This window comes from Ictalurus punctatus, chromosome 2 (assembly GCF_001660625.3).
Source record: "Ictalurus punctatus breed USDA103 chromosome 2, Coco_2.0, whole genome shotgun sequence".
NCBI classification, from domain to species: domain Eukaryota; kingdom Metazoa; phylum Chordata; class Actinopteri; order Siluriformes; family Ictaluridae; genus Ictalurus; species Ictalurus punctatus.
The window spans coordinates 36,034,591-36,172,146 of NC_030417.2; the positions used below are offsets into that span (position 1 = coordinate 36,034,591).

Genomic DNA, 137,556 nt, shown 5'->3' on the forward strand with positions numbered 1-137,556 from the left:
CTTATTGTTGTCCCCTGACTAGCTTCTTGCTAAGACTACTTGCTATGGCCTGCTGTTGTTGCTATACTGCAATTTCAGTCCAAATGTTGCAAGAATGTTCACTGTAGTAGAACAGTACTAGCAGTCACTCAGGCACACAAGTGGCTTTTTAGGAGCTACATGCTTTTGTGTTGGGGTCCATGGTGTATTTGTCTACCAACTCCCATGAGGTGGGACATGATGTTATTGCAACTTGCAAAGTACCACTTACAAGGTACCATGAATCCAGCATTAATATGAACCCTAGGGATCCAGTGGCTTGTGTAATGCTCGACTTGTTCCAACACATGACTTGGTTCATGAAGGCTTTGAATGGATGAGGTGTTTTGAGTCCTCTGGAGTCTGGGATTTGGAATTATTTGTTTCTGTAACATCTAATTCCAGGAGACTTCATGGTTTTCTTTAAAGCCTTTTTGTATTCTACCAAACGCTTTTCTCTTCCAGGGTACCAGTTGGAAACGCAAGTAGCCCTTGGTCCGATCATGGTTGAGGAAAATGTTTGAGTTGTTTTTGAAATAAAATGTTGTTACACAACTTGTATCTGCAGTTGTGAATTAAATTGAGACTATTTTGCATAGCTTTGTGACAGTCAATTGTTAAAAGTGCTAAATGCATAAAATTGAATTGAATAAATAAGCAGGTGTACAGGTGTTCTTATTAAAGTGAACAGTGAATGTATATATAGATATACATCTACATGTATATCAATCCTCATATAGATGAGGCTGGGTAGCTCATTTGGTTAGTGCAGGATGTTAATAATGCTAAGATTGCTGGTTCGATTCCTATAGATGCTTTGGCCTTCCATCTAAATCTCAGAGCTGATTCAATTTTCAATCTCTCAGACAGATCCTTCATGGTATTGTGGAGGGGAGGTATTTCTGAAACTCAGCAATTCACAACTAGCATTCTGCAGGGGTCAGTTCTGGGTCCACTGCTCTTTTCTATCTACACTACATCTCTGGGGCAGGTGATTGAGTCTCATGGCTTCTCATACCATTGCTATGCTGATGAGACCCAGCTCTATTTGTCCTTCCAGCCTGACGATCCATCCGTCTCTGCACGAATCTCCGCTTGCCTGTCGGACATCTCGGTCTGGATGAGGGAACACCACCTTAAGCTCAACCTGGCAAAATCTGAGCTTCTCGTCATACCAGCCTGTCCCTCAATCAACCACCACCTCACTTTCCAGCTTGGCTCAACCACACTCAAGCCAACCAGGATGGCCAGGAACCTTGGGGTGATTCTTGATGACAGCTTGACCTTTACAGACCACGTCTCAACAACTGCACGGTCCTGTAGGTTCATCCTGTACAACATCAAGAAAATCAGACTCTACCTCAATGAACAGACTACACAGATACTAGTCCAGTCTCTTGTTATATCAAAACTGGACTACTGCAACTCACTACTCTCGGGCCTCCCGGCCAGCTCCATCAAACCCCTTTAAATGATTCAGAATGCAGCAGCACGCCTCGTCTTCAATCAGACCAAGAGAACCCATGTCACACCCCTCTTCATCTCCCTCCACTGGCTTCCTGTAGCTGCCAGCATCAAATTCAAGGCCTTGATGTTCACCTACAAGACCTTGTCTGGAACAGCACCCTCGTACCTCAACTCTCTCCTGAAGGCTTAGGTTCCTTCATGCAATCTGCGATCAATCAACAAGCGACGCTTAGTAGTACCTACTCAGCGTGGTTAAAGGTCTCTTCAAGAACCTTTAAACTAAGTGTTCCTCAGTGGTAGAATGAATTTCCAACCTCAATCCAGACTGCAGAATCTGTCACCATCTTCAAGAAACAGCTAAAGACCCACCTCTTCCGTGAACACCTAACCAACCCCTTAAAAAAAAAAAAAAAAGTTACTCTGGCACTTACACCTCTATTCTGTGCACTTTGCTTCTGGAACTCAATTAATGGATCTTGTATGGTAGCACTACTTGCATTGTTCTTTGCTTGATATATCACTTTGATTGTATTTTCTCATTTGTAAATCACTTTAGATAAAAGTATCTACTAAATGAATAAATGTAAATGTAAATGTAGATTGTACAGATCCACTAACATGAACCAGTCTTGTGGCTTATCACAGACAATAAGTCTTCTGTCATAGGTATTCTTTAAAACAAGAACAGTTAGCAACATCTGGTTTCTGTTACTCCTTTCTGATTCATTGGCTTACAGAAATTGCCCCACTTAAATTAAGCTGCCTTTATGTTTGTTTTGTAGCTCACAATAAATGTAGACTCTCTTGCCAGGTCTACATTACTACATGCATTGAGAAGGCAAGGCAATGTATGCCCCTCCTGATGCTGAGCACAAGGCTTGCTCATTCTCTGGCAATAGGTATGTTCCTGTGACCCTAAAATGGTACAGTGCTGATGAGCTGTGATTACTTTATGACATTATGATCTCTTCCCAGATGGGCTGCTGCATATGGCTTTTATTATAATTTTTTTTTTGTTTTGTTAGATTTCATTTGTTTATTTAAGCCATATTGTTTTAAATATGAGCGGCCCCACTTTAATTAAGCTTCCTTTATGTTTGTTTTGCAGCTCACAATAAATGTCCTGTGGCAACACAAGACATTTCAGTTTTTTATATTTCTATTTTCACGTCCTCAATCAAGGACTAAAATTACATTTCAGTTCTATGTTTGGCAAATTGCTTAGCTAGGTCATGTGACCTAGACAATTAAGAGCATTAAGCACTTGGTCCAATCAAATGCAAGGGGCAGTAAAATTCTAATTGCTGTCATCTGTTAGGCAGCCCAATTAGTAACTCAACAGGCTCAGAAGAAAATCAGGATGTTTAGAAACGCTTGAATACCTGTCTGCATAAATAGGAGGTGATCTCAGTGTACTGGTATATTTTCAGGTGTCTGTTAACAGCAATGGGTTTCAACCAAGTGGGATTTGCGGTGCTGTTGCTATTGGCAGTTGGGTTTTCAGCAGCACAACGGCCAGAATTGAGGAATGTTCTTGCTGGATTTCACCCTAACAAGCCAGGTCACCCTTCACTGCAAATGAGTGTTGGATTGCCTTCTCAGTGGGCACAAAGTGGAAGTCCTGCTGTAGCCCCACTTGGGCTGCATCTTCAAAATCCTTCAGATGCTCAAGCCCAGCCAGTGAAGAAATTGACTTGGCGTTTTCCAGCAGCACCACAAATCCCAACCCCACCAGCAGCACCACAAATCCCAACCTCACCAACACCAGTGCACTTGGCAACACCATCTGAAGTTGCTCCTACCCAGGGTGTAACAGCAAGGTGCAATGAGACTGCAGTGTATGTAGAGGTGAGAAAAGACCTGCTTAGTACCAGTGCACCCCTCAATATTGCTGCTCTCACACTGGGTGGCTGTGCTGCCAAAGGGGTGGATGTTTCTTCTCAAGTCCTTGTCTATGAATCCCCATTGCATGGCTGCAACAGCACGTTGACCGTGAGTCTTTTACTGCTAAATAACTTTGTTGTGATTTAAGCTCACTATCGGACCTCAACTTACGTTTACATCTCTCATTCAGGTGACTACAAATGAGCTAGTCTACATCTTCAACCTTAGTACTGCTTCAGCTCCTTTAAGTAGTAGTCCCGTTCTAAGAAGTACTGCTGTTAAGATTCTCATTGAGTGTCACTATCTGAGGTATTGCTCCATTCCAAAAAATCTGTTTGGGATTACTTGGGAAGATGTGCTGATTTTGTGAGGGTCCTGTTTTGAATGCTTTCCAGATTCCACAATGTGAGTAGCAGTGTTCTCCTGCCTGCTTGGATTCCATATGCTTCTGCCCAAGCTGCTGAGGAACATCTTGTTTTCTCCTTGAGGCTCATGATGGGTTTGTATTATGGTTAAATTGTAGCTTGCTTGTTTAAGGATGAGTTACTAATGAAGCTGCTTCTCGTAGATGACTGGATATCTGAAAGACCTTCTGACTACTATTACCACCTGGGTGAGCTTATAAATATTGAAGCATCGGTGGTGCAGTTCAACCATGTGCCCCTGGGTGTCTTTGTAGACAGCTGTGTGGCCACTGCTGTCCCTGATATAAATGCAGTCCCCAGATATTCCTTCATTGAGAACCATGGGTGAGTGAGGTTTATTTGTAATCCTTTGTAAGCTGTCCTGAACATTCCTAACTGTGTAAATCCTTCCAGGTGCTTGGTGGATGCCAAGCTTACACATTCCAGTTCCCGCTTCATGCCCCAAACTCAAGCAGCTAAACTTGGGTTTCAGATGGAGGCATTTAAGTTTCAGCAAGTGACCAGTAGCTGGGTAGGTGATGACTTTTTGGGCAGGGGTCATGTGCATGTTTAGCTGTCAGGATGTAACCTGTTCTCCCTTTGTTGTTAGGTCTACATTGCATGCATCTTGAAGGCAACAGCAGCATCTGCCCCTGCTGATGCTGAGCACAAGGCTTGTTCCTTCTTAGGCAATAGGTATGTTGCTTTGGCAGTGATGGTACAGTGCAGGTGAGCTGTGACTACTCGCATACTACTGTTTGTTTCTAGATGGACTGCTGCATATGGTGCTGACCAGGTATGCAGTTGTTGCAGCAGCAGCTGTGGTTTGAGGAAGGGACGTGATCTGTCATCAGGACAAGGTATTTGGGAGAACCATGTTGCTCATGTAATTTGTCTTTGTGCTCTATGGCCAGAATTGCCACTACACAACCCCTGATTCTGTTGTAGCTTTGTAACCTGTTCATGCATTTTATCCTTCATTTGCAGGCTTGCAGCTGGAGAAAGAAGTGAGCCTTGGCCCAATCATGGTTCTGGAAAATGTCTGGTAGTCTAATGACTGTCTAAATAAAATTTTATAACCTGCATGTCTTGTGATGCCTAGTAATTGTAACGCACAACTGGGTATACTCTTGTCAGTGTGTAAACCGGGGCTCTGGCAAACCTAACTGACCACATAACTAAGAGGGCTAGCCAGAAGATGGCTGACATTTAAGGTACCACAAACATTCCTTTTTACCAGAACATTCCATGCCTGTGGTCCCTACAGATTTGTGCCTCTACCCAAGAGAGAAGCTACTAACAAAAGGCTTAAATAAACCAAGGTGTCTTCAGGACTCCAACAGTCCCAGTCTAGGCTGATCACCTACTTGGAAGGCTAAGGTACTCCTTATGGCTCTTGCTGTTGTGGAGTAACTCAAGCTTGGCAATGAATTGGTGCTAAAAGCAGTTGTCCACAGTTGAATAGACTTGAAGGAATATTACATGCTATGCTGGAAGGTTTTTATTAATTTTTTTTTAGTTCTAAATCCAGCTTTCAACTCCCTGCATTGGGGCTCCCTATCAGTTTAAAAGGATCTTGGTATTTCTTGCAAGCTTCTAAATGATGCAAACTACACATTTTAAATCCAGTAATGTCTTGCTCCAAGAACCTCCTTTTCATGGTGGTAAAATATTTGCTTTCCAGGTGGACTGGTAAACTGAAGCAGCTTACAGCTATTCATGTTGTAACTTGCGTGATCTTGACTGTTATGTAGCACTTAATAGAAAGTGTTACTGCTGTTACATACTCTCCTATTTTTTGTCACCTAATCTTTTGTGAGGGGAAATTATTTTGGTTTTGTTCATGATCATCTGAGGATCAGTTCATGTCACTTAGATTAGTACAGAACGTTTATCTGCTTACAGAGATAAACATGTTTTTCTGTTAAGGGTTTTGACCCTGAAACAAAGCCTTTTTGAACTGCCTCAAACTGCTCCTTATCAGTACATAGAAATGTATCCTGCCCTGTGCTTCATATATGTAGTAGATGTTCAGCAGAAGCACCTCGGAGTGTTCTCATTTTATCTTGTATTCATCCTTCTGTAATAAACCATTTCACCTCAGAGGACGAGTCTGCGAGTGTTTTAATTTCCACAACAATTTTGGTGTCCTTGGGTGGACTGTGTGGGTCTTTCAGCTTTTCTGGACAACAAGCAAACTGGAGGATGCTCAAAGTTTCACCCTGATATCATTCGCAGGCACTTTGCCTTTTGTTGTGCAGAGCGAAAGACCAGTGTAGCCTCAGCACTGACTTGTAGGAATGATCAAGAAACAGAATTAAGATAAATTAGAATTTTATAAAGTCATTGTGTATTGCTGTCTGTGTGGAAGGGAGTCAATGATATAAGAAATGCATGTATTCCATTGAGCGATTTCTTATAAGCAGTTTTGGGAGCTTCTCCTCTGCCATGGCAGAGATATTGGTGTTTATTTGATCACAGCTTCAAAACTAAGGTTTGTGTGTGTGTGTGTGTGTGTGTGTGTGTGTAAAATATATAGAGAGAGAACTGTAAAAATCTTTGCTAATGGAAAGAGTCAGTTTCAAGCATCAATAGGTAGAGAGTACTTATTAGAAGCGCAAGAGGCGCAGTATTTTTATGACAGTTTATCAAGTGGCATGCCCCATTGACTCATTCCATCATGTCAGTGGTACATATGTTTGGAAATTTTAATGCACAAGTAAATTTTGCTGAGAAAAACGGGGAGTGAAACTAAGTCCTACCAAATTGCTGTATGTGGACTTGCCCTCACAGGAAATTTTTTTCCTTCGATGTCTTATGTTTTCATTTTCTGAATGCATATGAGTTGACAAAACTACATGTCTAGGATTCAGTCATATATTTTATATTTCTCTGTACCTGATTACTGTGAACTTCATTCTCTTGTATAATTAGGGTTTAATCACACAAGGTTGTTATATACTACAGATCCTTTCACAACCAGAATATTGAGACAAGCAATTCAGACAGGGCACAGGTTGTTCATATGTTGGTCCTAATATCACATTTATGCGTGTGAACCATGGGGAAGGATGTTTGAACCAATATGATGTATGGGTTAAAGAATGTGGTTTCCCAGAAGAAGGTAGTTTTAGTTTCAGGCAGTTAGAACAGTTAAAAATCAATTTGGAAACAAAGGAGAGAGAGAGATTCCTAAAAGTAACAAAGAAGCACAGTTTTTAGCAGACTGGAAGGCATTTGGGGAAATGGTAGGGTGAGGCACAAAAAAGATAGAAAAATGTCAGGCAGGGCCCTCATCTGTTTCTCATTGTGCTAAGTTACAGAAAGCCGATCCTGACCCGGACTCCGCCCCTCCACAGCGAACACACCCAACAGCAGAAGTGGGTCGCTCGGCACCATCATCCGATCCACATTTCTATTCAGACCTCACTGTGCTGGAAGCTCCACCTGATTACCCAGAAAATGAAACGCAGGACTTCTCACCACTGGGCACAAGATCAAGACTTAAGTTCAGGGAGACAAAACAACCATCTAAAGCACATGCCCACACCTCCCCAATAAAGCCAGACGCACAGGGATCTGTATATGACGTAATAACAGCACCTATGGTGGAAGTGGCAGGGCCTGATGGGGCAATGCTCATCCACCCGCCCTGGACAATGGCAGACTGGACCCAGGATGGCAAGGCAGCCTACACAGGTGTGATTGCAGCTCTCCAACAACGACTAATTGAAGCCTTTGCTGTGTGAATGGACATGACAAAAATAGCAAAGTGCAAGCAGCAAGATTCAGAAACTGTCTCCCAGGATCTGTCTCATCTCACTGAAGTCCATGATGCAAATTAAGGGATGTAAGCACTGGCAGATGGACAAGCAGCCAAAGTCACGGCATGTATCTCAGAAACAGCTTCATGAATGGTATAAAACCAAAGATCGCTACTCTCGTAAAATGTCAACGCATCACCTGGGACAGTGGAAATCTGACTCTGGTAGAACGATATCCACGTGGAGAAGCTCCGACGAGAGGCAAAGGATAGAAAGATGGAGAAGACAGGAAGAGACCTTCTCACAGCCTCTCTCACCATGATGCAAGCCATCAGCACACAACCACAGCAAATGGAAGGCAGAGGAAAAGGCCCAGGGTGGAGAGAAAAACCAAAAGTATGTGGATGAGGAAGGCCAGGTGGCAACCCCCATAGATACAACTCCACATGTTTTATCTGTGGAAAAGTGGACATTTTGCATGAGACTGTCCAGAGCAGAACGAAGAGGAGGCCAACTGAGGGGAGGAGGAAAGGAAGGGTGAGGCACCTGGGAACAGAAGAGGTGACATCAGACACCCAAACTGTGAGTTAGCTCATAAAGAGCAGGCATATACACATACATGTACACCCAACACAGGTCAGACTAATAATTTCCAAATGCCTAAAGCAGTTATAGCCCTTAACCTTTTAAGTATAATGCCCCTCCCTTTATAAAACTGCCATGTATGCCTCTTGTAATCAGTGGACAAAATGTCACTTTTTGGTAGATTTAGGAGCAACATATTCAGTAATAAAACACTGTGAATTAAAAGAAGCCGCTAAGATTAGTTCACGATCACTGCGCTCCAACGGTGTAACAGGACATTCAGTATTGGAACGGTTTTCTGAGCCACTAGCCTGTGAATGAGAAGGTGGGAAAAGAGTAACCCACCAATTCCTAATTTTGTCTTCATGTCCAGTCAATCTACTGGGCAGGGACTTTATTTGTGTTTTACATTTAAATTTGATCTCCTCACTTCAGGGAGTAACAGAAACTGATGACTCATCTTTTGGAACTCTGTCTGTTAAAGAAACAGTGCTCTGTGTTTATCAATGGTCCATGCATAACAAGCCTAGAGCCTGTGCTCGCCTGATGGCATCAGCATATGATAAAATGAAGGACAACTAAGTTGATTTTATGCTGCCCTCTACCCTCCATTGCACAGCGTAAGTGCATGAAGGAAGAGACTTTAATTTTGAGAAGGAATGGTTTACAGATGTCCCAGAGGGCAAAGAGGTGTTCCTGAAGGCACTATATTGGGGTGACACATTTTGTGCATATTCAGTCAAATTAAGCAGCATGCAGTTCCATGTGTTCTCTGTCCCAGAATAAGCACCTCATGCCTCATTAGCCAAAGTAAAGAACAAATAGTAGAAAGACGTGGGACTGTGGGTCAGATTATATGATAGTCTGAAAATTACAGATTGGGAACAGAAACCCACCTCCAACATATGGTACAGCCTGATGCTGGGAGTTTATAAAAAATTCTTTCAGGAAATGTGCAAGGTTAACCAGGATGTAATATGTCATGACAAGGGAATGTTTCTGAACCTTGAGACAAGCCCTACTCCCGTAGAGATACACCAACAATTGAAGAAGGTGCCTCTCGGGCTGTGGGCCCAAGGGAAACATGACGTAGGCCTGATAAGGAGTGCACCACCAGTCGTGATCACGCCCAAATCTGACTTTAGGCCCAGACAATCTCAATACCCTCTTAAATCAGAAGATATTGATGGAATTAGGCCAGTATTTAATTAACTACTAAAAGCAGGGGTCATTGTTCCCTGCCTATATTCTCCAGTGAGCACTCCAATATTTCCAGTAAGAAAAGCAAGAAAACCCCCACAACCTGATGAATGGTGATTTGTACAAGATTTTCAAGCGGTTAATGCAGCAGTAAAACAGAGAGCTCCAGACGTGCCAAATTCTTACACTATATTAAGCCAGGTTCCAGCAAATAGCGAATGGTTTTCAGTCGTAGATTTAGCTAATGCGTTTTTTTTTTCTTCAGTATACCTCTTGATAAAGACAGTCAGTTTTGGTTTAGATTCATATTTGACGGACGTCCTTACACTTTCACTCACTTGTTAGGGGTATTGTGAGTCATCAATGATTCACAACCAAATGCTAAAGGATAGATTTGCACCTCTAACGCTTTCTCCAGGGCAAAGTGTGAAACTGACACCATTATATTGTTGCAGCATCTCGCTAAGGAGGGACACAAAGCCAGTCTCTCAAAATTAGTTTGTGCAGCAAGAAGTGAGAGTCTTGGGTCATGACATTTCTGCAAAGGGAAAGAAACTCAGCTGAAAGAGTATCTGCAATCCAGAAGATTCCCAAACCTTTGACGAGGAAACACGTTCTCTCTATCCTAGGTATGTGTTCGTATTGCAGAACTTTCATTCTAAACTATTCCATTCTAGGAGCACCGCTTAGAGAGATGGCATATGCGACAGGTTGGACAGCTCATTCTCAGGTAAGTTGGATCCTGTCCCTGCTTAGTTTCCCCCATGTATACATGCAGTAGCAGCAGCTGAGAAAGCTGTGGTGGCATCCAGAGACCTGGTAACCTACGAGAATTGAACCTCTTGGTTCCACATCATGTGTCATTAATTGTACTTAAACAGAAAACTTCACACCTGTCCACCCAGCAGTGGCTGCGCTATAACACTATACTACTAGATATGTGAAATGTAACTATAAAACGATATACTATCCTTAACCCTGCTATTCTTCTTCCAACAGAGGGAGACGGGGAGCCAAATGATTGTGTTGCACTAACTAACAAACTCTGCTCCCCTAGAGTCAACCTGAAGAATATTCCATTGGAAAATCCAGATCTAATCCCTTTCGTGGATGGCTCACCTTTACGCAATCCAGAGACAGGTAAAAATCGAGAGGGCTATATAGTAACCGCACACGAGACGTTCGTGTCAGGAAGTCTCCTCTCATACCTCTCAGCGCAAGCGGCTGAACTATACGCACTTTTAGAGGCCTGTAAGTATGCTAAAGCGCAAACAGTAACTATACACAGAGAGTAGATATGCCTTTGGGGTAGTGCATGATTTTGGGACAATTTGGAAACACAGAAATTTCCAGACGAGTTCAGGAACACACATAGCCCACCATAAACTAGTCGCTGAGCTGCGCGGCGCAGTCCTACTCCCTAAAGCTATTGCAGTATGTAAATGTGATACACACACTAACAAATCAGATCCTGTTTTCCTAGGAAACACTCTAGTATATAGTGCAACAAAGCAAGCAACTGCATCCATGGTCCCAAAACTCAAAAGAAAATAATCACTTCTTCTTTACAGCTTTCAGACCTCCAAGCATGAGCTACGGCAGAGGAAAAGGCTTTATGGCATAAAGCGGGTTGTTCCATCATTAACGGTGTGTGGTGAGGCCCACAAGGCCTCCCTTGCCTCCTTAAATACATGTTCCCATATTATGCAAAGTTGACGCATAGTCATGTGTCAAAAGGGGGAATGATAGTAGCAGTAACCAAGCATTGGTTCATAAAGGGCTTCTCTAATTACTCTAAAAATTATTCTAAAAATTTTGTTTACAGTGGTTGCGCAACTCATAACGTGGGTCGGGATTTGAAGGTAGGTAAGGCCGCACACCCAATTCCAGACAAACCTACTTCTCTAAATGGGTGGAAGCATTCCCTATGTCCAAACAGGACTCCGACATCATAGCAAAGGCATTGCTTAGAGAAGTAATTCCTAGGTGGGGAATTCCCACAAAAAATCTCCAGTGAAAATGGCACACCTTTTGTGAGCTTGCCCTCGAACAGGTGGGTGAATATTTGGGTTACTGTGCAACCCTGTCCTCTGCTCTGCACTCTATCCACAAGCAGGTAAAGGCAGCACTTCCAGCCCCAGCCACGTGTCCGCTGCATGATCTGAAGTCTGAAGAGTGGGTCATGATCAAGGATTTCCACAGAACCAGGTGGAACAAGCTAAGGTGGTCAGGACCTTTCCAGGTCCTCTTTGTCACTCATTCAGCAGTGAAAGTCAGCCAACGAGCCACGTGGATGCACAGCAGCCACTGTAGGAGAGTGCCAGGGCCGAGCAATGAGCCTGAGAAGACGGGACTTTGACAGGAGGAGTAGAAAGTGATTCTCTATCAAGAGGCGTCTAGTAGGACCGACACTCACGAGCGACAATGTGCATATACACACCCACACACATGAGACACTGCACTCAAACATACATTCTCACACCAGTTCCTCATGGTTACACAACATAAGAAACCAAGTAGCATCTAATAGCCTGCGAAATGATGGACACATAGATTTTGGAGAAAATGTTGACGACAGGGACACTGTACTCTTAGGAGGACTGAACTTCATTAGTGCGTACTATATAGCCACGTGACGGACAGAGATTAGACTGTGTGACTTTGCTACCTCAACTCTTATGCCCCAAAGCTCCCTGACCACAGACTACTATTGCAGACTAGACACAAATCAGAAATAAACTCACAAATCACTGGGACTGTTCCTGACAACACTGGGGGTCTGGGGAATAGACCCTTAAGCTGGAAAGATAAACCAAAGCCAGATATGAGAGTTTATTTGGTGGAAGACATATTGATCAATCACGCTAATCACATCATTGCAGCAGAAAGAGTGCACGACGCCCACACTTTTAATCAAATTTGGTATTTAGCTTATTGTGGTAATGGGACTAAGTGCCTAAGCTGACGTGATTTCTATAGGTCCCACATAAGCTCGCAAAGTTCTTTAGTAGACTATTGCTGCAGATTGGACAACAATTAGTAGTTAAAAGCCCGTATGCCGAGATAAAGGCTACCTCTATATCGCCTCTGTATACTGTTCTGTATCGCCTTTGGTCATAAGAATCATTGCCAACAGTGCTACCCACACAATGTAACACGTCCCCTCATCACACAGACACATAATGGTTATTCTATCATTGAACACATGTGGTCTGCGATATGCAACCCTCCTCAGACTAGCGAGATGGGGTTTGATTGGCTTAACTCAGTACTCAGGGAGATGGGGAAGGATGGGGCTCGTGGATATTAACTGTTTGTCTAACAATAGGTACAGTGATTCTTTTTGTCTTGCTTATTTTGCCTTGTATTGTTTCTCTCGTTCGGAGCAGTCTTTCACGCTCGTTGAAATCACTAATGACCAAATGCTGATGTTGACAGACTAATTATGATCCCTATGGTGACCAACCTGACTTGTATCCTAAACCTGACTGAGTATCAGATCCTCCCAGCGACACTGACGATGACGACCCATTGACAACCATTTCACGTCTATTGTAAATATTCCTTTGACCATGGCAACTCTCATTTCACCCTAAATGAGCTTGCTTGACCACAGGATACTTTATATCCACAAAAACAGCCTTAGTGCCTTCATTATGTCTGTTTTATGATGAATTCAGTGAAAGGATTCTGAAGTTCTGATGTATTCACAGCATAGTAATTTGTCTGTTAATTTTAGTTATCATAATTTGTAATGATAAAATGGGGGAAATGTGAGGGAAATTATTCATTTTTACTTTGTAATAGTTTTGTTCTTGTTCTGTTCATGTAAATCTGAGGATAATGTTAAAGAAGGCCATGTCATTTGTATTAATACAGAATGTTTATTTGCTTACAGAGACACATATGTCTTTCTGTTAAGGGTTTGACCTTGAAACAAAGCCTGTTTGAACTGCCTCAAACTACTCCTTATTGGTACAAAGAAGTTTATCGTGCCCTGCGCTTCATATATATATTGTAGAGGTTCAGCACAAGCACTTCAGAGCGCTCTCATTATTCTATCCTGCATTCTTCTATCCTGTATTCATCCTTCTGTAATAAACCTTTTCACCTCAGAGGATGAGTCTGCGTGTGTTGTCTAATTTCCACGACACTTTAAACCAGGCTCATCACATCAGCTTTACATCTATAAATTTTAATGATTTTCCACCATAATGTTTTCCCAAATTAAGCATATGTGGATTTATATAAATATAGAGTCATTGGTACTGCTGTTCAACAATGTGCCCATGCGGGTCCTTGTAGACAGCTGTGTGGCCACTGCTGTCCCTGACATAAATGCAGTCCCCAGATATTCCTTTATTTTGTACTATGGGTGAGTGAGGTTCTTTGGGCCTTTGTAAGCTGGCCAGCAAAACCGTAACTGCAATTATAGTATACAGTTTCCACTTCATACCCCAAACTCAAACAGCTAAGCAGGGGTTTCAGATGGAAGCATTCAGGTTTCGGCTAGGGAATGGTAGCTTGGTAAGTAATTACTGTTTACACTGTAACTGGCACATTTAACTGTCAATGTGACTTGGACTCTCTTGCCAGGTATGCATTACTACATGCATTGAGAAGGCAAGGCAATGTCTGCCCCTCCTGATGCTGAGCACAAGGCTTGTTCATTCTCTGGCAATAGGTATGTTCCTGTGATCCTAAAATGGTACAGTGCTGATGAGCTGTGATTACTTTATGACATTATGATCTCTTCCCAGATAGGCTGCTGCATATGGCTTTTATTATAATTTTTTTTGTTTTGTTTGTTTTCATTTGTTTATTTAAGCCATATTGTTTTAAATAAGAGTGGCCCCACTTTAATTAAGCTGGCTTTATGTTTGTTTTGCAGCTCACAATAAATGTCCTGTGGCAACACAAGACATTTCAGTTTTTTATATTTCTTTTTTCACGTCCTCAATCAAGGACTGAAATTACATTTCAGTTCTATGTTTTTCAAATGGCTTAGCTAGGTCATGTGACCTAGACAATTAAGAGTATTAAGCACTTGGTCCAATCAAATGCAAGGGGCAGTAAAATTCTAATTGCTGTCATCTGTTAGGCAGCCCAATTAGTAACTCAACAGGCTCAGAAGAAAATCAGGATGTTTAGAAATGCTTGAATACCTGTCTGCATAAATAGGAGGTGCTCTCAGAGTATTGGTGTGTTTGCACTTGTCTGTTAACAGCAATGGGTTTCAACCAAGTGGGAGTTGTGGTGCTGTTGCTATTGGTAGTTGGGTTTTCAGCAGCACAACGGCCAGGCTTGAGGAATGTTCCTGCTGGATTTCACCCTAACAAGCCAGGTCACTCTTCACTACAAGTGAGTGCTGGATTGCCTTCTCAGTGGGCACAAAGTGGAAGCTCTGCTGTAGCCCCACTTGGGCTGCATCTTCAGAATCCTTCAGATGCTCAAGCCCAGCCAGTGAAGAAACTGACTTGGCGTTTTCCAGCAGCACCACAAATCCCAACCCCACCAGCAGCACCACAAATCCCAACCCCACCAACACCAGTGCACTTAGCAACACCATCTGAAGTTGCTCCTACCCAGGGTGTAACAGCAAGGTGCAATGAGACTGCAGTGTATGTAGAGGTGAGAAAAGACCTGCTTAGTACCAGTGCACCCCTCAATATTGCTGCTCTCACACTGGGAGGCTGTGCTGCCAAAGGGGTGGATGTTTCTTCTCAAGTCCTTGTGTATGAATCGCCATTGCATGGCTGCAACAGCAAGTTGACCGTGAGTCTTTTATTGCTAAATACCTTAGTTGTGCTTTAAGCTCACTATCGGACCTCAACTTACGTTTACATCTCTCATTCAGGTGACTACAAATGAGCTGGTCTATATCTTCAACCTTAGTACTGCTTCAGCTCCTTTAAGTAGTAGTCCTGTTCTAAGAAGTACTGCTGTTAAGATTCTCATTGAGTGTCACTATCTGAGGTATTGCTCCATTCCAAAAAATCTGTTTGGGTTTACTTGGGAAGATGTGCTCATTTATGATGGTCCTGTTTGGAATGCTTTCCAGATTCCACAATGTGAGTAGCAGTGCTCTCCTGCCTGCTTGGATTCCATATGCTTCTGCCCAAGCTGCTGAGGAACATCTCGTTTTCTCCTTGAGGCTCATGATGGGTTTGTATCATGGTTAAATTGTAGCTTGCTTGTTTAAGGATGAGTTACTAATGAAGGTTCTTCTTGTAGATGACTGGATATCTGAAAGACCTTCCAACTACTACTACCACCTGGGTGAGCTTATAAATATTGAAGCATCGGTGGTGCAGTTCAACCATGTGCCCCTGCGTGTCTTTGTAGACAGCTGTGTGGCCACTGCTGTCCCTGATATAAATGCAGTCCCCAGATATTCCTTCATTGAGAACCATGGGTGAGTGAGGTTTATTTGTAATCCTTTGTAAGCTGTCCTGAACATTCCTAACTGTGTAAATCCTTCCAGGTGCTTGGTGGATGCCAAGCTTACGCAGTCCAGTTCCCACTTCATGCCCCAAACTCAAGCAGCTAAACTGGGGTTTCAGATGGAGGCTTTCAAGTTTCAGCAAGTGACCAGTAGCTGGGTAGGTGATTACTGTTTGGGCAGGGGTGATGGGCATGTTTAGCCGTCAGGATGTAACCTGTTCTCCCTTTGTTGCTAGGTCTACATTGCATGCATCTTGAAGGCAACAGCAGCATCTGCCCCTGCTGATGCTGAGCACAAGGCTTGTTCCTTTTCAGGCAATAGGTATGTTGCTGTGGCAGTGATGGTACAGTGCAGGTGAGCTGTGATGACTAACATACTACTTTCTTCCTAGATGGACTACTGCATATGGTGCTGACCAGGTATGCAGTTGTTGCAGCAGCAGCTGTGGTTTGAGGAAGGGACGTGATCTGTCATCAGGGCAAGGTATTTGGGAGAACCATGTTTACGTAATTTGCCTTTCTGCTCTATGACCAGAACTGTCACTACACAACCCCTGATTCTGTTGTGGTTTTGTATCCTGTTCATGCATTTTATCCTTCATTTGCAGGCTTGCAGCTGGAGAAAGAAGTGAGCCTTGGCCCAATCATGGTTCTGGAAAATGTTTGGTAGTCTAATGACTGTCTAAATAAAACTTTATAACTTTTGTCTTGTTATGCCTCACTACTTCTGACACACAATTGGGTATGCTGTTGTCTTGTAATGGGCAGAGTGCAAGCAGGGACTCTGGCAAAATTAACTTGCCACATAACTAAGAGGGCTAGCCAGAAGATGGTTGACATTAAGGTGCCATCTACACCTTTCCTTTTTTTTACCAGAACCCTCCATGCCTGTGGTCCCTATAGATTTGTACCTTTTATCCAAGAGAAAAGCTATGAACAAAAGGCTTAAATAAACCAAGATGTTTTCAGCCCAGTCTGGGACTGTTGGAGTCCTGAACACCTAATTGGAAGGGTAAGTTACACCTTCTGGCTCTTGGTGTTGTGGAATGATTCAAGCTTGGCACTGAATTGGTGATAAAAAGCATTTGTCTCCAATTGAATAGACTCTAAGGAATACATGCTGTGCTAGAAGGATTTTTCTATTTCTAAATAGGTGTGTTTTTTTTTTCTTTTTTTTTTTTTTTTTCCCTCTCCTGACTCCCTGCACAGGGGCTCCCCATCAGTCTAAAAGGATCCTGGTATTTCTTGCAGTGATGCTTGTAGCCGCATAATTAAAGGCCTCTGCTTTAGTGGCAATTTTTGGTAATCCAGCCTTGCTGGGATTGCCACTGTGTAGTTTTTAAATGGAATTCTAAGGTTCCTGACTTGCCAAACCACACTTGGTGCACCCCCTTCCTGAGTAACCTTTTTTTTTTAAATTTATTTTTTTTATTCCCCCCCCCCCTTTTTTTTTTTTTTTTTTTTTTTTAAATAAAAGGATTTGCAGAAAACTTTAACTGGTAGATCAAAGCTTTTGGGTTGATCAGTCCCAAATGACAATATATACTTAAGTTGATGGAAAGTTAGGTTACAGTTAAGTTCTAACCATCACTGTAAGTAATGGCTTTTGGGTAAACTACACATTTAAAATCCAGTACTGTATCTTGTGCCAAGAATCTCACTGTCATGGTGTTCAAAGATTTGCCTTTGAGGTGCACTAATAAAAACTGATGCTCCTTACAGCTATTCATGTTGTAACTGGCATGATCTTGACAATGAGGTACAAAGCATAAAAATGCACATTATACTGATTACCTTTTTCTATTAACAAATGCAACCTGAAATGCACCATATGTTACTCATAAAACGGTTTAATAGCACAAGGAATAAAAGTTCATGCCTTTTTGTTTTACTCATGGGCAATACATATTTGTCTGAAGTGAATAATTGGTTGTTAGAGCAACAGGCAGGAAACTGAACATTGGCAATTAACTGTCCTTAAGTATGCTAGTCCATATGGTAGTCTCATCATGCCTCTTCCTCGTCGGAATACCTATCATCTGACTACAGCATGTTTGAATCCTCTCTAACTCCTAAGAGAGACCTTTAGGCAGTCCAACCCAAACTGGGTTGGTATACTCACCGGGTGTATAAAAGTCAAATATATTTGCATTAAAATATTGCATGTGTAGTGAGGCATGCACCATGATTAAAACGTCACCATTATTAACTACATGAACAATGAGCTATCTCTCTACCACCATATATAAGCTGTTGCTTATGCCTCACAGAATGCGTCATGGTCCAAAACACTCCCATCCCTTTCGTTGCTACGGACTACAGAGGTACGTGTTTTTAGCTTTCACTTAGCTGTTTGATAGTGTTTACCCACTTATATCCTGCGATTTACTTGTTTAGTGTGACATTGGGCTACCGAGACTGTGTACATGTGTGGTGTGCTGCTCACTCTCAGTGCGGTGTGCTGTCAGGGCCCCCATCTGTGTAGCATAGCATTTTAACGTAGCCCTGGTCGGAGCGCCAGCTGCTGTTGTCACAACTATTAAAGAAGCTATCATATGATTTTCATATGTGCCATCGTGAATATTGTCATCGGATAGGTAAATTGTTCAGTTCTATTATTAGAGCTAAATGATCTCATATGCTTTCCAAATTGAGCTTGTAACACTTGTTTGTTCTCAGGGTCCTTGATTTTTGCATGTATTAAGGCAGGCTGAGTGAGTGCGGTCGTTTCGATATAGCACCTCCCCCTCACTTGCAGAGCCATGTTGCTGATTGGTTTTGCTTTGCTCTGCTTCGCTTTTGTTTTTGGTGTCCAGTCAGGCCTCCGTCTAATACCCAAGTGGGTGGGAAGGTCCCTTCTTTCTTCTTTTTTTGTTGTTGTATTAATGTTTTTTTTTTTTCTTTTGTTTTATCTGTGTTGGTATAACTTTGTGTTGGTTACCGTCACTAACCTCAGTTTTCTCAACTTCAACTGTATTGTAACTGTATTTATCAATTGTGCTGATACTGCTATGTAGTAGTACTGGTTTTGGTCAGTCTTGATAAACTTGCTACCTGTAATCAGTTTGAACTCAGGGTTATCTCTGTGTTTTTGTGATGTTTTTTTTCTCTTTCTCTCTTTTTTCTTCACTAAGGGTCGTGATTATTGCTGTGTTTACTTGCAGTGAATTTTGTGGGTATGATTCTGATTGGTGGGATTCTTTTCCCTTTTGTAGAGCTGGTGCTGTCGTACTAGCCTGCCTTTCATACAGGAAGCCTCAGTCCTCCTATGATAATTATTAATTTCTTTTTGTGTCTGTTTTATTTGACCAATGCCTCACTGTGTTGGTTGCTGTTTTTAAAAAAAAAAAAATTCTTGTCCAGTCTTTTTAGCTTTAAATACAACTTATTTTTGTATGGAAACCCATACCTCTTGCCTTTTCTAAGTGGATCGTAGTTGTGTGCCATTGTTTGGATTGTTTCCCCGTTTCCTTGGTGTGGCGTAGTCGTTACAAACGAGCCAGTTGCTACACATGGCAGACCCACTCTCTTTGCATCACTAAGATAATAGATCCTTGGATGTGACTTTGCAATTAAACTGTTATGTCTGCATATATTTGGACAGTGACACTATTTGCATCATTTTGGCTTTGTACACCACCACAATGTATTTGAAATGAAACTACTGAGATACAATTAAACTGCAGACTTTCAGCTTTAATTCAAGGGCTTGAACAAAAATTTCATGAACATTGGCACAAAGCTACACACAAATTTTTGTTATTTTACATAAAGCTGCAAGTTTACACACTGATTAAAGGCTAGGACTAGCGCTCTCTCTCTCTCTATTTAAGTCACAACTGCAAATACAAATCTTGTAGTAAAAGGTTTTACTTCAAAACAAGTCAAACATTTCTCAACCATGATCAGACCAAGGGTTACTTGTGGTGCCAACTGATACACCAGAAGAGAAAAGCAGACAAAAGTTCAGTAGCATACAAAAAGAAAAGGCTTTAAAGAAAACCATGAAGCCTTCTGGAATTTGAAGGTAAAAACAGATGGGGCCAAAGTCCAGACTCCACAGAATACATCATTCATCCAGTCAAAGCCTTCATGAACCAAGTCATGTGCTGAAACAAACTGAGCATTACACAAGGCACTGGATCCCTAGGGTTCATTAATGCTGAATTCATGGTGCCTTGCAAGTTGCAATAACATCATTTCCCACCTCAGGATGGACAAATACACCATGGAGCCCAACACAAAAGCATGTAGCTCCTAAAAGGCCACTTTAACTGGACGTTCATTTACAGGCCTGAGTGTCTGCTGGTGCCTTTCTACTTCAGTGAACTTCAAACATTCTTTTCGATTCCCGTCGCTGCTCTGTGTGTGTGGAGTTTGCATGTTCTTTCTGCGTTTGAGGGGTTTCCTTTGGGTGCTCAGTTTCCTCTCCCAGTCTAAAGACATGCCTTGTAGACTGATTGGCATGTCCAAATTGTCCTTAGTGTGTGAATGTGTGTGTGATTGTGCCCTGCAAAGCATTGGTCCTGAGACCCCTGGGGTAGGACCAAGGCTCCCCTGCAACCCAGTGTTGGATAAACGGTACAGAAAATGGATGAATATTTGCAACATTTGGACTGACCTTGCAGAACAGCAACAACAGCAGGCCATAGTAAGTAGTCTTTACAAGCAGGTAGTCAGGGAAAAACAACAAGCAACATTGGGAACAAGCTAGCTAGCTAACATTAGCTACAACAACATTGAGGATTACCCTTTCAAGATTTCAATTAGTAGGGTTAGTTTTATAGATTTTAACCAAGTATTAATTGATCTTAAGCCAATACTGCTGTAAACCAATTTGAAAGTATAGAAGCAGTACTTTAAACTGTTCACTGTGAGCGGCCATGTTGATTTGAGGTGACTCTAAACAGGGAAAGAACTTTGTTGAGAAGCAGCTGAGAAGATGGAGGGGCATTTTTCAATGGCTTTTACTAGTTGTAGATCGGGAATTACAAGTTGCAACTTTGCCTCAAAGACTGCATAAGGATTTCCAGATGAACATTTTCACTGTACCTTTGCCTGATTGATCTCGTCCCTTCCTCAAGCTTCAGCAACAGCTGCACACCTGGTCAGCACCATATGCAACAGACCATCTAAGAAGATATCATAATGCTTTAGTAATCACAGATCATCTGCACTGTACCATTTTAGGGTCATCAGAACATACCTATTGCCAGAGAATGAGCAAGCTTTTTGTTCAGCATCAGGAGGGGAATACGCTGCTGTTGCCATCAAGATGCACATAATGTAGAGCTGTCAAGAGTTGTCCAAATCACATTGACAGTTAAAGGTCCCAGTTACACTGTAAACAATCATTTCTTACCAAGCTACCATTCCCTTGCTGAAACCTGAAAGCCTCCATCTGAAACACTGCTTAGCTGTGCTAGTTTGGGGCATGAAGCGGGAACTGGATGCTATAATCTTGGAATCAACCAGGCACCTAGAAGGACGCACAGTTAGGGTTTTGCTGGTTGGCTTACAAATGCACAAAGAACCTCGCTCATCCATAATTCTCAATGAAGGCATATTTGGGGACTCCATTTATGTCAGGGACAACAGTGGCCACACAGCTGTCTACAAGGACATGTAGGGGCACATTGTTGAACGGCAGTACCGACGACTCAATAATAAACGTTACTACAATAAGTGATCCAAAATTACACATCAAAATCTGTTGATCCTGCTAAATATTGCCCTGAACAAGTGCTTAATTTATCTCCCATTTCAACTTCTCAGGTTTTCACTGCTCTAGTGTCTAGAAAATAGACATTAAAAAAATCAGCATGAGTTCATAAAATTGAGCCCTATTTTTTTTAATGGTTATTTGTATTGTGGCAGGGCCAATTGCTTCCATCTTTAATCTTAAACATTGAAGCTTAATCTTTAAGCTTAACTTCTACCATACCAAGGACTTGGAAATCGGCAACAGTCATTCCATTATCATTATTCCTAATAATGATCATCCTGTCTCCAGATTACCAGTTCTACCTAAAGCATTCGAAACATTTCATATATGATCGACTCAATTTCTAACTGATAATATCCATAATGACCACCAATCGGGTTTTAGAGCAGGTCACAGTAACATAACCGCAGCTATGTTGATCACAAATGACAAATTTTTTAGATAGCAAAAAGTTCTGTGCAGCATTATTTGCTGACTTTTCAAAAGCTTTTGATTGTCAATCATAATCTATTGTTACAGAAACTTAGATCTATAGATCTTTGTGAAGCTGCTCTAAAATTGTTTGAAATCTCTTTTGAGCGCACTATGTTCAGAAAATTATAGTTCACCTTTCCATCAAGTAGAAAAAAGGAGTTTCTCAATGAGCATTTAGCTCCCCTTTTGATTATTTTAATCAATGATTTAGGCTTCAGAGTGGATTCTTCTGATTATCACACATTTATATTGAATCATCTTTAAGTCAAGATCTAATGAACTTAGACTGCAATTATACAACATTCATCACAGTTGAAATGGATTTTAAGAAGTCAAAATACATGATTTTCTGAAGGTAACATGTAATTTCAACAACCATTAACAGAAATAGCTCTTATAAATACTTGGGTATATGGTTTGGGGGCAGGGGGTGTACAAAACCCAAAAAAGGCTCTAAATGAGGTTCTTGGAACAAAATACATAACTGGAATTAAAATCTGTAGTTCACCCCAAACTCATTTGTAGTGATTGGTGGACCCTCTTCCAGTGATGGATTTGTATTACATTTAAGTATACATATTGATCACTTGGGGCTTATTGACCCAGCAGTTAAAGTTTTCTGCCAATCCAAGGGGGGGGGGGAAGGAAAAAAAAAATAAAGATGCTCACCAGGAGGAAGGTGGAGCATCATAAAACATGCACAATGGCAAATCACAGCTAGGGCCAGGTTACCCCCCCAAAAAAAGGCAATAATGCAGATGCATTTAATTATGTGGATACAAGAATAATTTATAAGCTAGCAAGAAATACCAGGATTCTTTTAGACTGATGTGGAGCCCCTACCAGTTTAGCCTTTGACAGGTGCAGAGAAGTAGAGAAACCTTCCAGCATACCATGTATTATTTCAAGTCTAGTCAACTGTGTTAACCACCACTTCTGTGCCAAGCAAGAAACATTCCAGAACACAGAGCCATAAGGTGTAACTTCACCATCCAATTAAATAAGCAGGGCTGTTTATTTAAGCCTTTTGTCTATAGCTTTTCTGGGGTAAAACACATGCAGGGACTACCAGAGCACACCCTGCCTGTAAAGTGGATCATTTGGATAGTCAGTTATCTTCTGGCTAACCCTCTTAGTTGTTCCAGAGCCCCTGGTTGCACTCTGACCATACCCAATTGTGTGTCAGAAGTAACAAGGCATCACAAGATGTGCAAGTTATAAAATTTTATTTAGACAAAGTCATTAGACTACCAGACATTTTCTAGAACCATGATCGGGCCAAGGCTCACTTCTTTCTCCAGCTGAAAGCCTGCAAATAAAGGTAAAATGCATGAACAGGTTACAAAGCCACAACACAGACAGAATCATGGGTGTGTAGTGGCAATTCAGCTTGTAGCATGCAAAGACAAATTACATGAACATAGTTCTCCCAGATACCTTGCTCTGATGTGAGATCACGTCCCTTCCTTGAGCCACAGCTGCTGCTGCAACAACTGCATACCTGGTCAGCACCATATGCAGCAGTCCATCTAGGAATTAGCAGTAGTGCATTAGTAGTCACAGCACACCTGCACTGTACCAACACTGACAGTCATAGCAACATACCTATTGCCTGAGAAGGAACAAGCCTTGTGCTCAGCATCAGCAGGGGCAGATGCTACTGTCGCCTTCAAGATGCACGCAATATAGAACTGGCAACAAAAGGGAGAACATGTTACATTCTAGCAGCTAAACAGCTGCATCACCCCCTGCCCAAACAGTCATCACCTACCCAGTTACTGTTCACATGCTGAAACTTGAATGCCTCCAGCTGAAACCCCAGTTTAGCCGCCTGAGTCTGGGGCATGAAGCGGGAACTGGAATGCGCAAGCTTGGCATCAATCAAGCACCTGGAAGCATTTACACATTTAGGAACATTCAGGACAGCTTACAAAGGCTCAAACAAAACCTCACTCACCCATGGTTCTCAATGAAGGAATATCTGGGGAGTGCATTTACATCAGGGACAGCAGTGGCCACACAGCTGTCTACAAAGACACGCAGGGGCACATGGTTGAACTGCACCACCGATGCCTCAATATTTATAAGCTCACCCAGCTGGAAGACGTAGTCTGAAGGTCTTTCAAATATCCAGTCATCTACAAGAAGATTCATTAGTAACTCATCCTCAAACAAGCAAGCTACAGTTCAACCATGATACAAACCAGTCATGAGCCTCAAGGAGAAAAGGAGACGTTCTGCAGCAGCTTGGGCAGAAGCATATGGAACCCAAGCAGGCAGGAGAGCACTGCTACTCACATTGTGGAATCTAGAAAACATTCAGAACAGGACTCACAGATGAGCACATCCTCCCAAGTAAACCCAAACAGATCTTGGAATGGAGCAGTACCTCATATAGTGACACTCAATGAAAGCCATAGCACCAGGACTTCTTAAAATGGGAGCACTACTTAAGGGCACTGAAGCAATACCAAGGGTGAAGATGTAGACCAGCTCATTTGCAGTAACCTGAATGAAAGATACAAGTATAAATTGAGGTCTGATAGTGAGCTTAAAGCAAAACTAAGGTATTTAGCAATAGAAGACTTACAGTCAACTTGCTGTTGCAGCCATGCAATGGTGATTCATAGACAAGGACTTGAGAAGAAACATCCACCCCTTTGGCAGCACAGCCTCCCAGTGTGAGAGCAGCAATATTGAGGGGTGCACGAGTACCAAACAGGTCTTTTCTCACCTCTACGTACACTGCAGTCGCATTACACCTTGCTGTTACACTCTGGGCAGGAACAGCATTAGACTGTCTCATGAAGTTCACTGGTGCTGGTGGGGTTGGGATTTGTGGTACTGCTGGAAAACGCCAAGTCAGTTTCTTCATTGGCCTCTGCATTACTTGCTGGTCTTGAGCATCTGAAGGATTTTGAAGACGCAGCCCAAATGGGACTATAGCAGGATTGCCACTCTGGGGACCACTTTGCATCCACTGAGAAGGCAACCCAGCACTCACTTGCAGTGAAGGATGACCTGGCTTGTTATGTTGAAGCCCAGCAGAAACATTCCTCAAGCCTGGCCATTGTGCTGCTGATAACCCAACTGCCAATATCAACAGCACACCAAACCCCACTTGGTTGAAATCCATCACTGTTAACAGACAACTGCAAGTACACCACTATTTCGAGAGCACCTCCTATTTATGCAGGCAGGTATTCAAGCGTTTCTTAACATCCTGATGTTCTTCTGAGCCTGTTGAGTTACTAATTGGGCTGCCTAACAGATGACAGCAATTAGAATTTTACTCCACCTTGCATTTGATTGGACCAAGTGCTTAATTCTCTTAATTGTATTAGGTCACATGACCTAGCTAAGCAATTTGCCAAACATAGAACTGTAACATTAGTCCTTGATTGAGGACGTGAGGTCAAAAAGAAATATAAAAAACTGAAATGTCTTGTGTTGCCACAGGACATTTATAGTGAGCTGCAAAAAAAAAACCCCATACCTGCAGCTTAATTAAAGTGGGGTTATTGCTGTAGGGGTATTCCTGGGGGGTATTTCAGAAAACAGGGTTAACTTACTGTCACATAAACCCTGAGCTTTCAGTTGATTAACCCAACGCTTGCTTACTCGGAGTATGTCAGTTCCAGAACACCGGTTAGAGTAAGTTCAGTCAATCTCCAATTGGTAACTCAGATGTAATGCGCTTACTCAGATGTAATGCTAGTTCATAAATATCAGAAAGTTTCCTTTCATGCTAAATTAAACATTGATCCTATTAGGCCTGTGCCATAACATTTAATATATATGCCTTTACTTTTAGCTCTCCATCAATATCTTAACATTGTACATAGTACTAATAATATAATAGGCTTTATATTTTATCAGGTGTCATCCTTCTGGACCCAGAAGAGCTTGGAGCCAAGTTAAAATAAAGCACAAAAAAGATATTTCATAAACTTCCTATTTGTAACCTAACTAATTGGCCAAACCTTCTATAGTAACCTTTCTCTAGGTTCTATATAGCCACAAGACAAAAGCAGAGGCCCATAAAATGGGTGGGGGACCACCAGCACCTTCCCTCACTCTGGCTGAGGAGCTGGCACTGTCCCTTAAGGGGGCAGTTCCAGGAGGGAGTTAATCATGATATAAGTGGCTTGGTAAAATGTATGTGTATCATATTAATACTTAGGACTTGTTTTTGGGAAACCCAAAAAAGTTGGGACGCTTAGTAAAATGTAAATAAAAACAGAATGCAATGATTTGCAAATCTCATAAACCCATATGTGGGGCGCACGGTGGCTTAGTGGTTAGCATGTTCACCTCACACCGCCAGGGTTGGGAGTTTGCATGTTCTCCCCGTGCTGCGGGGGTTTCCTCCGGGTACTCCAGTTTCCTCCCACAGTCCAAAGACATGCATGGTAGGCTGATTGGCGTGTCTAAAGTGTCTGTAGTGTATGAATGGGTGTGTGAATGATTGTGTGCCCTGTGATGGACTGGCACCCTGTCCAGGGTGTACCCCGCCTTGTGCCCGATGCTCCCTGGGATAGGCTCCAGGTTCCCCGCGACCCTGAAGAAGGAGTAAGCGGTAGAAGATGGATGGATAAACCCATATGTAATACACAATAGAACATAGAAAACATATCAAATGTTTCAACTGAGTAAATGTACTTTTTTTTAAGAAAAAAATAAGGTAATTTTGAATTTGCTCTCAAATAACACATCTCAAAAAATATGGGCCCGGGAAACAACAGGCTGGAAAAATATGGGTTATTCAAAAGGAAACAACTCTGCTTCGCTGAAGTATGCAGCTCGCTTTTTTTCAGTGGTGGCTTTCCATGGTGACTCCTGAAATGGGTGATCCATTGATAATGTCTTTATTTACTCGCTGAGCAAGCGCATTACATCTGAGTTACCAATTGGAGATTGACTGAACTTACTCTTAACCGGTGTTCTGGAACTGACATACTCCGAGTAAGCAAGGTTGGGTTAATCAGCTGAGAGCTCAGGGTTTATGTGACAGTAAGTTAACCCTGTTTTTTGGAATACCCCATACAGCAATAGCCCCACTTTAATTAAGCTGCAGGTATGGGTTTTTTTTGTAGCTTACAATAAATGTCCTGTGGCAACACAAGACATTTCAGTTTTTTATATTTCTTTTTGACCTCACGTCCTCAATCAAGGACTAATGTTATATTTCAGTTCTATGTTTGGCAAATTGCTTAGCTAGGTCATGTGACCTATACAATTAAGAGAATTAAGCACTTGGTCCAATCAAATGCAAGGTGGAGTAAAATTCTAATTGCTGTCATCTGTTAGGCAGCCCAATTAGTAACTCAACAGGCTCAGAAGAACGTCAGGATGTTCAGAAATGCTTGAATACCTGCCTGCATAAATAGGAGGTGCTCTCCAAATAGTGGTGTACTTGCAGTTGTCTGTTAACAGCGATGGGTTTCAACCAAGTGGGGTTTGGTGTGCTGTTGATATTGGCAGTTGGGTTATCAGCAGCACAATGGCCAGGCTTGAGGAATGTTTCTGCTGAGCTTCAACCTAACAAGCCAGGTCATTCTTTACTGCAAGTGAGTGCTAGGTTGCCTTCTCAGTGGATGCAAAGTGGTCCCCAGAGTGGAAGTCCTGCTGTAGTCCCACTTGGGCTGCATCTTCAAAATCCTTCAGATGCTCAAGACCAGCAAGTAATGCAGAGGCCAGTGAAGAAGCTGACTTGGCGTTTTCCAGCAGCACCACAAATCCCAACCCCACCAGCACCAGTGAACTTCATGAGACAGTCTAATGCTGTTCCTGTCCAGAGTGTAACAGCAAGGTGCAATGAGACTGCAGTGTATGTAGAGGTGAGAAAAGACCTGTTTGGTACTCGTGCACCCCTCAATATTACTGCTCTCACACTGGGAGGCTGTGCTGCCAAAGGGGTGGATGTTTCTTCTCAAGTCCTTGTGTATGAATCCCCACTGCATGGCTGCAACAGCAAGTTGACTGTAAGTCTTCTATTGCTAAATACCTTAGTTGTGCTTTAAGCTCACTATCAGACCTCAATTTATACTTGTATCTTTCATTCAGGTTACTGCAAATGAGCTGGTCTACATCTTCACCCTTGGTATTGCTTCAGTGCCCTTAAGTAGTGCTCCCATTTTAAGAAGTCCTGGTGCTATGGTTTTCATTGAGTGTCACTATATGAGGTACTGCTCCATTCCAAGATCTGTTTGGGTTTACTTGGGAAGATGTGCCCATCTCTGATGGTCCTGTTCTGAATGCTTCCCAGATTCCACAATGTGAGTAGCGGTGCTCTCCTGCCTGCTTGGATTCCATATGCTTCTGCCCAAGCTGCTGAGGAACGTCTCCTCTTCTTCCTGAGGCTCATGACTGGTTTGTATCATGGTTGAACTATAGCTTGCTTGTTTGAGGATGAGTTACTAATGAAGCTTTTTGTAGATGACTGGATATTTGAAAGACCTTCAGACTACGTTTTCCAGCTGGGTGAGCTTATAAATATTGAGGCATCGGTGGTGCAGTTCAACCATGTGCCCCTGCGTGTCTTTGTGGACAGCTGTGTGGCCACTGCTGTCCCTGATGTAAATGCAGTCCCCAGATATTCGTTCATTGAGAACCATGGGTGAGTGAGGTTTGTTTGAGGCTTTGTAAGCTGTCCTGAACGTTCCTAACTGTAAATCCTTCCAGGTGCTTGATTGATGCCAAGCTTGCGCATTCCAGTTCCCGCTTCATGCCCCAGACTCAGGCGGCTAAACTGGGGTTTCAGCTGGAGGCATTCAAGTTTCAGCATGTGAACAGTAACTGGGTAGGTGATGACTGTTTGGTCAGGGGTGATGGGCCTGTTTAGCTGCCAGAATGTAACTTGTTCTCCCTTTGTTGCCAGTTCTATATTGCATGCATCTTGAAGGCAACAGCAGTCTCTGCCCCTGCTGATGCTGAGCACAAGGCTTGTTCCTTCTCGGGCAATAGGTATGTTGCTGTGGCAGTGTTGGTACAGTGCAGGTGAGCTGACTACTAATGCACTACTGTTCCTTCCTAGATGGACTGCTGCATATGGTGCTGACCAGGTATGCAGTTGTTGCAGCAGTAGCTGTGGTTTGAGGAAGGGTCGTGATCTGTCATCAGAGCAAGGTATTTGGGAGAACAATCTTTGTAATTTGTCCTTTTGCTCTATGACCTGAATTCTCACTACACACCCATGATTCTGTTGGCATTGTGGTTTTGTACCCTGTTCATGCACTCTACCTTTATTTGCAGGCTTGCAGCTGGAGAAAGAAGTGAGCCTTGGCCCGATCATGGTTCTAGAAAATGCCTGGTAGTCTCATGACCCTTTGTCTAAATAAAATTTTATAACTTGCATCTCTGGTGATGCTTTGTTACTTCTGACACACAATTGGGTATGGGCAGGGTGCAACCAGGGTCTGACAACTAATAGACTGCATAACTAAGAGGGCTAGCCAGAAGATAACTGACATTAAGGTGCCATCCAAATGATGCACTTTACCGGAACACTCCATGCCTGTGGTATCTACAGATTTGTGCCTTTACCTAAGAAAAGCTATTGACAAAAGACTTGAATAAACCAAGATGTTTTCTGCCTGGCATGGGACTGTTGGAGTCCTGAACACTTAATTGGGAGGTGAAGTTGCACCTTATGGCTCTTGGTGTTTGTGGAATGTCTCTAGCTTGGCATGGATGTGGTGTTTAAAGCAGTTGTTGACTAGACTTGAAGGAATAATACATGGTGTGCTGGAAGGGTTTTTCAATTTCTACACCAACTTTCTTGAACTCTCTGTTCCTATTTGGTTAAATGGGTAGGGTTTGGTTTTTTTTTTTTTTTTTTTTTTTTTTGCAAGCTTCTAAATGATACTTGTATCCACATAATTAAAGGCATCTGCATTAGTGCTAGTTTTTTGGTAACATGGGCTAGCTAGGATTTGCTGTTGTGCATGCTATTAATTGAAGTAAGATGCTGGACTTGAACACACATGAATCTCCACCTTCCTCCTAGTGAACCTCCTTGTAATTTTACTTTTTGTTCCCCCTAGGATTGGCAGAGAAGTTTAACTGGCAGGTCAAAGTTGTTGGGTTAATCCCCAAATGAACAATATTTACTTTCATTTAGCAGATGCTTTTATCCAAAGTGACTTACAAATGATGAAAAAACAATATGCATACTTGCATATAATATAAATATCACTGGAAGAGGGGCCACCAATCATTACAAATTTAGTTTTGGACAAACTACAGATTTTAATTCCAGTGATGTATTTTGCTGCAAGAGCTGCATTGCAGCAAAATATTTTTTTTTGTCCAACTATATACAAGAGCTAATTCTGATCAGGAGACACAACCCTGATCAGAGGCTAGTAGTAGGTTGTTTACTACTTTAACTAATGCTGTCTCTGTGCTATGATGAGGCCTAAATCCTGACTGATACGTTTCATGAATGTTGTTCCTATGGAAGTACGAGCATAGCTGCTGTACTACAACCTTTTCTAAGATCTTGGAGGTGAAGGGGAGATTTGATATAGGTCTATAGCTGGACAGTTGAGAGGGGTCAAAGTCAGGTTTTTTAATCAGGGGTTTAATGACTGCTAATTTAAGTGATTTAGGTACATAGCCAGTGCTAAGGGAAGAACTGATTATATTTAAAAGTGGTTCAACTACTCCAGGACAAATCTGTTTAAAGAAACATGTAGGTACAGGATCTAGTATGCAAGTTGATGATTTCTCTGAAGAGATTAATGAAGCTAGTTCGGTCTCTCTAAGAAGAGTAAAACATTCTAAACATTGATCAGATATTGCTATATTATCGTCTATAGGATTAGTTATAATACTGTCTGGTTTGAATTTAATAGCCTGAATTTCATCCCTAAAATTTACAACTTTACCAATGAAAAAAAATTCATGAACTCTTCGCTGCTATGTAATGATTGTGTGCCTATGTCTGTGGTGGTTTTATCCCTAGTTAATTTTGTGACCATTTTGAATAGAAACCTCAAATTGTTATCTTTTAAGGTAGAGAGATAGACTGATCTAGCATCACTAAGAGATTTTCTATAGTTCAGGAGGCTCTCCTTCCATGCTGTTTGAAATACAAGACTGGTTCATGTTAGCAGAACTATTGGGGTTGTACCTCCACACAGAATCTTGGCAGTGTAAAAAATAGTTTGCAATTTTGACTGTGCTCTCTGGAAGTGTGCTCGTTTTAAAGAACACAGAGGACACAAGATTTATTTGTGATAAGCCACAAGACTGGTTCGTGTTAACATAACTCTACAATCTTATATACATACATCTATACACACACCACCTTAATAAGAAGGTCTGTAAATTTATTAAATTCATGTAGCACTTAATGAACATTGTCACAAAGCTATGCAAAAAACTGTTATTTTACATAAAGCTGCACCTTTACACACTGATTAAAGGCTAGGGCTAGCTCTCTCTCGATTTAAGTCACAACAGCACACAAATCTTGTAATAAAAACATTTTATTTCAAAAACAAGTCAAACATTTTCCTCAACCCCGATCGGACCAAGGGTTACGTGTGTTGCCAGCTGGTAACCTAGAAGAGAAAAGCAGACAAAAGTTCAGTAGCATACAAACAGAAAAGGCTGTGAAGAAATCCACGAAGTCTCCTGGAATTTGAAGGTACAAAAACACATGGTTCCAAAGTCCAGACTCCACAGAATACATAATTCATCCAATCAAAGCCTTCATGAACCAAGTCATGTGCTGAAACAAGGTGAGCATTACACAAGCCACTGGATCCCTAGGGTTCGTTAATGCTGGATTCATGGTGCCTTGCAAGTCGCAATAACATCATTTCCCACCTCATGGGAATTACTAGACAAATTCACCATGGAGCCCAACACAAACGCATGTAGCTCCTAAAAGGCCACTTTTACTGGACCTTCAGTTACAGGCCTGAGTGTCTGCTGGTACCTTTCTACTTCTATAAACCAATTTGAAAGTATAGAAGCAGTACTTCCCACTGTTCACTGTGAGCGGTCATGTTGATTTGAGGTCACTCTAAACAGGGAAGGAACTTCTTTGAGAAGTAGCTGAGAAGATGGAAGGGCATTTTTCAGTGGCTTTTATTAGTTGTAGATGGGGAATTACAAATTGAAACTTTGCCTCAAAGACTGCATAAGGATTTCCAGATGTACATTTTCACTGTACCTTTGCCTAATTGATCTCGTCCCTTCCTCAAGCTGCAGTGTCTGTTGCAACAGCTGCACACCTGGTCAGCACCATATGCAGCAGTCCATGCTTTAGTAGTCACAGCTCATCTGCACTGTCCCATTTTTGGGTCATCGAAACATACCTATTGCTAGAGAATAAGCAAGCTTTGTGCTCAGCATCAGGAGGGGTAAATGCTGCTGTTGCCATCAAGATGCACGTAATCTGTGACATTTTAATTAAGCTGCAAGTATGGGATTTTTTTTTTGCAGCTCACAATAAATGTCCTGTGGCAACACAAGACATTTCAGTTTTTTATATTTCTTTTTGACCTCACGTCCTCAATCAAGGACTAATGTTATATTTCAGTTCTATGTTTGGCAAATTTGGCAAATTGCTTAGCTAGGTCATGTGACTTATACAATTAAGAGAATTAAGCACTTGGTCCAATCAAATGCAAGGTGGAGTAAAATTCTAATTGCTGTCATCTGTTAGGCAGCCCAATTAGTAACTCAACAGGCTCAGAAGAACGTCAGGATGTTCAGAAATGCTTGAATACCTGCCTGCATAAATAGGAGGTGCTCTCCAAATAGTGGTGTACTTGCAGTTGTCTGTTAACAGCGATGGGTTTCAACCAAGTGGGGTTTGGTGTGCTGTTGATATTGGCAGTTGGGTTATCAGCAGCACAATGGCCAGGCTTGAGGAATGTTTCTGCTGAGCTTCAACCTAACAAGCCAGGTCATTCTTTACTGCAAGTGAGTGCTGGGTTGCCTTCTCAGTGGATGCAAAGTGGTCCCCAGAGTGGAAGTCCTGCTGTAGTCCCACTTGGGCTGCATCTTCAAAATCCTTCAGATGCTCAAGACCAGCAAGTAATGCAGAGGCCAGTGAAGAAGCTGACTTGGCGTTTTCCAGCAGCACCACAAATCCCAACCCCACCAGCACCAGTGAACTTCATGAGACAGTCTAATGCTGTTCCTACCCAGAGTGTAACAGCAAGGTGCAATGAGACTGCAGTGTATGTAGAGGTGAGAAAAGACCTGTTTGGTACTCGTGCACCCCTCAATATTACTGCTCTCACACTGGGAGGCTGTGCTGCCAAAGGGGTGGATGTTTCTTCTCAAGTCCTTGTGTATGAATCCCCACTGCATGGCTGCAACAGCAAGTTGACTGTAAGTCTTCTATTGCTAAATACCTTAGTTGTGCTTTAAGCTCACTATCAGACCTCAATTTATACTTGTATCTTTCATTCAGGTTACTGCAAATGAGCTGGTCTACATCTTCACCCTTGGTATTGCTTCAGTGCCCTTAAGTAGTGCTCCCATTTTAAGAAGTCCTGGTGCTATGGTTTTCATTGAGTGTCACTATATGAGGTACTGCTCCATTCCAAGATCTGTTTGGGTTTACTTGGGAAGATGTGCCCATCTCTGATGGTCCTGTTCTGAATGCTTCCCAGATTCCACAATGTGAGTAGCGGTGCTCTCCTGCCTGCTTGGATTCCATATGCTTCTGCCCAAGCTGCTGAGGAACGTCTCCTTTTCTTCCTGAGGCTCATGACTGGTTTGTATCATGGTTGAACTGTAGCTTGCTTGTTTGAGGATGAGTTACTAATGAAGCTTTTTGTAGATGACTGGATATTTGAAAGACCTTCAGACTACGTTTTCCAGCTGGGTGAGCTTATAAATATTGAGGCATCGGTGGTGCAGTTCAACCATGTGCCCCTGCGTGTCTTTGTGGACAGCTGTGTGGCCACTGCTGTCCCTGATGTAAATGCAGTCCCCAGATATTCGTTCATTGAGAACCATGGGTGAGTGAGGTTTGTTTGAGGCTTTGTAAGCTGTCCTGAACGTTCCTAACTGTAAATCCTTCCAGGTGCTTGATTGATGCCAAGCTTGCGCATTCCAGTTCCCGCTTCATGCCCCAGACTCAGGCGGCTAAACTGGGGTTTCAGCTGGAGGCATTCAAGTTTCAGCATGTGAACAGTAACTGGGTAGGTGATGACTGTTTGGTCAGGGGTGATGGGCCTGTTTAGCTGCCAGAATGTAACTTGTTCTCCCTTTGTTGCCAGTTCTATATTGCATGCATCTTGAAGGCAACAGCAGTCTCTGCCCCTGCTGATGCTGAGCACAAGGCTTGTTCCTTCTCGGGCAATAGGTATGTTGCTGTGGCAGTGTTGGTACAGTGCAGCTGAGCTGTGACTACTAACACTACTGTTTCTTCCTAGATGGACTGCTGCATATGGTGCTGACCAGGTATGCAGTTGTTGCAGCAGTAGCTGTGGTTTGAGGAAGGGTCGTGATCTGTCATCAGAGCAAGGTATTTGGGAGAACCATTTTCATCTAATTTTGTCCTTTTGCTCTATGACCTGAATTGCCACTACACACCCATGATTCTGTTGGCATTGTGGTTTTGTACCCTCTTCATGCACTCTACCTTTATTTGCAGGCTTGCAGCTGGAGAAAGAAGTGAGCCTTGGCCCGATCATGGTTCTAGAAAATGCCTGGTAGTCTCATGCCCCTTTGTTTAAATAAAATTTTATAACTTGCATGTCTTGTGATGCCTTGTTACTTCTGACACACAGTTGGGTATGGGCAGAGTGCAACCAGGGTCTCTGACAACTAATAGACTGCATAACTAAGAGGGCTAGCCAGAAGATAACTGACATTAAGGTGCCATCCAAATGATCCACTTTACCAGAACACTCCATGCCTGTGGTATCTACAGATTTGTGCCTTTACCCAAGAAAAGCTATTGACAAAAGGCTTGAATAAACCAAGATGTTTTCTGCCTGGACTGTGACTGTTGGAGTCCTGAACACCTTAATTGGAAGGGGAAGTTACGCCTTACAGCTCTTGGTGTTTGTGCAATGTTTCTAGCTTGGCATGGATGTGGTGTTTAAAGCAGTTGTTGACTAGACTTGAAGGAATACTACATAGTATGCTGGAAGGGGTTTTTCTATTTCTACACCCAACTTTCTTGAACTCTCTCCTCCTATTTAGTTAAATGGGTAGGATCCTGGGTTTTTTTTTTTTTTTTTGCAAGCTTCTATCTTATATTGATACTTGTATCCACATAATTAAAGGCATCAGCATTAGTACTAGTTTTTGGTAACCTGGGCTAGCTGGGATTTGCCATTGTGCATGCTATTAATTGAAATAAGACGCCAGACTTCAATGCACATGAATCTCCACCTTCCTCCTAGTGAACCTCCTTGTAATTTTATTTTTCTTTTCCCCTAGGATTGGCGGAGAAGTTTAACTGGCAGCACAGCCTCCCAGGGTGAGAGCAGAAATATTGATGGGTTTACCATTACCAGACAGATTTTTCTTCACTGCCACATACACTGCACTCTCGTTACACTCAATGAAGGAAGAGAATCAAAATGCCTTTCAAACTGCACTGGTGGTGCTTCTGAAGTAGCTTGAAATTTCCACAGTCTTGGCCATTGTACTGCAGCCAATCCAAGGGCAAAAAACAGTACAAAACCACCAACTGGTTTTAAATGCATTGCTATTGATTCTGAGAATTCCAAGTACATGTATAAGTTACTATTTTTCTGCTAGCTTAAGTTCTGAGTCTATTAATTCTGGCACCTTTTTATGGAATCTGTTGACTCTGCTAAATATTGCCCTGAACAAGTGTTTAATTTTTCACCCATTTCAACTTCCCAGGTTTACATTGCTCTAGTGAAACTAGACATTAAAAAATCAGCAGGAGATGATAAAATTGACTTTTTTTTTTTTTTAAATGGCTGCTGGTATTGTGGCAGGGCCAATTGCTTCCATCTTTAATCTAAGCTTAACTTTTAATACCACACCAAGAATGTGCAAATCGGCAACAGTCATTCCATTATTAAAAGGTGGAGACCCTTCAGATCCTAATAATTTTTGTCCTTTCTCCAGATTACCAGTTCTAGCTAAAACATTCAAATCATTGATATATGATCAAATAAAACAATTTCTAACTGACAATAATGTACATAATGACCACCAATCAGGTTTTAGAGCAGGTCACAGTAACAACTGCAGATATGTTGATCACAAATGACAAACTTTTTAGATAGCAAAAAGTTCAGTGCGGCATTATTTGTTGACCTTTTGAAAGCTTTTGTCAATCATAAACTATTGTTACAGAAACTTAGGTCTATAGGTCTTCATGAAGCTGCTCTAAAATGGTTTGAAAACTATTTTTAGTGCACGCAATGTGTATGTTTAGAAAATTATAGCTCACCTTTCCATGAAGTAAAAATAGGAGTTCCTCAAGGAGCATTTTAGCTCCCCTTTTGTTTTCTATTTTATCAATGATTTAGGCTTTGAAGTGGATTCTGCTAATATACTTCCATATGCTAACACAATCAGGTTGCACCATCATCTTTAGAGTTCTACTGAACTTACGGAATGCATTCCATGTTTTACATTATCACAGTTGAAACTGATTTTAAATAAAAGATTTTCTAAAGGTAAGGGATATAGTCATTTCAATTTTAGTTGAAACAACCATTGAAAGAATTAGCTCTTGTATATAGTTGGACAAAAAAAATTTTGCTGCAATGCAGCAAAATACATCACTGGAATTAAAATCTGTAGTTTGTCCAAAACTAAATTTGTAATGATTGGTGGCCCCTCTTCCAGTGATATTTATATTATATGCAAGTATGCATATTGTTTTTTCATCATTTGTAAGTCACTTTGGATAAAAGCATATGCTAAATGAAAGTAAATATTGTTCATTTGGGGATTAACCCAACAACTTTGACCTGCCAGTTAAACTTCTCTGCCAATCCTAGGGGGAACAAAAAGTAAAATTACAAGGAGGTTCACTAGGAGGAAGGTGGAGATTCATGTGTGTTCAAGTCCAGCATCTTACTTCAATTAATAGCATGCACAACAGCAAATCCTAGCTAGCCCATGTTACCAAAAAACTAGCACTAATGCAGATGCCTTTATGTGGATACAAGTATCATTTAGAAGCTTGCAAAAAAAAAAAAAAAAAAAAAACCCCAAACCCTACCCATTTAACCAAATAGGAACAGAGAGTTCAAGAAAGTTGGTGTAGAAATTGAAAAACCCTTCCAGCACACCATGTATTATTCCTTCAAGTCTAGTCAACAACTGCTTTAAACACCACATCCATGCCAAGCTAGAAACATTCCACAAACACCAAGAGCCATAAGGTGCAACTTCACCTCCCAATTAAGTGTTCAGGACTCCAACAGTCCCAGTCCAGGCAGAAAACATCTTGGTTTATTCAAGTCTTTTGTCAATAGCTTTTCTTAGGTAAAGGCACAAATCTGTAGATACCACAGGCATGGAGTGTTCTGGTAAAGTAGATCATTTGGATGGCACCTTAATGTCAGTTATCTTCTGGCTAGCCCTCTTAGTTATGCAGTCTATTAGTTGTCAGAGACCCTGGTTGCACTCTGCCCATACCCAATTGTGTGTCAGAAGTAACAAAGCATCACCAGACATGCAAATTATAAAATTTTATTTAGACAAAGGGGCATGAGACTACCAGGCATTTTCTAGAACCATGATCGGGCCAAGGCTCACTTCTTTCTCCAGCTGCAAGCCTGCAAATAAAGGTAGAGTGCATGGACAGGGTACAAAACCACAATGCCAACAGAATCATGGGTGTGTAGTGGCAATTCAGGTCATAGAGCAAAAGGACAAAATTACATGAACATTATTCTCCCAAATACCTTGCTCTGATGACAGATCACGACCCTTCCTCAAACCACAGCTACTGCTGCAACAACTGCATACCTGGTCAGCACCATATGCAGCAGTCCATCTAGAAAGAAACAGTAGTGCATTAGTAGTCACAGCACACCTGCACTGTACCAACACTGCCACAGGAACATACCTATTGCCTGAGAAGGAACAAGCCTTGTGCTCAGCATCAGCAGGGGCAGATGATGCTGTTGCCTTCAAGATGCATGCAATATAGAACTGGCAACAAAGGGAGAACAAGTTACATTCTGGCAGCTAAACAGGCCCATCACCCCTGACCAAACAGTCATCACCTACCCAGTTACTGTTCACATGCTGAAACTTGAATGCCTCCAGCTGAAACCCCAGTTTAGCCGCCTGAGTCTGGGGCATGAAGCGGGAACTGGAATGCGCAAGCTTGGCATCAATCAAGCACCTGGAAGGATTTACAGTTAGGAACATTCAGGACAGCTTACAAAGCCTCAAACAAACCTCACTCACCCATGGTTCTCAATGAACGAATATCTGGGGACTGCATTTACATCAGGGACAGCAGTGGCCACACAGCTGTCCACAAAGACACGCAGGGGCACATGGTTGAACTGCACCACTGATGCCTCAATATTTATAAGCTCACCCAGCTGGAAAACGTAGTCTGAAGGTCTTTCAAATATCCAGTCATCTACAAAAAGCTTCATTAGTAACTCATCCTCAAACAAGCAAGCTACAGTTCAACCATGATACAAACCAGTCATGAGCCTCAGGAAGAAGAGGAGACGTTCCTCAGCAGCTTGGGCAGAAGCATATGGAATCCAAGCAGGCAGGAGAGCACCGCTACTCACATTGTGGAATCTGGGAAGCATTCAGAACAGGACCATCAGAGATGGGCACATCTTCCCAAGTAAACCCAAACAGATCTTGGAATGGAGCAGTACCTCATATAGTGACACTCAATGAAAACCATAGCACCAGGACTTCTTAAAATGGGAGCACTACTTAAGGGCACTGAAGCAATACCAAGGGTGAAGATGTAGACCAGCTCATTTGCAGTAACCTGAATGAAAGATACAAGTATAAATTGAGGTCTGATAGTGAGCTTAAAGCACAACTAAGGTATTTAGCAATAGAAGACTTACAGTCAACTTGCTGTTGCAGCCATGCAGTGGGGATTCATACACAAGGACTTGAGAAGAAACATCCACCCCTTTGGCAGCACAGCCTCCCAGTGTGAGAGCAGTAATATTGAGGGGTGCACGAGTACCAAACAGGTCTTTTCTCATCTCTACATACACTGCAGTCTCATTGCACCTTGCTGTTACACTCTGGGTAGGAACAGCATTAGACTGTCTCATGAAGTTCACTGGTGCTGGTGGGGTTGGGATTTGTGGTGCTGCTGGAAAACGCCAAGTCAGCTTCTTCACTGGCCTCTGCATTACTTGCTGGTCTTGCGCATCTGAAGGATTTTGAAGATGCAGCCCAAGTGGGACTACAGTAGGGCTTCCACTCTGGGGACCACTTTGCATCCACTGAGAAGGCAACCCAGCACTCACTTGCAGTGGAGAATGATCTGGCTTGTTAGGTTGAAGCCCAGCAGAAACATTCCTCAAGCCTGGCCATTGTGCTGCTGATAACCCAACTGCCAATATCAACAGCACACCAAACCCCACTTGGTTGAAACCCATCGCTGTTAACAGACACCGGCAAATACGTCACTAGTTGGAGAGCACCTCCTATTTATGCAGGCAGGTATTCAAGCATTTCTTAACATCCTGATGTTCTTCTGAGCCTGTTGAGTTACTAATTAGGCTGCCTAACAGATGACAACAATTAGAATTTTACTCCACCTTGCATTTGATTGGACGAAGCGCTTAATTCTTTTAATTGTATAGGTCACATGACCTAGCTAAGCAATTTGCCAAACATAGAACTGAAATGTAACATTAGTCCTTGATTGAGGACGTGAGGTCAAAAAGAAATATAAAAAACTGAAATGTCTTGTGTTGCCACAGGACATTTATTGTAAGCTACAAAAAAAAAAACCCATACCTGCAGCTTAATTAAAGTGGGGCTATTGCTGTATGGGGTATTGCTGGGGGGTATTCCAAAAAACAGGGTTAACTTACTGTCACATAAACCCTGAGCTCTCAGTTGATTAACCCAACCCTTGCTTACTCGGAGTATGTCAGTTCCAGAACACCGGTTAAGAGTAAGTTCAGTCAAACACCAATTGGTAACTCAGATGTAATGTGCTTGCTCAGTGAGTAAATAAAGACATTATCAATGGATCACCCATTTCAGGAGTCACCATTGAAAGCCACCACAGAAAAAAAGTGAGCTGCATACTTCAGCGAAGCAGATTTAGAGGTTTTAATGCATGCTTACCAGAAATATAAACCATTCATTAGGAGAGAGAGAGCTAGCTTGGGGAAAAGTACCAGATTGAGTAAATGCTTGAATTCATAAGTTCATAAATATCTGAAAAGTTTCGTTTCATTATGATGCTAAATTAAACATTGATCCTATTATACCCATGCCGTAACATTTAATAGATATGAATTTACATTTAGCCTTGCATCAACATCTTAACATTGTACATAGTACTAATAATATAATAGGCTTTTTATTTTATCAGGTGTAATTTTTCTGGACCCAGAAGAGCTTGGAGCCAAATAAAAATGAAACACAAAAAAGATATTTCATAAACTTCCTAAATTGTAACCTAACTAATTGGCCCAACATTCTATAATAACCTTCCTCTAGGTTCTATATAGCCACAAGACAAAAGCAGAGGCCCATAAAATGGGTGGGGGACCACCAGCACCTTCCCTCACTCTGGCTGAGGAGCTGGCACTGTCCCTCAAGGGGGCAGTTCCATCCATCCATCCATCCATCTTCAACCGCTTACTCCTTTTCAGGGTCGTGGAGGAACCTGGAGCCTATCCCAGGAAGCATCGGGCACAAGGCGGGGTAGACCCTGGACAGGGTGCCAGTCCATCGCAGGGCACAATCACATACACACTCACACACCCATTCATACACTGCGGACACTTTAGACACGCCAATAAGCCTACCATGCATGTCTTTGGACTGGGGGAGGAAACCGGAGTACCCGGAGGAAACCCCCGCAGCACGGGGAGAACATGCAAACTCTGCACACACATGGCCCTGGCGGGAATCGAACCCCGGACCCTGGAGGTGTGAGGCGAACGTGCTAACCAGTGGCTTGGTAAAATGTTTTTTTGTTGTTGTAAGTGTCCAGTGCTTTAATTGATTAATCCTTAAACAATCAAGATGACAATAAACATTGCCACGGTCTAAAAAAAGGAATTTTAAAATACCTCTTTATTGGCAATTATTATTATTATTATTATTTTATTTTACTGCATATAGTATGTACTGTAATCTTAATTCTAGTGCCCCTACTAGATGTTCCTTATGTCTTTGTATATTGGTTGTATTTTTTTTTCAGATTGTACATGATTTCATATTCTTACAGTTGCTGATGGACACATTGTATTAATCCACCCTTCTGCAACAGCACATCCTGCCACAGTTGAAAGTGATTATTGTCTTCAGATATTGTTTCTGTTTGCTAGACCAAACATCATTAGTAATTTTCACTGTAGGATGTAGAAGAAGAGACCATGTGATTATTAAAACTTTGTCATTGTCCCCTTAAAGATTATGGCAATTCCTGTACAGAGGAGGGTCCATCTACCTCCACACAGAAACTTGGCAGTGTATAAAATTGTTTGCAGTTGTGCTGATTAAATATATTTGGTCTCTGTGCATTAGACATATATAATATCAGTTACATTGAATGTTAATTTAGTCTTCCTGGAAAGGAGCTGTATAAGGTCCATTTTCCAATGCAAATTAGAAAAAGTGACATGGATGGACCTTCTACAACTTCAAATGGAGGAAAAAAGTTGAACATAAAAATGGCCATATTTGCCTAGTGATGATTCTGTCATTTATTGCTGAATGGTAAAGTAATAAATATAAATGTCTTTTTCAAAATACAGGAAATAAAGAAACAATGAACCACACTTAACTGTTTACTTTGTGCATTAGTCTTTTAATAAGAAGTGATTTTGGCAGATCACATCTTGTAACACCCTGCAATCTCTTTAGTCCACTGGTTAACTGGGGGTTCCTCTTGATCATTTTCATAAAGAGTAGGGGGCCTCTGAATATTCTGGTATTGGGTACAGACCCTGGTCATTTTTGATTCCATGTTGGTGAGGTGGGATGAGTCACATATTATGGCATTTAATTTGTTAAACCTTGATTCAGCACCCAATATTCTACTGTTAGCTGCACATTGATGCTATGGAATGATTTCCTATTAACATAGTCTCCTTCATTCACTGAAGGCGCTTTAATAGCTCCATCAATGCATCCAATCACATTTGGAAACCTGAAATTGCCAGGGCCCTGCACAAAAGTGTTGACGAACCCTTCGAGTGCAAGCCATACTGTACACGAATGGCGCTACACACAGTTGCCTTCCCCACGTGCTCTATATCACCCACGTTATACAGAAAACTCCATCTGGCAGAAACAAAAACGAAGGGCAATGCATGAAGTGTGCTCAGTGTTAAGCCTGTGTGCTCTCTGGAAGTGTGCTTGTTTTAAAGAATACCGATGACAGAAGATTTGTTTGGGATAAGCCACAATTCAATTCAATTCCATTCAATTTGATTTGTATAGCGCTTTTTACAATAGACATTGTCTCAAAGCAGCTTTACAGAAATATCAACATGGTATATAGATATTAAAGGTGTGAATTTATCCCAACTGAGCAAGCCACTGAGTGGCAACGGTGGCAAGGAAAAACTCCCTAAGATGTTAAGAGGAAGAAACCTTGAGAGGAACCAGACTCAGAAGGGAACCCGTCCTCATCTGGGAAACAACAGATAGTGTGAAAAAGTTAATTATGGATTTATATGAAATCTGTTTGGCCTTAGAAGCAGCCGTAGTCCCAGCAATCTGGACTTGGAGTAGATGAGAGCTCCATCCAAGTAGGACATCCGAAACGGATCAGGCAGGTCTGGAGAACAGAGAGGATCAGGATCTCTGCTATCTCCATAAAATCGTGTGTGGCTCGGCAGAAGGAGAGAGGGAGAGAAAAGTTTATTAGGACTGTGCTTAGCGTAACAGAAAGTCTAGTCATGGTAGGCTTGAGTAAACAAATACGTTTTAAGCCTAGACTTAAACACTGAGACTGTGTCTGAGTCTCGAACACTAATTGGAAGACTGTTCCATAACTGTGGTGCTCTATAAGAGAAAGCTCTTCCCCTGCTGTAGCCTTCACTATTCGAGGTACCGTCAAATAGCCTGCACCTTTTGATCTAAGTAGGCGTGGTGGATCGTAGAAAACCAAAAAGTCGCTTAGATTCTGTGGCGCGAGACCGTTTAGTGCTTTATAGGTTAATAATAGTATTTTATAATCAATGCGAGATTTCACTGGGAGCCAATGCAGATCGGGGTGATATGGTCATATCTTCTGGTTCTAGTTAGGACTCTAGCAACTGCATTCTGGACTAACTGGAGATTGTTTATGCTCCTACTGGAACATCCAGACAGTAAGGCATTACAGTAATCTAGTCTAGAGGTGACGAAAGCATGAACTAATATTTCTGCATCACGTATTTACATTATATTTCTTATCTTAGAAATATTTCTGAGATGAAAGAAGGCTATCCTAGTAATATTATCTACATGAGCATCAAATGAAAGACTGGAATCAATAATCACACCAAGGTCTTTTACTGCTGTACATGATGAAACAGAAAGTCCATCCAGAATTACTGTGTGATCAGAAAGCTTACTTCTAGCTACACGTGGTCCTAATACAAGTACTTCTGTCTTATCAGAATGAAGTAAAAGGAAGTTAGTTAGCATCCAACGTCTAATGTCCTTTACACATTTCTCAATTTTATTAAGCTGCTGTCTGTCCTCTGGCTTCGCTGGAACATACAACTGTGTATCATCAACATAACAGTGGAAGCTAATTCCATGTTTACGAATAATTTGACCTAGAGGTAGCATATATAAAGTAAAAAGTAGTGGGCCTAAAACAGAACCTTGTGGAACACCAAATTTAATCTCGGAATGCGAGGAGAAGTCTCCATTTACATGTAAGAACTGATAACGATCTGTCAAATAAGACCTGAGCCAGGAGAGGACCGTTCCCTTAATGCCAACAACATTTTCTAATCTATCAAGGAGAATAGTATTATCTATAGCATCAAAAGCTGCACTAAGGTCAAGTAACACAAGCAAGGGGACACAACCCTGATCAGAGGCTAGTAGTAGGTTGTTTACTACTTTAACTAATGCTGTCTCTGTGCTAAATGTTTCATGAATGTTGTTCCTATGTAAGTACGAGCATAGCTGCTGTGTTACAACCTTTTCTAAGATCTTGGAGGTGAAGGGGAGATTTGATATAGGTCTATAGCTGGACAGTTGAGAGGGGTCAAGGTCAGGTTTTTTAAACAGGGGTTTAATAACTGCTAATTTAAGTCATTTAGGTACATAGCCAGTGCTAAGGGAAGAACTGATTATATTTAAAAGTGGTTCAATTACTCCAGGACAAATCTGTTTAAAGAAACATGTAGGTACAGGATCTAGTATGCAAGTTGATGATTTCTCTGAAGAGATTAATGAAGCTAGTCCAGTCTCTCTAAAGGGAGTAACACATTCTAAACGTTGATCAGATATTGCTATATTATCGTCTATAGGGTTAGTTATAATACTGTCTGGTTTGAATTTAATAGCCTGAATTTCATCTCTAACATTTGCAACTTTACCAATGAAAAAAAATTCATGAACGCTTCGCTGCTATGTAATGATTGTCTCTGGTGGTTTTATCCCTAGTTAATTTTGCGACCGTTTTGAATAGAAATCTCAAATTGTTATCTTTTAAGGTAGAGAGATAGACTGATCTAGCATCACTAAGAGATTTTCTATAGTTCAGGAGGCTCTCCTTCCATGCTGTTTGAAATACAAGACTGGTTCATGTTAGCAGAACTATTGGGGTTGTACCTCCACACAGAATCTTGGCAGTGTAAAAAATAGTTTGCAATTTTGACTGTGCTCTCTGGAAGTGTGCTCGTTTTAAAGAACACAGAGGACACAAGATTTATTTGTGATAAGCCACAAGACTGGTTCGTGTTAACATAACTCTACAATCTTATATACATACATCTATACACACACACACACACCACCTTAATAAGAAGGTCTGTAAATTTATTAAATTCATGTAGCACTTAATGAACATTGTCACAAAGCTATGCAAAAAACTGTTATTTTACATAAAGCTGCACCTTTACACACTGATTAAAGGCTAGGGCTAGCTCTCTTGATTTAAGTCACAACAGCACACACAAATCTTGTAATAAAAACATTTTATTTCAAAAACAAGTCAAACATTTTCCTCAACGCTGATCTGACCAAGGGTTACGTGTGTTGCCAGCTGGTAACCTAGAAGAGAAAGCAGACAAAAGTTCAGTAGCATACAAAAAGAAAAGGCTGTAAAGAAAACCACGAAGTCTCCTGGAATTTGAAGGTACAAAAACACATGCTTCCAAAGTCCAGACTCCACAGAATACATAATTCATCCAGTCAAAGCCTTCATGAACCAAGTCATGTGCTGAAACAAGGTGAGCATTACACAAGCCACTGGATCCCTAGGGTTCGTTAATGTTGGATTTATGGTGCCTTGCGAGTCGCAATAACATCATTTCCCACCTCATGGGAATTACTAGACAAATTCACCATAGAGCCCAACACAAACGCATGTAGCTCCTGAAAGGCCACTTTTACTGGACCTTCAGTTACAGGCCTGAGTGTCTGCTGGTACCTTTCTACTTCTATAAACCAATTTGAAAGTATAGAAGCAGTACTTCCCACTGTTCACTGTGAGCGGTCATGTTGATTTGAGGTCACTCTAAACAGGGAAGGAACTTCTTTGAGAAGTAGCTGAGAAGATGGAAGGGCATTTTTCAGTGGCTTTTATTAGTTGTAGATGGGGAATTACAAATTGAAACTTTGCCTCAAAGACTGCATAAGGATTTCCAGATGCACATTTTCACTGTACCTTTGCCTAATTGATCTTGTCCCTTCCTCAAGCTGCAGTGTCTGTTGCAACAGCTGCACACCTGGTCAGCACCATATGCAGCAGTCCATGCTTTAGTAGTCACAGCTCATCTGCACTGTCCCATTTTTGGGTCATCGAAACATACCTATTGCTAGAGAATAAGCAAGCTTTGTGCTCAGCATCAGGAGGGGCAAATGCTGCTGTTGCCATCAAGATGCACGTAATCTGTGACATTTTAATTAAGCTGCAAGTATGGGATTTTTTTTGCAACTCACAATAAATGTCCTGTGGCAACACAAGACATTTCAGTTTTTTATATTTCTTTTTTACCTCACATCCTCAATCAAGGACTAAAGTTACATTTTAGTTCTCTGTTTGGCAAATTGCTTAGCTAGGTCATGTGACCTAGACAATTAAGAGAATTAAGCACTTGGTCCAATCAAATGCAAGGGGCAGTAAAATTCTAATTGCTGTCACCTGTTAGGCAGACCAATTAGTAACTCAACAGGCTCAGAAGAACTTCAGGATGTTAAGAAACGCTTGAATACCTGCCTTCATAAATAGGAGGTGCTCTCCAAGTAGTGGTGTACTTGCAGTTGTTTGGTAAGAGCAATGGATTTCAACCAAGTGGGGTTTGGTGTGCAGCTACTGTTATTGGCAGTTGGGTTGTCAGCAGCACAATGGCCAGGATTGATCAATGTTCCTGCTGGGCTTCAACCTAACAAGCCAAGTCATTCTTCACTGCAAGTGAGTGCTGGGTTGCCTTCTCAGTGGACACAAAGTGGTCCCCAGAGTGGAAGTCCTGCAGTAGCCCCACTTGGATTGCACTTTCAAAATCCTTCAGATGCTCAAGACCAGCAAGTAATGCAGAGGCCAGTGAAGAAACTGACTTGGCGTTATCCAGCAGCACCACAAATCCCAACCCCACCAGCACCAGTGAACTTCATGAGACAGTCTAATGCTGTTCCTACCCAGAGTGTAACAGCAAGGTGCAATGAGACTGCAGTGTATGTAGAGGTGAGAAAAGACCTGTTTGGTACTAGTGCACCCCACAATATTGCTGCTCTCACACTGGGAGGCTGTGCTGCCAAAGGGGTGGATGTTTCTTCTCAAGTCCTTGTGTATGAATCCCCACTGCATGGCTGCAACAGCAAGTTGACTGTAAGTCTTATATTTTAAATACCTTTAGTTTTGCTTTAAGCTCACTATCAGACTTCAATTTACACTTGCATCTCTCATTCAGGTGACTGCAAATGAGCTGGTCTACATCTTCACCCTTGGTATTGCTTCAGCACCTATAAGTAGTGCTCCCATTCTAAGAAGTCCTGGTGCTCTGGCTTTTGTTGAGTGTCACTATAGGAGGTATTGCTCAATTCCACAATCTGTTTGGGTTTACTTGGAGGATGTGCTCATTTGTGATGGTCCTGTCTTGAATGCTTTCCAGATTCCACAATGTGAGTAGCAGTGCTCTCCTGCCTGCTTGGATTCCATATGCTTCTGCTCAAGCTGCTGAGGAACGTCTCCTTTTCTTCCTGAGGCTCATGACTGGTTTGTATCATGGTTGAGCTGTAGCTTGCTTGTTTGAGGATGAGTTACTAATGAAGCTTCTTGTAGATGACTGGATATTTCAAAGACCTTCAGACTACGTCTTCCAGCTGGGTGAGCTTATAAATATTGAGGCATCGGTGGTGCAGTTCAGCCATGTGCCCCTGCGTGTTTTTGTAGACAGCTGTGTGGCCACTGCTGTCCCTGATGTAAATGCAGTCCCCAGATATTCCTTCATTGAGAACCATGGGTGAGAGGTTTTGTTTGAGCCTTTGTAAACTGTTCTGAACATTCCTAACTGTGTAAATCCTTCCAGGTGCTTGATTGATGCCAAGCTTGCACATTCCAGTTCCCGCTTCATGCCCCAAACTCAGGCGGCTAAACTGGGGTTTCAGCTGGAGGCATTCAAGTTTCAGCATGTGAACAGTAACTGGGTAGGTGATGACTGTTTGGTCAGGGGTGATGGGCCTGTTTTGCTGTCAGAATGTAACTTGTTCTCCCTTTGTTGCCAGTTCTATATTGCATGCATCTTGAAGGCAACAGCAGCATCTGCCCCTGCTGATGCTGAGCACAAGGCTTGTTCCTTCTCAGGCAACAGGTATGTTGCTATGACTGTGGCAGTGTTGGTTCAGTGCAGCTGAGCTGTGACTACTAACACTACTGTTTCTTCCTAGATGGACTGCTGCATATGGTGCTGACCAGGTATGCAGTTGTTGCAGCAGTAGCTGTGGTTTGAGGAAGGGTCGTGATCTGTCATCAGAGCAAGGTATTTGGGAGAACCATGTAACTTGTCTTGAATTGCTACTACATAACCTATGATTCTGATGAAGTTGTAGCTTTGTAACCTATTCATGCACTTTACCTTTATTTCCAGGCTTGCAGCTGGAGAAAGAAGTGAGCCTTGGCCCGATCATGGTTCTGGAAAATGTCCTTGTCTAATGACTGTCTAAATAAAATTTTATGACTTGTATGTCTTGTGATGCCTTGTTTCTTCTAATATAATTGGATATGTGCGTGTCTTTTAAATGGGCAGTGTGCAAGCAGGGGCTCTGGCAACTAATTGACTGCATAACTAGGAGGGCTAGCCAGACAATAACTGACATTGTGTTATCAAAATGATCCACTTTACCAGAACACTCCATGCATGTAGTCCCTACAAATTTGTGCCTTTACCCAAGAAAAGCTATTAAAGCCTAAATAAACAAAGTTGTCTTCAGCCTAGACTGGGACTGTTGGCGTCCTGAGCACTTAATTTGGAGGCTGTTACACCTTCTGGCTCTTGGTGTTGGGGAATGTTTCTAGCTTGGCACTGAGTTGTTCAAAGCAGGTGTCCCCAGTTGAATAGACTTGAAGGAATACCACATACTATGCTGGAAGTCATTCTATTTTGAAATCCAACTTTCTTGAACTGGTTAATTGGGTAGAGCTCTCCATCAGTCTAAAAGGATGGTCATATTTCTTGCAAGCTTCTAAATTATGCTAGTAATCATATAAAGGCATCTGCTTTAGTGAATTTTTTTTTTTTTTTTTTCTTGTAATCTAACCTGCCTGAGATGGCATTAGCGCCCCCCCCCTTAATTGGAATTAAGAAATTCCAAATGATCAATCTGCATACTTGAATGTAATTCAATGAACATCCATCAACTGAAGAAGGTCCAGCAATCCCTACAAATTTAGCTTTGGGCAAACTGCACATTTTAAATCCAGTGATGTCTCTTGCTTAAAGAACCTGGTCAGTGGTCAAAGATTTGCTTTCCAGGTGGGCAGATTAAACACTGAAGCACCTTACAGCAATTCATGTTGTAACTGACATGATCTTGACCATGAGTTACATAGCATTTAATAGAAGGCACACTGCTGTTAAATACTTTGTAAAAAATTAAAACACTCTACATCAGGCTGGTCACATCAGCTTTACATCTGTATATTATAATGACTTTCCAGCATAATGTTTTCTCAAGCATATATAGATTTATTTCAATAAAACCAACTGGGAAAAGCTGATATGGTCCTACTTAAAGATTAAGGTTCATGTATTGATTCATCCTCAATTAGATTTGATTTCCAGTCATTAGAGGATGTACAGAGTAGATCATTATAAATAAATATTTTGACTATGCCTGACCAGTTAGCGTTTTTTCTTTTTTTTCTTTATAAACACAGGAACTGTTAAATGTCTTTATGACTTATGTGTAATTTTGGATCACTTGAGTTAGTAGTAACTTATAAACTGTTAGAGCTGCCACTCAACCATTATTGGGCAAACTCCATCAATGGCTAAAAATAAATTTTGAACCAATCAGATGTTAAGAAGTATAAAATACTAATTGGTGTCATCTGTGAGGCAGCACAAACGCTTAAACAACAGGTTTAGAAGAAGATAATTAAATTAAGATAATTAAAAGGTGTGCCTGAAATACAGTATAAAATGGAATAGCCAGCTTATACTTGTATACTTAGAATTCTCAGAATCAATAGCAATGCAATTAAAACAAGTTGGTGGTTTTGTACTGTTGTGTGTTGCTTTTGGATTGGCTGGAGTGCAATGGCCAAGACTGTGGAAAATTCAAGCTACTTCAGAAGCACCACCAGTGCAGTTTGAAAGGCACTTTGATTCTCTTTCTTCTTTGAGTGTAACAGTAGAGTGCAATGAGACTGCAGTGCATGTGGCAGTGAAGAAAAATCTGTTTGTAATGGTAAACCCGTCAATATTTCTGCTCTCACCCTGGGAGGCTGTGCTACTAAAGGAGAAAATGTTACTTCTCAAGTCCATATCTATGAATCTGAACTGGATGGCTGTAACAGCAAGTTGGCTGTAAGTCTTTATTTCTAGAAATCCTTGGTTCTGTTTAAATCTTGTGATTGCTTGCTTTACTTCTTTCTCAGGTGAATGAGGATGAACTGGTCTATGTCTTTACCCTTGGTTTTGCTTCAGAGCCTTTAAGTGGTATTTCCATTTCAATTGAGTGTCACTATCCAAGGTATTGTTCCATATGTTAAATCTGTTTGGGTTTACTTGGACAACTCTACTAAACCTGGTCTCTTTCAAATGCTTTCCAGATTCCGTGATGCTCCCAGCGGTACTCTAATGCCTGCTTGGATATCCCATGATTCTACCCAAGCTACTGAGGAACCTTTTGTTTTCTCTTTGCGGCTCATGATGGGTTTATATCATGGTTAAACTGTAGCTTGGTTGCTTGTTTGAGTATGAGTTACTAATGAAGTTTCTTCTTGTAGATGACTGGATATCTGAAAGGCCATCCAACCAGTACTACCTGGGTGAGCTTATAAATATTGAGGCATCGGTACTGTCGTTCAAAAATGTGCCTCTGCATGTCCTTGTAGACAGCTGTGTGGCCACTGCTGTCCCTGACATAAATGCAGTCCCCAGATATTCCTTCATTGAGAATTATGGGTGAGTGGGGCTCTTTGTGCATTTGTAAGCCGACCAGAAAACCCTAACTGCAAATTCTTCTAGGTGCCTGGTTGTTTCCGAGATCATAGCGCCCAGTTCCCACTTCATGCCCCAAACTGGCGCAGCTAAGCAGGGGTTTCAAATGAGGGCATTCAGGTTTCAGCAAGGGAATGGTAGCTTGGTAAGTAATGACTGATTACAGTGTAACTGGCACCTTTAAATATCAAGGTGACGTGGACTCTCTTGCCAGGTCTACATTACATGCATCTTGACGGCAACAGCAGCATCTGACCCTTCTGATGCTGAGCACAAGGCTTGCTCATTTTCTAGCAATAGGTATGTTCCGATGACCCTAAAATGGTACAGTGCTGATGAGCTGTGACTACTAAAGCATTATGATCTCTTCCTAGATGGACTGCTGCATATGGTGCTGACCAGGTGTGCTGCTGTTGCAACAGCCACTGCAGCTTGAGGATGAGACGAGATCAATCAGGCAACGGTACAGTGAAAACGTGCATCTAGAAGTCCTTATGCCGTGTTTGAGGGGAAAAATTGCAACTTGTAATTCCCCATCTACAACTGGTAAAAGCCACTGAAAATGCCCCCTCAACTTAAAATTTGAGTAGTCTTCTCAGCTACTTCTCAAGGAAGTTCCTTCCCTGTTTAGAGTGACCTCAAATCAGCATGGCTGCTCACAGTGAACATTGTAATGTACCGCTTCTATACTTTAAAACTTGTTTATAGCAGTATTTGTTTTAGATCAATTAATACAGACAGTATGTGGTTAAAGCTGTAAAACTAATTGCAGTCTTGAAAAGGTAATCCTCAATGTTGTTGTAGTTAATGTTAGCTGGCTAGCTTATTGTCCCCTGACTACCCTCTTGCAAACACTACTTGCTATGGCCTGCTGTACTGCAAGGTCAGTCCAAATGTTGCAAGAATGTTGGAAGTTCACTATAGTAGAACAGAATCGGCAGTCATGCAGGTGGCTTAAAGTGGCTTTTTAGGGGCTACATGATCCATGGTGTATTTGTCTAGTGATTCCCAGGAGATGGGAAACGTTATTGCAACTTGCAAAGTCGCACTTACATGGCACCACGAATCCGACATTAATATGAAACCTAGGAATCCAGTGGGTTGTGTAATGCTCACCTTGTTTCATGAAAGCTTTGACTTGAGGCGTTTTGTATTCTGTGGAGTCTAGGATTTAGTACTTTAGAACCATGTGTTTTTTGTACCATCTAATTCCAGGAGACTTCATGATTTTCTTTGAAGCCTGTTTTGTGTGCTATTAAACTGTCTGCTTTTCTCTTCTAGGGGACCAGCTGGCAACACGAATAACCCTTGGTCTGATTGTGGTTGAGAAATATTTGACTTGTTTGAAATAAAATGTTCTCTTACACAATTTGTATCTGCAGTTGCGACCTAAATCGTTTGTTGCATAGTTCCTTGCACCTCCCCAACTGCAGTCTTAAGAAGGAAGATTTAACAGTGGTCTCTATCGAGATGTTGCGGTTTCTAAGACCTTTTATCGACAAGCTGAAGAACTTTAGCTCTTGACATGCTATTTAGAAAAGCCTAATTTCTTGACAAGACTTTCTAGGGCTTAGAAAGGCCCAGGCTCATTGCTGTCAGGCTTGGGCTTTTAAAAGTTGTTTACTCTCCTGCCTTTGCAGTGACCCCATATTTTGCAACTGTACTAATACAAGACCTATATCAACGGAGCTGTATATCTGCTTTTGTAGCATTTAATAAGAACCAACATTTCATGGCTGTTCCACAACACTAAATGTAACTATAAAACCATAACGGTTAAAATTGTGAAATGTAACTTAATTTGCTAAAATTGCTGTGGTACAAGAAGAATAAAAGCATGGTATAACTGCATGTCCCATCATATTTTATTCTTTATCGTGAATGTGTAAGATTCCAGACAAAACTAGAGGTGTCTCCTGTCTTCATCCTGGCTGACAATGCAATATTCCTAACTTTATTTATTTTTTTTAAATTTTATTTTCATGTACAGCTTTCTTCTAATTTCTATGTAAATTAAAAGTTGAATGTTGGCAGAATAAACTAAAATTATAAAAGAGAACTTGGGCTAATGTTATCAAAGCAAGTTTTAGCTAGCAAAAACTGAAGATTGTTCTGTAGTTTTAGCTGAACCCGGTTACTATTTTCGCTATATTAAAAAAATATATATATATATGCTTGATGGGTTCTGTGACTAGGCTAAGCCAATGTTTGTGTGTATGAGTGGACAACATGGTGCCATTTACTCTCCTTGTGCTGTTTTGAAGCCTTTTTTGCTCAAATTAAGTCACCCATCTTGTGACCTTGAAGTCAGAGCACGTGGAGTAGATCTGGTGAGACTGAGTCTGCCACTTGTCCACCCCCATTGTTGATTGATACTGTACTTGTGTGGAGATATCATCTGAAATGCAACATATGATGGTGCACTGGCTCAAAGTGGCGAGCACAGTGTTCTCGATTAATGTGTGACATGTCAAATTGTTGTATAATGTTTGCAAATATTTGCTAGTTTTAATATCAGTAGAATGAGCTAGCTAAGACATCAAAATTGGCAACATATTGGAAAAACTGGAAAGAACTCCTTGCTAGGGCAGGTTACAGCAGAACAAGATATGGCTTTGCTTCAGAACTGCCAGGAGCTTCAGGTTTGTGTTGGAAAGTGTGTGCATGGTCATGAGGATTGACCAAAACTGTCTAATACACCAAACAAATCACCTCTCATCAACCACACCCTTTTACTTACCATCAAATATCGCCTATAAAATGCATTTATTGTATGGGAAAATTAATGGGGCGATACACTATATGGCCAATAATATGTAGACACCTGATCATCACACACACATGTGCCCCCCCCCCACTATATCAGCCTCCAACCTTTTGAAAAGGCTTTCCATTTGATTTTAGAGAATGGCTGTGGTGATTTCTGCTCTTTCAGCCAGAAGAGCATCAGTGAGGTCAGACATTTTTAGTCAGGAGAGAAGGTTTGATGCGCAGTCTGCATTCTAGTTCATCCCAAAGGTGTTCAGTGGGGTTGAGGTCAGGGTTCTGTGCTGGACACCTGAGTTCTTTCACTGCAACCTTGGCAAACCATGTCTTCATGGAGCTTGTTTTGTGCACAGGGGAATCGTCATGCTGGAACAGGTTTGGGCCTCTTAGTTCCAGTGAAGGGAAATCTTAAAGCTACAGCATACAATGATATTCTATACAATTGTGTGCTTTCAACTTTGTGGCAAAAGTTTGGGGAAGAACCACATACTTTTGTCTATATATCCATCCATCCATCTTCTATACTGCTTATCCTTTTCAGGATCACGGGGAACCTGGAGCCTATCCCAGGGAGCATCGGGCACAAGGCGGGGTACACCCTGGACAGGGCGCCAATCCATCGCAGGGCACAATCACTTACACACTCACACACCCATTCATACTCATAGGACACTTTAGAAATGCCAATCAACCTACCATGCATGTCTTTCGGAGCAATGTCAAAACAGCTTTGTTGGCCAGAATGGGGAACTCCTTGGCAGTCAACCAAAAACTGTCCAAAGGAAGATCAGCAAATCTTAGCTTTAAACCACAATGTTGTTTCAGTTCAGTTAGTTCCTCCTGCTCCTGTAAAGTCATGTCCTTTCCAACAACTGATGCTGAGCTGTATGGGTCCCTAACCCAGTCAAGGCATTCAGTGGAGGCTGAAGAGAAATAAAATGACAACTTCTCCTCAAGAGTTTTCAAATGTTTACCTATTACCTCGCACAGTGCAGCAGTGTGATCTTGCCTTTTCTCTGTGAGTGGGAACATCTCAGAGTTGGCACTTTGCACATGTTGTTGCCAGAGGTGCACCTTTAAACGGAATCCATTTATTTTATCTGTGCTTGTAAGCAGGTTTTCATTTCAGCCGTGTATCTGTGTGTTCAGTTCATTCAGATGATGAAATATATCGGCCAGGTATGCCAGCTTTGCACACCACTCATCACTTGCAAACAGATTTGAGTAATCGGACCTCTCATTTGTCAGAAACACTTTAAGTTCCTCCCGCAGCTCATACACACGGGCTAGAACCGTGCCGCACAACGACATAAAAGTTGCCTGTTTCTCTGTGTTTTCACACAGGCGAACAAAATAGTCCATCGGCTTGTTTTGAAGCGACGGGTGTTTAGTTTGCAGATGGCGTTTAAGCTTGCTTGGCACCATGGCGCTGTTGGACAGCTTCTCGCCACACACCAACATGGAGTTGGTGTCGTCTCATCCCCGGTGAAAGTAAATCCGAACGAAAGATAGCTTTCGTATTGCCTCGAACTCATTGTCTTTGCTGTCTTTTTACCACCACTCATAATAGGGCCTTCACCTGGGTCAGAGTCTTGTCCAGGGCCCAGTTCGGAATTTGCATTTTTCCTTTTTAAAAACTTCTCCATCACTGTCACCGCGACCTGTCGCATGTGTCACTAATTCTCTTGTCTCTAAGAAGGAACGAGGCAATTATCTACCTGCTGCCACCCGGACGAATATTACATTACTCTGCCAGTCTCTGTATTACAGCACAGCCACGCAACAATCGCATATTTTTGCAGATAATAATTCATATTAATAAATGTTCATATAAAAAAAGAATTTTAAGACTAATTAAGTGAAATTGGATAATTTCTCACGGCACACCTGACGATCTCTCACGGCACACTAGTGTGCCTCGGCACAGTGGTTGAAAATCATTGATATAGTGTATCAAGGGTAACTGAAATTATAAACACGACAGTGTTCCCTATTTCAGAAAAGAATTTGTGTGTATATTTACTTAAACTTAAAGATTTAAGTTTGGCTCCGTCTCCACTCACTAACTGGGGTTAAAAATTGTGATTCATTCAGCCACTAGAGGGCCACAAAGACATTTTGGCTTCACTTTAAAAACCTCTGTCAGGACATCCACCTGTGCTCGCATTATTTTCAATGTTCTGATGTTTTTGTCTAAGGCTTCCGTCAGACATTTCCAGTTATTTCAGCTGACTACTTTGTATTCATCACAGCATCTATTGACACTGCTATTTAACGTTTGTGTCTCATATTTAACGTTAATAGTTATGGATTCTTGGAAAACTGTTACTTTTTATGTATGTACCATAATAACTGCCACAAATGGAAAGTTTTCTTAGAGCAGGTGTGTTTTGATGATAAACTGCTCACCAGAGCTGAATGTGGATTTGAGGTTCTCCAGCCACATCCTAAAAATGAAGAAGCTCTTCGGCTTTGAATAAAAAAAAGCCAGAGAAGTGACTGTAATAGTGTTTTCTATTTACACTTTGTTGATAGAAGCTTTACAGATGAACATCCGAATCAAGCGAAGCGTTTGGGCTACGAGGCTCCAGTAAAACCTCCGAGGCGTTGTCTCAGCACATAAAGATACGTTAAACACCATGTGAATGAGGTTAAATGCTACTGAGATGAGCTAGTTGTTTGAGAGCCCAGTTGTGTCCAGTGTCCCTAAACAGCAGCTGATTCAGACGATGATGAAGTTATTCCCGATGTTGTTTGTTCTCTGATTTAACAGTGAGACTGGCTAGCTAGCAAGCTAACATTAGCTACGTCTGTTCTCAACAGTCGCTTGTATAGTCAAAAAGCTACGTATGCTCACAGTTCAGACTTAGCAACTAACAAAATGCAATAAATCTATTTTCTGTTTATATTTTTACTTGATTAAAGTACTAAAATACTTGGAAATATACATAGGGACTGAAAGTTAAAGTACAGCTCTCCTTAATAGTAAAAATTGGATAATAATAATCATGGCATTATTGTAACAAATAGCAGCAATAGCTCACTTTTATGAATTCAGTGCATTTACAAGCGATTGCGGAATTGATCCAGACGTCTCGCACATAAAAAAGGAAATAGGCGCTATTACTTACTTCCACGCTGGGAAATAAGGTGGATATACATGCTGTGTCCCAATTCACCTACTTTCACAAAAAAGTACATACTTTTGAGTGTGTGGCAAAAGAGTATGTAAGTACTGGAACATACTGACACGTCGTGTAACAGAAGAGAACGTTGCTGGCTAGTTACGCACACTGTCACTTTAATGGTACTCTTTATACACAACGTCCAACCATTAATCTCACGTGACAATAAAAATCTTCTGTTAGTGATTAACATTTAAGTTCTTACACCTAAATAATGAAGACGCATCACTGACGTTACACTTGTCGGCCATGCTTGCAGGTTGAATTCAGATAAGCAAACGGTCACGAAACTCCTCCTCCTCCTCCCTTGTGCAAGGAGTTGTGGGGCAATATTAGCTGAGAAGGCTGTTTCTCAATTCTAAGAACGCAAAGAACAAACATGTGTTTTCGTGAAGTTTTCGGTCTTGCCAGTTTACCTTAAAAGAAGGAAGAGAATTGAGATGTGCCGTGAGCTTCCTGTTGCGCAATGGACCGGTCCAGAACGTTTCCTGTAGTGGGTCAGGGTCCTCAACTCTTCAGTGCTCCCCAACTAACATGTTTCAACTGGTTAATAGATTTACTCTTAACCGGCTGATTAACCAAAAGTTAACTAATCATGTTTTAATGTAGTAAGCTCACTGTTTGCAACTGCAACCTCACGTTAACTAAAAACTAAGATAACGAGTTTACCATTACCTCAGGATGGAAGCTTGTGTGGTTTAATTTAAATCCTTCTGAGGGATAAATGTTAGCATGTTCGCCTCACAACTCCACAGTCGGGGGTTCGATTCCCACCGTGGCCCTGTGTGTGCGGAGTTTGCATGTTCTCCCCGTGGTGTGGGGTTTTCTCCGGGTACTCCGGTTCCCTCCCTCAGTCCAAAGACATGCATGGTAGGCGGATTGGCGTTTCCAAAAGTGTTCGTAGTGTATGAATGGGTGCGTGAGTGTGTATATGATTGTGTGCCCTGCGATGGATTGTCACTCTGTCCAGGGTGTACCCCGCCTTGTGCCCGATGCTCCCTGGGATAGGCTCCAGGTCCCTGTGACCCTGAGAAGGATAAGCGTTATAGAAGATGGATGGATGAGGGATAAATTTTTTTCAACAGGCTCAAATATACCTCAATCTAAACCATATATCAAAATCATTCTTTTAAGATGCATATTTTGATTGATTTAGATTAAAAAGATATTAAAACTACAGTTACGGGTCAGGCTTCCGTCAAGATGTTGAACCCCAAGTTGCTCTTGATGGCAAGCTAGCGCCTTGCATAGCAGCTCTACTACCATTGGTGTGTGAGTGTGTGTGTGTGTGAATGGGTGAATGAGAACCAGTGTAAAGTGCTTTGTAGAACCGCTAAGGTTAATAAAGCGCTATATAAGTGCAGACCATTTACCAACACATCCGGGTAAATTCACGTGTACCCGGAACTTGCGTTCTTGAGCATTGGGATCGGAACATCGGCGGTGGATGATGACGTAGGACGAGTTCATAAGGACGCAAGATTGCATAAGAACGCATATTTGAGAAACGGCCAAAGTGTCCATGGATCCACACTTCGAAAATAATCTACTGGAAACAGTAGATCATCCGGGTACCTATGGGATACTCATTTCAACACACTACCATTTGGGACACACTAATTCTCAGCTCGGATAATATTTAGGACGGATAGTAGACGAATTGGGACGTAGAAACAGTCCTCAGTAACCTTGGCTAGCTAGCTAAACTGGAGCTCTGAATTAATTTACTTAATCAATAAACAAGCGAATAACAACGTAAGGTTTTTTCAGTTATTCATATGATGCATATTTTTTGTATAGTGTCTCATCATTTCATTTAAAAAATGGCGTTTTATACTGAAAAAAGGGCGTTCTGATAACATTTAACCTACACACACAAACACAAAGGGCGCCTTTTTTGAAAGTGGGCGTGGTGTATGGGCGGGGTTTCAACAACCCAACCAATGGCGGTGGACATCCTTCTGAATAATAAAGAGCTGGAAGAAAGAAAAAAAAAACATGCACGCTTGAAAAGCGCTCAGGAGGAGGAAGCAGTGGGGGGAAATCTAAGCACCTAAAAGAGGTTGAACAGCACCGCTGCTTCAGTTTTAGCCCACATAACAACGGGGGGGATTACGAAATCAGGTTTACCGACTACACCGTGAGCTCGTGTTGCATCTTTTTTTTGTTTTTTAATTGCAACACCGATAAAGATATACACAGATGGTGAGTGACTAACAGTCCATTTCTCGTTTTGATTCAACGGCAGGCGGCGAATCGCTGGTGTTCGAGGGGGGAAGGGCTGTGTCCCAAACGGCGGCTTCCTCCCTTCACGAGTGCACTCGGACAAAATGGTGTGCACGTGATACCTAGTGCACTCTGTTGCTGTGTAGTCGTGATTTGGACTTCAGCCTGTGTGTTTTTTCCTATTGTGATGAGGTGCTTGCTTGCTGTCTGCAGGCGTTTATGCTAACCACAGCTAGTTTGCTCAGTACAGCATTATTATTATTATTATTATTGTTATTATTATTATTATTATTATGACGAAATGTATTAGCTCTGCGGTGCAATTTTAGACTCGGTTGTGCTTTAACAACCTTCACGTTTCCAAAGGTTTCATCTCAGTACTGTACTGTTATTGTTTACAAAAAACAAAACAAAAAAAACCCAAAAAGACCCTCCAAAACAGCCAATAATAATCAGTAAATTCGGTATCTTAGCAACACAAGAAAATGTAAACGTTACATCCGGTTTCAGCATCTCTATAAAAGTTCTATTTCGATGATCATATTATTTTAGCTTATTATTTTATTAGGCTACCCGAGTCATTTCTTTTTCATCTCGGTGTTTATAAATGATTTATTTTTGCAGTCAGTGCAAGAAAATCGATGGAAATGAATTATCCTTTTAATTTGAATTATATATACGCATTTCCTGCTTCTTTAGATGTTTTAATAGCTTAAAATGGCTAATAATAATAATAATAATAATAATAATAATGATAATAATAATAATAATAATTAATTGGTCATGTGTAGGAATACTGTGAGTAGAAAAGGACAAAACATTGTCACTGAAACAAACAAACAGACAAAAAAATTCAGTGTTTTTGTAAACAAAAGTGGTCAATATATATATATATATATATATATATATATATATATATATATATATATATATATATATATATATATATATATATATATATATGAATGTGTGTGTATATATGTGTGTAATGATAAATATATAAAATGTAAAAAAAAATAATAATAATAATTTACAGTGCGAACAAAACTAATTCATTGGTTTATTGAAAAAAATATGTATAAAGTTAGTCAAAATATACGCTACACATGCTGCATTACTAATGATGAATAGTCTAGAGAGCAACAGAATTTAGCGTAATGATTTATGTTCTGTAAGAAATTCTCTCAAGAAATTTGGAGGGGATTTACCTCTTATATTTTCCTAAATAAACAAACAAACAAACAAACACAAACAAACAAATAAATAAATAAATTATTAAGCCATAAATTGACTGTCCATAAGTGTGGACACTGTGCACAAAAGGGTTATGCAAAACTAATCTCCGGTTCCTTTGCAGTCTGTATGAATGAATTGCATTTTTGGAGTCATATTGCTTTATTAAAAGCAAATGAGCAAAATAAATGCATAAACACAATTTTTTATTTTTTTTATTTTGGATGATGAACAATAGGACATTGAGCAATCATAACCATAAATAAGCCATTAAAAAAATTTGTGATGCTACCATTACAAGAAAATAATTTGAATGTCACATGAGTAATAGTAGTGAAAATGGAGAGGGAGGGAGTGTTACAAGAACGATCTGAAACTTTATCATCCCTTTGGTCTGTAAACTGCTATAAGAAAAATAAACATAGATTTTTATGTTTAAAGCAAAATCTAAACGGGTGTTTCAGGGATTTCTGTATCTCTCCCCTACTGGTATGGACACCAATATAATAGTGTTTATAGAAATGAAAAGATTAAAAACAATAGTTTTTCTTTTTGTTTTCTTTTTTTGATAAAGGATTGTGAATATATATGTCTATTGCTTCTATATACAGTATATCTAAGTAGCAAGTCTAATTCATTCAGCAAAGTTGCAGCAGGAATCGGAAAGAAATTCACTTCCTGTAGTCGGGATTCAGAGTCTAAACGCTTTCTCGCTGCGTTCGAAACGAGCCATTGTCCTCCTGCTCTCGGAACGGTTCTTTTCGAGATAAACCCAGCAGGGTTCAATTAAAATGGACTAAACACTGCTTATGTGAACGCATACTTAGTTATTGGGTTTTGAGTGACCAGAGGCAAAATAAAAACACCTACATATGGCGTGTATGTAAATCTAATCCCGTCCGAATAGGGCTGAAGAAACGTGTTTAGAGAGTCGTACCGTAGCAGAACGGTAGGAGCCACAAAGAAAAGTTTGGTGAATCGCAGAAGTTTCCTACATGTCCAGGACAGGCCGAGGGTTGTAAAAAGCGGACTCTCTTCTTGCTCTAATGAGAGAGAGAGAGAGAGGAACAGAAAGAGAGAGGAAACGGATCAGAGTGGAGTTTATTATGGCCTTCAGCCTGCATCATGGGATGCTTGAGACGGCGCTGAGGTCTTTGCAGTCAAGTCAATAAATCTTCTGCTCTTTGTTGGTTAAACCGATGGATGCTGTTCATCCGAGGGGCTTTATCTTTAAGGCTGCACGTCATGTCGATTTGACTGACTAGATGATTCGGAGCAGATTCCTTCAGCCTGCTCCCTGTGCAAATTAGGCCAACTGTCATGTTTGATTTCAACCTTGATGGGACTGTCTTATGTTCGATTTAACGTCCCGTCAAATCCGTCTGGAAGACACTGCAAATAGGGAGGACGTTCGACTCCGTTTAGAGAGCTGTGTTTTGTTGGAAGTGGGAGGCTGATGACGATTTGGAGCATAAATGGCTGGAAAGTGAGGCTCCAGGAAGAGGATCCCTTTTTTCAAGATAAAAACCCGAGCAACTTGCATGCACAAAAGAGCTGTGTGTGTGTATATACAGTATAGTGTACAAGCTAATGATTTGGGTGAAAAATAAAATAATGTCGGTCATTTTTCTTAGCACGTACAGTATATTGTTCATATACTTTTGAATCCTTATGCTTAAAACACCGGATGGTTTTATTCTGAAACATTCAGCGTGTCTCCGATTTTCATACCTCGGGACGTGTCCGGCGTGTATGCCCAGGTATCATGACTTGTATAATAGAACATCTCAATCTATAGCCTTCTCTCTTTCGGCTATTCTTGGAGCTCTACTAATGAAATTATGCCAGCTAGGACTCTGGGGCACCGGTGCAGTCTGATAACGGCATCACTCTTTCTATCTTTCTTTTTTTTTTTTTTCCTTCCCCTCTGCTGAAAATCCCCTTATATGGATGGAGAGTGAAAGATGACGCTCATGCTTCATACTTAAATAGAAAGTTGCACTGAATCACCAGGCTGAACCCTGTGGATTTGTTTATCTGGACTCGTCAGAAGGCTGTGATCTTCAAGGAAAAATGGCACACGGAAGGGCGCGTTTACATTTTTAGCCTGCACATGTGAACCGTTTCTAAACTGTTGCTTTTTATGGCTTCTCATGACAGTGCAGCATGGAAATCGGACTAAAATCAAGGTTTTTTAAAAAATGTATTTATTTTTTTTCGTTTAGGAGCTCGAGACGTGTTTGGTGTCTGAGGTTTGATCAAGTAATTATTAAAACGTTGGACGTTTATCTGTAATTAAACTATTCCTTGCGTTACGGGTTTCTTTGGTACTGTTTTTTTTTTTTTTTTTTCTTTTCTCCCCGCGATTACTCCAATTTCCCAACGCGATTTTGGATTTGATTTCTGCGTCCGTTTAGTACTCGCTCATCCATTGTGTTAACGTCCCCATGAAATCAAAATTGAAGTTTTGTGGCTTTTAGTACGAACATGTCCGCCTTAAGGTTATCTATACGCTAGTGTGCTCCAAAACAATTAGAAGATATTTCTATTTGTACAGTCTCTCTCTACCACCAATACAGATCTACGGTTTTGATGACATCATTCTGCGCTCAGATTTTCCGTCCGATCAAACGCTCTCTAGAATCTGAAGTGTCCCGCTCCGAACATTATAAACATCCATGGTACTAACTGTCAGGTACGGCTTAGCCCGGGCTCTGAGGTAAGCTAAACGCTATCGAGCATTTAAAAAAGGGTGGAGGAGCCACTCGATATGTCCCGCCCGGACTTCCTGTTTCAGCGGAAATTACGTCAACACATCGGATAACACTGTGCGTTTTAATTCACTTCCCGAGGACTTTAAATCCGAACGAATATCTGCACTTTTTTTTTTTTTTTTTTTTTTCCAGCTAGCAAATTCAAAGAATTCATGCGCTACATTTTAAGCGCTAATCTCCTCCATACGCAAGCAACGAAACACTGGATATCGTGTGGCTATAGGAAAATCATCAGCAGGTTACCGCATGTCATGAAACGTTTCATTCCTTCCGCATCGATTAGCCAAAGAGTACCACGGTTTTACATATTAAAGAACAACACGTCATACATATTTTCAAATTCTAGTTCAGTTTAATGTTGTGAAACCTCCACACTGTTAGTTAGTTCCTGCGATCACTTAGCAGCCGCAGAAACAGTTGTTTTCTCACCAACCTCTCTCATTTTTTCCTCTTTCTCGCGCCGTCTTGAAGTTAAGCTTTACTCCAAAGCGCTGACTCTGACTTAAGTCTTATTACATGAATGTTACATAAACCTAAAGGTCTCCTTACAGAAAGCTTTGCTGTATCAACACTTGTATGTTATTCTTCTTGGCTTTTTAAAAAATTTATTTATTTATTTATTTATTTTTTATAAATCTGCCATGGACAATTCGTTGTGAATTAGTCGCTACAGAAATGGTAAAATATCAAAAGGCAGTCCCTTCGGGATTTTGCGATTGTAGAAATTAGCGCACAAATCAAGCAAACTCTGCAATATTCGGAGGAGATTGAGATTTTTCAAAATGGCCGCAGATTTGGGCCGAGACGTGTCATGTGACGTTATCAACGACGCACATCGAGCCAAATCCCTCTTCGATCCACGTGCGTCGAACGTGATCACAGCCGAAAGGTCTCGTTTACCAACAGACATCACTGCGAAAAACTGTTTCGTGCGATTGCAATTTCGCAAGTACAAAAAACCCGTCGCAAATTTTGAAAAAAAAGGCATTTTTGGCCGCAACGATCACAAAAAAAAAAAAAAGAAAAGAAAAGTGAAATCTTGTACGGACTGAGAAGGAGCGCGTTAATATAACTCCGTGATTTTCCTCGCGGACGGAACTACAGTCAAAGCTGCCGCTGTAGAAAATAATTAACCGACAATCATTGACCAATCAGAATCGAGAATGTAACGGCACTAAAGCTTGACGATTTTCCGCACCTCGTTATCGTTCTGATTTAAGCCCATATGAATGTTTTTTTCTTATGGGGGCGTAAGTTAACGTTTTGTTCATTCGCCTGAGTTCCAAGCCCGTCGTCTCATCCGGAAATATTAATAGTAACAATACAAGAGCTGAAAATATAAACCAGTTATCAAGAACAGTTATCCAACACTGCAATATTTCCAAGGTTGTTGAGGTTGTTAAAATGAACTCCGTATATAAATAACGCACGGGCTGTTCCGTTGAAACTTATCGTACATGTTATGCTTTAAAACTTCGCCGGGCCCTGAGGCGTTCTCGCAGCCTTTCGTAATATAAATGGACGTGTTACATTCCATAGAAAGGCCCCAGACCAGAAGAAACATGTTGCCTTGGGTTTGCGTGCATCGCACATAGTCTGATTGTGTAATCTTCTCTTCTTCTTTTATTTATTTAATTTTTTTTGGTGATAAGATCAGAAGCACGTATGTTGCTGCCAGCAGTGTTTCTGCGCACCGGCTGACTCGAGTTTCATCACTAGGTTTCAACACGTCCGAATTCCGGGGTTGGCTGTCCTTCGTGTTAGATCTGGGGTGTTTTTTTTTTTTTTTTTTTTTTTTTTTTTTTTCCCTTTTCTTTTTTTTTTCCTCCTCTTTAGGCTGGCTCAGGAACACTTCAGCACTTGCTCAATCCATAGCTCTGGCCTATACGTTGCTGACTTGAGTTCCAGGTGGTAAAATATAGCCTTCAGGCCATAAAGAATACAGGCTGATAACACCTAACGGGCGTGGTAGGCGTGTAAAATTATGCGCCGTTCAAATTCCCGTGGTTGCAATATGAACGCCGAGTCTGTAGCAAACTCTTCTGCATGTCTTAAGCTTTTGTACGTTTAGTCTAGCTTCACGTCCGAGCACGGGTGTTTGGAAAGTGTGTTCGCCGTGTACGCTTTAAAACGAACTACGTCGAACAGGAGGAGAATCGTTCAGGGAGAGTTGCGATACCGTGAAGCGTTATGTTTAAACAGCTAAATGAAAACTTTTTTTTTTTTTTTATTTAAATATCAGTAAAGAGGTTTTTTTTTTTTTTTTTTTTACTTTCTTTCTCTGGTTGTTCACAGACGAATGAAATCTGCGAAATATTGTCCGTACAGGAGTTTTTGTTTTGTTGCCGTTTTCCCCTGCGGAGTTTATTGTATTTATTTTGTAGGAAATACTGCAGATAAGTCTTTCGCGGTGATGTTTTGTTGGTAAATGAGCCCTTTGTAGCTGTACTCGTGTTCGACGCACGTGAACCGAAGGGGGCTTTGGCTGAACGCGCGTTGTGATGACGACGTCACGTGACGCGTATCGGCCCAAATCTGCGTAAAATTTTTCAGTAGTTGTTTTTTTTTTTTTTTTTTAAATTCCATGCGCCTCCGAATATTGTGGCGTTCGCTTGATTTTGCTTTCATTTCTGTGATCGCAAAATCTCTAAATCCTGGAGGGACTGTCCACGCCTTGCGTCACCCAGTGTCGGTATAAGAGCCGACGCCAGCCTGAAGCTCTGTATTACTATGGGATTTGATCCAAGACATATTTTTCCAATTGAATTCACTGTTTATTTATGCCAGAAAATCTTGAGTTCTGTTCACTGACACTTTGCAAATCATGCGTATGAACCGAGAACAAACGTTTTCTTAAAACAGGCTGCCTTTACAGAGCTCCTGTTTCGCATAATTTGTCCCCAAAAAAAATTCATTTTCTGGTATTTGAAAAAGAAAGATAGAATCTGAAATCTCTAGTGTAGGAGGTTGTTTTGACACAAGATGCAAATTTTTTTTTTTTTTTTTTTTTTTTTTTTTTTTTTTTTTTTTTTTTTTTTGGTATAAACTGTTTTTGGCCCTCACACAGATCTGTTTTCCAAGAATCCTTTGGGTTTTTATTTATTTATTTATTTTTATTTTATAAATAAAGCTCCTTACACCCTGGCTCTGTGCCTTGCTTTTGCAGTGCTGGAAATGTTAACATCTCAAAAAAGCGTTTAATTAGAAATTTTCCCGGAATGCCACGTGTGATCGAGAGCTTGAGAAGTCACTGGAACGGCATATTGCAGGTCAAACGTGTTTTTTTTTTTTTCATTTTATTTCAGGTTTAATTTGGGGAGTCTCAGTATCCAAGTTGATCTTCGGGAACAGCACAGGAGGTGTGAAAGCGCGAGTCCTCACTTGTAGTTAAAGCCAAAAACGATGCAGGTCAGACTCATACAGACGTTCCCCAGGGCATGGAGGACAAAACGGACACTTCTACAGTCTCGTTCCTGCTCGTTCGCTTTTTGTTTCAGGATACATAAGCAATAAACGATGACCGGGTGTGCCGTTCTAGGAAAATAATAAACGACGTGGAGGTGTGACGTGGTCCGATACAAAGCGGAGTTACTGTTACCACCACAACGTTGATTATTTTTCCATAACAGCTTATATACTACAGCAGCGTGCTGGCGATGACGTATTTATTTATTAAATCATTTTTCCCAAGTCTCGTGTATGCAAGTATACGAGTCCTTGGGTATGTTGTTACTATAGAAACGATAATGGTTTTTTAGAAGTAGTGCATTGAGATAAACCTGTGATTTGCCTTGGAAATCAGGGAAAACACGCAAGCCGTAGCTTAGTATCATCGCACAGAGAGATGTATGCGCAAAATTTTGAACACGTGCGTCATTATGCAAATGTAGAGACGTGTTCTGCAAGAGTTGGGTCATTTTTAAAAATCGAATCAAGCCCCATTTGTCAAAAAACCTGGTATAATTGCATGATCCTAAGTTTAGTATGACTGCTTGACAAGATCGTTGTGTTGACACGAGGGCACGATGAGCCACAAATTTGACTAAAGAGCTATTGATCACCGGGAAATGAAAATGTTCTTGTTGGTCCAGATGTCCAATTTCAATCAGATTTTAAAACCAAATTCAAATGTGGTTCGACTCGGTCTGATTTGATGTATTTTCTATGCCATTTAGTCTGCAGAGGTTTGTTCCTGCTCAGCTTGTTCATGCCTGAGGCCCTGTTTACACTAGTGCCTTTTCGTTTTAAAACCGACTCTTTCGGAGACGTCGACGACCCCGTTGTAGTTTGAAAACTCCGGACTCGCGTTCCAGCGTAAACGGACCAAAACGGAGGCGTGGCTTCACCCACATTCGCCCCCTGATCGAGTCTTCTGGATCATCGTTCCCTGATTCGTCAGGCCTCTCCCGTATGACCGTTACGCTACCTTGATCGTATACACAACAACACGGAGACTGGACCGCAAGCTTTGCTGGCTTTGTCGTCATTCTTAGCAGCCATTGTGCGGTTAAATTCTGTATCTTATAATCCTGCAGCTGCCTACATGCTCAAGAGGCGAGCTACGATTAGAGCGATCGGCAACAATTCTCATTTCAAGCGGCGTACATAGAACGCCGGTTTGGACTAGCAACCAGCATCCTGTTTACATTTGTACGCGCATGCCCAGTGTGCACGAATGGTCATGTGACATGCGTATTCGGTCGTGTGGCGTGTACGGCGATGGTTTCTGAAACGCAGCGGAAACGGCAGTGTGGACGAGGATCGTTTTACGCAGTAGCGTAAACAGGGGCTGAGAATTAGATTTGTGCTGGGCTCACGTCTGTACTGTCTTTTGGTGTGTTTGTGGCTTTGAAGGAACCCAAACTAAAGCTACATTCACACAAGCCTGATTTGTAATACAAAACAATCCAGCCATTGTGCCGTTTGCATACGGGGTAGACTTGATATAGACACGTTTGGCCAGTTGTCTTAAGCTGGTTTCGGTCTGTATTGTTCATTTGTTTCACACCAGAATTTGAGCAAAACTGTGGCTCAGCAGCATTATTTTCAACAAATCGGGATCTTGATCGTTCCCCCTGACCCGTCAGAGCTTCAAGGCCTCGTATCGGATTTCTGAGGAAATTGTACTTGTGCGAAGTGTGGGAACTGGTTAATTTGCAAGTGTCAGCACTGAGAAACCTGCTGATGTTACTCGTCTGGTCCCTGCGTTCGTTTCTCTCTTTTAAGTTCAGACTTACTTGGAGCAGCTTCACTACCCTAACCACCCCCTCCATGCTGGTTGATTAGATGATGCTCCATTTGGGAGAGGGGGCGACCCTATTGCCCCTGTTGCTCTCTCTGGGTCATCCCTTGACCTTTCTTCCATTATTCTGTCTCCCTGGCTTTATAGAGACCCTTTGGGGGGAACGGGGGGTTTGCAGATGATGATGGGGTTTGTGTGGCTAATGGATTAAGGGATCGTATCCCAGCCTTGAAAATCGATAGTGGGAGGAGATAAAGAGAGATGGTAAGGTGAGGAAACCATGCATGCAAATCTTTCAAATCCTGCAGGCTGCCATCCAAGTACTAACCAGCCCTGACCTTGCTTAGCTTCTAAGATCAGATGAGATCGGGCGAGTGGTATTACGACACCTGGTATTCCTAGGCAGTCTGTGTTGTTGGAGACGCCCTGGGAGGACACCTTGAACTTGTGAACCTTTTAGTAAAGTTTGACGTCACATTTATAACTAGGCAAAAAGAACAACTAAACGGATCCCACGTGCACAGACACATGAACAGCTCCAGACCACCTGCTTTCTCCCCCTTTCTTCCTCTCCTTCTTTTTCCGTCTAATCGAATTAGCAAGCACGGCACCTCGTACTGGCTCGGCCCTCCGCTCTCCAAGATGATGTCATCTCGCTGTGGTGGCTAGCCTGGGTTTTAAATGTCGCAGCTCCATCGAGCTGCCGGGAAAGTGAGCGAATATGAGCAGCGAGATGCCAAGTTTGGTGTTGCGCCTGATTAAATCCAAACAGTTCTTAAAATAGCAGGGCTTAAAACACAAAGCTAGCACATTGGTAATTCCACTGCATCGGTGCTTAAAGGGACAGTGTAGTGTATGAAGCTTGCTTCTGTAAGGTTTCTACTGGAGCTAATCTAGTTAACAAGCAGAGGAAGCGTAATATAGCCTCCAGTGTAGCATCGTGAATTGCCCCAGTGTATTAACTAAATTTGCTGATGTTGTTTCTGTCTCTTGCCTATAAGAGCTACACTATTCCGCTTTATTCACTGCGATCTATTAACGTAGATGTTATGCACACACGTGACGGGCGGTGAGATGTCCAAAACAAAGGTTTAATATTAAGTACTTCATAACAAATCCCCAGTTACTAAGCATATAACAACTAATTGTGCGAAATCAATGAATGAAGCAAGAATGAAGGCTGTACATGCCGTCTCCCTCAAAACTCGCCGGTGACTCATTACGTATTGAGCGCATTCATCAAAAGCAATTTTCACCCACAAGTGATTTCATCCATGAGCTAATTATTTAACCAGAACTGTAATGAATAAAGAATCATGACACCCAAAGAATCATCACGTCTAAAGAATGAATAATCTTAAAGAATCGTGACTCCTTAAAGAGTCCTGATGCCTCATGACTCCTAATGATTTGTGATGCCTAAAGAAGCATTAATGCTAAAGGATTATTATGCTGTGGGATTCGTTCTTTCTAACGAATCGTGATGCCTAAAGAATTTATTTGTAAAGAATCATGACTCTTAAAGAGTTGTGATTCTTAAAGAATCTAGTTTTCTAAAGAATCATGACTCCTAAAGAATCGTGACTCGAAGGATCATGGCTCCTAAAGAATCGTGACTCCTAAAGAATCTTAATGCTTAAGGAATTGTTCTGCCTAAAGAATCGTGATTTCTAACAAATCGCAATCCCAAAAGAATCGTGACACCTAAAGAATCGTGAGGCCTCAACGAACCAGGATTTCTGCACATAAAGTGCATTTGCAGATCAAAATGGTTTTGGCTGATGGACTTCACATGGGATAAAGGGAACATTTGTGTATATTTTATTTATTTATTTATTTATTTATTTATTTATTTATTTATTTATTTATTTATTTTTGGCCGAGCTGTTCCTTTAAAGACCGGTTGCAGCTCTTGCAGCTTGCTAAAGCCCTAACCAGGATGCCTTAAAACATTTCTGGTCTTTTGACATATTCGTTGTGAAACGTAGAGATAGAGGAACTGCTAATCTGTTGCATCGATGTGCTGTGTGAGGTTTTAATGCACCAGTGATATATACGTTAGGCTTTCTGTCATGTGACTCCTCATTTTGGGGTCTCCAGGGATGACAGATGGGGCTCTGCTGTCATAAAGTGCACCGCAGGAAGAGTGATGCGTCATCATGACTTCCTGAAATGGCCTCCATGGTTGAGCAGTATCGTGTGTGTGTGTGTGTGTGTGTGTGTGTGTGTGTGTGTGTGTGTGTGTGTGTGTGTGTGTGTGTGTGTGTGTGTGTGTGTGTGGTCACATTATGTACAAATAAGGTAAAAATGGGACAGATGGCACCAGACAAAATAGAGCACTCCTCAAATGCTGAGTGTGGCCGAGTGTTCGTCTCCCTCATCTCTCTTCCTCATAATGCTGTCTCGTGTTAACCTAAATGCTTACTACCACTCCTTTTGTTGTTTTCAAAAGGTCTCGACATGGTAAAAATCTTCTGCCGAGTTCCCAGTCTCGTTTTATTGCAGTAAATTGATCCTATAAAATGGTTTGCACCATACTTGGCATGAGATCTAAGAGCCTTTAAAACTTTCTTTCTTTTTTTTTTTTCTTCCTTTTTCTTTTTCGCTTTACCTCTCTGTGAACGGTTTATGAAGGAGGTACATAGGTCTTCAGCGAATGGCCAGATGAGCGGAAAATTTAAAAGGGAAAAGGAAAAAGCACCGACTTGTGCATACTAAGGGATTGCAGGTGTAGTTGGTGGATGCCTTAAGGGTGATTTGGAAAGAACAATGGCATAAAGGAAAGAGGAAACGGTGTATTTAAATGAGGGTTTTGTTTTTTCAAGTGATATGTAAGGAGTAAAACATAACAGGGTGTGCTGTTATAGGAAAATAATCAACATATGATCTGTGCATATTAATATGGCTGAAGGTCTGGTATTAAGCTATGGAAGCTCATTCCTTCCAGTTCATTTGGGGGAAAACTATTAAGTAGGAAATACATCACAACAGACTTTCTGATTATAGGAAAATTATTATTTTCTGCTTTATTTAGCGATTACTTGGCCACTACTTCATATAGTTATTACTTTACTTGGCCACTACATTACTTGGCTATTACTTCTTTATGTAGCTACTACATTACTTGGCCACTACATTACTTGGCCACTACATTACTTGGCTACTACATTACTTGGCTACTACTTTATGTAGTTACTACATTACTTGGCCACTACATTACTTGGCTACTACTCTATGTAGTTACTACATTACTTGGCCACTACATTACTTGGCTACTACTCTATGTAGTTACTACATTACTTGGCTACTACTTTATGTAGCCACTACATTACTTGGCCACTACATTACTTGGCCACTACATTACTTGGCTACTACTTTATGTAGTTACTACATTACTTGGCCACTACATTACTTGGCTATTACTTCTTTATGTAGCCACTACATTACTTGGCTACTACATTACTTGGCTACTACTCTATGTAGTTACTACATTACTTGGCTACTACATTACTTGGCTATTACTTCTTTATGTAGCCACTACATTACTTGGCCACTACATTACTTGGCCACTACATTACTTGGCTACTACTCTATGTAGTTACTACATTACTTGGCCACTACATTACATGGCTACTACTCTATGTAGTTACTACATTACTTGGCCACTACATTACTTGGCTACTACTCTATGTAGTTACAACATTACTTGGCTACTACTTTATGTAGCCACTACATTACTTGGCCACTACATTACTTGGCTACTACTTTATGTAGTTACTACATTACTTGGCCACTACATTACTTGGCTATTACTTCTTTATGTAGCCACTACATTACTTGGCTACTACATTACTTGGCTACTACTCTATGTAGTTACTACATTACTTGGCTACTACATTACTTGGCTACTACTCTATGTAGTTACTACATTATTAGGCTACTACTTTATTTAGCTATTACTTTACTTGGCTACTAATTTATTTAACTATTACTTGTATTACTTTACAAGTAAACATACTACATTATATAGTTACTACTCGATTATATAGTTACTACTAGTTACTTGGCTATTACTTTACTTATCTACTACTTTGTTGCTACTTTATTTGACTGCCACTTTATTTAGCTACTACTGTGCTCAGCTACTACATTACTTGGCTATTACTCTTCCTGGCTACTACTATACTCGATTACTTGAAAATAAAAATAACAAGTACTTTACTACACTTAAGTTAATTATTTTCCAATAACAGCATGTCCCAGACTGTTTTATTCCTCTTATACCACAGCAAGTAGTTACATTTAATGTCGAACATTTGTGAGACAAGTTGCTTCCTGTTATCACTTGCCTCTGCCTCTTCTCTCTCTCTCTCTCTCTCTCTCTCTCTCTCTCTCTCTCTCTCTCTCTCTCTCTCTCTCTCTCTCTTTAGAAGCTAATAAGACAAAAGCCTCAGCTTGTGTTACTGAGAAACTGGAAAGCACAAACTCCTCTGTCCTGAAGACTTTTAACATGGTGGAAAACGTAGTTTGACACTGGAGATTCCTTCCATAAATGTTAAATATAAGAGAACCAAAAACGTCGCCATATCAACAGCAGCACAATTTTTGCTATAGAAACAATGCCATTTTAGAAGAAGCTCATTATTATAAACCCGTGGTTTATAACCCGCACTATTGCAAAGCTTCGGTTATTGCAAATGACTCAACCTCTTCTGACCAGTCGCGACCAAGTTGTGGTTTATTGACTTCTTAAATCAGTTTCATTGAATCCCTTTTGGGGAAGAGACCCCATGTGAACAGCAGCGTCTCACTGACAGGAAGGCGCAGGATGTGGGTTGAAGTGCGTCGAGCTGTGGTGCGCACGCACACATTCAGCAGTTGTATGTAGAGATCGATATTGGGTGTGTTGGAGTAACAGTGTGAGAAACGAATGCATGCAACACTTGCATGAGATGACTGAGTGCTGTGGAGTAAGTAGCTCAGTCGTTTCCCTTCAAAACAAGGAAGTGGTTCGTCTGTGAAAGTGGGTGGCGGTTTACAAAGTGACTGACAGTCAGTGCAATAATGACGGATATGAAAATACGACCGAGGCAGTGCGTTCTTTTAGAATTTGTTTTATGTAGTTGTTCGGCTTTCCTCAAGTGACAATATTTGATCAATTATACGATAATACAGTCTGCAACATGTCAATAGGTTTTTAGTTACAAGTTAATCAAGTGACTACAGGTGGATTGACACTTTACCCATCTTCTACTTTACCCTAGCTGCTACTTTACTTACCTTCTACTTTACTTTACCACTTTATTTAGTTACTACTTTACTTGGCTTTTACTTTACCTAGTTACTACTTTACCTAGTTTCTACTTTATTTAGTTACTACTTTACTTTGTTACTACTTTACTTGGTTACTAATTTGCTTGGCTATTATTTAGCTACTACTTTGTTACTACTTTACTTGGTTACTAATTTGCTTGGCTATTATTTAGCTACTACTTTGTTACTACTTTACTTGGTTACTAATTTGCTTGGCTATTACTTAGCTACTACTTTGTTACTACTTTACTTGGCTACTACTTTACTTTGTTACTACTTTACTTGGTTACTAATTTGCTTGGCTATTACTTAGCTACTACTTTGTTACTACTTTACTTGGTTACTAATTTGCTTGGCTATCACTTAGCTACTACTTTGTTACTACTTTACTTGGCTACTACTTTACTTTGTTACAACTTTACTCGGTTAGTAATTTACTTGGCTATTACTGTGCTTAACAACTAATTGGCTACTACTTTATTTGGTTATTATTTTACTCCATTACTACTTGGTTACTAATTTTCTTGGCTATTGCTTTACTTATCTACTACTTGGCTGCTATTTTACTTAGTTACTACTTTATTTAGCTACCACTTGGCTGTTAGTTTACTTAGTTGCTTGGCTACTACTATATTTAGTTACTACTTTACTTTGTTACTACTTTACTTGGCTTTTACTTTACTTTGTTATTACTTTATCTAGTTACTACTTTACGAGGCTATCACTTTACGTTGTTACTACTTTACCCTAGCTGTTACTTAACTTACCTTCTGCTTTACTTTACCACTTTATTTAGTTACTATTTTTACTTGGCTGTTACTTTACTTGGTTACTGCTTCACTTAGCTACTACTTTACTTGGCTGTTACTTTACTTTGTTACTACTTTACCTAGTTACTACTTTATGAGGCTATTACTTTACTTTGTTACTATTTTATTTAGCTACTACTTTACATTTACATTTATTCACTTAGCAGACGCTTTTATCCAAAGCGACTTACAAATGAGAAAGATACAATTAAAACTTTACTTTGTTAGAACTTGGTTACTAATTTTCTTGGCTATTACTTAGAAACTACTTGGCTATTGCTTTACTTAGTTACTACTTTTACTACTTTACTTGGCTACTACTTTACTTTGTTATTTAGCTTACTTTACTTTAACTGCTTCATTTCAACTTGGTGCGTGGCAAGTGCTTGTGATTTTGGGCCATATTAACTTTAAGAGAGAAAAAAGAGAGGGAACGATTGTTTATGGCTGCTGTAATATAAGGGAGAAACAGAAACGAATTTGATCGCACCACACGGTTATTGATTATTTTTCTATAACGGCAATGTTCCTCGTTGTACAGTATGCCCACACACTGCCTGCTGTTCTGCACTGAGGAAACAATCCTAGATGGGTGTGTGTGTGTTTGTGTGTGTGTTTGGGGTGGGGGGGGGGGGGAGGGTGTTCTGGTAAATTGATATCTTGTAATTGTGTGAATAGTTTTTTTTTTTTTCCGTGAGGACTGTATGCTGTATTACTTCCAGTGTAAACGGATCTCTGTGCTTAGGAAAATGAGGCCTGGGTGTGGTGGAGTGCTTTTGCTGTCGGTTTGCGGGTTGTGTTAGCATTTTTGTACCACCGAAACACCCTGTCATGTAACACTCTGTGTCCTGGAGTACCACTGCCCTGCACATGTTGCTCTGCAAACACCAGACATCACTAAAACATGAGCGAGTGTGTGTGAGGGGTTATAATGTGTTCTAATGCAGCTGTGCGTTTTCTCATTCAGCAGACTCGGGTTAACATTAGAGCTGTCAGAACTAACTTCACTTTTTAATACCTGTCTGTCTGTCTGTCTGTCTGTCTGTCTGTCTGTCTGTCTGTCTCTCTTTCTCTGTGTGTGTGTGTGGAGAGGAAAACACACCTCTACATCAAGATGGAGGCACATGGCGGTAGAAAGACAATACAATAGAAAGCATTCGCTGTCTTTACGTAATTACTATTGTGTGTGTGTGTGTGTGTGTGTGTGTGTGTGTGTGTGTGTGTGTGTGTGTGTGTGTGTGTGTACACTGTAAAATGATGCTCGTACATCGATGGAGAAGAGCAGAAGAATGAATGTAAAATATGAGCAGGTCTGTGTGCGCACATCTCAGTGTGCAATATGGCCCCAGAGTGAGAAGACTGTGATTATGGGATGGCGTTGTTTTGGATTTTGTTGCCAGGCGCAACCAGATAATTGACATCTTGCATTAATTCTCCATTTTTTTTTTTTTTTGGTTTTTTGTTTCCAGGACAACCTAAGCCCCTCTGAAGAGAAGCCTGTCCAGCGCTCCAAGGTGTGTGTGTGTGTGTGTGTGTGTGTGTGTGTGTGTGTTTCTCCTTCTTACCACCATATTTGTGCTGTATCTCCTGTTCTTATCTGCCCATCTGTATCTACTTCACTTCTGTTTGTCACATTATCTTTCTTCTGCAGATTCTTGCTATAGTGTGTGTTTGTGTGTGTGTGTGTGTGTTTCAGTCTTTGAGCTTTAAGCCTCAGAGAGAGACCTGCGCGTCCTGCGAGAAGACCGTGTATCCGATGGAGAGACTGGTGGCCAACAACCTGATCTTCCATGCGACATGCTTCTGCTGCAAGCACTGCAACACCAAGCTCAGGTCAGACGTTGATTAAATTTCAAATGCAATATTGCGTGTGTGTGTGCATGCGCTCTAACCTCCTCCCTCTCTCTCTCTCTCTCTCTCTCTCTCTCTCTCTCTCTCTCTGTATGTGTGTTTGTGCAGTCTGGGCACGTATGCGGCGCTGCAAGGCGAGTTTTACTGCAAGCCGCACTTCCAGCAGCTGTTCAAGAGCAAAGGGAACTACGACGAGGGCTTTGGACGCAAGCAGCACAAAGAGCTCTGGGCCTCCAAAGACGCTGAGAGCATCACCAAATCACCGTGATGACCTCTCCATCTTCTTACTGATCTCCAGCGCTTTCTCGCCCCTCACCGACTGAATCTTGATTCTCTGTCTAAAGTCTGCCTGCCCTGCCACACACACACACGCACACACACACGCGCATCAATTCACTCTCTCACATGCATGAACCACAAACACGATGGGGCAGGCATCTCACAGCTCTCCAGCATTTTTTAAAAAAAAACTTCTGCCCTTTAGCTTTTAGTAAATGATTTTTAAAAACTTTTATTTTATTTTATTTTATTTTTTTGCCTATGTGGTTTCCTCCACAGTAATTAACTCGCTGATTGTGACCAAAACCCTTACCCTTTTTGTTTATTTTTTTAATTTTTATTTTTATCTCGTATCATTTTATCATTCTTTTGTCAGGTACACATGCTGGCACATTGAAAGGTCCTTTACACCTGAACCACTTACACGAGTACAAAGTTTCAGGATGTACACTCAGGTAGCGATTCTGGAGTGTGTGATCCATTCCTTCTGTCTTTGACGAGCATTCCGTCAATTTAGGTTCGTTTTTTTTTTGTCTGTTTTTTTTTTTTTCCTAGGAGGGAGTTAGGCGTCCACCTTGCCTTTTAAAATTTTGTTTTTATTTATATCCGCAGGGTATTATATCTGTGAAAGTACAGGGTATATGGTACTGTATGCATCTCTGCTGAACAAAGCTCAAAACGTTCACACACTCCTTTTCTTTGTCATATACGCACACATCCAATAGAGAGAAACTAGATTTACTCTTACAGAAAAGTACAAAAATCTAACGTGTAAATCTAATTTCATACAACAGAAGTCTTAAAGGGTGCTCTCACACCTCTTGGTCCGTTTTATGAAGTCTGAAACCGAGGGAAAATCGTACTTTTGGTTGGTTTTCTGTTTGATTTGGTTTGGTGCATGAAAAAGCTTCGAGTAGGGCTCAAACCCGAAATCGTAAAACTCCCCCATGTTGTTCTGTACGTTGAATAGATGGCACCGAGCAAGTGCTCAATACATGATCAGACGATTGTATATAAATAGCTATTTTATCCAACGTTTATTTTCGTTCTTTGTCAGCCAGTCGAAATCTTCAGAACGGAACCGAACCGAAACGAACGGCGCGCTGGGATTTGACTCGCTTTGTGTCTCGTGGCTCAGTTTAGCAGCTCGCATCACAGAGGGGAAAAAAAAACAACAACTCGACCCATAACACACGACTCGTTTGATTCACCGGGTCGAGTCGAGTCGCTTTCTCTCTGCTTAGACACCTCGCTTAGACACTCTCGGACCTGAGCGTGATGACTGTGTTTTCACCTGAGAGGAAAACACACCAGGGTTCCCTCCGAACGGACGAAAATAAAGCAGACGTGAAAGTACTTTAGAGACCTCTCTGTGGTTCAGCTCATTCACTGTACTACTTGATTAATTCCTGTTCAGACATCATTTTGAACCCAGTTTTCACTTGCACAGTCAAGTTTCCTGACCTTATCGCTGAATTCCCAAAACATAAGAAGACAAAAAAAAAACTGCTATTGGGCCTGTAATGTTTTTTTACTGCTTTTAGAGTTTCTGGTTTTAAGTTCTCCTGTGTTTTTACTTAATAGGCATCTGACCATCCAGCATTTGTAAGTTTCTGCACAGTCACTGAATGGTACATGAATTTACTTCATTGCACAGTGAATGTACTGTAGTTTGCTGAAGTGGAACCAAAGCCACTGAGCAGCGAGGCTTGTGTTAGCCGCAGTGAATGTTGCAGCGCGTCGCACCATTACCTTCCCCCTCCTCCGCCACTTCCTGTCTTCATATTGTTCTGTCTGCTTCCTGTGAGCTGCTTTGTGGCTCTTTGACAGGATTCACTCGGGTCTTCTCTAGCACTAGCTAGCTAGCGACTGCTCACCGTTGCTCAGGAATGTGCACGGGTCAACAATCGGACTGTTTCGTCCATCGTTCTCATCTCCTTACTGTAACAATGGCCACGTGTCTTATGACCTTTTGTGTATATAACCTCGAAAATGTCCTGTAATGTCGTTTAGTCCGTTAAAACACCACCTTGTTTCACGAATGTGGCTGAAAGGCTGAAATGGAGAGGCTTATTTTTCTGAGGCTCAAATTATTTCCATTGTTTGTGTTTCCGGATTAAATTCACTGTCTGCAGTCCTGTAACTGGTGTACACCTCCAATATACAAGTCTAACATTTAACCTTGCTGTGTAAGTTTAAGTCTCCCAGCCTTTTGCAACACAATACAATCAACATCTCCCACTATTATCTCGAGTTCAGGGTCTTGGCATTTGAAGGGAATTACTATCTTGTTTTCAGGGCCTTGGCATATGGAGAGTTTGCAGTATCTCCCAGTACTATCTCGTGTTCAGGGCCTTAACATTTGGAGGATATTTACAATATCTCCCAGTACTATCTCGTGTTCAGGTCCTTGACGTTTAGAGGCAATTTGCAACATCTCCTAGTACTATCTTCTGTTCAGGGTCTTGGCATGTAGAGGGAATTTGCAATATCTCCCAGTACTATCTCACGTTTACAGCCCTGGTGTTTAAAGGGAATTTACTACTTCTCCCAATACAGGGCCTGGGCATAATAGTAGCAATGACGGAAAGCCCCATCTGGTGGTGGGAGAGGATATGGTAAGTCAGCTTTAAGAACGCGTGAGTAGCTTTTCTGTTTGTTTCTATCTGTATGTTTTCTCTGATCATCAGCTTTGATGTTTTGTATTCAATGCAGTCATTAGATCGCTCGTTTTTTAACTGTTTGTCTTGGAAAGTACTTACAAAGCCATTGAGAGTTTGAGCAAATGCCTCTTACCAGTGGAATTCCACAGAAACCCCTTTCTTGTCGCACATGTTTTAAGATTACTGTGAAACTGAAGGCGCTGTGAGTTTTAAAATGTATCAAAAACTCTTGCCGCGAGGCAAAACAATATTTTCTTAAGTGTTAAAATAAGAATAAAAGAATAAAAAAAACCTGTATCCATTTCAAATCTTTACCCAAAGCTTCCTCCTTCGAGTGTTCAGATTTCTATCTGTGTTTTTGACCCTGATGTTTATTTCATAAGTAGAGTTCATATTTTCACAGGGCTAAAAGGTACAAAACCACACAATATCAAAGTATCTGTTTACCTCTTTCTATTTTCAGTGACTATGGGAAATGGGGAGAAAGGGTACAAAATGTTGTCTTTTGCCTGATCGTAGTTGTGTCTGTGGATGTTTCTTTAGATGTATGCCTTATTTAAAGTAATACTAAAAGCATTTTAGCATGTGCTGTGTGAGTGGAGACGTGTGTGAATACAAAACTGAGTATTCGGAGTCTTAACTTCAGATCGGTGGAATGAACATGGTGGCCTTAAAATGGCAGGAAGTTAAGTTGTTTTGTTGTTGTTGTTTGTTTGTTTTTTTTTTAATTATTATCCCCCCGCCCCCCCCCCCGTGCATCCTTATTATTCCCAAAGTGTCTGTTCAGGTCTTGATTCCTTTTCTTCACCTGCTTAATAGTGCACACCTGAACTCTTGAAGCATTTTAAAATGGCTTATAAACTGTGAGGTCTTATTTTTTAGCCTTCTTCATCATGCTGTACTCCCTTTCTTTCTCTTTTTTTTATTTCTCATTTTTGTACATGCTTTTGAAGAAAATAAAAACATGCTGGTGTTGATAAGGTTTGTGTGTGATTAATAATAATAATAATAATAATAATAATAATAATAATAATAATAATAATAATAATATTATTATTATTAAGGGAAAAGGCCCAAAGACCCCTACTGTTTTCGTTGGTTTTCCTATTCTTCTGCTCTTGAGTCTAGGGCAGCCCATAGAACTGCTTGCAGGAAAGTTATGAAATTTGGGCACACATACAGTTAATTTGGAATCTCTAACTCAATCCCCCTAGTACCACCAACTGTCAATATTTGCACTCATTTTTAAGTTAATAACTTTTTTTAACCATGAGTCCTAGATGTGAAATTCCTTTTCCTCTGATTCCTTGGCTCAAGATGATTCGATTGCACCCTATGACGTCATTTTCCGTCATGAAAAGTTTCCCACCATTTTGAATTTTCTGAAAAACCTACTTTTTCGAATTCATCCTAGGCCGTTTGTCCAAGCTGCATGAAAATTGGCTGGCATAATCTCCAGACACTCTCGACAAAGAGTTATTCACAGAATTTTGATAAACCATACCATTTTCGAATGCCACTTCGATGAATTCGACGAAGAACATGCCAAAATGGACGTAAGGGTATATCTCCACAACGCTAGTGTATTCATACCAAACCTATTATTACTCATAGGCATCGTGATTTGAGGGTGCTGAGTTTCGTAACACTGCCACCTAGTGGTCATGAGAGATGAAAAAAAAAACAAAACAATTTTGCTAATAATTTCTGTACAGTGTCATAAAATCATCCAATTGGTCTCATTAGGGCCTGTGGAGCATACAGAGTCCAATGATCTGTAAACTCCCTATGCCTGCCATTTTGTGTGTCAACCATTTTGAATTTTGTCATAAAATTCTGTATTTTATGAACGACCTAGCGTATTATGAAATTCGGTGTGGCTTTTGTATCATGCTCTAAAGGGACTCAAAAAGTTGCGGGACAGCACCACCTTCTGGTCAACAATGATAATTCTATTAATAAAAATGCTAATAGCTATTGACTCCTTTTGCCTACTGTCATGAGCCTCGTCTTGATAGATTCCGTGGTTAATGGCGAGAACAAGAATACCAATTATGTCACGTTTGAGCAAACTTCCTGTCTGCCGTTTCAAAATGTTTTAAAAACATACTTTTTCAAACTCCTCCTATATCAATTGTCCGATTTGCATGAGAATTGGCCTGCGTTATCTAGAGGCACTCATGACAAAAAGTACACAGAATTTTGATAAACCATACCGTTTTTGAATGGTGCTTCAACAAATTCGACCAAATATGTGCAAAATTTAATTGAGGCCGTATCTCCGCAACACTTTGAGGGATTATGACAATACTTGTATGGTACTTGTCATCAGCATTAGGCCTTGAGGTTACCTGTGGCATTTTGGCACACTGCCCCCTACTGGTCAGGAGATGCAAAAATGTATTTTTTGGCTTATAACACTTGAACGCTTTCCTGCATGATAAGCATCATGCCTAGATGCTACCTGAACAGTTTCAGAACAGTGCCACATGCTGCACAAAAATTCTAAGAAGTAGCCATTTTTAAAATAAATAGCTTTTTATTATGATTGAAAGCTGACTTGGCGCACGGTGGCTTAGTGGTTAGCATGTTCGCGTCACACCTCCGGAGTTCGATTCCCGCCGGGGCCATGTGTGTGCGGAGTTTGCATGTTCTCCATGTGCTGCGGAGGTTTCCTCCCCAGTCCAAAGACATGCATGGTAGGCTGATTGGCGTGTCTAAAGTGTCTGTAGTGTATCAATGGGTGTGCGAGTGTGTATGTGATTGTGCCCTGTGATGGACTGGCACCCTGTCCTGTACCCCGCCTTGTGCCCGATGCTCCCTGGTATAGGCTCCAGGTTCCCCATGACCCTGAAGAAGGAGTAAGCGGTAGAAGATAGATGAAAGTTGACTTTTTCTGACTTCTCGTACACTATTCATTATACACTATACACTATTCGTCGGACTCTAACCAAAAACGTCACAGAACTTCTTTTGTTGCTGATGGTGCCGATAATTGGCTTGACCCTGGTATTGCTGCTTGCAGCTATATTTATTATTATTATTATTGATCAGAAGTATTTGAGACACCTATGAATGTCATATCATGTGATATTTCACATACCTGTACCCCTTGGGTTATTTGTCTGAGAGTTAATTTGTTTATCTAAAATTATTGAAAAGTAATCAGGGTGGAGTTCAATCCAAACAGAGCTGAGCAGTTAAAGGTTATTATTGTTATTATTATTGTTTGCCGTTGTTGTCAATTTTTAGAAATTGTTTTAGGTCCAAAACATTTGCAAAGTCAGTGTTAGAGTTGCTTTTTGTGTTAAGGAAAGGAGAGGAAGAATGGCAGAAGGCAGGTAGAAGAGTTAACCATGTATTTGTAATATTGTAATACGCACAGCTTGGTGCACTATTTATGTTAGTCCACTGAGTGGCGCCATTTCCTAAAAATATATATTTATAAAAATCTTTGACTACTGTCCTCCAATGGGAAAATGAGCTCTTTCTTCTTGTGGTGAACACCAAGAGCTGAATTGGCCCCATTTTTGGTAAGTTGTTTAAAATTGACTACATTAAATCAAACACTTAATTAAGTGTTTCTTAATTGGATCCCTGCCTGTGATAGTATCTTAAATATGAAAGTTTATGAATATATTAAACTACCCAGTATGCTGCCTTTGTCGGCCCTAATGGTTAAAGCTGCTGTAAGCAATGTCAGCAGTTCTTGTGCCACAAATTCTCCTCAAAGCACATGGTGTAACAGTAAGAGAAGACTGACGGGTGCTGTTATGGTTGAATATCTTATTCCAGATTAATAAACGTAATAAGTGCACTTACACTTATTGAATTTGTAAAATGATTGTGACTCTTTTGCCACAATGACTTTTGTAAACTACCAAGCAAACAACTCTAACAGCTCTACATAGAACTGATGTCCGAATGTTATTTTGATATTCTTTGTACACTTTTCTGGTCACAAGCTTCTGTATCAAGAAAGATATTTCGCAATGCCAGTCAAATTACCTTTTTTTGTGACACAAGGCAGTAACAGAATCTAGCAAATGCTGGAATTCAGAAATTGCTGTATACATGCTAGTTTCTTAAGCAGAATATCGCCTTAATCGGGTTCATATCGGATTATTGTTGTCCATGTAAACGTACTGAATGACAGACATAGAGCTATTTCAGATTGAGAAAGTCCCTGATCAAAGTAAAAAAATAACAAAAATGTTCATCCATGATGTTGCAGGATCGCGCTAAGTTTTTGCTGCCTCCAGAACAATAAAATCAATGACCAAATGTTATGTCGAGTACACAGAAAATAAATTAAGTTGTGATCACGAGAAATCGACTTTTGTTACATCCGTAACAACTAAAAAAAAACGACTATTTTTATTAAGTTGAGATGACGAGAGAACATCTTTTGCTATGTCGAGATCACCAGAAAATGAAGTTGTGTTCACGAGGAAACAAGAAAAGAAAGAAAAATAATAATCATACATGGCATCTTGGGGCTCCATTAACTGACTAACGCAGGGGTTTTCAAAGTGGGGACCACCAGGGGGCGCCTCAACAATTTGGTGTGAAAAATAAATAAATGCATGATTCTAACTTTCAGACAAACACACACACACACAATCAATTCCTAATGTAATGTAAAGATGCAAGATGTAATTATTAATAAAAAGGGGGGATATATTGAGAAGTCTGTATTTTTTATTTATTTTAAAGACATCTTGCAAAAGGGGTGCCTCGGTCAAATGTTAATGCCATTTGGAGGGCCTTGCCATGGAAACGTTTGAGAACCCCTGGACTAACGTATTTGAAACATTATTTGTCTGTTGAGAGGTTTTAAATCAGGCGATCTGGCAACTCCAGTAGACCGCGTACAGCGCGCAGAGAGAAGTCGCGCGCCCCCGATTGTTTATTCTCCTCCACTGCTAGACTAAGCTGTCATGTTACACCACACGGATATGAGGTTTATCCACCGTATGCGTTTCTGCTAGCGTGCACGGACCGTCAGACTCTGAGGACGACCCACTTTTTCTTTCCACCTACTTCAGGATTCAAAAACTTTCCTGTCGTTAAAGGAAGCGAACGAATATACGGGTTCCGGTGGGCGCCGAACTGCCTTTTCTCCCCCGTTGCTTCTTCTTTTTTTATCGGATTCATCCTGGGCTTCTGTGTTTTGCGAATATGTTAGAAATGTCCGGCTTTTTAAATCTCCTTAATTTTAACAACCAACAATGTTCACGAACAGTTCGTCGATTTGGTAGCGTGTTGCTATGTGAAAAGCAGGTCTCGAGCTCCGGATAGCCTCTGTTGTTCTGTGTCGCGCGCGACGCTGGTTTAAAAACAAACGTTTAAATAATAACGTAATTAACGGTCAGTCGAGATCTTCGCGAGAGCGTTTAGTCGCCATTTTATTTGGGTTGTTTTTTTTTTTTGGTCACGGAAACGTACAGTTGTAGCGCTAGTACTTTCTTTCAACTTTCGCTTTGTTTTTGGTTAAGCTTAAGCGACTTATTAAAGTTAATTACTGGTTTTCTTTTGGATGAAAAGTGACACCAAACCTCCGTTTCAAAGCACACAGAGTGAGAGGGGGAGAAGAAGGAAAAAAACTGCAAAGCTAGCAGAAAAAGGAGGCATCAGAATCACGGAAATCGCTTTGCCCCCTCCTCTCTTACGCTGTTAAATGGATTTCATAAAGGCAACCCGTTTACTCCTGCACCTTTTGGACTAACTAAAGCTAGAGATTCGCCGATTCGAGTGAATTTCTCCCATCTATTTGCAGGTTTCCTCAGAGCGACGATGAAACGACGCCGGAGGCTTCTCGTTGTTTTTCTGAAGTCTTCAGAGAAATCCCATCACTGTCGCACCATCATATGACAGCGAGGTCTGCGTTTAAAAACAATTCTAAACTTTCTAACACCTGGGAGCTTTTTACACAATGGCAGCACCAGTTTCTCCCCCGACGGACATGGAGTAATGGAGGCTGGACTTTCCATCTCAGTGGCATCACCGAAATACTCTTCTTCTTAGACTTATTTACACAAATAGTTCGTCCTGCGCATGCGCGAAGAGAGGTCACGTGTTCGAGTTTCAGGTGAGAACCAAAGGGATAGGTGATACTAGTCATATTCTTCTACGGTGAAATGTACACTATCAAACACTGACATGGCGTCCTCTGGTACATGTGATGAATGGATATAGAGGGAAATGGGATTTTTCCCCACCAAGTCATTGTTATTATGTCATTAACAATGCTTCTTTTTGCTGTTATAACAAAGTAATGCTGGTTGCTGAGTTCCAAATAGCGCAAATATGAGATACACGTTTGTGTGTGGAGGAAAAGCCATAAAATTCATGTTCCAACTGAAGCCGGGCGCACACTGGGCGATTTTTTTAATAGTCCTTTTGCGACTGTTGTACGAATGCGAACCCTCCGCCGTAAGCCGTGTCACGCTTTAGGATCTCGGTCGTCGTTAATGTCGGACCGTACGACGGCCAAGACGCGATAGACGGACGCACGAACGGAGATTCTTACGGAGTAGGAGACGCCAGACTGTAGACCTCAGATCGTCTGACGCTGGCAGAATTCAATCGGAGGAAAAATTCGATCGCGACGGATTTGAATTGGCTGTCGGGGAACGTGTCGAACTAGCGATCATAGATTACAGATTGTGGCCCAGGGTTACAGGGATCTTTTAGGATTCGTGAAATTTCTTCGTGGGCAGAATCGTACAGTGTGAACCCGGCTTTACGTGGAACAAAAAGCTGAAATGAACCCGAATAGGGTCGGTTATCATATGGGGCTGCTGTGTTTGGCCATCGTACATCTTTTGTACTTCTCAGTTTGTTCTTGTGCAATAGCTGTGCTTGGTGATGAAAATGTTCTCTCAAGGAACACCGCAACACATCTGCACAAACGCTGGAGTAAGTACTGAAAGTGCGAGTCGGTAGCATTCTCACCGAATGCTAAGCAGACAATTTCCAAAATAAATCAAAATGGTCCACCGCTCAGTATTTCACAACTGTTACGTTCAGGTCTAAAGGTAACCGAAACGACAAAGCTAAGAGGTTCCCGTCATTATACGTTTATCCGTTTTGGAAGATATCCAAATCGACTTACAGTTGAGCCGAAGAGATGAGTGTTAGCCGGTCCCTCTAAGATTTTGCGATCGTATAAATTAACGTGAAATCAAGCGAACGCAGCGATGTTCGGAGGAGCTTGCGATTTTTCAACGTTTCCACGGATTTCCTGCAGATTCAGGCCAAGACGCGCCATGTGACGTCATTCCAACGCGCATTCATTCAAAGCCCTCTTCGATTCATGTGCGTCGGACTCGTTTTCCGAATAAGGTCTCGTTTACCAACAAACAGCACTGCGAAAGACTGTGCGAAACAAACGAGTGCAAATGCAGTTTCGCCAGTCGGAGTAGTCTTCTGCAAAGAATGTGCAGATAGCTGCAAAGTGCATCGCAAATTTATTTGAAAAAATCTCGCCCGCAACAATCACAAAAAAAAAAAACCCCTCTGAGTTTCGAACTCACAACCTGCTGATCATTAGTCCTGAATCCTAAACTACTGAGCCAAAACTTCCTCGTTTGTTGTGTGAACTCACGATACTCTGAGCTTTATTAGTGAACTCATGATGTTAGCTTAATCTTATGTGTCCACACTAGCAAGTGACAGAGTCAGGCGATTGTTCATTTTCTTTGTAAGTGCACTACACTTCGAATTCAGCCTTCACTTCGAGCCCCGAATTCAGCAGCAGGCAACATGATTTGAGATGATTGGCTCAAATGATTCGTAGGACCAATCATATAGTGCAAGGGTTCCCAAACTTTTCCAGGGCAAGGCCCCCCAAACGGCATTAACATTTGACCGAGGCCGCCCTTTTGCAAGATGTCTTTAAAACACATTAAAAATACAGACTTCTGAATATATCCCCCTTTTTTTTTTATTAATAATTACATCTTTACATTACATTACATTAGGAATTGATTGTGTGTGTATGTGTGTGGGTGGTTGTCTGAGAGTGAGAATTTATTTTTCAAACCAAATTGTTGAGGCGCCCCCTGGCGGCCCCCACTTTGAAAACCACTGATATAGTGTGTATTTTCTTCATAGCATTCCTACCTGCAATTAGTTCCTATGTACCGCCAAGCTAGGAATAAAAGCCAAACAAAAATTTTCATCTCATCCTGTCTTACTGTATACGAAAATAAAGCTTCAAAGGAAGTACCGGTGATTGTCGGTGTCTCTGGAGAGTGTACGTAGCTAGTTCAGCTAGCTTAACGCTGCTAATCTGTCGTAAATCATGTGCTGTAAGAAATCCATTTTGGCTGTACCCAAAGCCATCGGAACTGAAAGCGCTGGATCGGACCCATCTGTTGTTGCTTTAGAAAACTAAAGGAGCAGCAGCGTCAGGATTCATAAACGAGTTCTGAGATCAGCACTATGTCCAATTTTGCCATCCTAGTCGTTCAGTCATTTAGAAGATAATTAAAAATAGTGATGAGAAAGAATGTCCTCACTGCCAATTTCAAATAACACGTGACTCATTTGTTACTGGAGATTTACATTACTGTCTATATAAAACTTTCCTGAGGCAACCTGAACAGCAGTAACAAAAATGAGATTTTTAATGCATTATAACTTCTAGTACTCAATTTACTTCTGTTTTATGTTATTGCTGAATAGTTCCCACCGCTATCTCAACGTCTGAGTAACTGTTCTAAGTAACAACTGATAACCGATACTGCTCTGACGTTTTTTTTTACACCGGAATAATGCAGAAGCTGTTAAAAAGGTGTTATTTGGAGGACAGATGCTGTTGTTTTTTAAGCTAATAATGTATTAGGACAGACAACTTGATCTTAAGTACTTGTTTTTGTATTACAGTCTGTACAGGATTTTTTTGGTGATTGTTGTCGCCAAAAACGCTTGATTTTGCTGCGTTTTGTTGGGGTTTTTTTTTTTGCGAAAAACTACTTGAATTGGCGAAATAGTTTCGTCTTTTACAGTGATGTTTGTTGGTAAGCGAGACCTTTTAGCTGTACTCATGTTCGTCGTGATGACGTCACACGGCGCGACCCGGCCCAAATCTGCGTAAAAAATATCGCGGCGTTTGCTCGATTTTGCGTAAATTTCTGCAATCGCAAAAATACGATCGCGAAATCCTGGAGGGACTGGTGTAAAACGAAGAGAATTAACAGTCAACATCACACGTGTACACAGCATGTAAGGAGAATATATCCGCAACAGTAGATACCGAACTACATGCAAGATTGTCTTTTGTTAGCAACAAGCTATCCAGCTAAGTGTGATGAGTGATGTATATTTACCTGCTCAAACCAGCAAACTGTATAGTGTTATGGATTAAAAAAAACAAAACATTTATGTTTGTATGTTGATTGAGCTAAACCAAATAGTACGTATATACAGAATAGCTCTTAAAAGTTAATAAGTGCTACTTTGTTTAGTGTTGATGCTGTGGGCAGCCATGTTGATTTGAGGTCAATAGCTTAACTCAGGGCTGAGGAAGACTTTCTCGATTCTCTAAATTGAATGGAGTGTTTATTCTTTGTTTTTTTTCCCCCAATTCAGATGATGGAAATACCAAGTTATGTGTTTTCGTTGAACGCAGCATATTATAAAATGGAAAATAAGAGTGAATTGTGCTGCATTTTCTGAATACCAGAGAACGTCTTAGTCTTTGTCCTTAACAGATTTAACTTGGTATTTTGTTTTTTGTTTTTTTAAAAAAAGCTGATACTTTAATTTGTTGCCAAACCAAACTGGACCAGGTGTGCTCTCAGGCTACAAAGGAGGTAAGCAAAAAAAAAAAAAAAAAGAAAGAAAGAACAAACCACAGCTTCTAATGAAACAAGCGATGTTCCAATATTTAGACAGTTGAACTATTTAGCAGAACTCAAAGAACGACTGAATTTTAAAAAAAAAAAAGGCTTTGAAGGCCTTTGCGGACGTCGATGTGTTTACTCTTCTCCTAACTCGGCTCAGCAAGAGCTTGATGTTAAGACTTGCTTACTAATGTCGCTTGTACACATCAAAATTGCCTGTTCATTCAGTGCCAGATGGAATTCCTGGAACAGACTGAAAGCAAAAGGGCAACAAAAAAACATCAATACATCACATGAGTATAGATGCATTATTGCAGGACCGCGTCCATTTATTTTCAATCTGGCTTTTGGTGATGATGCTGTGTCATTACGTCAAATATGATTCAATTGTGAGTGTAGGTCATGTTTATACCACCTGCTGGCACTCTCTGTAACCCAGCACGGATTTCTGCTTAACAAGCCGTCTGTTCTAGAGCAGCCGGTAACCTTTCATTGGCTTTTCACGCTGTGTAGCAGGAGTGATGATTTGAACCGGTCTCCTCGAGGGTTTGGTGAACATCAGCAAGGATTTGTGCTGGAAGCTCTGAGTGAACTCTGTAGTGTATAACGTCTGTACATTACCATGTGTAGCATGTCTCAACCCTAGAGCTTGAAAAAGGCTTTCTAGACTAAACGGTTAAGGCAAAGTGAAAGAAAACGAAACAAAGGCATTCCAGTTGTTACGTTGTAGCTAGAGGAAGGGGATACAAGCGATACAGAGTCGTTGCTGATGACAGCGTCATTAAGACCAGTTAGACCAGGAGAACAGTCAGCGGTGTCACAAGAAATATTTCAATGCAAATTAGCTCATGTGTGCTCAGAAAGATTGTTTTTTTGGGGAACAATGGTGATCAGTGATTGGTGGTTGGGAACGATGATCAGTTATTAGTCATGGGGAAGAATGGTGACCAGTGATTAGTGGTCGGGAACAATGGTCAGTGATTGGTGGTTGGAAACAATGATTATCAGCGATTGTTTTTTGGGAAACGTGGTAATCAGTGATGGTTGGGCTCAATGATCAGTTATTAGTCATGGGGAAGAATGGTGATCAGTGATTGGTGGTTGCGAACAATGGTGATCAGTGATTGGTAGTTGGGAACAATGGTTAGCCGTGATTGGTGGTTGGGAACAATGATGATCACTGATTGGTGGTTGGGATCAATGATGATCACTGATTGGTGGTTGGGATCAATGATGATCACTGATTGGTGGTTGGCATCAATGATGATCACTGATTGGTGGTTGGGATCAGTGGTGATCACTGATTGGAAATTGGGAACAATGGTGATCAGTAACAAGGCTGCTCTCTCAACTCGTATAACCAGCAGTTGTGAGGTCAGCCATACGGAGTGCACGACAGTCGCTAACCTTTGCACAAAAAGTCACTAGAGTTGCTAGACTGTTTTTAAGAAATAAAAACATCGGGGGACTGAAATGTCGCCAATTGTAGCAACACAATTGCTTGATTTGGTAAAAATGGTTATCAGAGAGATGGAAATGGACACGCATGCACAATATTAAAAATATTATTCTCACTCTCCATGTGTGCCGTTTGTTAAAACACTGCCTAGGTAGGCTGAATTTTTGTGCAGAGTGAGACGAGATGAAACCTGTCCCCATACAGAAGGGAGCATTAAAGACCACAAATGTAGTACTTGCACAACGTATTGTAACGTTTACCTTTTGACACAACAACACATCTTGTTTGCTTCTGTTGAGTTCCTCCTGTCGACGATATTTCCTCCGCTGTACCACCGTTTTTTCCAGCACTTTCTTCGTAACGTCTGTTGCTTTCTTTTATTTCGCGTTCTTTTTGTCTGTAGCGTGTAAATCCATTTTCAGAACCACTGTGTTCAATCAGATAATCGGGTCACATGACGGTAGTGTAGCACAGACAGCGTGGTCACTATCACTCGTTTTTACACTCTGTGCTTAGAGTAAAGGCCAAAAGTGTGAGATTTAATCTGCGCTTAGCTCGAACGGTGTGAGCGCAGAAGACCATGTGCACCGTCGATATGGCTTCACTCGAGCACATTTTAATCGAAACATTTGCAACCGTTCTACGCGTAATGGTTTCTGTTCTTAAGATTTAGGGAAAATTAGGAAAATTTATGTTTGAATGTAAATAGAAATGGAACATTACTGACAATTGCGCATTAATTCAGCTTAAAATCAAATTGTTGTCATTTACACTGGCAGTGTGTTAGCAATAACTATAAGCTTGTCACTCAGTTCGTGATAGTCTCCGTCTATATATATATTTTATATTTTATTTATATATATATATACCATATATATATATATATATATATATATATATATATATATATATATATATATATATATATATATATATATATATATATATGGTTATGGGGCAGAAATTTCCCTGACTATCTGTGTAACAAAGTTATAGTCAGCACTGTGTCAGGGGCTGTCCCGGCGAAATTTGTACACATACGTCATACTCCAAGTTCAGATACGTCTAAAGTCATCATGTGCCAACTACAAGCATAAAAGGAGGCTATGACTGTGCAGTGACAGGTAGGCTGACAATCCAAGACCAAGCAGGATTGAGAGCGTCTTGACCAGATGGAGATGAGCTTTTGTCTTATTAAACAGGTAATGCATTTATTCGGTTTCTAATTTGGTGGGAAGAGAGTGAATGATAGCTGGCTGGTTTATCCTCGCTGTGGAAGTTGTATCATTACCCAGTTGTGAAGAAGAACTCTTGATAGTGACTAGAACTTAACGGGATGTGTTTGGGTATTTTTGTATTACCAATTGAGTTACATCAGAGTGTTCATATGTGTGTGTGTGTGTGTGTGTGTGTGTGTGTGTGTATATATATATATATATATATCAAGGTATATATATATATCATATATATGTCAAGGTAGGAACACGTTAAGAAGTAACTGAATAATGTTAGCGCCCTAGATAAAACAGACACCAATAAATATCCATGTTTTTATATATATATATATATATATATATATATATAAAAACATGGATATTTATTGGTGTCTGTTTTATCTAGGGCGCTAACATTATTCAGTTACTTCTTAACGTGTTCCTACCTTGACAGACTGGAGAACAAGGCTGACTGTTACACCTATTGAGAGGGTTAACAGGAACTTTGTGTACTCTTAAAAAATAGTTCTGTGTAGCATTCAGAGAGTTCTGTGGTTTGTCCATATTAAGGTCGCAAAATGACAGGGGCTTTTTTGTTAGAGCGTATAATAATGCGCCGTCAATACAACAGATCTCGTCACAGATGAGTTCATCCGTGCGAGTATAGACCGATACTTGACGTCAGGGCGCTAGACTGTGGGCTTGGTGATACAGCTGAAAAAATTTATCACGATATAATGTTTCGTATCATTCGGTATCGATAATTATCGATCAATTTGAATGTTTTCTAAACTAAGACCAGTAGCAAAAAAGGTTTCAATTTAACCATTGTATTTTTAATTTACTCGCTTTATTAAGGCAAACAGGAAATCATTTTAGCTTTAACAGTGAAAAAACAAAATAGAATTTAAACAAATATCTTCTCTTATATGCTATATGAAGATTACATAAATAAGTGTTAAAGAAACTCAGTCAATAAAATGTTACAGAATGTGCGCAATGTAAAAGTGTAAACGTAAAACATTGAGGTAGATCAACATCGCATTATAGCGCAGAATGTGACTCCTGGTGCTCGGGTTTGTGCTCAGCCTGTTAGCATGGTTAGCCTAGCCTCGTATAAAACTTCCACTTTAACGCTGCCGAGGTCCGCGTCTGACGAGCCGAGCTCCTGCTCTGAGGACACTCACTGTCCTCTCCAGAGCCGACATTTTAACAGAAAACACAAAACAGCAGCACTTGCCTGCTGTTCAAAGTCACACGCATTGTACATGTGCAGAGTGCTGCGCATGCGCACTACAAGTCTCTCGCAGCTTATTTTCCCGTGCTTGGGCGGGACGGGGTTTTTCTTCGCAAAACTTACACACAACGGTGTTCTGATGTTGGTCAGACGAAAAGAAACCAAAAAAAAAAAAAAAAAACTGCCTCACTGGCGAGCTATGTCCTTTTTTATTCACAATCTTCTCGGCAGGCCTGAACTCATTTTCACACATGTCCGTGTGTTGTGATGTCCGTGTGATGTGATGTAACATGGCGATGGCGCAACCGAACCCCACAGATACGCAACTCGTTATTGGCTGTTTGCTTGCACACTCCTTTATCGAGGCATATGATGGGCTGTTTGTGATCCAGGGACGGCGCACGCTTGAGGGTCGTTCACGCAACCAAACTTCATGTCTGTTTACATCTTATCGAACGTTACACCGAACATTTTTTCTATCGTTACCAGTAAAGGTGTACCGTCGATAAATATCGATACCCTTTTATCGTCCCGCGCTAGACCAAACGGTCGCATTTTGCAACTACTCGCACGTTTTTTTTTAAATTTCATGTTGAAAAACGAGGAGGGAGCGAGTCTTCCAGAGTTGGCCAATGTGTCTGAGAAGGAGAGGGTCCATGAGTTATTAGTCAACTGCATGGGAAACGTCATCAACACTCGCGTCTCGCTTTCGTGGCATCACGCTCGTCGTCCGTAAAAGTGAACCATGGCGAAACGAACCATTTTTTTTCCAAACATCACATAAGTAGTTATACATTGCACACATTGGTCTTGAACAGTACGCACACGTTTAGACTCGGGCCGAAAGCTCCCCGAGGTCCTTTGGAGCCATGCCACACGCCTTCATATTTGCTTTTAGCACATCTTTGTAACGCTTACGCTGTCCACCGAGAGCTCGAACACAGTGTTCCAGCTGACTGTAGGAACACGTCTTAGGTATGCGGTTATCGTTCATGTGAACGGCATGCCTGGTCCAGCAAAAGAGCGCGATCATCAAAAAAGCTTCAACGCCGGTTGTGTCACGTATTCTGAGGCCCTCTGTATTCGGTATGTTGTCCTGCCATCTAATGTGCGCCATATACAATATCATGGTTAACCGTAGTAACCGTAGTGAAACATTGCGCAACAATTAGAATCGTTATGACTAAGACAGCAAGAAGCATTAAACCAATCAAACCCTGAGAAACTGCCATTTAAAGAAGTCTCTGCTTACTCAAGTTGACACATTTTCTACTGTTAGGGAAATACACTGTGTAGACAATCATGTTGCAACATCGATGATTACACTGCACTTGAGAAAAACATGGTTGTTGACCAGTTACCAACCAAGCCTCAGAGTTCTAATAAAACGAAGTACATGACCAAGCAGTGGTAGTTCAGTGGGGAATGTTGTGTCCTTGTTACCATACGGTCGTGAGTTCAACTCGCCAGAAAGCCAACGTCCGGCCCTTCAGCAAGGTCATTCACCGTGAACCCCTGAGCTTCGTGCTTGGATTTGATTCTACCTCACTCGTAAGTCACTCTCTAAAGCCTCTGCCAAATGACTGCATGCAACGCGAATGCCTTTTTTGCAGTTCCAACATTTTTTAAGATGAACTCCAACACAAACCAGCGCTGGATTAAAGGCCTAAATGGTTTCTCTCAGACAGTACCGACAGGGATAAATCGGACATGCTGCTTATGTTTGCGGCCTGTGGTCGGACCAGAGAGGAGAAAGAATGCAGCCGAAAAAAGACGACAGGAATCAAAGGAAGACGTTTAGAGGAAGTAATGTAATGAGTGGTTTAGAAAAGAGCAGTTTATAGAAGTCGCATCAGTAATGAGATACTTGTGTGTGTGCGGATCTTCCCACAGAGACGAAACATGTTGGTCCTTGCTGACATCGTCACTGTTGAGGTAAACTCCTGAGACCTGCTACTTGGTGGGTGTATGTTTAGGGGCAGATGGTAATATTTCTGAATAGACATCTGCACTATGTTTGTCTGGATTACAGAAATCTCTTATGCTGTGCATGTAGATTTGGTTAATGCACTTGGGTGGCTCATTCAAACAAAAAAAAATCTAGTATCTTCAGATCCTGCGTAAGATAAAGATCTTAAAGTGGTCAAGTGAACGTCTCCATCTCTATGAGCATGATAGTATTGACAACTTGACTGGATGACTACTCGCCGATTCACCTGCCACCTCAAAATCTCCAGAGAACTCCTCCATCTTTTACCGGTCCTTTATTTGATATGAATCAGAGGAAGTAGCGGAGATCGTCTGTGCCTCTTGGTGAGCGTATGTAGCTAGTACTTATCCGTAGCTTCTAAGTAGTTCATCTGCTAATGAAGCTACAATATGTGGCCAAAAGTATGTGGACACCTGACCTTCATACCCATATGTGGTTCTTCCCCAGAACTTTGCCACAAAGTCGGAAGCACACGGTTGTATACAGCGTCTTTGTGCGCTGTAGCATTACGACTTCCCTTCACTGGAACTAAGAGGTCTAAACCGGTTCCAGCATGACAGTGCTCCTGTGCACAAAGCGAGCTACATGAAGACATGGATTGCCATGATTGGAGTGGAAGAACTCGAGTGTCCCGCACAGAATCCTGACCTCAACCCCACTGAATACGTTTGGGATGAACTGGAACGCCGACTGCACCCCAGGTCCTCCTCACCCAACATCAGTCCCTGACCTCACTAACGCTCTTGTGGCTGAACGAACACAAACCCTCACAGCCACGCCCCAAAATCCGGAGGAAAACTTTCCCAGAAGACTGTAGGTTATTATTATTCACAGTCAAGGAATGAGAAAATCGAAAAAGTGCATGTATCTTAGCTTGTTTTTAACTTCAAATGGTCAGCGTGTACTGTATACAGGAGACAGTGGAAACCAAGCCACCGCTCAGTGCACTAACTTTCACAGCTATCGCAATATCACTGGATGATGGCTCTCCAGGAAATACATCTGGACTTTTATCTCTGTTGTAACAGACACAAGCCAACACGAGACACGGTTTGGCTCTATAACTGTATATTCCTTATGATGGTGTGTGCTTTTTCGAGCATAAAGCTTGACGTATATGCGGATCAGTTTGTGAGAGTGCTCTGAACGGCCAATATTTCCCACATATTTTTCTCCGGGTGGATGAATAGTACAACGCTTTCTCTGTGCCAGCAAAATTCAGGTTTCCTCTATTTTCCAGTCCAGATGCTTATACCTCTGACACACGCACACATATGCGTGTGCACGGCACACTTTCTCACGACGCTGCTATGCTCAGGCACAGATATATGGAAAACCTAACACATGTACACAAAATGGGTTTTTTTTTTTCTTTCTTTCTTTTTTTTTTTCCCTCTCCCCATGTGCTGCACGTGTTTGGACCATATCACTATGAGACTTAAAGGCTTACTGGAGTTTCATACCTTCGAGTCAGAATTTCACAACGCACTACAACAGATGTGTGCGATCGGCACGGGCCGAGTTCGTCGGCAGCCGTTCCTCCCAGAGACTCGACGTGCTGACTCATACAGTATGTCTTACAATGGACGAGACTTGGGCCAAGATTTCAGGCTTAATTGCCTTTCATTATGTTAGCAATCTGAAAATCAGGACGCATGGCTACGAAAGCGTCTCATTTAATAATTAGCCTCAGGTCAAGTAAACATATTTGGGCGAAAAAAGAATCGGTAAAGCTATTCAGCCCTATTTGATAACGATCGTGATAATGATGAAGTGCCTTCCAGGCAGTGATCTTTTTATGTTGTTGTAATATTAGTATATATTATAATATATATTCTATCATGTATAGTATCTAGTACTGCCTCTGCACTTACCACTGTAGTCTAGTGGAGTTTTTGTCCTGTTAGTGTTGTCGCTGTATTGGTACCTGAGCTGAAGCTGAAGCCTATGATGTGAATTTGAGGTGTTACAGCTTGGAGTCGTCACAGTATGATAACCTAGCGAAAAAACATCATAGTTTCATGGTATCACTGTTTTAATCAACGCAAATGGCACAGCCGAAGTTTTTCAGGTCCTCCTCGATTTGCTTGGACCATGTCTTCTTTGGTGCAGAGCTTCGCACCTTCCAGTCTTCAATCCGTTGCCGACGGAGAAGCTGACACGGTATCCGGGTGGTGTTCATTCAGCAGACGTACACAAACCACCTCAATTGAAACGTCTCTCCGATCTTATCCGGATGGTCTCGTTGCGAAGCCGATCACGAAAGGAAGCAGGCATCGCATTTTGGAAAACCTCGAGTTTCTTCAGCTCTGGTTTGAGTCCATGTTTCTGATCCGTATAAGAGAATTGGCAGGATCAGCCTCCAGAAGCGACTCTCTTCTACCGGACCCCGTGATCCCAAATATTAGAATTCTTGCGGTGGTTCGATTTGGACTCCATCAGATGTGAATGTTGGCCAGTGAACCATCTGCTGTCAGCAGATTACACAGCCAAAATGTTTAGTGCTTAGGTGACAGAATTTTTAGGGTTCAGGGAAAGTCCAGAGGGACAGGGTTGGGAAATGATTCACGAGTCATAACCAGACACGAAACCACTGGATGAGAGTGGTTCACTGATGAGAACCACTGGAGTAAGGAACTTGATTGGGCCAGAAATGAAAGAGGAAAAAAAGGAATCCATCATGATCATCAATCCGTACTGCGAAAACATGACACGGTAACAACCCTAGTCGTTATGCAGTGTTTCTCCTTCCATTAAATAGTCCATTTGGCTCATCAGCCAAACTCACGTACTGGCTGCATGGGTATTCAATTAATTTAAGCACAGCATTCAAACGTTGAGGAGAAAGCTTATATTTATTTGTAGCTATGCTGTGAATATTTGCCTCGAATCACATCCCGTTCTCCAGCGATGTTGTTTAGGCCGTGTTTATACATGAACAAAACGTCACGGTTTAACTGAATAATAGAACGTTGTAGCGGCGGCCATCTTAGACAACCAGTATTTATTTATTTATTTATTATTTATTCTTCAGCACCATTTGATTGAGTTGTTGTGCAGTTGATGATGTAGTTTCATTTTGAATTTGTACTACGAATTACTGAATGCAGTTGTTTACATTTTTTTGTTGTTGTTTTTTTTTTTAAAAAGGAGGTTATGTAGCTTGCTGCCATCTGAAGCACAGATACGAGGGTTTTGAATTTCAACTTCAGTGTAAAGTGGAAAACAAAGGGAAGAAAAACAACCCATCAGATTGATCTACTGCATTTGGAGTAAATTGAGGAGAATTGTGGACATGTCTTTTTGTTGGGTACTGAGTTATACATTTGTGATGCCCAATCATATAACGTCTCAAGATGTCTAAAAGCTGCATGTTTTTACTCTCAGGCTGTTAATGGGTGGTGTCAAAGGACCAAGTGTGTGACGACTCCATATCTGAATCCAGAAGAGGACACACACACACGCACACACAAAAACACCGCAAAAATGAGTAAGTTCCCTTTACTTGGATAACATACCGAAGTTAAAGGATCTAGTTAATGTTCAGCTATAGGTTACTGAATGTACTCGGTGTGCAGGTATGTGACCTTGACTCTCCCGGTCTCTCTCAGCATTCTTCTGTATGTGGAATTCTGAGGGGGGAAAAAAGAGAACAAAGGTGAATCGGTGCAATACACCTCTACTGGCTTAAAGAAACTGAGAGTGCTGAGATTACAGACACACAAACACACACACACACACACACACAAACACACTTGTCATGTTGCCTGCATACTGTGCGCTGGTCCAAGCTGCAGGTTTGCACATGGTAGAGGAGGCTCCTCCGGTTCTCTGTCTGTCTCTCTCTCTCTCTCTCTCTCCCCGGAGGTGTGTGAAGTCCATCCAAGCTACACAGTGGGACTATTTTCCTTCTCTGAGTGAGCAAAGCCAAGACTCTCACACTTCAAACACAGGAACCGAGATCTCAAAAAACAGGGATCAAACATATCTCTCCTGCTCAAAGCCTCTGTTACACTGGCACATGACTCAGTGTGTGTGTGTGCGTATGTGTGTGTGTGTGTATGTGTGCATGCTTACTTACAAGACTTCGACTTAAAACGTATGACATGCCTTTGTTTAATTAATAAAAATGTAACAGTTTTGGTGGTGGAACAGTGGTGACTCTGCTTCATCACACCACCTCGTGACTGATTGTTTTCCTATAACAGCACGTCCTATAACATTAATAATAAAAAAATAAATCTAAGAGGGATCATTAAAAAAATGGTTTATTTATTTATTTATTTATTTATTTATTTATTTATTACTGCCCTGAATAAGCGATTTCACATCACAGATGTTTACATCTAGTCCACAAGACACAATAATAACTGAATTTACACAAATTAACTAGTTCAAAAGTTTACATACGCTCGATTCTTAATACCGTGTGTCGTTACCTGGATGATCATCGACTGCGTTTATGTTTTGTGAGTTCTTCACCAGGCGCAAGCGCTCACTCTCACTGATGATCAAGCGTTCACTGATCAAGCGTTCACTGATGATCAGGAAGGCAACACGATGCATTAAGAGTCGGGGGGGGTGTAAACTTTTGAACAGGATGATCGGGAACCTTCTGGGAATGTAAATATCTTTTGTAGTTTCTGAAGGGTAGTACTAAATGGAGAAAAGAAAAGGTCTTTAAACAAAATAATAATAATATACACCAGTCATCATGTTCAAAAGTTTACACCCCCCCGGCTCTTAATGTATCATGTCGCCTCCTTTAGCACGCATGGAAGGCGTAGGTAAACATATGACCTCAATTGTAAACATAACTAAAAGTGGAGAAAACGTATGACATGAAAAATTTAACTGTTGTGGTATGGAAAAAGGGGGGGGGGGGGGTCAATTTTGAGGTGGAACAGTGGTAACTCTGTTCCTGTCACAGCACATCCTATAACTGGGTGTTTTATTCCTTACATAGCTAATATTGCATTACGCAATCATTTGAATGTTTAACATTTGTCACATTCGTCAAGCAACTTGCAGCATTGCTTAACACTGAGGTCCGAGGACGGGCGATACAGTGCCCTTGTGAACGTAAATCCTTAAAGGTGCGATTTGTGTTGTTCTTTTTTTCACCTGACAGACAGCAGGAGGCTTTAAGAAATGCAAACGGCTCCTTTAACTAGCGCCCGAGTAACAGTAACGGCTAACCAGAACATTAGTCATTATAACAACAGTACTCCTACTAATAATTCTCGGCCTCGCTTTTCCGTGTGTAGATGAGAGACAGGCTCTCCATTCCATAATGAAGGACCTGGTGGCGCTGCAGATGACCAGGCGGCAGCCCATGCCAGCTTACGACATGGCCAAAGCCAAGCCTGCTAACACTGCTAGCACGGCTAACAGACAGGTAACACACACACACACACAGAAAACGATGAAGACGTCTTTGTCCTCTGTCTGGACCTGTAGTCAAACGAATCTGTTTGATCCCTCCAGGACGACGTCAGAATCAAGTTCGAGTTCTGCGGAGAGAGAAGGTGAGTGTGAGGCTGTACATTTTATTATGCACACACTCAGAAGAGTACAGATGACCTTTCACAGCACACACACACACAGATACTCAGACATTCCCTAGCTCAGCTCGCAGACTGGAATTTAAGCCGAAAAGGAAAAGACTGTGGTTTGTTTATAGGTGCCAGGAAAAACCACAGCTATGCTAGGTGTGCAACTCTGCGGCAGATCCTGAGAGTGTGTGTGTGTGTGTGTGTAGGATACTGATGTTCAGTCGGCCTGTGCAGTTTGAGGAAGTCCAGAAAAAGGTCAAGACTGTCTTTGGGCAGCAACTCGACCTGCACTATATGAACAATGAGGTATTGATCCAGTCTCACGCCACTCACTCTAATACTGTAGCCTTTCTATCATGACAAATCATTCACAAAGACTTGTATGGGTGTGTGTGTGTGTGTGTGTAGATGTCAATCCCTCTGCACGGCCAGGACGACTTGGACAAGGCTATTGACCTGCTGGACCGCAGCTCTAACATGAAGAGCATAAAGATCCTGCTGCTAACAGAAGAACATAGCAATGTGAGTGACACACACACGCACATGCACAATTTATTCCGTTACTGTTACAAATTACTTCATAAAAAATGTCATCAGTAACGTAATGTGATTATTTTTGGGTTACTTCAAGGTCAGATATGTAAATAAAGTCAAGAGAAAAGCAATATGATTTAAAATACTTTTATTTAGAGCGTGCAAGCATGTTCAATGTTTGGGTTTGGGTTTTTTTTTTGAAGGGGGGGGTGTCTTGATAATGTTCCAAACAGTGTTACTATGAATGCAGACTTTAATACACTAAAAAAGACACACGATTAGCATCACATAAACGTATGTAAATAAAATTGGTTTCACTCTGCCCGCATTTTTTCCTACATTCTTTTGAATGTCCATGGAATAAAATAAAATCTCAGATGCCACGAGTGAACCTTCTGCCGTCGTTTACACATTTAAATGGCCATGTAATACGAAGCAATGTGATAACGTGAAATTAAATATGACCTTATATGATCGTGGGCGTCGTTTCGACTCAGGACAGCTTCATCTGCTACTGTGTTGACTCCGTACACAACAGCGCTTCACCTTCACGCGTTCGCTGAGAGAAGGCTAACGGTTGAGAAGCAGGAATTTGGACAGTAGTTGCTGCAAGCCTCTTATAATCGACCAATCGGTGTGCGAGAAGGCGGGACTTACAGAGAGGGGTTAAAGCAATGCGAATATGCACACACATGATGCAGCATTAGACCATAAGCACATCATAATGAAATTAAAGCCCGGACGTTTTCTCAAATTTAGACGCTTTTTTAAGGTCTGAAATAGAGGACGTATGATCACCTTAACACGTGAGTCAAATTGCTCACGTGAGTCACGACTGGCAAGAGAGACCCAGAGCGATAATCTATCAGCTGTGTATATCGTGTTCTGTCAGATGATTCATTTCTTAGGTTTTAACGGAAGGAAATTGTAATCTTGAGAGTATTCCCATTTGTACTAACTGTAGCTGTAATCTGATTACTTTGTTTTGTGACGTAACTGTAACGGATTACAGCGACCAGTTTTCTGTATCCCGATCACGTAACGCCGTTACTGTACTCCGTTACTCCACGAGCCTGGTAACGAGTGCTGTGTTTTCTACAGGTCTCAAACATGACTCATCCCTCCGGGGGCAAGCAAGTACGAATCAAAGCCTCGCAGTCCATGGGGGATGTGAGCACGGCTTATCAGTCCTCTGAGCCCAGGGGACGCCACCCATCCACCAGTGAGCGCACACACACACACACACATACACAGTGTGATAACAGAATGAGAGACGTGGCATGTGCATGGTACACGGGCAAATTAGTTTGAAGACATTGAGCATACATGCAGCATGTACAGTGTGATGCATTACGTATCTCTAAAACATATCTCCATTCAGAGCAATGCAAACTTAAAAAATACAACCAAAGCGAATAAAATAAATAACAAGTGATAAGAATCTCTTATACATCTATATCTGTCTATCTATCTATTTATCTGTAGATAAATAGATAGATAGACAGATAAGATAACGATAGATAGATCGATAGGTACTATTACATTTCACATAAATATCTATTTGTACATCTTAAATAGCTCATTTCTGCCATTAAAAGTAAAGGCGGGTATCATCGTCAGTTAGTGTTTGGTACACCTGAGCTCCAAAACGTCAAAACTCAGAGATAGAAAATAAAAAAAGAAGGTCACTGTGACTTTTGATCTCAGCATTGGCACGTTATTTTTCAAAATCGCGACTTTATATCTCGCAATTCCGAATTAACGTCTCGCAATTCTGACTTTTTTTTTCCTCTCGCAAAGTTTAAGTCGCGCAATTCGGACTTTATTTTCCTCACAATTGCGAGTTCACGTCTCACAATTCTGGCTTCTCGCGGTTTAGACCTCGCCTTGACGCGGTAACAGAAATGTGACTAACTTCAGGTAACGAGCGCGTGCTAGTGTCTGGTTTTCCTCGTCTTGACTAGTCGATGAGTGTTGTTCTTACAGTGTATATCCTATTTGTAGAGATCGATTGATTCTTTGTCGGTGCATTCTTTGTAGCTCACTAAATAGTCCAGCAGACCACTAAATTGCGAGAAATAATTAAAAAAAAAAACCATCAGAATCGTGACATCTTGTAAGTGTGAGAAATATAAAGCTTTTTCTGTGGCGGAAACGGCCTTCCAGACTGACCGGGATGAAATGGTTGCTGAAAGTAATGAGTGAGAATTTTCTGCAGCTGATTACATACGTCACATTTTTCGGTTTCAAGCAAAGTCTTTCTCAGGTCTTATGCAATGGGGGGAAAAAAGGGGGTTTCTAGGAGTTACGGTTACGAAGTGCGATTAAAACGTCGTGTCCCGAAACAGCGAACTGTCGTGCTAAATATTTGTGATTTGAATGTTAACGATGCATGCGCATGAAGTAAACTGGCTCGTGTGTACAGCAGGACTCATGAACTCGGGCAGCTCACCATAAAGAGGAAAGACTGCCGAGGAATTAGGGGAACAGGAAGATGCTCGAGCTGGCTTGCATTACTCTCGGATGTTGCGTCACGGCTCTCTCGCTCTCTCTCTCATGTGCGGACGTATTCTTTTTAGTATCGTACCCTTCTTTGTTTTTTTCCTGTTTCTTTCATTCTCTTTCTCAGTATCTCTTTTTCTTTTTCTAACCAAACCCCCCCCCCCCCCTCGCTTGCTTTCTGTCTGTTGTTCCTTTGACTTCCTTCGTGAGCAGTGGGCCCTCATCCTTTTCCTGTTCACCATCACTGGCTGCTGCACAATGGCCCGCTGGCATCCGGCCAATCAGATTGTGATACACTATTAGCCGACCGAGCCAGTGGCTCTGGTTGTGTGTGTGCTTGTGAAGAAAGGGAGAGGGAGATTCTTTCAGCTTGTGAGGCGTGCAGAGAAGCAGGACTCGTTCGAGCTTTTGCATCTGGACGAGTTTGTTTATGTCTGCCTTCAGTCTAATGATTCAGGGACTCTGGCAGTGTTAGTTACACTCTGAGCCCATCTCATTGGATTTCTCGCGCAGAGAGGGTATTTTCACGCTGATGTCGACAGCGCTTACACTAAACGCAGGATTATTGCATCATGCTATTTGGCTAGTATTTAAACATGGCCTTCAAGGTCGATACACTAAGGCAGCGGTGTTCGTACAAAGTGCCTTTTGTGTCAAGAAAGGGCCGGCGGGACGGTATGAAAAACAGAGGCTCACAGGAAATACATTCTTACCAGGGACGTAAGGTATCGATAACGTTTTTTTCAGACCGAGTAGAAGTCCACACACATGTACTCCTGGGTACTGATGCTAATAGTGATACTGATCTGAGTAACCTACTTAGTATTGTTCATCAATCAGAGATATCACAGAACATTTTATTTGGCTCAATTTAGGTTTTCCATATTTAAAGAGTTGCCATGCCAAAAACATACGCACTTGCGCAGTCCACAAACTTTCGCAGTCCGCGCACTTACGCAGTCCGCGCACTTGCGTAGTCCGTGCACTTACGCAGTCCACGCATTTTCGCAATCTACGCACTTACGCAGTCCACGCACTTGCGTAGTCCGTGCACTTACGCAGTCCACAAACTTTCGCAGTCCGCGCACTTACGCAGTCCACGCATTTTCGCAATCTACGCACTTATGCAGTCCACAAACTGACGCACTCCACAAACTTTGGCAGTCCACGCACTTTCGCAGTCCACACATTTAGATATTCACTCACTTTTTTGTTCACGCACTTTCGCATTCCTTCTGAGCTCAATTTTGAGCGCCATGGCAAAGGCTGTGAATACTTATGTACATGTACTTTTTCGTTTTTTTATTTTTAATAAATTTGCAAAGATTTCAACCAAACTTCTTTCACGTTGTCATTATGGGGTATCGTTTGCAGAATTTTGAGGAAAATAATGAATTTAATCCATTTTGGAATAAGGCTTTAACATAACGTGGGAAAAGTGAAGCGCTGTGAATACTTTCCGGATGCTCTGTATCTCATAAAGCTCATCCTACAGTACAGTATTTGTGAACACGGTTGATTTTTTTTCCCAGCATTTTTGCTGCTTAAACTTCCCGACTCACAAATTCCATCAAGAGTTGGAATTTTCTGGCACTTTCTGTGTGCGATATCCCCGACTAGCGAGCACGCGAAAACAAGTTTCTGTGCACAAACGACATTAACGGATGAGACGTTTTACTTAAATCTGTTAGGATTTTAGGCAATTCAGGCCCACCAGGATTCCAGGAGGAGGAGCTCGCAACTTTTCAAAATTACAGCAGATTATCCGCAGATTTTAGGGCCGGGACGCGTCATGTGACGTCATCACGACGCGCATTCAGCCCAAGCCCTCTTCGATTCGCGTGCGTCGAATACGATCACAGATAAAAGGTCTCATTTACCAACAAACATCACGGCGAAAGACCAAAAACAACCACAAAGAACTCTTGCAGTGCAAATTTAGAAAAAAGCCACAGTAAAATCAAGCATTTATGGCCACAACAACCAAAAAAATAACCTTTTGACTGGTAATTGTACACGGAAATTGGTCTGTAATACGTCTCCTACCTTTGCCCCACCCACTCTCAGGTTCTCAGAACACTGGGCGGAGCTCTCCGCCTCCCGGCTACGTTCCGGAGCGGCAGCAGCGAATCGCTCGCCAGGGATCCTACACCAGCATTAACAGTGAGGGAGAGTTTATACCCGAGACCAGCGACCAGTGTGTGAGTGTCCAATCGTACACACACTCACATTTCAGACTCACTTAAATCTATAATTCACTTTTTTTTTTTTTCTTTCTGATTCCTTTTTATACTCAGCTGCACTGTATATGAGATTACGTAAAGAACCGAAGAACTCGAATTGAGTGGAATTTTTCGAATTGGTCAGCTGTGGTGTAAAGGACAAGCATGCATGACTACAGGCGCAAATCAAAGCTAGCAGTCCGGCAGCGATTTGACTTATTTTAACCTGAAATGAAGAACATGTGCTTTATCTGCAGGTGCTGGATCCTTGGAGCAGTGCGGAAAATTCCATATCCGGGAGCTGCCAGTCACTCGACAGCAACTCAGAAAGGTCAGAGCCTCGGCTACAGACACATACACACAGGCAGAGGAGAAACCCCGGGGGGGGTCTGCATCGTGTTACATTTATATGAGGTTTAACTATGAGAACTTGGGGTGGGGGGGGGGGGGGGGGTGAAGTTTGTTTTGTTGTTGTTGTCGTTATTATTATTTACCGTTTGTTTTTCCCTTTCCTTTCGCAGCCCCTCACTTCGGAAGTCCCGCATGCACAGAGCCAGAAGTTATCCTGATAACAGGCAGGATTGTGCAGGTTTGTCTAAAGAAATATGTCACGGCTTCCTTTAAAGGGAAGTTTCGATTTTCTGGCCCCAAAATTAGCTCCACTTTCCACCTTCCCACCTGACCCGCTCCATCCGAAGCGGTCATTCCGTTATACGATCGCGCCTCGCGTTCCAGGAACGTTCCAGAAACGTTCCAGAAAACACAACGTGCCTCTTTATTAGTGCCAAATGATTACTTCCATATTCACATCTTGTCTCGAACGTTTACGGTAAAGCAAACGAAAGCCGACGCTTTTTTTGTCTTTTGTCTTAACATCTCAGACAGGGAGAATCACGTGTATGATAAGATTATAGCTAAAGGAGGGACGTACCCACGGAGATACCCGGTCTCTCCGCATCACAAAGACCTCAGTGAGGGTGAGTCGTGTATGAACACACACACACACACACACACACACACACACACACACACACACACACACAGAGTTATTCAGGTGATTTAAAATGTGTTTCTGCTTTGTTTTACCTAAGGTCGGCGCACGTTTCCACGGATACGACGTCCCCAGGGTAACCTGTTCACACTGGTGCCGTCGCGTCGTTCCCTAAACGGCAGCGAGGAGAGCCTCGGAAGCTGGCAGCTGGTCGACACGCACTCCCGGCTCCGCCCCAAAGACCGCCCACTGCCTCACAAGTGTACGGATGAGTCACGTGTGTCGTACGCAGCGATGTGTTTTCAGTGATGTGATCGGAATTGGGATATGATAGATGGATAGCACGTTAGGCTAGTTAGTTAGTCAGCAGTCGTTACGGTTACAGTGTGCATGTTGTGTTTTGTAATAGTGATGGAATATTACCTCTCTGTGTGTGTGTGTGTGTGTGTGTGTGTGTGTGTGTGTGTGTGTGTGTGTGTGTGTGTGTGTGTCTTTACAGTACTATTTATATACAATGAATGATATCATTATCAGTTTGGCATTGTTTATAGCCATTTGATTTCACTGAGTAACAGTGTGTGTGACTCTTTTGTAATTGTATGAAATGTGTGTGTGTGTGTGTGTGTGTGTGTGTGTGTGTGTGTGTGTGTGTTTAGCCCCCACAGCTCCTGTGACATGGCGGAGAGGGAAACTGCTGGGCCAAGGTGCATTCGGCCGTGTTTATCTCTGCTACGACGTGGACACTGGACGGGAACTGGCAGCTAAACAGGTCCAGTTTGATCCAGCAAGCCCGGAGACCAGCAAGGTACCACACACACACACACACACACACACATGCAAGCGCACACACACACATACACACTTTTCTGAAAGTCATAAGCCTAGAATGCATTGTTTTTTTGGCCCCATGAGGCCACTGTTCTGGCATTTTATTACTCATGAGGGGAACTGAGAGGAATGAAAGCACTTTACACATACACTCTGAACAGATGGGAAGTGTCGCATGAGTTTATCAAGAATCAACTTTAAAGAGGTTAATATATATGTTGTTTGTGTGTGTGTTTGTGTGTGTGTGTGTGTGTGTGTATTGCTGCTGTGTTTCTTTTTTGCTCTTTGTTCTGTCTGGGTTTCTCTCCATGCCAGCCCCCTGCTCGCTTTTTCCCCCACACTCTTAAACGTTTTCCTGTCTGCCACTGCAAAAACACACACTGTCACTTCCTGTATCTGTATCTGTGTGTGTGTGTGAGAGAGAGAGAGAGAGAGAGAGAGAGAGAGAGAGAGAGAGAGAGAGAGAGAGACACAGAGAGAGTGAGCATGTGTATGTGTGAGAAAGGAGAGGTTAGGACGGGGAGGTAGGGGTGTTCTAACATTTTAATTTAACTGGGCCTCTACACACGCACACGCACACATACACACACAAATATTAATGCCTTAATATGTATAAAAGGAGCGGGTTTGGCATGCACTTGCTTTACCCTTTGTTTTGTTTTTCACTTCCGTCCACACAAAGCCTTGTGCTCCATGAGCTCACACTCTCTTTCCAAGAAAAAAAAAAAAAAAGCGTCGGGAAACCTTGTGGAAGTTTCCGTTCTGTAAATACGTAACTGCGCGTTCTGAGAACGGCTCTCGATTTTCTTCCCGCTGTTTCGCTGCAGGAGGTCAGCACTCTGGAGTGCGAGATTCAGCTACTGAAAAACCTGCATCACGAGCGCATCGTGCAGTACTACGGCTGCCTCCGAGACCACAACGAGAAGACTCTGACCATCTTCATGGAGTACATGCCCGGGGTGGGTGCTGTCATGTATACGTTAGTGAAGGGTTAGAACATGTATTAAGATTTAATCTGACATGCATCACAGAGATTTAAGCACGACTCCAGCTCTTAGCGCGCATCCGAAAATCACCCGGATCGCTTACGAACCTTACGGACATTTCGATACTAATAACCTTTTTCCAGGGCTCGGTGAAAGACCAGCTGAAGGCCTACGGGGCGCTAACGGAGAACGTGACCCGGAAGTACACCAGGCAGATCCTGGAGGGCATGTCCTACCTGCACAGCAACATGATCGTCCACAGGGACATTAAAGGTAGCCACACGTTACTCAGAAATTTTCCTATACCGGTCAAAAGTTTAGACACACTCATTCTTTATTTTTATTTCCTCCACCCATGTTTTAGAATAATAATAATAATATAGTCATCAAAACTCGGGAGTAACACGAATTATGGGACTATGGGAATTATGTTGTGATAAAAAAAATCCCAAATAAATCAAAGTAATTTCATATTTTCGCATCTTCAAAGTCGACGTCCATTTCGCCTAGAATTTCCAGAAATGTATTCTTGTGGTTTTCTCACCCGATTTCTTGAGGGATTTCCCCGAGATGCTTTTTAAACAGTATTAAAGGAGTTCACACCGACGCCGGACTCTTCATCGGCTGCTTTTCCGAATATTTCGCTACGAGTCGTCCGTTTAAAAATGTTTTTTTTTTTTTTGGTAAATAAAATGTCCGTTTTCTAACGAAAGAAACGAACACGTCGGCGCGATTATATTTTTGTCTACGACGCCGATTTCACACGTTTAATCGCACACCTTCAGATCAGAACGTTTTTTAAGATCATGAGAAACACTTCAGTCGGGTGTCCACAAACTTTTGACCGGTAGCGTGTATTGGAATATTTATATCCCTGTCCAACGATCTCTAATGCGACCTTGAAATCTGTGTATTTATGTATTTATTTGTCTGTCTGTTCATGAAAATGTGTGATGGGATATGGAGTTGTAAAATACAGAATAAACAGTAGACTTAACAGTATATACTGTAATGTATTGTATTGCTCTGGAACATGTTTAGGTGCCAACATCCTGCGGGATTCTGTAGGGAACGTGAAACTCGGAGACTTCGGCGCCAGCAAGCGCCTGCAGACCATCTGCATGTCCGGTACTGGAGTGCGCTCGGTCACCGGGACGCCGTATTGGATGAGTCCGGAGGTGATCAGCGGAGACGGTTATGGACGCAAAGCGGACGTGTGGTAAAGCCAGAGATCACTCACTGACGTATTAGTAAACACCAGAGCGACAATGCTGAGATGTTTGCTTCACACGCTGGTTGCTTCACAGCCTCCTGCACGACACACCAAAGGCTTGAGCTATTTTTGTTAGGCGTCAATTCGTTACATTGAACCGATACTAAACAAACAGGAAAACAAATGGATGTAGAAACCGTGGAGAAAACCGAGTGAAATACGGCAAATATACGTAATGTAACTCGAATCTTAGCACAACACGCCAACACCTCACATTTAAACACTTCACCGAGTGAAAATGAAGATGCTAGACGCACTCGAATACCGTTTTTATGCGCGACGAGAACGCCACGGCTCATAGCCGAAACGTTATCCAAAGCCAAACACGATGATGCGTCTCGAGAGGTATTATCAGGAGAGGATGAAGACTGGCTATATTAAAGGTGCTCCTCTCAGGGAGTGAATTAGTTACGATTATTTATTTTTTTATTATTATTTATAAAATAAGGTGCCATTCCAAAATGGCTTGGCAGTTAAAGCTCTGGGTTACTGATCGGAAGGTCGGGGTTCAAGCCCCAGCACTGCCAAGCTGCCACCTTGAGCAAGGCCCTTAACCCTCTCTGCTCCAGGGGGCGCTGTATCATGGCTGACCCTGGCTCTGACCCCAACTTCCTAACATGCTGGGGTATGCGAAGAAAAGAATTTCACTGTGCTGTACTGTATATGTGACCAATAAAGACTCATGAACACGCATACCAGAGATCTATTATCGGATGTTGTCGCTATATAGCAACATTTAACAGAAAACTCAAAATACAGTACTGTGCAAATGACTTAGGTACCCTTTTGTTTTGTTTTTTAGTACAAAGCTTGTTATAGATTTTTATTTTATGACCTCTACATTATCGAGTCAGTACAAAAACATTTGAGATTTCCAAACATTTTTAGTTTTCCAGCACAAAATGAAAGGTTACAGAAACATGTTGGTATGTTATTAAAGAAAGCAGCATGTTACTTAAGAAACCACTTTTCAGACAAAAAAAACAAACAAACCCGTAATCGTCACGAACGCGGAGACGGAAGCGGGTTCACGTGCCGATTCAGAGTTTAATGAGAGTTCAAACCAAACATAAAAGACGCTAAGCAAACGTGAACAAGGAAAATAAACATAAACCAATACTCAGGACCCGGGAGAGCATAACGTGACAACCTGAGACGAACAAAGCCAGACACCTAGTGTTGTACAAACTGTGACTAAATACACACAGGTGCTCGTTAATCGGGATGTGAGTCAGGTGCGGGTGGTGACGTGGCCTTGACGCGGAGGTGCAGTGGCTGCTGGGAATTGAAGTCCACGGTTCCTTCCAGAGATCCAGAACAATAATGAAGGCTGCTGGGTTTTGCTGCAAAAATGACCATCTAATTACCTTACAAAACTGCACAAATTGTACCCGACGACTATTTTACTTTTAAAGCAAAGGATCGTCACACCAAATAATGCACCAATTTACTGCTCTTTATAATATTTTATTAATGCACAAACATTTAATATCATCGTTTTCGAAGGCATCTTCGAAAATGCGCTACAGCATTTCTTTGCACCGTACTGTATATAAACTTGCTTAAATGACCAAAAACATTATAGCTCAGATAGTGTTTTTTTCCTTTAAATAGGTTTGCCTAAACGTAGAAAAATGTATCATATTTTGAGAGCCGTCCCGACGATGACCTTCACCATGCCACGGCATGTGATTGCAGAGAAGGAAGTGCAAACACCACTTCCTGGTCGTGTGAAATGGCTTTTTTTTTGGTTATGTCAAAGTTAAAGCCCCCTTTTTCCAGTTACATAGGAAAAGAGTAGTTTTTATATTATTGCCTGTCAAAAATACGAGATAAATTAATTGTTGCCGTATGGCAACATCATGCTGTAAAGGGTTAAAGGACATAATTACATGGCATAGTTTTGAGTTAATATATGATCAGGCTCCTGGGCAGCATACTGGAGATTTCAGTCTAATTTGAGGCGGCTGTGACTCAGGTGGTAGAGCGGGTTGTCCACTAATCGTAGGGTTGGCGGTTCGATTCCCGGCCCACGTGACTCCACATACCAAAGTGTCCTTGGGCGAGACACTGAACCCCAAGTTGCTCCCGATGGCAAGTTAGCGCCTTGAATGGCAGCTCTGCTACCAGTGGTGTGTGTGTGAATGGGTGAATGAGACACAGTGTAAAGCGCTTTGGATAAAAGCACTATATAAGTGCGGACCATTTGCAGAGCATAATTTCACGCTAATGAATTTGTGATTCATCCACCCATGGACTGGATTCTCACCTACTCACGGAGAAGGTCTTTCATTGTTAGCAGAGAAGGAGCTAAATCGTCCTGGTTTTTAGTTTACCGAACCAATCCCGATGCCTGAATGACTACGTCTTACCACGAGAGAATTCACGCTCATGTTTAACCAGATGTATGATGTTTGTAGAGCAGTTCCAGATTAACGCATCGGTCAGTGTAACCGCACGGGCTAAGATACGAAGTGACGGATAGGAATGTTTGAGGAGTTAAAAAAAGCAGCATTCGATATTTAGCAAGACAAATAACAGCAGTTTAAAGGGGAAATCTGGGGCATAGAGCTATTTTTACTGCCAAGAATTAAATACAGAACCTTTCCTCATACTTTGCTTAAAGAGGAGGAGTTTACCTGATGTCAAGTGATTTCCAAGCTCGGTCTGATTGGACGTGGGCTCATAAGGAGAGGGCTGCGATTGGCTGAGAGCTCGAGAGTGAGATCGTAGCAGTGACGTGGAATGTTCTGAGCCCTCAGAGCCCCTAGAGTCATTTCTAGGAATCTGAAAAGAGTCTGTCAAGTCTCTCTCTCTCTCTCTCTCTCCGTTTCTCACACACAGAAACACAAATACACTCGCTTGTGCTATCAGCTTTCAGCACTCCAGCCAGTAAAAACACTGTTTAATTGTCAACAGCTCTGCCAGGGAAAGTTTCCACCAAAACATTCCTGCACAGCCTCTGCCCTGGAATAAGTCTCCGTCTGACAGCGTGATGTACGTGCGCGCCATTGTACTGTTTCGCTGTAATAACGACAGCGCAGTATTTTTCTCGAGTCAGGTGTATTAGCATAATGTTTTAACTTAAAAAGATCAAACGGAGTGGAATTTAAGTGACGGATGTCCATCCATCCATCTTCTATACCGCTTATCCTTCCTTCAGGGTCACGGGGGAACCTGGAGTCTATCCCAGGGAGCATCGGGCACTAGGCGGGGTACACCCTGGACAGGGTGCCAGTCCATCGCAAGGCACAATCACATACACACTCACACACCCATTCATACACTACGGACACTTTAGACACGCCAATCAGCCTAGGACTGGTGGAGGAAACCGGAGTACCCGGAGGAAACCCCCACAGCAAACTCCGCACACACAGGGCAGCGATGGGAATCGAACCCCCGACAACTGGAGGTGTGAGGCGAACGTGCTAACCACTAAGCCACCATGCGCCCGAGTGAAGGACGTATGAAGGTTTATGTTAATGCTCCCATTATGTTAATACGCTCCTATAGTAACAGCTCGTTCACAGTGGACGCTCCACGTCGTAATAAGCGGATCAAAAGCGTGCTGTTATTTAACACGGACGTATATAGAGGTGACATGATGAAGCTTCCTGTACAGTTTTCGCTTTCTAGATTCTCGGTCACATGACAAGCTGGGTTTTTTAGTTTTTTTTTCCTTTCGAGCGACTTCGAGAGAAAAAGAGATGTTGGTGAGGGAATGACTGCTTAGAGAGTTTATAGCTGCTATAAAGCGATAACAGGAACTAACTTGTTTCTCGGCTGTTCCGAGAAACGTAGGATGTCGTTCAATATTTTTTATTGCTGGCAAAATGAAAGCACTTCATGACCTAGTGTTATAAGAAAATGCCCAACTTCAAGGTGGTGAGAGTAACTCATCACATCACATCCTTTTATTGATTATTTTCTTATAACAGCATGCCCCCAAGTGTTTTATTCCTTACGTATTTATAATCATGGTGCATTTTCATAGCAGTAACGTTATATGACAAGTTGGTACTGCGTAGTTTGCATACTGTGCAAAAATCGCTTAAGTTTGTCAGCGTTTTTACATTTCTGGAAGCACAGATTTGGTGTATTGGGCTGAAATATTTTACAGTGTGTCTAATGTGTTTGTGTTTTTCCGTGTTAAGGAGTCTTGGCTGCACCGTGGTGGAAATGCTGACTGAGAAGCCCCCTTGGGCCGAATACGAGGCCATGGCAGCCATCTTTAAAATAGCTACTCAGCCCACCAACCCCGTTCTGCCGTCGCACATCTCAGAGCAGACCAAAGACTTCGTCCGGCGCATCTTCGTCGAGGCCAAACACAGGCCGAGCGCAGAAGAGCTGCTCAGACACCCTTTCTCACAGATCTTCTGCTGAGCGAGCTGCAGAATTAAAGCCCTCGACCCCGGACGCCTGGACCTGGAAACCCTCGAAAGCTGTATTTATGACATGTAGCTCAATCAGTGAGCACAAAACAGACCAACACGCAGCTGGGCATCGTCCAGTCAAGAGCGGTTAGATTTAGGTCTTTCATTTGTCCATTAATGGTATTGTTGCATTGCAGTGTGTGTACCAGCAGGGGGCAGCACAAGACAGCCGAGTGCCGTTGCAAGCGCCGACCGAGTTAAGATCATCTACCTGAACTCAGTACAAGGGCTGCGCAATATGAATAAAATAGCATACTGTGATTCCGTTAAGTACATTAATAACAAACTGCCGAACTTGTGACTAGATTAATTAGACCACAGTAATTCATCATATCAGTATCATGAGATCTCTAAGATCTGTCAGGCTTCTGTGATGGCAGTATTGTGATAATGATTAGTAGACGACGTATTGTGCAGCCCTACCGAAGCCGAGCTGCGAGACCTTCACAGGTTAGTGCAGTTCACCGATCCGCCGGTCGCATGGTTCACAGTTGGTTCTTTGGCTTGTCTTGTTGCGTACCTGTTCTTCTGAGGATTCATACGAGGATCCACGAAGCCGAGGATCCATTAGCTCTTCGGGTCAGTCACGTTAGCATCGTGCTAGTTGTCGGAGAGGTAGAGCTACAGGCGGTGTTTCAGTCATTACAGGCTTTCCTTTCACTCACAGTCCAACTAAATGCTCTGGGTTACAGGGTGCGTAGATGCCTGATGCTTTCCTCTTACTCTCCTGACAGTTCATACACTTTTTAAGGCAACACCCTTACTGTAACTGTAACGCTGCTGTGAGGAAATTCAGTCGGCTGTAAAACCTCGCCGTTTGAGACGCAGCGGTCAGACTTTCCGAGGATGTTTGCGACCGTGCAGAGTTTCGGAAACAACGGTTGGGAACCTTTGCGATAGATAACATGATAGCTAGCTAGCATCAAATAAAGAGCTGAGTTAGTTAAACTAGGTTGCTTACCTATTAGCTAATATACATTCTGGACTATAAGATGCACTAGTTTGCCTTTTACTTCAATATATATGGAATATATTTTATACTATACTGTATTATATATTAGCCTATTGTTGTCTGCTTGATTTGTATACATACACACACACAGCTATATATATATATATATATTATATATATATATAGCTGAAAGATGTACAGCTGTGTATGTGAAACATCTACATACCAGCACCACAAGGCCACACTACAGATAACCTATCGATAAAACTGCATGATATATTAATGTTCAGTTTCTAGAACTAGGAGGTGTGTATACAGATTTTCTGTCTAAAGGTGTTTTTATGGGGTGGTGCATTTACAGTCCAGAATATATGGTAGCTGATGAGGGGTGTAATAAGAAACCGAACGAAGAAATCAAAATAGGCTTGTGCGATATGGCGATTTAATCGTCTCTACACGATAGAACACCTCCACGACGTCCAGTGACGTTTATTCCGATGATACTACAAGGCCCGCCATCCTTTTACGTATTTTTACGTAGAAGCGCCTCAATTAAACATCGGAGTACGCTGTTACGAGTTCTCATCCCAAAAATGCACCAAAGGAGTAATAAATAAAACGACAGACGCGTCAAGTGAAATATTAATCTGCCACGATCGCCTCTGCCACCAAGCAGTTCCTGACTACACTGCTGATAATACTATTACGCCCCTCCTCTCGTCCCTGTAAAACTGAAATGGTGGACATGCTCGTTTTCCTGTCTTGATCGGATTTTTCTACAGTCACATACAGGGTTTCGGTTCCTTTTACAGTTGTCGACGTTGCCTCAGATTGCTAGCATGGTATCATGCCTTTTACATATTAAAATGTATCTGCGTAATGGTTAGAGCTGGTGTTTGCTCTTCTATATGCTAAATAAGCCAAAGAACATGCAATACACATTTGCCAGCTTTCACCTTGGTTTGTTTGGCAGTGGTGTTAAAAGCACCTTTTATTATAAGCCCAGGTGAATAAGATTGTGCCTTAAGCTCGGTGCGGAAGTGTTTATTTCTTAATCTGATGCACTTTTGTAGAAATGAATGTTTGTTGTATTCACCACATTTTCATGTTTGTTTCGTTTTTTTATCGGCCAAAGTTTGAATAATGTGAAATCTGTTTCACTTTAATTTATATCCCAGTGTCTTTTTTTTTTTTTTTTTTTTTTGGTTCATACACAAATATTCTGTATGTATAAATATATTTTTATATCAATTTTTATATATGGAGATAGATGGATGTCTTTTGGAATACGAAACATGAGACGAGACGGGTGTTCGAAACCCAAAACAAAGAGAAACTATGTTAGCAGCTGGTTTTGCAAAGACATTTCTGAGTGGAAAAGGCGCTCTGGTTGTTCAACCCAAGCAGAAAGGCTGAGTGTATGTGTGTCTTAGTGTGTGTGTGTGTGTGTGTGTGTGTGTGTGTGTGTGTGTGGCCCTGGGGGAGAGACTGATCATGAGATCATGATTCTGACTTGCAGATGGGAGTTATAATTGGCACACACACACACACACACACACACACATGCACAAACAGTGCCTTTAATAGATAACTTGCACAGAAGGTGATTGCACCTGTTGGATAATTTAGGAAGTCGAGAAGCAGACAGAAGAGAGTGAGAGATTTGATCGGTTTTAGAAAGCGAGGCGCCTTTTGATCACGTCCTTAGTATTATCAGGTTCTATCTGAGAGATTTTGATACATCTCTTTGACTTAATCTCATTAGAGGTCGACCGATATTGGATTTTACAGATACCGATAGCTAAGTTGTGCAGTACCTGCTGATGACCGTTTAATCAACCGATAGTTTTCAAAACGGATACCGAATGAAAACATAACACTCAAAGTAAAATATTGCTGAACTTTATTAGAAAAATAAACAGTACTGACCCTACAATGAAAATGTACTACTTAAAAATATAAAACAAATATGTAAATATGAATATATTAACTATTAATATTAATAGATAAAATATGTAGATCCAGACTGAACCAAAAAGTAACGCTCCAAATAGCAAATCAAAATAGAGACATCCCAAGTGATTAAAAACAAACAAACAAACAAAAAAAAACACTTCAAATATCACAACAAAATTTGTCAGTGATAGTTTTTATTTCGCCTCTAGAGGCCGCTCTCGTACTGTATAACGACAGCGGACCGTTCTCAGCCGCTCCCGCAGCGGACGCAACTGAGAAAAACTATCGGTGTGGATTTTTGACCTCTAAATCTCATTAGATAATTGTTAAATGCAAACAAACTCGGTAGGCAAAGACATTTTGAGTTTATTAAGGTATGACATCACATTCGTGTGGATTTTCCCTTCATTTTCTCCCTAATTTGCTCACTTTCCAATTCCCTTCCACCAACCACCTCTCCCCTGAGTGCTTCCTCTAGTAAATGTGAAGCCACATTCACAACCGCATCTTCTCGAACTTCTACTTCATAGAAGCAGGCAGAGTCGCACACTCAGTGGAAACCGCTATGGCTACGATTGGCTAGTATCACTGTGACTGATACCATGTCGTCCCTCCTACCCAGAGAGCCCAATTGTGTTCTCTTGGCTCCCAGCTCCCATGGATGACTGTACCATCAGTGAGATCCGTACTCGTGATCTCCGGACGATACGGCGAACGCGTTTCTCTTGCTCCGGGCAAACACATCTACTAGCCAAGTTTCAGTCCTGGTTACACTGGAAATTTATTATGCACATTGCTTGTATCTAATCACAGTAATTTTTCATCCTAATGTTATGAGATGTTAACCAGTATATTAGCTTTTTTCTGCGCTGAAGACGTTCTAACATCCCAGAACAGTTATATACTGTAAAAGCAGCAAGTACAGTAATGTACTGTTCCTGATTTGTACACTTAAGTTGTATTACTCATTCCCTCCAGGATTTTGCCATCGCAGAAATTAACGCAAAATCAAGCAAACTTTGCAATATTCGGAGGAGCTTGCAATTTTAAAAAAAATCACTGCAGATTTTCGCCAGATTTGGCACAAGATGTGACATCATCACAGCAAGCGTTCAGCCAAAGCTCTGTTTGATTCACGAGCGTTGATCACGAGTACAGCTAAAAGGTCTCATTTACAAGCAAACATCGCTGCGAATGACAATTTCTTGCAATTGCAATTTTGCCAATTTAAGTTGTTTTCCGCAAAATAAAGCACAAAAAACGCTCCAAATTGCAAAAAAAAAATTTTTTTTAAATGACGCAGCACAATCAAGCCTTGACTCATGGAGTAATTGTATAACCTCCTCCATCCTCAACTGCTTATCCGTTATCGGGTCGCGGGGGCAGCAGCTCTAGCAGGGGACCCCAAACTTCCCTTTCCTGAGCCTCATTAACCAGCTCTGACTGGGGGATCCCGAGGCGTTCCCAGGCCAGTGTGGAGATATAATCTCTCCACCTGGTCCTGGGTCTTCCCCGAGGTCTCCTCCCAGCTGGACGTGCCTGGAACACCTCCCTAGGGAGGCGCCCAGGGGGCATCCTTACCAGGTGCCCGAACCACCTCAACTGGCTCTTTTCAACGCAAAGGAGCAGCAGCTCTACTCTGAGTTCCTCTCGGATAACCGAGCTTCTCACCCTATCTCTAAGGGAGAGACCAGCCACCCTCCTGAGAAAACCCATTTCGGCCGCTTGTACCCGCGATCTTTTCGTCACAACGGTGCAGTGAAGCGATTGCAATACCACTCCCACTGCTCCGATTGTAGAACATATCCAGCTAAAAATTGACTTTCTCCATTGTGTGTAGAACATGGATATTGGTTGGTCAAAGCAGTCTATGTTCATCCTGAATGATGATTGGCTGGCAGACAGACAGAACCTTGTAATACTGAGGTCACGAAACTGTAACGACGTGAACGTGAAAGATGAACGTGTTGCGACACGGGTGGACGCCAGAGCGCCAGGTTTTCCTCTCAGCTCGACGGCTTTGTTTAGCTCAGGGTTCGAGTGACACGTGCCCATCACAGGGGCACACAAATTGTCTGACCAATCCCTGTCAGTGTTTCGATCTCCTTCAATCAGGATGGCTGCTATTTTGTTTTTGGCAGCTAGCTATCAGTATTTTAAAAAGTCTATTCATCAAAGAATTTCAGTGTTTTATTTGCTCGTGTTGTGAATTGTGAGAACCCTGAGGTAAGCAAAAGACTATGAAGCAATAGTTGAATTATATATGATGATGTATCATGACATAGGACTTGCAGTGCAAAGTCTAATGTATCAAAGTCATTTACAATAAAAAGAACTGTATGCTCTCAAACTGTTTTTTCCTCTTCAGTCAATATAGAATTATTTCAATGATTTCAGGTAAGTGTCACACCAACTGTGTTTATAAACACTAATTACAGCAATTATCACTGAATTGTTTCAAAGGCAAAAATCCACTTGGAAATGTTTACGATTGCATGTTCTACTTTTAGTCTAAACAAATGCCTAATTATCTGAGTAGTTCAGATAAATTTTCATGTCCGAAAAATGATGACATTTAAGTAGTTACTTTTCCAGGCAGTTTGCATGTTCTCCTCGTGTTTTTCTGGGGTTTCCTCCGGGTACTCCGGTTTCCTCACCCAGTCCATGTGCTTTAGGCTGATTGGCATGTCCAAATTGTCCACAGTTAGGGATGTCCCAAGAACCAATACTTCAGTACCAAGTCGATACCAACATTCTTAAAAGGTGACGGTACTTGTTTTTCTGCAGTAGTGATGGTACCGTTGGTAATGAAGTTACCACGGTTGTAATTCTTCCGGAAATGAAGGGGGCAGCAAATACGCGGAAGTGTTTTAGTCGGTCCATAAGTGTTAATGAAGAAGAAGGACACCTATAAGCATACGGGAAAAACTACAGAAGACAGTGCCAAGTTTAGCTCCGCCCTGACTCTTTGAGAGGAAAGGTGGTAAGAGTCAAGTATGTAAATACTTCGCATTCGAGGCGGATGACAACAAACATATAATTGATGCTGTGTAGCCGGTGTGCGACCGATGCTATCGTTCATTTCAAACAAAGCGAGGAAACATCTGGAATCTGGCGAAGCACAATTATCATGTACGTTTGGTGGTATCGGTACCGACTACTAGATTTTTGGTGTCATGACATCCCTAGTCCGCAGTGTGCGATTGTGCCCTGCGATGTTTTGGAACCCCATCCAGGGTGTCCCCCGCCTCGTGCCCCGAGTCATGTGGGATAGGCTCCAGGCTCCTCCACGACCATCTGTATAATATGCAATATGGAAAATGGATGGATTGATGGATGAATGGACATTTCCAGTCCTTATTGGAGTCACTTTTTCAAATTGAAGTCTCAAGTTGATGTTTGTTCAGCCATATAAATGGCTATTATGTTTTACCCTATGTAGTGATCATATATAGTAAACAGTAAAAAAAATAATTGAAAAAAACACATTTTGGTTTAGATCCAAGGTGCCAACATTTTATGGTTTAGCTGTAGCATTTATGATTTTTGACCCTTTGCTGGAGGAGCTAAGAATTACTCACTAGCAGTCATACCTCATTGTTGTCTTACTGAAAAAACACCAACAGAAATCAGCTGTCTCGTTAGACATACTAAAAGACATACGCTAGGGATTTTGAGGGAAATTTTTTTGTTTTGTTTTGTTCTCTGCCTGCTAGCATTTTCTTGTTAATAATAATAACTCCTTACATTTATATATAGCGCTTTTCTAGACATTCAAAGCACTTTACATAGTATGGGGGGGGGGGGTCTCCTCAACCCCCACTAGTGTGTAGCATCCACCTGGATGATGCGAAGGCAGCCAGAATGCCCACCACACCCCAGCTATTAGTGGAGAGGAGAGAGTGATGTAGCCAGTTCAGAGATGGGGATTATTAGGGGGCAATGGGGAAATTTCAACCAGGACAAAGGGGTTATATCCCTACTCTTTTACGATAGATGTCCTGGGATTTTTAATGACCACAGGACCTCGGTTTAACGTCTCATCCGAAAGACAGTGCTGTTTTTAAAGTAAAGTGTGCCCGTCACTATACTGGGGCATTAGGACCCAGACAGACCACAGGGTGAGCGCCACCTGCTGGCCTCACTAATACTTCATGCCAGGCTCAACCCTGCTTAGCTTCGGTAGGAAACCAGGTGAGAACTGCAGGGAGATATGGCTCTGGCAATTTTGACACTTCTGGTCATTCTAAAAAGTATATATATATATATATATATATATATATATATATATATATATATATATATATATATATATATATATATATATATATATATATGAAACATTACCATTACTGATCATTTATATTTCCTCCCCATGATTTTTGTGTGATATGAACTCATAGTGTAATGACTGTTAATGTTCTGTGATATCAGTATTGTATAATGATGATATATTGTGAAGGCATTTTCCCTACATCACTGCGCTACACAGTACATACTCCAGCATCAGGAATAGTGCCATGGTAGACACAACCACAGTGTGTGTGTGTGTGTGCGTGTGTGTGTGAGCTGACAGCATGTTGCCGAGCTCCTTTGGCACCGGCGTCTCTGTCTGTGTTCATGTGGAGCCGGTCCGAGGCGCTAAATAACCCGCTGACTTTATGAATAGACTCCATTGTGGCATCTGTAAAGAAGCTGCTCGATTGATGCCTTTTTCTGTCTGGATGGACTGAGAGAGACGCACAATAGCGCCGGACGGAATGAGACCTTCACAAAGGTTCCTTTACGTGACGGGCGTAAACGTACGTTGGCTTTACGGTTGCTGCTTTATTGCTCTGTTTTTCCTCCACATACAGAAAGTTAGTATGGTGGACCGAGCCAGAATCAAACCGAACGAGTAGTTCACAAACATTTTACCATCACGAGCCATACACGTCTCGTTAACATTTACAGACTTTCCAAGTATTCTGTGTCTCCTCCTGTGTATACAGCGGGAGTTCAGGGGCCTCAGTGTCACTGCTGGGTTGAGAAACAGTCCACTAACAAAATCAATTCTAGAAATTGACATGGGATGAAAAAGACTACAGGATGATTAACACAAAAAAAAAGATCTGTTCTCCAACTGTCCATCTGTAAGATAACCAACAAGGCAGGGATGTGTAATAAAACTCTTAGAGGCGTGCTGTTCTAGGCAAATAATCGACAACCTGGTGGTGCGATGAAGCAGAGTCACTCTTACCACACCAAAGTTTGATCGTTTTATTCCTTACAGCAACGTTTCATTTATTAAAGAATGACATACGTGTCGTACTTTATTTAATCCATTGTATAATGCTGTGGGCTGTCTGAAACTGTCACGTTACAAAGTTGGATACGGAAGCAAGTGCAGATTTTCAAACAGTTTAATGAACAAACAAACAACAAAACAAAGACACTAAGACAACTCGGCAAAATACCGTGGCTAAGGCTAAACATAAACTATCAAACAAAACAGAGTACAGGGACACAGGTCAAGATAGACAATACGTAAGACGAGGAAGCAGTACAAACAGTGGCTATATATAGGAATGCTCGTTAAACAGAAACGTGATGCAGGTGCAGGTGATCATGTGACAATGATGTATTATGGTGCAGTGGCTGCTGGGAAATGAAGCCCAGAGTTACCTCCTTGATATATGACAGGAACCAGTTTGAACACTTTTATCACGTTAAAGCCGCTATAACCGGTCATTCCCTCGTCAGCGTTTCTTTTTCTTCGCTCTTGCAGCTTGTCAACTTACCGAGAAACCAGAAAGCCCTCCTTCCTAAAAACTGTCCAATGTCAGAGAATGTAAAGTTAAAGTTTTACCTCCGACTGGTACAAAGCGCTGACACCGGAGACACTATTAACGTCGTGTGAGAGTTTTCACCGCATTCTGTGACAGGACACGTACACACACGGCAGCGTTCAACCGTTTGACGGCAAACAAGAGAGCACGGCTGCGTCCCAAACCGCGTACTTACCTACTGTATAGTAGGCAAGTTACATGTATTTCAGCTACTATATAGTACACGGTTTGGGACGCAGCCCACGGCTTATAGCAGTCATCTATTAGCACGTACAGCACGACAAATAATTAATTGCACTTGAAGCGTTCGTAAAAATTGAAAATAAAAACACCCAAAACTGTATACGGTACCATAACGAAGACCAACTGTATTTCGATACGTGAAATTCTGGAGTGAACGTCGGACGGCGTGGTGCGGGGACGTAATCACGCATACCGTTAATCGATTTATGTTCTATAACATGTAAAACTGGAACATGAAAGAAGTATTCTAAAAGCGACTCATGTAAACACCTTCATCACAATATTGTCTTATTCAGAATAAGCTCAATAATTAGATTACAGAGTCACATAGATAATAGATAGTCACATCTTGACTGCTTCATTTCAAATCCATTGAGGTGGTGGTGTACAGAGGCAAAAATTGTGTCGCTGTCCAAATACTTATGGCCCTGACACCATTAGGACGAGCGGTATATAATATACTGTATATCTGTAAATTGCATCTGCACTAGTCTCACAGCCGCTGTTATAGAAAATGAATCAACACCTCGTGACCAATCAGAAGCGAGCATTCGGCAGCGCTGTGGTATGAAGTGCTGAAATGTTTGTGCCAGTGTTACGCTGAGAATAATAACTCAGATGTAGATGTGTTCGTGGCTCGTCTCTAATCTCAGCATTAGAGACCAGCGAGGCCGGTATTGTGTGTGTATCAGGGCTGCTGTCTCGCTCATTGTGATCAGAGCAGGGTTTAGATGATCTGCTGCTGACTCGCTTCATTCCCACCAAACACTGCTTTCATTCACTGACGCTTTACAACACACAACGTCTGCGCTTCATTTAGGCCTACCTGTGAATTTTTTTGGAGGAGCTGTCACTTGGTGTCATGATATACCAGATAAACAACATGACATGATAAGTAAGGAATAAAAGGTTTCAGGGCATGCTGTTATAGGGAAATGATCAACGTTAGGGTGGCGTGATCAAGCGGAGTTACTATTACAGCACATCTCAAAGTGTTTCATTCCTCTTAAACCACAGCGACTTCCCGATACTAAACAATATAGAATAGAAAATACATAGAAAGATATTTATTTATTTAAAAAATAAAGAATGATGCATTGTTTTTTTTTAAACTCATATATATATATATATATATATATATATATATATATATACCGTTACATTTAATGTTGTGGAACGTCCACGAAACAAGTTAGCTCCTGTTCTAACAGTCGTTCGTTAGCGAAAAACCGCAAACTTTTCTGTTCCCCAAGACTTTCTCATGTCAGAAAACACCTTTACCTCTGGCTGTTACAAAGTGTTGACACTGGAGACTCCTTCCCTCAAACAATTCCAAATGAACAGAAAATTATTGTACATGTAATAGCATATAGGTGCGCACGGTGGCTTAGTGGTTAGCATGTTTGTACGTTTCACACCTCCAGGGTCGGGATTCGATTCCCGCCGCTGCCTCCCTGTGTGTGCGGAGTTTACGTGTTCTAACCGTGCTGCGGGGGTTTCCTCCGGGTACTCCGGTTTCCTCCCCCGGTCCAAAGACATGCATTCTAAGCTGATCGGCATGTCCAAAGTGTCCGTAGTGTATGAATGGGTGTGTGAGTGTGTATGTGATTGTACTCTGCGATGGATTGGCACCCTGTCCAGGGTGTACCCCGCCGTGTGCCCCATTCTCACTGGGATAGTCTCCAGGTTCCCCGCGACCCTGAAGGATAAGCGGTATAGAAGATAGATGGATGGCTGTAATAGCATATTCCTCGTTACAGCATGACCTAAAGACTGCAGCAACTAAAAAAAAAAGTAAAAGAAAAAAGTTACGTACTGTCTTAAAGGTATGTGTGAAAGAATAGTAATGCCAAAAGTGCCTGAAACATTCCTAAAAATCCGACTATTAAAATAAATCTAAACATTTTTATTACTACATAATAAATGCATTGTTAGTTTTCATCATATCAAAGTAGGGGTGTGCAAACTTTTGCACACAACTGTATCTGTTTGTTCCAGGTCTTTAAGCTTTGTTCTCTTTCACACACACACACACACACACACACACACACATGAATCAGCTGTTTGACTTACTCCCAGCTCAACAAGGGAGTAAAAGAAGAGAGAGACTGAAGAAGTTTATCTGAGAAAGAAGAAAGCTGGAAAGAGTTTACTTTGGAGAATGTACTCGTTTGACTTGCGCTTTTGAACTTTTGCACTCTTCTCTCTTTCACAACTCTCTCTGTCTCTCTAAATGTTTACCGTCTGAAAGGTCTTCCCTCAGTTACGGCGTCTGAGGCAACCAGCGCTTACTCCCTGAGCAATCCACTCAGCGTGGTGAATGCGCTCTTATTAATGACGCCACCTCTCTAATCCTAAAGCACAAATCAGCTGAGGACGTACGCTGGAGACGCTCCATCACGCTAACCACGCTGTTAGCATTCACACTGTAGCTCTCGTTTCGCTCGCATGGCTCACCATTCAGGTTAATGGAAAAAACTCAGATAATACGATTTTATTCAGGATCTTTCAGCTGCTCCTCACTAACTCTCATGTAATTGTGTTGGCATTTTACCTGTCAGCCATTTATCCTTTCCTCCACCTGTAAGCCATTTGGCAGTGGAGGCTTGGCGGTTAAGACTCTGGGTTAGTGATGGGAAGGTCAGGGGTTCAAGCCCCAGCACTGCCAAGCTGCAAACATTGGGCCCTTGAGCAAGGTCTTTAACCCTCTCTGCTCCAGGGGGCGCTGTGTCATGGCTGACCCCAACTTCTTAACAAGCTGGGGTATGTGAAGAAAAGAATTTCACTATGCTGTAATGTATACGTGACCAATAAAGACTCATTATCAAGCATTTGTCTTTGGACAAACCAGGTTCAATTTTTGTTCTTTTCCAAGCGGTACCTTTGAGGTCAAACACATACACACATTCTGGGTTAGCATTAGCTGATATGAGCATGGATTCACAACATTTTGATGGCAGGAAAAACAAAACAAAAACATAGAACCGTATTCAGTTGAGTTACACGCTCGCGGTGACGATTTAATGCTGAAATCGTGCTCGATATCGACGTCGATATTCAGACCTCAGAAGTAACTACAGTGCTATTTAAAGTGAAGGAGCAGCAGGCACTGCAGGCACTTAAAAACAGAGGCGTGTCTCAGTAACGTGCAATTCCGACCCTGGACCACAGAGCTAAAAGATACAGACAGTGCCCACTGCCGTCACCAAAATGGTAATCATCAGCAATTATGAAGTGTGCAATAGTCCATCTCGATGGCTCATGCCAGGTTCTAATCGATAAAAAGTGCTCTTCAATAGCTATCAAATGACACCAGTCCTGCAGTTCTGCCATCTACAGTGATGAGAAAGTGGCTGCAGAAACCGGGCATTTTAACCGACTTTGGAGCTCTATTTTTGGATAAAAGGACACCTCAGACGTTGCCACAGAGCTCATTTTCCAAAGTCCTTATTTCATAGATGTCATGGATATCCCAGGGGGAAATCTCTCACTGCACCACAGCATCATGTCACATGACCACCGGCACCTGAACTTCACTCTTGTTAACGAGCACTTACGGGTATTTATAGCCGCAGTTTGCGCTACACTGGTTGTCTTGCGTTTGTCTTCCTCTGCCGTCGTTTCTGTCATTAGGGTTCATGGATTTTGTGTCGTGTTTTTTTCTTTGCATTAGTGTTTTGCCACGTGTTCATATTTTCTTTTGTGTTTGTTTTCAATGTTATTGAACAAAATGTGTCTGCGCTTCAAACCGTGACAATTGACTTCGTTCAATCCATCAGAATTTTGGAGAACCGTACCTTTAGGAGCCTTGGCTCTCCCGGGCTTGCCCTCTCGCCACAGCGTCGTTGTAATACAAATGCTCGTGTACCAGTACTCAGCAGCTACCACTGGTAGTGTTTGTTTAAAGCTGTTATAACATACTGTACATAGTCACAGAGATCAAAAAAAATCTATACGTATACAATTTTTATGCCGTGTTCCAGCTTCCAGCTGTCTATTCCACATATAGTGACACAGGTTATTGTTTCCTATTTTAGACACCGTATTGGTACATATCTTTTACGTATCTTTTAACTCTTTGCCCTGGACTTGCCCTGGAATTTTTGTGTGTGTGTGCGATATCGGCTTGAGCGAGGAGCGATATTAAGTCTAACACCCCTGTCTGATAGTTTGACGTCATCACAATACGTGAAAGGTTTCATGTTTCAGGCTGTAAACACACTCACAAAAATGATGGCATGCCATTTGAGGTCAATATTAAATACATAAATGTGTCAGTTAATTAGCAGTATTGTCACTCTAAAGGCTTAGGTGCTTGTGTTGAAAGGCAGTGGTCTGGACATGTCTACTCAAGTAACATCTCGGCAACCTCTGAATGTGGAAAATCAACTCGAGCACCTGCGCAACCTAACTCTGAAGACCCATGACTTTCCTTGTGTAAATATTTCATTCAATTTTTATGTCCAATTAAATTTTATTTGTAGAGCGCTTTTAACAACGGACATTGTCTCAAAGCAGCTTTACAACAACGTATAAACACAGGATGGAGATTTTCAGTGTGTGAGTTTATCCGTATCGAGCGAGCCGGTGGCGACGGTGACGAGGAAAAACTCCCTGAGATGATATGAGGAAGAAACCTTGAGAGGAACCGGACTCAGAAGGGAACCCGTCCTCATCTGGGGAACGACGGATAGTGTGAGAGTTAAAGGCAGTTCATTATGGTTTTTATATGAAGTCTGATTTGTTGAACTAATCCACTGTTCGCTAAAGGTGCAAAATTGTATGTGGTAATTGCAGTCCCGAGGCCATCGCAGCAACCGTAGTCCCAGTAACCACAGTGAGAATGTCCGTGTGGAACTGAGGTCCAAAACCATTTCCATGGTACTTCGAGCGGTACCGTCCTCAGCAATCTCCAGGCTGTAGTCTCCAGTTGATGAGAGCTCCATCCAGAGGTAGGGCATCCGGATGGATCAGGCAGGTCCAGAGAGCAGAAAGGGTCAGGAGCACTGGCATCTCCATAAAATATTGTGTGGCTCGACACGAACGTGAACTTTTAAGTCGGTAAAAGGAATACATCGTTTTACATCACAGACCAACTGGGTTTAGAAGATAAAACAGACATATCGCTTTTTTATTTTATTTAATAAACCAACTTTTCATGTGTGTTTAAGGGTTATAACTTTTAGGTTATAGTATGCAGACAGCTCTCGTAGAGGTCTGGTAAAGCAGTGCGAGAAGAAAGAGAAATAGTCAGATACTGGACAATAAAGCCAAACAGAATCTCATGCTCACTGCCCTCAGTGCCTGGAAATGACACGAGATTGAAGATGAGATCATCAAATACCACAAATGATGACTGGCCGAATCAACATGTCGGAGCTGAAGCTGATAATGTTGGTGAGGGCTTAGGGAACAAATCTTTATTTATTTATTTATTTTATATATATATATATATATATATATATATATATATATATATATATATATATATATAAATAAATCAATTATTACATAAAATTAACAGTATACTGATGGAAGTGCTTTAATTGAACCTTTTAATTTTACACCAATCAGCCATAACATTAAAACCATCTGCCTAATACAATATTTGCCTTTACCTGTGACACGAACACAAACTTCTATAACATGATTCATTCATTCACACGCACTAACAAGACCTCTTATTAAAAAAAAAACCAGACATGTCTTCCATGCTTATTTCATCCTCCCTGTAAAGATGTGTTAATGTCTGAATCACCTACCAGTCAAGTGCAAAGGTTTGTGTGGCTCTATGCTCTCTAGGTGATGCAAAGATGGGAAGGGTATGCAAACTTTTGCACGCCACTGTAAATCACAACAAGATATCCACGTACATGTGGTGTATGGCATGCACGGTCAATCCGTGCATGCACAGTGTATATTTTACCTTTATATTATTATTATTATTATTATTATTATTATTATTATTATTATTTTGGAATTGCAGTATGTACCCATAGTCGGTTCCTAGTGTCAGGGGATGGATTTTTCAACAAGATGATGACCACACAAACACATCCAAATCAGAAGAATGGTCGCAGGAACACAAAATCAATTTTTGTAGTGGCCATCCCAGCCTCTGGATCTGAACTCTACTAAACAAAAAAGCCGTGGTCTGAATTGAAGAGGGAACTCCACACGATCAAAAGGAGCTTGAGATGTTTTGCACGGAGGACTGTCCGGGATTCAAGTGGAACGGACTGTATAGCAAAGATGACACAGCAGTTTAGCAGTTCAACAACTTTTGTCTGTGTGTGATGTTTCCAGGATTAGCACAATGGAGAAGGCAGACTAGCACTGTGTTTCAATCAGCAGATTACGAAATTGCACCAGTGTTCATTAAAGAATGCCCACGCACAGGGTGAAACATGGAGTTATACCAACTTTTACACACAAGGGTGTTTTATTTCACTCTCACATCTCTCACTTTCTTTCTCTGCGTGTGTCTCGATCTCTGGGCTTTTTTTTTGTTGTTGTTGTTATTTCTCTCCTTGAGTGATGAATAGAATTTTTGTACCTCCATGTGGCCCCACAGTTCATCACACACACACACACACACACACACACACTGAAGAATGAGAAAGAAAGATATTTGTCACTGACTGGACAGGCATAAACAATTCTCACACAAAGAGTTGGAGTGACACACAACCCCTATCCCCCACTCTCTCCCCTCCTTTCTCCTCTCCCCTCTCTCTACCCCTGTCTCTCTATAAAAGCCTTCTCTGCCCTCACCCCTGGCCTCATTTACCACTCATCATGGAGACCCAGCGTGTCCTCTCGTCCTACCGAAAGCGTTTCGGGACTCAGAGCAGCCCCTCAGCCCCGCACGTCACCAGGAGCCTCGGGCGTCTGTCCCTCCACAGCACCCCACGACACACGGCCCTGTCCAGCCCAAGCGTGTCACGTCTGTCCCTGGGAACCGAGAGGCTTGACTTCTCGGCCGACTCGCTGCTGAAGGCTCAGTACCGTGAGACGCGCACCAATGAGAAGGTGGAGATGATGGGCCTGAATGACCGCTTTGCCAGCTACATCGAGAAAGTACGTTTCCTAGAACAGCAGAACAAGGTGCTGGTGGCCGAGCTGAATCAGCTGCGTGGGAAGGAGCCAAGCCGCCTCGGGGACATCTACCAAGAGGAACTGAGGGAGCTGCGCAGGCAGGTGGATGGCCTGAACAATGCCAAGGCACGGCTGGAGATTGAGAGGGACAACCTGGCAGCTGATGTGGGCACACTGAAGCAGAGGTGAGGGAGGCTGGATGGATGAATGGATGGATGGATCTGTTGTGGGATAGATGGATCAACATATAGATGACTTGAGTGGTGTTGGTGAATGGATTGGTGGAGGGATGGCTGAACTGACTGAGGAATGTATGGATATGTGAATGGATTGGTGGAGGGATGGGTGGATCAAGGAATGTCTGGGTAGATTGGTAGAGGGATGGATGGATTATCCAATGGGTGGGTGGAAGCATGGGAAGGATTGATTGGTAGTTGCATGGACTGGTGTAGGGATGGATAGATAGATATGCACTGATTGGTGGTTGGATTAGTGGAATTGATGGATAGATGTATGGATGTATGGATGGATGGATGGTTGGATGGATGGATGGATGGACGGTTGGCTGGATGGTTGGCTGGATGAACGGATGGATGGTTGAATGGATGGACGGATGGATGGTTGGCTGGATGGATGGTTGGATGGATGGATGGATGGACGGTTGAATGGATGGACGGTTGGCTGGATGGATGGATGGACGGATGGATGCTTGAATGGATGGATGGATGGATGGATGGATGCTTGAATGGATGGATGCATGGATGTGTACCAATCAGTATAGGAACCAAACAGCATTAGCAGTAAATAAACAGTGCAGCATACAATAAATACAATCAGAGAGAAAACTATGTGTTCTGTTGATGTGTTATACTGTGCTCTCATTTTGCAATCTTTTGCTAACACTTGGGAGAACGATGTGAAAAATGTAGGGGATGTGATGGCGTAAAAAATATATATATATATATATATATATATATATATATATATATATATATATATATATATATATATATATATATATATATATATATATTCCTGACTATAAAAATAAAGTTAGTTATAAAGTTTTGCAACATGAACTTAATGAATGAAGTTTGGTATGAGTGGGAGTGATAGATTTGGAAGAGCATGCCAGAAGACAAAGCACTGAGGGAGTGTGAAACACAGCAGATGGGTAGATTGCAAAACACCCTCAAAGGTCAGCAGGCTGACAGGCATCCATTCAAATCCGTGTTCAGTGAGCAGTTACCAAAAAAAAAACCAAGCAGGCATATAATTATGCCAGTCGTGACTTTAAGCATAAATATGATAACACTGACAGTGTACTATGGCGATAACACTGCATTTGCTCATACTTTCACTCACCTGTTTTTAGAGCCTGACTCTTTGTCAAGCCTGATCCCTGAAGCTGTTGGGATGGGGGGTTGGGATGGGGGGCAGGGATGGGGGGCAGGAATGGGCGGATCAGGCTCATGTTTGAAAAGAAAAGCAAGTGGATGAATGAAATGTGCACAATGGGTATTGTGGTTCCCACAAAGAGCCTAAATCCCTGCGCAGACGTCCTGCCGCCCCAGCAACAAGTGGCATATTTTCTCAGCTACACTGGCACCTAACATCTGCACATCCACGTCTATACTTATATAGTTAGGTTTTTTTTTCTTTCCACTTTTAATAATTTCTCCTCAGACTCTTATTCTTAGTACAACTGTTCCAAACTGAGAAAAGTCTTAGTTCATATACAAAAAATTTCATCCATTGAAATTCATATTACATTGAATAAAAGATCTCCTAAATCTCATTTAAAATAAAATCATGGAGTCCGGGTTTGAGTTCATTGGGAATTTGATTTGGAAACATAATGGTTAAAAACAGCTTTGCTATTCCTTCATTCCATTATTCATTCATCCGTTCATTCATCCATTAATTAATTTATTAATTTATTCATTCATCCACTCATTAACTTATTAATTCATTAATTTATTCTTTCATTCATCCATTCATTAATTTATTCATGCATTCCTTTATTCATTCATTCATTCATTCATCTATACATTCATTCATCCATTCATTAATTTATTCATGCATTCCTTTATTCATTCATTCATTCATTCATCTATACATTCATTCATCCATTCATTAATTTATTAATTCATCCATTCATTTATTCAATCATTCATTCATTCATTCATTCATCAATTTGTTAATTTATTCATTCTTTTTTATTCTTTCATTCATTCATTCATCCATTTATTCAATCATTCATCCATTCTTTAATCTATTCATTCATTCAATTCGTTCATTTATTGATTCATCCATTCATTCATTCATCAATTTGTTCATTCATTCATTTAATTTTGTTAATGAAATGAATTTCAGTTTGTTCATTCATTCATTTATTCATCAATTTGTCAATTTGTTATCCATTCGTTTACTTATTCATTCATTCATCCATCAATTCGTTAATTTATTAATTCATCCATTTATTATTTAATTTATTCATCCATTCATTATTTCATTTATCCATTCATTCATTTGTGTATTTATCCAATGATTAGTGGCAAGCATCATGAACAAAATAGCAAAAAAACACTTGGGAACACTACTTAATATTGATAAGTTATTTTCTTTCATGCTTTCCCCTTTATCCCAGCCTTACCATTCGCTGAACCGTAGAGGGTTATGATGATAGTCTTTAGCTGTATTTTTTAAACGGTTCATTTCTCTTTAAATGGTGTTTGGGTTAAATTTGGGTCCACACTTAGTTCTTTGAAACGGCTGAATTTAGGAGTGTTACACATGAGTGTGGTTTAAACTTGGACGAAAAGCTCGAGCCCATCATTTAACTGGGGATGATGTGATTCCTGGAACATTCTGCCTACAGAATCTGCTTGCTTAGGTTGATACACTGTATGTACCAAAAGTATGTGGACATCTGACCATCACACCCATACCGTTTGGGTTCTTCCCCAAACTGTTGCCACAAAGTCGGACGCACGCGACTGTATACGATGTCGTTGTATGTTGTAGCGTTACACTGGAAGTAAGACGCCCAAACCTGTTCCAACATGATCAAACCGCAACGCGAGCTCCACGAAGACATGGTTTGCCAAGTTTGAAGAAATGTAAAGAACTCGAGTGTCCTGCACAGAGCCTTGACCTCATCCCTACTGAACTTCTTTGCGATGAACTGGAACACCGACTGCACCGCAGGCCTCAGTGCCTGACCTCACTTCCCAGAAGAGTGGAGGGTATTAGAATAGCAAAAGGTGGACCATCTCCGTGTTAATTCCCTTTGTTTTAGAATGGTTATCTATGGGTGTGATGGTCAGGGGTCCACATACTTTTTGCCAGTGCTACTATATCTCTATACTGCTATTTCTGAGGTCTATTTTAATCCTAGGGATAGAAATAAAGTCACTGCCGTCACTTTTCTTTCCTACAGCTGTCAACTTTACACTGCTGTCCAGGGATTTTGAAAGAATTTACTCTGGCTTCTCGCACCTAATCGAAGTAATCCGAGTAATTCATTGAAGATGGGGTTTATCTCACCTTCTCGAAAAATATGGCTTGGTTGGGCTCTTTATTATCCCTGTGGAAACCAGAGTAGCTGCATTGTGGGAAAACGAGAGCGCGAGAGAGAGCGAGAAGGGCTAATGATGTTCTCTGTTACAGATCCCATCACCCTGACCTGCTCCTGTCGCTCACACCAGCCATTAAACCAGAATACACTCTCCCTTTCTCACCAAACGCTCCTTATGAAAGTCTTGTTTAAAAGACGTGACACTTTACGTCACGTCTGGTGCTGTGTGCCAACTTTTATTTTAATATCAATGATGAACAACGAGCCAAACGTCGGCTCGAGAGCTGCTTAGATGCTTATCAGTGAGCTATTCTAATATGATATAGGTATGAGATTATCATACCGTACTGTATTTTATTGTACTGTATTAGGATCGTTGTATTATTCAGTGTTCTAAGGTGTGTGCTGTGTCTTGGGCTGTTTGATGGATAAATAAACAGCCGGTTTATGACCTGTGATGGACGACAAAATCGATCCCGAATCTCGAATCTTAATGGGAAATTATGATTCGATTATTTCGGTACAATCCTGCTGCCGAGGGAAAGTACTGTATATGCAGTAGGCGGAGAGGTTGTAGCTTTTGGATGCGGGTGTGTGTGTGTGTATTTGTGACGGATGTGTGTTCATTTCTGAGTTCTGAAACCCCTCATCTGACTGTGTTGCAGACTTCAGGATGAGACCGCGCTGAGGCAAGATGCAGAAAACGGCCTGAATGCATTTAGACAGGTCGGTTTCACAACACACAACAAAGTGAAGGTGAATTACTCACCCGTACGACTTTACCTTTTAAAACAGTCTCGGGTTTTTTTTCCCCTCTTGATAAGGAGACGAGAGAGAACATAACAGCTCGTCACGTCTCCGAGAAAACCGCAAAGCGTTACCTCCTCCGTCCTGAAGAGGGCGGAAAAGTTCACTTTACAGAGCACTGACACCGGAGACTCCTTCCAAAGAGATAAACATCTTGTCGGAAAAACTGTCACCAGATCATAATTACACACACTTTTAAAAAAAAATAAAAAATCATTTCACGCAGAGAGCCCGTTATACAGTACAGAGTCCCCGTGTAGCGCGTTGATATCGAAACGATCACGTATTAGAAAGAGCGCGTTAATACACACGTGTGATTTGAAGCTACTCTCAACTGTCATCTTCAGAGAAAAATCTCCCTCTTTCTCGTTCTCTTTCTCTCCCCCTCGCTGTCAGGATGTGGACGAGGCAGCTCTGAACAGGGTGCAGCTGGAGCGGAAGATTGAAGCGCTGCAGGACGAGATCAATTTCCTGAAGAAAGTCCACGAGGAGGTGAACTGTCTCTCATCCCGTCCGCCCGTCTACACTCGGGTTCCGCGCACCTGGAGCGTGTGCTGTTATTATTACTAACAAAGCCTCGAGAGGATTCTCAACGCACTTTCTTTCTGTCTGTCTCTCTTTCGCTCTGTGTGTGTGTGTGTAGGAAATGCAGGAGCTGCAGGAGCAGGTGAATGCTCAGCAGGTGCACGTGGACCTGGACGTGTCTAAACCGGACCTGACTGCTGCACTGAGGGAGATCCGAGTGCAGTACGAGGCCATGGCAACCTCCAACATGCAGGAGACTGAGGAGTGGTACCGCTCCAAGGTTAATCACACACACACACACACACACACACACACACACACAGACACACACACAATTCTACACTACACTTTCACAGGCACGTGTGTAGAGATCTACACACACATGCATGCACAGCTTCTCAAACTCATACGCACACACATACACTATATATACAGTCAGGTCCATAAGTATTTGGACAGTGACCCAATTTTTTCACGATGTGAATAAAGCGTAGACTTTCAGCTTTAATTCAAGGCCTTTAACAAAAATACCGCGTTAACCGTTTAGAAACGAATTTAGAAACGAATTTAGAAACGAATTTTTTTTATTTTTATTTTTACAGAGGCCCTCAATTTTCACAGGCTCAAAAGTAATTGGACAATCCACTGATAAGCAGTCAATTGTCAAAATACAAAGTCACGCACAGACACACACACACACACACACACACACACACACACACACACACACACACACACACACACTCACACACACACCTGTACATGCATCCTTTTTTGTCTTAACAACATACACACGTGTGCACTGTGTCCCAGTTTTCGGATCTGACTGACGCAGCCAATCGGAACGCAGAGGTTCTGCGCCAGGCAAAACAGGAAGCCAACGATTACCGCAGACAGATTCAGGTCCTGTCGTGTGACCTGGAGTCTCTGCGTGGAACCGTGAGTTACACTTTTACACTCCTCCGGTCTAAACGCTCATCAGGAAACACTGTAATGTTCACAAATGACTGTGGTGTAAGAGGAATGAAACTCTTCAGGACGTGCAGTTATAGGGAAATAATCAACTCCGGGGTGGTAACTCTGCCTGGTATTGAGCCACAGCACACAACGATGTCGTTCATTACTTTCTTTCTTTCTTTCATGTCTTTTCTTTATTTCTATCGTGGATGTCACGGCAGTGGTGGTAATGACCGTCAAGACAATGAGCAGCTGAAGGTTTTGTTTGTTATTGTTGGTCCAGTTTTACTTTTAATGACCCATTCTCTGTCTGTCTCTCTCTCTCTCTCTCTCTCTCTCTCTCTCTGGGTAGAACGATTCTCTGGAGCGGCAGCTGCGTGAGATGGAGGAGCGTTTCTCCACGGATACAGCGGCGTATCAGGACACGGTGGTGCGTCTGGAGGATGAGACCCAGGCGCTGAAGGAGCAGATGGCCCGACATCTGCAGGAGTACCAGGACCTCCTCAACGTCAAACTGGCGCTGGACATCGAGATCGCCACCTACAGGAAGCTGCTGGAGGGCGAGGAGAGCCGGTGAGGACGCGGCACGTGTGTTAATCATAACGTTAATCATTTAAACACAGGCTGATCTTTAATGTGTGTGTGTGTGTGTGTGTGTGTGTGTGTGTGTGTGTGTGTGTGTTGTCAGGATCACTGTTCCTGTGCAGAATTTTTCCAACATACAGTTCAGAGGTGAGAGAAAACTGAGAGACATGATGAGGTCATGTGAATGAAGGCATGGAGTCAGATTTTATTTTATCAATGCTGTTTAAGGTTTCTCTCTTTTTTCTTTTCTCTCCTTTTCTCTCTCTCTCTCTCTCTCTCTCTCTCTCTCTCTCGGTCTGACTCCATCACATTTCTATCTCTCACTCCTTCTCTCTCTCTCTCTCTCTCTCTCGCTCTGTCTCCATCACCATTTCCATCTCTCTCTCCTCTCTCTCGCTCTCTCTCTTTCTTCATCACCATTTCATCTCTCTCTCTCTCCTCTCTCTCACTCTCTCTCTTTCTTCATCACCATTTCCATCTCTCTACTTCTCTCTCTCTTTCCTTCTTTCTCTCTCTCTCTCTGTCTCCATCATTTCCATCTCTCTTGCTCCATCTCTCTCTCCTCTCTCTCTCCATCACCATTTCCACCTCTCTCTCGCTCCATCTCTCTCTCCTCTCTCTCTCTCCATCACCATTTCTATCTCTCT

The 137,556-nt window shown here is 41.7% G+C and overlaps 8 protein-coding genes across 16 annotated transcripts in view; 7 read left to right on the plus strand and 1 right to left on the minus strand.

Moving 5' to 3' along the window:
* LOC108259405 (zona pellucida sperm-binding protein 3) overlaps positions 1-39,574 on the minus strand; it is a 90,917-nt gene extending 51,343 nt beyond the window's left edge. The window contains exons 1-8 of one of the 4 annotated variants that reach the window (XM_017458965.2): positions 24,556-25,175; positions 24,355-24,473; positions 24,170-24,273; positions 23,923-24,103; positions 23,737-23,854; positions 23,571-23,656; positions 23,403-23,494; positions 23,175-23,274 (exon numbers count right to left, since the gene is read on the minus strand). In XM_017458965.2, coding sequence (XP_017314454.1) covers positions 23,213-23,274; positions 23,403-23,494; positions 23,571-23,656; positions 23,737-23,854; positions 23,923-24,103; positions 24,170-24,273; positions 24,355-24,473; positions 24,556-25,101 — 1,308 coding nt within the window. In that variant the 5' untranslated portion in view covers positions 25,102-25,175 and the 3' untranslated portion in view covers positions 23,175-23,212. Of the gene's footprint in view, positions 1-23,174; positions 23,275-23,402; positions 23,495-23,570; positions 23,657-23,736; positions 23,855-23,922; positions 24,104-24,169; positions 24,274-24,354; positions 24,474-24,555; positions 25,181-37,615; positions 37,718-37,846; positions 37,939-38,174; positions 38,293-38,357; positions 38,539-38,604; positions 38,709-38,791; positions 38,911-38,992 lie in introns of those variants that run through there. The other 3 variants (XR_008393573.1, XM_053676329.1, XM_053676333.1) reach the window with 3 other exon arrangements.
* LOC108259456 (zona pellucida sperm-binding protein 3) lies at positions 2,854-4,858 on the plus strand. The gene is made up of 8 exons (XM_017458978.3): positions 2,854-3,477; positions 3,560-3,678; positions 3,765-3,868; positions 3,938-4,118; positions 4,188-4,305; positions 4,384-4,469; positions 4,542-4,633; positions 4,761-4,858. Exons 1-8 carry the CDS (start codon positions 2,932-2,934, stop codon positions 4,820-4,822), a joined length of 1,308 nt encoding a protein of 435 aa, XP_017314467.1. The 5' UTR covers positions 2,854-2,931; the 3' UTR covers positions 4,823-4,858.
* LOC108259392 (zona pellucida sperm-binding protein 3) lies at positions 14,464-52,326 on the plus strand. Of its 4 annotated transcripts, none has more exons than XM_017458893.3 (8): positions 14,464-15,097; positions 15,180-15,298; positions 15,384-15,487; positions 15,557-15,737; positions 15,807-15,924; positions 16,003-16,088; positions 16,159-16,250; positions 16,375-16,470. In XM_017458893.3, the coding sequence occupies exons 1-8, from the start codon at positions 14,552-14,554 to the stop codon at positions 16,434-16,436; spliced, it is 1,308 nt and encodes a 435-aa protein (XP_017314382.1). In that variant the 5' UTR covers positions 14,464-14,551; the 3' UTR covers positions 16,437-16,470. The 4 variants fall into 4 exon arrangements, with proteins under 4 accessions (XP_017314382.1, XP_053532298.1, XP_053532293.1 ...); XM_053676323.1 differs by lacking the exons at positions 15,180-15,298; positions 15,384-15,487; positions 15,557-15,737; ... (2 more) ...; positions 16,159-16,250; positions 16,375-16,470 and adding exons at positions 47,207-47,325; positions 47,408-47,511; positions 47,578-47,758; ... (2 more) ...; positions 51,334-51,422; positions 52,241-52,326 and having other exon boundaries at positions 14,469-15,097; XM_053676318.1 differs by lacking the exons at positions 14,464-15,097; positions 15,180-15,298; positions 15,384-15,487; ... (3 more) ...; positions 16,159-16,250; positions 16,375-16,470 and adding exons at positions 46,494-47,124; positions 47,207-47,325; positions 47,408-47,511; ... (3 more) ...; positions 51,334-51,422; positions 52,241-52,326.
* LOC124626046 (zona pellucida sperm-binding protein 3) lies at positions 27,310-29,321 on the plus strand. The gene is made up of 8 exons (XM_047160361.2): positions 27,310-27,949; positions 28,032-28,150; positions 28,234-28,337; positions 28,404-28,584; positions 28,650-28,767; positions 28,846-28,931; positions 29,002-29,093; positions 29,220-29,321. Exons 1-8 carry the CDS (start codon positions 27,404-27,406, stop codon positions 29,279-29,281), a joined length of 1,308 nt encoding a protein of 435 aa, XP_047016317.2. The 5' UTR covers positions 27,310-27,403; the 3' UTR covers positions 29,282-29,321.
* On the plus strand, positions 32,680-34,695 carry LOC124626026 (zona pellucida sperm-binding protein 3). Its single transcript, XM_053676351.1, has 8 exons — positions 32,680-33,320; positions 33,403-33,521; positions 33,605-33,708; positions 33,775-33,955; positions 34,021-34,138; positions 34,217-34,302; positions 34,373-34,464; positions 34,594-34,695. Exons 1-8 carry the CDS (start codon positions 32,775-32,777, stop codon positions 34,653-34,655), a joined length of 1,308 nt encoding a protein of 435 aa, XP_053532326.1. The 5' UTR covers positions 32,680-32,774; the 3' UTR covers positions 34,656-34,695.
* Positions 52,327-58,899: 6,573 nt separating the features above from the next.
* On the plus strand, positions 58,900-80,280 carry limd2 (LIM domain containing 2). Its single transcript, XM_017454921.3, has 4 exons — positions 58,900-59,115; positions 75,977-76,021; positions 76,204-76,340; positions 76,467-80,280. Exons 1-4 carry the CDS (start codon positions 59,113-59,115, stop codon positions 76,624-76,626), a joined length of 345 nt encoding a protein of 114 aa, XP_017310410.1. The 5' UTR covers positions 58,900-59,112; the 3' UTR covers positions 76,627-80,280.
* Positions 80,281-84,187: 3,907 nt separating this feature from the next.
* Positions 84,188-119,636, plus strand: map3k3 (mitogen-activated protein kinase kinase kinase 3). Of its 3 annotated transcripts, XM_047162144.2 has the most exons (18): positions 84,188-85,391; positions 98,202-98,323; positions 98,439-98,541; positions 100,319-100,449; positions 100,539-100,579; positions 100,813-100,912; positions 101,015-101,128; positions 102,242-102,362; positions 105,710-105,843; positions 106,122-106,195; positions 106,386-106,453; positions 106,746-106,841; positions 106,956-107,117; positions 107,512-107,660; positions 108,511-108,642; positions 108,813-108,942; positions 109,711-109,888; positions 114,100-119,636. In XM_047162144.2, the coding sequence occupies exons 3-18, from the start codon at positions 98,538-98,540 to the stop codon at positions 114,326-114,328; spliced, it is 1,863 nt and encodes a 620-aa protein (XP_047018100.1). In that variant the 5' UTR covers positions 84,188-85,391; positions 98,202-98,323; positions 98,439-98,537; the 3' UTR covers positions 114,329-119,636. The 3 variants fall into 3 exon arrangements, with proteins under 3 accessions (XP_047018100.1, XP_017307977.1, XP_047018098.1); XM_017452488.3 differs by lacking the exon at positions 98,202-98,323; XM_047162142.2 differs by lacking the exons at positions 98,202-98,323; positions 98,439-98,541.
* A 10,493-nt stretch (positions 119,637-130,129) lies between these two features.
* Positions 130,130-137,556, plus strand: part of gfap (glial fibrillary acidic protein) — a 10,198-nt gene continuing 2,771 nt past the window's right edge. Inside the window, exons 1-7 of the mRNA XM_017484512.3 lie at positions 130,130-130,640; positions 134,701-134,761; positions 135,239-135,334; positions 135,486-135,647; positions 136,181-136,306; positions 136,677-136,897; positions 137,013-137,056. Coding sequence (XP_017340001.1) covers positions 130,156-130,640; positions 134,701-134,761; positions 135,239-135,334; positions 135,486-135,647; positions 136,181-136,306; positions 136,677-136,897; positions 137,013-137,056 — 1,195 coding nt within the window. The 5' untranslated portion in view covers positions 130,130-130,155. The remainder of the gene's footprint in view (positions 130,641-134,700; positions 134,762-135,238; positions 135,335-135,485; positions 135,648-136,180; positions 136,307-136,676; positions 136,898-137,012; positions 137,057-137,556) is intronic.

Bases quoted from the DNA above. Each gene is read 5' to 3' on its own strand.
- LOC108259456 (XM_017458978.3), top strand. From the start codon at position 2,932: ATGGGTTTCAACCAAGTGGGATTTGCGGTGCTGTTGCTATTGGCAGTT. The intron at 3,679-3,764 runs GTATTGCTCCAT...AATGCTTTCCAG, and splicing joins ATTGAGTGTCACTATCTGAG to ATTCCACAATGTGAGTAGCA. The intron at 4,306-4,383 runs GTAGGTGATGAC...CTTTGTTGTTAG, and splicing joins AGCAAGTGACCAGTAGCTGG to GTCTACATTGCATGCATCTT.
- LOC124626046 (XM_047160361.2), top strand. From the start codon at position 27,404: ATGGGTTTCAACCAAGTGGGGTTTGGTGTGCTGTTGATATTGGCAGTT. The intron at 27,950-28,031 runs GTAAGTCTTCTA...TCTTTCATTCAG, and splicing joins GCTGCAACAGCAAGTTGACT to GTTACTGCAAATGAGCTGGT. The intron at 28,932-29,001 runs GTATGTTGCTGT...GTTCCTTCCTAG, and splicing joins TGTTCCTTCTCGGGCAATAG to ATGGACTGCTGCATATGGTG.
- LOC124626026 (XM_053676351.1), top strand. From the start codon at position 32,775: ATGGGTTTCAACCAAGTGGGGTTTGGTGTGCTGTTGATATTGGCAGTT. The intron at 33,956-34,020 runs GTGAGTGAGGTT...AAATCCTTCCAG, and splicing joins TCGTTCATTGAGAACCATGG to GTGCTTGATTGATGCCAAGC. The intron at 34,303-34,372 runs GTATGTTGCTGT...GTTTCTTCCTAG, and splicing joins TGTTCCTTCTCGGGCAATAG to ATGGACTGCTGCATATGGTG.
- LOC108259392 (XM_053676318.1), top strand. From the start codon at position 46,576: ATGGATTTCAACCAAGTGGGGTTTGGTGTGCAGCTACTGTTATTGGCA. The intron at 47,326-47,407 runs GTATTGCTCAAT...AATGCTTTCCAG, and splicing joins GTTGAGTGTCACTATAGGAG to ATTCCACAATGTGAGTAGCA. The intron at 47,759-47,824 runs GTGAGAGGTTTT...AAATCCTTCCAG, and splicing joins TCCTTCATTGAGAACCATGG to GTGCTTGATTGATGCCAAGC.
- limd2 (XM_017454921.3), top strand. The intron at 76,022-76,203 runs GTGTGTGTGTGT...TGTGTGTTTCAG, and splicing joins AGCCTGTCCAGCGCTCCAAG to TCTTTGAGCTTTAAGCCTCA. The intron at 76,341-76,466 runs GTCAGACGTTGA...GTGTTTGTGCAG, and splicing joins CACTGCAACACCAAGCTCAG to TCTGGGCACGTATGCGGCGC.
- map3k3 (XM_047162142.2), top strand. From the start codon at position 85,358: ATGCGCGAAGAGAGGTCACGTGTTCGAGTTTCAG. The intron at 100,580-100,812 runs GTGAGTGTGAGG...GTGTGTGTGTAG, and splicing joins GAGTTCTGCGGAGAGAGAAG to GATACTGATGTTCAGTCGGC. The intron at 106,454-106,745 runs GTTTGTCTAAAG...TTAACATCTCAG, and splicing joins TAACAGGCAGGATTGTGCAG to ACAGGGAGAATCACGTGTAT.